Source organism: Erythrolamprus reginae, chromosome 9 (assembly GCF_031021105.1).
Source record: "Erythrolamprus reginae isolate rEryReg1 chromosome 9, rEryReg1.hap1, whole genome shotgun sequence".
Lineage (NCBI taxonomy): Eukaryota > Metazoa > Chordata > Lepidosauria > Squamata > Dipsadidae > Erythrolamprus > Erythrolamprus reginae.
The window spans coordinates 57,499,386-57,622,302 of record NC_091958.1 but is presented as its reverse complement, the minus strand read 5'-3'; the positions used below and the strand labels follow the sequence as shown (position 1 = coordinate 57,622,302).

General features: G+C 50.8%; 1 protein-coding gene and 1 non-coding gene across 2 annotated transcripts; both read left to right on the top strand.

Moving 5' to 3' along the window:
* The first annotated feature begins 3,470 nt into the window (after positions 1-3,470).
* On the top strand, positions 3,471-64,005 carry GRIN2A (glutamate ionotropic receptor NMDA type subunit 2A). The gene is made up of 12 exons (XM_070760251.1): positions 3,471-3,515; positions 37,203-37,795; positions 48,186-48,300; positions 49,764-49,969; positions 51,475-51,643; positions 51,735-51,888; positions 52,845-52,970; positions 53,459-53,688; positions 54,525-54,685; positions 57,338-57,525; positions 58,272-58,510; positions 61,531-64,005. Exons 1-12 carry the CDS (start codon positions 3,498-3,500, stop codon positions 63,304-63,306), a joined length of 3,975 nt encoding a protein of 1,324 aa, XP_070616352.1. The 5' UTR covers positions 3,471-3,497; the 3' UTR covers positions 63,307-64,005.
* A 50,942-nt stretch (positions 64,006-114,947) lies between these two features.
* Positions 114,948-115,053, top strand: LOC139172698 (U6 spliceosomal RNA). Its single transcript, XR_011559917.1, has one exon. It is a non-coding gene; the product is annotated as a U6 spliceosomal RNA (small nuclear RNA).
* The last annotated feature ends 7,864 nt before the right edge of the window (positions 115,054-122,917 follow it).

Sequence of the window (122,917 nt, the reverse complement as noted above, 5' to 3'; positions counted from 1 at the left end):
GCAGTTTTGAGGCTGGGCTCCCCCCACATCATGGTCTCTTACCTAAGCCAGGAATCAGGAACAAGCCCCCTTATACGGCTGGGTTGGACGCCTGATCAGTTGGTTGACAGGCCAGAATAGGCTGGTGCCCAAGACTCAAGCATTGGGCTTGTGGGTCAAGCAGAACTCTTGGCCCAAACATGGGCCCCCTCAAGGGCAAAGGTGGCTGCCTTGTTGCTCTTGCCAACTTTAAATCCTCTTGAGAGTTTTAAACCAGGTTTACTTCTTTTCTGCCACCCATTATCCGTGGCCTTTTGGGGCGAAACCCCCTGTTTCCATTGAGGAGGGGGCTGGACAGGGAGGGGCTGCAGCCCCCTGAGGGATCAAGAGGCCCGCCCACCCCCGCCTGCCCCCTGTGGGGTGGGGGGTCCCGGGGGATTGGTTGCCCATTCGGGGCCCCTGGATCGACCTGCCCAGCGGCGGCAGAGATCAGCCCGTGCGGGGCGGCAGCGCGGGGCCCGGCCCTCTTGGGCCATCCGAGAAGGCGTTGCCGGGCCGACGGGGCCCCAACCGGGTCCCTGGCTGCGCCCGGCGGCGACTCCGCCCCTCCCACCTTCCCCGCCGGGCGGGGCCGCGAGGGAAGGGCCTCTCCGCCTGTCCGCCCGCCGGCGGGCTGGCTGGGCTGCTGCGCGCTTGAGCTCCGCCCGGCGCCGGACTGCAGCGCCGCCGCTGGTCCCGGGCGAGGCAGCGGCCGAGCGAACGAGCGAGCGAGCGAGCGCGCTCCGCAGGGCAGACTCTCCCTCCGGGGCCCGGGCGGCGGCGGCGGCGGCGGCTCTGGCTTCGGAGCGGCGCTGGACTGCGCGGCCGCCCTCCCTCCCGCCCTGCGTGCCACCCGGCCGGTGCCCTCGGTCCAACGCTCCGCCAACTTGCCGGGGGAGGAGGAGGAGGGGGGGGAGGCGGCGGGGGCGCTGCGGGTCGGGGAGGGGAGGGGGTGCGGGCGCGGCGGCGGCGGTGGCGGCTGCCCCTCCTGCCCAGGAGCCGAGCCAGGCGGGCCCGCGCGCGGAGGGAAGGACCGGTGACGGCGGCGGCGCGCCTCTGCTTGCTTCCCGGACGGCCTCGGAGATGCGGGGCGGCCGCCCCCCGGGGCATGATGGCGAAGGCCGGCGCTGCGGTGAGTAGCTCTTGGCCCCCGGCGCTTCGGCTCCCCGGTTCCTCGGCGCGCTGCGACCCCGCTGACTGGCGTGGCAGCCGCGCAGGAGCCCGGGGGCGGCTGGCCCGGCCGGCGTGGGTGCTTCGGGGAGGGTCCCGGTGGCGGGGGAGCCTTCCCGGGCGAGCGGCTGCGGAGCGCGGCGGGGCTGGCTGGCTGGCGGACTGGCTGCGGCTCCGCAGAGCCCCCGCCCGGCTTGGCGCCCTCCGCGGTGAGGACGTGCCCGGAGCCGGTGGGGCGCAGGGAGGGCGCGGGGCTGGCCGGGTCGGCGTCCCTCGGAGGGAGGGCTGGTGGGGGGGACCGTCCCGGCCGGGGCAGCGGAAGCGGCACCCGAAGGAGCCGGCCAAGCAGCCGCGGGGTGGGTGGGTGAGGAATAATCCCCTCCTCCCGCTCTCCGGCGCCGGGGCCCTCCGGAGGGCCCGGATCCCATCCTCCCCTGCATTGGCCGGCGCGGGCGATGGGCTTTGTAGTCGCGGGCTGCCGGAGGGCGTCTCCGGACGGCGTGCCGGCAACTTTTCCAAGTGCGGCTGCCGCGGCGCGTGAAGGCGGCTATGGAAGCGGCCGGCGGCGGCCTCCTAGCTCCCCCCGTCCTGACCCGCCCGGCCTTCCTCTGACCCACCCAGAGCCCGTCGGCAGCGAGAGCCCCCCCCGCCGACAGCCGAGCCCCCGCGGAGCGCCCACCCCAGCCCCGGCCGCGGCGCCCCTGGAAGGCCGGACGGCAGCCCCCCTGGACGCGCGCCGCTGAACAGCTCTGCGAAATGCCAAACTTTGCGGCCGCCTCGGCTACCGTTTCTCACGACCCCGGTAAGCAGCGGGGCTCCTCCGGGCGGGGGGAGGAGGGGGCTTGCGGGGGGGCAGGGGTCGCCCCACAACGGGACGGGGGGGCAAGGATGGCTGGCTGCAGTTTGGAGGGGGCGCCCCCCTTCCCCGGTCGCCCAGCCAGGCTGCCTGCGGTGCGCCGTTCAGAGGACCGGAGGAAACGGGGATTAACGAGGGGACAGCTTCCTCGCTTCTCCTCTCCCCCAAAATTCTGGCCTGATCCGACTGCAGTGTGTGTGGGGGGGCGATGGTAAATCTGCCCTGCAACAGACCCGACCTCTGAGGCTGCATCGAAATGCAAAGGGGGGGGTGGTGGTGTGAGGGGAGCGGGCAGGGGCTGCAGCGACCCCCCCCTCCGCCCAACCCCTCCCCCTCTGCCTGGGGGAAGCGGGTCCTTGAGGAGCCCTGCTTGGCTTAAGCTGGGGGGGGGGATTCGGAGGGGTGGGTGGGGTGACCACACTGAGCCCCCCCTTAGGCTGGAGGGGGGAACGGTCTGGTTGGGAAGAGGTAGGAGCCCTTGGGTGAGACCCCTGCCACTCTCAGCATCCGCATCCGCCCCCCCAGAAGGAATGGCGGGGGAGGGGGGAGTTCCTTCCAGGAAGAGGCATGAGGCCCCCCCCCAATCCTCTGTGTCCCTTCAGCCGCCTCTGCCGGGAGGCCCCCGGAAGGAGCAGCCGGGAAGGTCCAGCCGAGGGGCTGGTGGAGGAATCGGCCGGTCTGAACCTCTGCCACAGATGCGGCTGTTTGGCTTGGTCAGCCATCCCTCCCTCCCGCCAGCTGGCCAGTACTGGCCGGAGGAGGAGGAGGAGGAGGAAGATGGCCCTCGGAGGAGCCACCGTAGCCGGTTCCCCTTCAGTGGCTGCGGCAGGCAGAAGCAGCCCCTCCCTTCCTCACCCCCCCCATCCCACCCCCCTGGGCTTTCCGTACAGGAGGGCTCTGGCCCAGCTGCTCCTGCCCGGCTCTGCTCCAAAGCCAGTGGAGAGTGGGTGGGGAGGCAGGCAGGTGGGGGGGGCGGTATGTGGTGCCCCCACCCCTTGGGAGTGCTCTACCGCCCCCCTGGGCTCACTCTGCCCCCCCTCCCCGCAGGGCATGGTGCTGGCCAAGATGGCATGTGTGTGCTGGAACCTGCTGGTGCTCCACGCGTTCCTGGCGGATCTGGCGCTGGTCCACGGGGCGGAGAGGAGCTCCCCGGTCCTGAACGTGGCGGTCATTTTGGGGCGGTCCCCCGAGCGTGGCGGAGAAAGAAGTCCGTGCCCTCGGCAGCCGGGAGGTGACGGTGGGGCTGCCCACTGAGGTCAACGTGGTGCCCCTGCTGATCAACCAGACCGACCCCAAGAGCCTCATCACCCACCTGTGCGACCTCCTCTCGGGCACCAGGATCCACGGGGTGGTGTTCGGGGACGACAGTGGCCAGGAGGCCGTGGCCCAGATCCTGGATTTTATCTCCTCCCAGACGCTCATCCCCATCCTCGGCATCCACGGGGGATCCTCCATGATCATGGCAGAGAAGGTAGGGGGGGGGGGAAGGGGGGGAGGGGCACCGTGGGGAAGGGGCCTTTCGTCCACTCGTCTTGGGGGGATGGGGGGGACGACGCGTGTGTGTTCTGCAGTCGTGCCTCCTCTGCAGGGGGTGTTGGCAACCTTCGCCCTTTGCCCTCCCCCAGAATGCGTCTCTCTCTCCTGGTCAGAGTCGGGGCCAGACCGGTCCATTGATCTGAAGTGGCCTAGGGCAGTGATGGTGAAACTATGGCATGGCTGAGCCCTATCTGCTGGCACTTGAGCCGTTGCCCTAGCTCAGCACCCATGTAAATGTGTGTGCTGACCGGCTGAGTTTTGGCTCACACAGAGGCTCTGGGAGGGCATTTTGGGCTTCCAGAGAGCCTTGGGGGGGGGGGGGTCGGGTGTTTTTACCCTCCCCCAGCTCCAGGAAGCCTTTGGAGCCCTGGGAGGGTGAAACATGAGCCTTCTGGGCCCACCAGAAGTTGGGAAACAGGCCGTTTCTGGCCTCCAGGGGCCTCCGGGGCGGCAGGGGAAGCTGTTTTCGCCCTCCCCAGGCATTGGTAGGGACCAGGCATTGGTAGTGACCAGGCATTGGCAGTGCGTGCACATGCTCTTTTGTCACCCGAGGGAAAAAAGGTTCGCCATCACTGGGGTAGGGTCTCCTGCTTGAGCAGAGGGGTTGGACTGGACGTCCTCTGGGGGACCCTCCCCAGTGGAGCTCCTTAAACTCAGGGGGAGGTCTCGGGGAGGGGCAACTGCTGGCTGTAGACCCCCCAGGAGTGTGTGGGGGGTGGGCGTGGGTGTGGGGGGTCCAGGCCGGAGAGGGGCCTCCCTTTCAGGCGGGCTCTTTCCCTTCTTGGGTGTAGCAGAGGCTCTTCCTGATGACCTCAACGTTCCTTTGGCGGAATTGGGTTTGTTTGCCGACAGGTGACAGAACTGACGTTGTCGGAGGGAGGGGGGTTTGGGGGGGGGAGGGAGGGGGCCGGGGATCCTTCTGGCTCTGAGCTTCCTGGGCTGCTTCCGAGGGTTGTTGGAGACACGTCTGATTGTGCATGGATTAGCCATGTGGTTACTTCAGCCTTGAATCCAGGCCCCTTGACCTTGCAGGCCGCTGGGTTGGCAGCTTCGGTGACTTTGGAGGCGGGAGGGGGCTTGTGGCTGTAGGGACGGATCAGAGGGTTGGGAGGGGGGGATTTGTGAGTGGGCCCAGCCAGCCTCACACCTCCCAGAGAGCAATAAGAGTCGGCCTTCCTCCAGGACCCCTCGACTAAGCAATGCAAGCTGGCAGGAGGGCAGGGGAGGGCCTTCTCTGTGGCTGCCCCGGCCCTATGGAACCAACTACCCCCTGCTCCCACCTTGCTGGCCTTCCGAAAGACCACGAAGACCTGTCCTGGGGGGACCATGAATTGTCCATCTTTCATGGCCAAGCTGTAGGAACGGTGTGTATGCCTGCGATGGTGACTGTTTCTTTTTATAACAAATGGGTTTTTATTTCGGGGTTTTAGTTTTCAGGTCTTATATTCGACTTCTTCTTACTGCTCTGCATCTTTTTGTATTTGTGTTATGTGATGGTTGTACGCTGCCCGGAGTCCTTCGGGTTTGGGCCGCATGGAAGGTGAATAAATAGATAAATAAAGGTGGTCGCCTCACCGGCTCTTGAATGGCAAAGGCTTGCCGGGCTCCAGGCTGAACTGTCGGCCGAGGCTTTTGCTGCTAGCAAGCAAGGGGGTCAGAGGCCCCCGAGAGTCCAGCTGGTGGGCAGGTGGCCACCCGAGTGGAGCCTGGACACCGCTTGGCATCGTGGGTGCTCGGTGGAGCTTCTGTGCCAGACACCAGCCAGGACTGTGCTGCCCCTCCTGCCTGGGGCCTTCCTGGGAGGGGGGGGTCATGGGCAGATCCCAGCCACGCAGGGGCCTCCCACGCCAACCTGCAGCTTCTCCAGCTGGGCTGGGCTGCTGCAGAGAGACCTCTGGCCCTTCCTCTTGGCGGAAGCTGACCAGAAGCCCACGAAGGAGGGCTGACTTCACCCACGGCCCTAAGACCTCCGGTCACCTTCTCAGTGGGGGGGAATGTGGCCGCCACTCGCCGTCTGTGGAAGCCACGGTGGGCAAACAAAGCTTAGCTGGGTGTTGTGTGCAAAATGTGAACACAACATAATAAACAGAACTGAAGAAAACAATCCCACAATTCCACACACTACATTCAAATCCTCAATATTAGGTCACTTGATAGTATGGTGGACAAATTGTGTCTTCTATATAACAAATAAATCTATGTATGTAGTGAAAGAAAATATTAATTGATGAGAAGCTAATAACTATGTCCATGTGTACATAAAGAACACTATTGTAACTGAAGAAAAAAATGGGGGTCCTGGGGGCCTCCCCTGCATGCCCCCCCATGTGGGCAGGGCCGAGAGGGCTAAGAGGGAGGGTCCAATGGTGGACTGAGGCCACCTGTGCAGCCCTGGCACCTCCCCCCACAGGTATGGCCCCTCCCTCCACCCTGGGCTCTCCTCTCATCTTGGAGAAATGTCTGTTATAACCCCCCAGGAAGAAGGAAACCTTTCACGCCCCACCCCCAATTTTCTCCGCTGGGACAATTGTTTTCAATATTCAGCAGATTTCTGCAGAAAAAACTCAAGCGTCTTATCAGTGTGATTGTGTGTGATGTGTTTAAGGGAGGCCTTAATGTGTTTGGCTTCATGCTGTGTTTTAGACTCAGTCAACCCCCCCCCCCCCGTCTTCCCTCGTCTCCCACCATAGTCCCAGTGAAGCCAAGCGCTGCATAGGCTTTGTTGTATTTCCTCGTCTGAGCTGTTGGGAGACTTAACGTTTGTCTCACCATCTCCGTCTCTCTCCTCCTTTCTTCCCATCCCTGTTCAATATTTTTCCATGGTGTCTCTTAAGGATTTGTTATCTGCACTTCGTATCTCCTGCTATGTGCTATGTGCTATTGCTTGGTGCAAGACTTCCTGACTCTCTGGAGCAAAAAAAAAAAGCATGTTCCCCAGGGTCACCTCCCCCCGGTATCACTCCCCCCCCAGGGGCCTGCCCTACTATTTGAGGAACACTGCCTTAAGTGAAAGTCCTCAATTGTGGAGGGTCACGCAAGGGGCCCTTTTGTGCCCCTCGTCCTGCAGCTCCTTTTGGGCAGCCCACATGACAGGACTTCCTGCTGCAGAGCCCCCCCCTGAGCAGGCCTGGATCCGGTCTCAGCTCCCCAATAAAAAAGGGGACTCCCAACTTTAGGATTGAGGGTTCCCCAAAGAGGAGCCTGGCGCCTTGTCCTGTTTGGCCCCCTGGCAGCCGAGCGGATCTTGCCAGTGGCCCTGGGTGCTTTGGGGGGGGTCCTTCCTGCCCCTCGAAAGGAAAGGTCCCCCGGGCCATCTTCTGCCATGTCCTTCTGAGACAGGGGTGGGCGCTTGGTCTCGGGAGCCCCTCTGCCCCTCGTCTCCTTTTGGGCAGAATCCGGCTTCCGTGGAAAGACCGAACGGGCGCTGCGCATCTTATTTGTATGGAGTAAACAGACGGGGGTCCATATTGGTTCTGTCAAACATGTTTTCTTTCTCCGCGTTGCCGTCCATTAAGGGTGCCTGGGAACATGCTGCCTTTAACGGGATCTGACAGTTTAATAGTTTCCCCCTTTCCCTGTTTCATTTGGGTGCAGTGGGGGCAGCAGAACACTTGACCAAGCCTTTCACACCCGGCCAGGCCGACTCCGGAGTTAGTGTGGTCTTAAGTGGCGCCACACAATTCTGGGTCTCTTGGGGCCCCCCCCGACTCTGCGGCCATTTCTCTCGAGTGGGCAACTCCGGGGACCCTGGCGATTGGTGTGGGTGGGTGGGGGGTAACGCTAAAGACTGGCACATGACTGTACAGTGGTCCCTCTACCTATGAGCGCCTCCACTTAAGAACTTTTCTAGATAAGAACCAGTGTTCAAGATTTTTTTTGCCTCTACTCAAGAACCATTTTCCACTTACACACCCGAGCCTCCAAAGCTGTAACTGGGAAAGGCGGGGAGAAGCCTCCGTGGGGCCTCTCTAGGAATCTCCTGGGAGGAAACAGGGCTGCGAAAGGTGGGGAGAAGCCTCTGTGAGACCTGTATTGGGATCTGCTGGGAGGAAACAGGGCTGGAAAAGGCGGGGAGAAGCCTCTGTGGGGCCTCTCTAGGAATCTCCTGGGAGGAAACAGGGCCCCCACCCTCCCTGTGGTTTCCCCAATCGCACGCATTATTTGCTTTTACATTGATTCCTATGGGAAAAATTGCTTCTCCTTACAAACTTTTCTATTTAAGAACCTTTTCATGGAATGAATTAAATTCATCAGTAGAGGGACCACTGTATTTGGACTTGCGCTTGTGCCCACGTCGGTTGCCAACTGGCATGGGGAGTGACCGGCTGAAGGACTTGGGGTATCCAAGGCTGAACCCATTCATGCATCTTGTTCATCTTTTGGACTGAGGCCCTGTGATTGTCAAGCCGTGATTTAGGACCGAGTGCAGGACGTCAACGGAGCCTTACTTCTGGTCCGGCCATCTCCCCAGGACTCCGGGGAAAGCTCCCCACGGTGTCTCAAGCCAGAGTTTCCGTATCAAAGAAGGCCGTTTTGGGGGCTCCGTCGGTCAGGGAGGCCAAGCAGGGGTCTCCCAGAGACTTGGATGCCCCCTGGCTTGCCAGCCCTTTGGCCCCTCATGCCACCCGCCTCCTGCTGGGGTCCCCCAGCCCACCAGGAGTTATGGCGAAACGGTCATAGCCCCCCCTTCCTCAGGGCTGGGCAGAGTGAAGGGATGCAGAGGGGATTCTGGGAAGTAGGAGCCGAGGTGGCGCAGAGAGTAGAGTGCGGTACTGCAGGGCAGGCCACTAAAGCTGACTGTAGATCTGCAGGTCAGCGTTTCGAATCTCATCACCGGCTCAAGGTTGACTCAGCTTTCCATCCTTCCGAGGCAAGAGGCTGGCTCTCTTCAAAAGTGCCATGGCTGACATGTTGTAAGACGCCCTGAGTCTAAGGAGAAGGGCAGCATTAAAAAAAAAAAATCGGAATAAATAAGTAAGTAAGTAAGTAAGTAAGTAAGTAAGTAAGTAAGTAAGTAAGTAAGTAAGTAAGTAAGTGATGAGCTGCTGAGGGAGGAGAAATGGCCGCTTGGTCCGGGCAGAGTGGAAAGCCGGAGGAAGGGGCTCACGGCCGCCTCCCTTGAGTCCTGGGAGTTGACGTCCACGGTGTTGGGTTTAACTACTCTACTACATGCTTGCACTGTCTTGTAAACAAATGTATCACCTTTTGATGACCAAAAGGGGCAGATACCCTGCAGGCTATATAAACCTCTGCAGGGTAGATGCCCCCACTTCTTCTTCTTCTTGCTCTTCTACCTCTTCTACCTTCTTCTGTGTGTGCTCCATTGTCCTCGGCTGAGGACATCTTAAAGCTGCAAAGGGAGGGCATCTCCTAGGCTTCCTTGCCGGCCGGATGGGAATCCTGGGAGGTGAAGGCTGCCCATCTGGACACTGCCAAGGCGGAGGAGGAACTCTGTGTTGGGACCCTCCTGGGGAGGAATTCTGCAAGGAGAAGATTAGGAAAGGGGGTGGGGGTTAAGCCTTAGAGGAGGGGTTGCAAAAGAGGTCACCAATGGCCTGGGGCAGGAGTTGGCAAAGTTGGCTCTTCTAGGACTTCACCTCCCAGAATTCCTGAGCTCAGCATGATTGGCTCAGGAATTCTGGGAGCTGATGTCCACGGGTCCTTGGCCTGTGGCCCCTGGCCTGGGGTCTCGCAAGCAGATGCACCGACGGATGGACTGAACATGAAGCCTCCCTTCAGCCCCGCGGTTCCCCCTCCCTCGCGGAGCAGCCGAGGCCCTGGAAGTGCCGGCGTGTTCTGCTGGGCCACGACCGGTCTTTGGGCAAGAACATGATGGGCCGGGGATGGAGGCATGAATGTTTCATGGCGCTAAGTGCTCAGGGTGGAGGCTCTCCCACATGGAATCTGACTCCGCTTGGCCAAGAGGCGGCCTGGCACATTGCTGCACTCGTGCTCTCAAGGCTGCGCATTTCCTTAATGGAGAACACAGGTTCTTCTCGGGGGTTTTTCTCCCAAGCAAGAAAGCTAATAGGTTTTAGTAAAGATAAATAAATAAAAACGCAAGCCGTTGTTCCTTTACTTTCTTTTTAAACGGCTGACACCCAGTTACAAATGTTCAGCTTATGTAATGGACTCAACACCCCCTATGCATCTCTCTCCCCCCCCCTAAATTGGTTGCAATCTCTTCCTTGCTGCTCCCTGCAGTTGCAAGAAAGAATTTGGAGGTGCTGAGCGAAGGGGCTTCACCCTGCAGCTCAGACCTCCTGAAACGTCCCAGCCTCCAGGCCAGGGCCTGCGAGAGAGGAGTCCTTGCGAAGAAATTTAAGAAAAGCCTTGGCAACCCGGCCCTCTAGACCAGTGTTTGCTGGCTGGGGAATTCTGGGAGTTGAAGTCCAGATATCTTCAAGTTGCCAAGGTTGGGAAACACTGGCCTATACGTGGCTTGGAGTGTCTCTTTCACCCTGGCCAAGCATCCAATGTCACCTCGGCCTTTGGACCGTCGGATCTTTCCAGGGGCCACTGCAGGGCTGGGAGTGGCCTTCCTCTGGGCCTAGGTTCAGCCCTACCACCAGAGTAAATAAGGAGGAAGCATTGGCTGATTTTTGGAATAGCTGCTGGCTGCCAGCTGTCAGATGCACCTGACGGCCAAAGTCGTAGATTTCTGCGGCTGATATAAAAAGGAGACGTTTGGTAGTTGGACGGGAGCCCGAGCGGAGATCAAAGTGGCTCATTTTAAGAGCTGCGAGGAGTGACGGACGCTGTTTATTTGAGGAGTGCTCGACAACCTCTCTTGTTTGTTTATTGGAGGAAAACCGCACACCTGCTGGAGGGTGTTTTCCCCTGGGGCTCAGTTTGGCCCTCCGCTTCCCTTCCTCTGGGTCCACTTTCCCCCCTCCCAAGCCTCCCTGTAAGAAAAGGCCAAGGCACTGATCCCACTGCTCTTGGCCCCGTATATTATTCCCCCCAGTGGCCGACCACTTGTCCTGACAGACCTTCCCTCCTTCCACCCCCTCCCCACTGTCCTAGGTGTTGTCCCCCACCCCCTCCAGGCCATGATGTAGCCTCCGAGTGGACGCTTCTCCTCTCCTGCAGGTGGGCAAAGCAGCTGCCCTGGTTCAACGCCAGTCATGGCGGCCAGAGGGACGCAGAAGGCAGGACTTGGTCTTCAGCACTGCCGAGAGGGGATGTGGATGCCTTAAATGCCACCCACTTAGAGAAGAGGAGGAGGAGGAGGAGGAGGAGGAGGGTGTGTTTACCCAAAATAGGTTTGGAAAACATGACCTAAATCTCCACCGCTCACTGCCTCCACCTGCTGCGTGCCAGGCAGCCTGGCCTAGGCGATGGGGGTCAGAAGGCTTTGGAGCAGGGCTTCTCCACCTGGGGGTCGAGGGACCGTTTCACAGGGGTCGCCTTGTTCTGTCTGGGTGCCCCCAGACTTCAACACCAACTGGAAAAAGCAGCCAGACACGCTGGTAAAAGCAAAAGCACTTTATAGTTTGAAAAATAAACACAGAGAAAAACCTGTTCTTCCCAACAGGCAGGCTATGAGGCTTCACAGCAGAGTCCTGATGGCCAGACAATACAGCAGACCTCTTGCTGGCACACCCACCACTGTAGAGAATAAGACCCACACCTTTCCCCCCCAAGGTTTCAGTATTCAAAGTCACAAACCAGAATTCCAAGACGCCAAAGATCACAGCCAGGTCCCAGGACTCCCAAAGATAATACTCCACAAGCCAGGAAGGGTGGGTCTGCCTTTTCAGCCTTTCCAGAGAGCACCACACCCAAACCCAGCTGTTGCCTCTTTAGTGCTGAAAGTACCTGGCTAATTGTCCCCTTCGTTGTGTTGCTCTTCTCTGCCGGAGATCGATTATTGCTTGTGCATTTTCATCTAAGGAATCCAGGCTGCTTGCTGGGGAGAGCTCCCTCTCGGGGGACTCTGGCTGTCCTCCCTCTCCCTCAGCCTGAGATTCCTCCTCCCCGTCTGCCTGAACCTCCTGTTCCTCATCCTCCCCCTCTGAGCAGGAAGCCGGCAGAGGATCAGCCGTTCCCTGAGGGGCCTCAGACGGAATCACAACACGCCTAAGACCACGAGAAAAGACAAATTTCCCACAGTGTTAGGAACTAAAAGCTTCTATTCTGGTGCCTTGCAACATGTTTTTGCAATCCGACCAATCAGGTGTTTACGGTGGGGTTGTCCCTCTGACCTTCCTGCCAACCAGCTTCAAGCTGTATTGGGAGAATTGGCACTTGACTTATGGTTGGGGGTCACCACAATGCGAGGAACTGTATAAAGGCTGAGGACCACTGCTTTGGAGACTGGCCCCTCCGGCACTTTGATCCACCATGTCGGTTCAGACAAGGTTTCTCGTAAACCACTTTGAGGAGACCCAGCTTGGAAGTGGGGGGCTGGACCCAGTTCTGCAAAGTTGCCACTTCCCTGGAGAACGAGGTGGGTGTTCCAGGTGTAGTGGCGATCTACCTGCAGACAGCACTTTTGGGGAGTAAAGGAAGGGAGGGCCTCTACATGTTGGGGGGTCTCTTGAAGGTTTTGGCTTTACGTAGAAGGGAGACAGTGTTCCTGAGTTCCTGGGGGAATCCTGTGGCCACCTTGATTTTGGTGGGAGGGGTGATTTCCTTTTTCTCGTCTTGGTGAGAAGCAGCAGTGACCGGGGGGGGGGCCCTGCCAGCTTTTGCAGAGGGTCCGGAGTTGCCCAAAGCAATTGGCCATTCAAGAGAAACACAAACCTGTCGCTGCGAAGGAAAACTGACCGGAGCCCAGCCAATCAATCAGAGCAGCGGAAACCGAATGAAAAGCTATTGAGACCAACAAAAGGATCACAGCCCACACAGCGGAGCGAGATGGACCATGTCTTGGGTGCCACACGTGTCCTAGATGGGAGATAAATTGTGGCTTGGGTTTTGGCCTGGAGGACAGTCAATCAGGGAGAAGAGGGGGGAGAATGAGTGGCCCAAGAGCTGGTGGGCTGCAAGGCAGACTGGCCAACATCCAGAGCTTCACTCTGGGCCCTCGGGCTCGATGGTCTGGGGCAGGCCCGTCCACGACTGATGACCAGAGACATTAGAAACATAGAAACATAGAAGATTGAGGGCAGAAAAAGACCTCATGGTCCATCTAGTCTGCCCTTATACAATTTCTTGTATTTTATCTTAGGATGGATCTATGGTTTATCCCAAAGCATGTTTAAATTCAGTTGCTGTGGATTTACCAACCAGTCTGCCTGGAAGTTTGTTCCAAGCATCTACTACTCTTTCAGTCAAATAATATTTTCTCACGTTGCTTCTGATCTTTCCCCCAACTAGCCCCAGACTGTGCCCCCCTTGTTCTTGGGTTCACTTTCGTATTGAAAACACTTCCCTCCTGAACCTTATTTAACCCTTTAACACCTATTTAAATGCTTCGATCATGTCCCCCCTTTCCCTTCTGTCCTCCAGACTCTACAGATGGAGTCCATGAAGTCTTTCCTGGTGAGTTGATGCTTAAGACCTCCCACCGTTTTTGTGGTCTTTGGATCTGTTCTATTGCCTAGAATCAGGGCTGGGCAGGGACCCAGTGGTCCGATGACCAGAGGGGCCACTGTAGGTGGACGGATGGAACTGGGGAGAAAGGGGAGGCTGCTCAACTCTCCTAATTAAAACAACCTCCCCCTCCCTCCCCCCTCCCCAATCGAGCTGCAAGAAACCAGCCTTCTTACGCAATTAGGCCTTTGATTAAAGGCAAATGGTGCCCAGGGATGGAGACGCGACACATGTTGCTTGAAGCTACCGCTGGTGCAGAGGCCCATTTTAGGTCAAGGTGGTTTAATTAAGAAGTGCCGAGATCTCTGGTGTTGGGCTGGAGGTGGGGAGAGCGATAGAAAAACCTGCCGAGCGATGGTTCCGGCCAGGCACTCGGCAGTCCAGGAGGCGTCCTTGAGCCTCTCTTCCGCCTTCCAAGGCCACGGCTGCCTTTGCACAAAGCGCGTGGTTGTGTAACCCTTGATTAAAGTCTGATATTCCCTCTGCTGAAGTTTCAGGGAGGTTGCTAAGACGCCGTTCTCTGCCAGCGAAGGGAAGGTCGCTTGCCTTCGCGGATCTCGGCGGGTCTCTTAGCCCTGCTGGGAACGGCCGGACGGAATGCGCCTCCTGCTCTGACGGCATTGAACGGGCTGCTCAGCCGCAGCCGCAGAAGAAGAGTTGATGGTCATACGGAGCGTCCACCTCAAAGCCAAAGGACAGGATGGCTTTGCCGGCTTCCACGTTGAGGCGATGAGGTGATGACTCTGAGACTCAAACTTGATGGATGGTTGGGGAATCCTCTTCCCTTCTAACCAGGATCTACAGTGGTCCCTCTATCTAAGAACGCCTCTACTTAAGAACTTTTCTCGATAAGAACCGGGTGTTCAAGATTTTTTTGCCTCTTCTCAAGAACCATTTTCCACTTACAAACCCCAGCCTCCAAAACTGTAACCAGAAAAGGCAGGGAGAAGCCTCTGCGGGGCCTCTCTAGGCATCTCCTGGGAGGAAACAGGGCCAGAAAAGGCAGGGAGAAGCCTCTGCGGGGCCTCTCTAGGAATCTCCTGGGAGGAAACAGGGCCAGAAAAGGCAGGGAGAAGCCTCCGTGGGGCCTGTCTAGGAATCTCCTGGGAGGAAACAGGGCCAGAAAAGGCAGGGAGAAGCCTCCGTGGGGCCTCTCTAGGAATCTCCTGGGAGGAAACAGGGCCAGAAAAGGCAGGGAGAAGCCTCCGTGGGGCCTCTCTAGGAATCTCCTGGGAGGAAACAGGGCCAGAAAAGGCAGGGAGAAGCCTCTGTGGGGCCTCTCTAGGAATCTCCTGGGAGGAAACAGGGCCTCCACCCTCCCTGTGGTTTCCCCAATCACACATATTATTTGCTTTTACATTGATTCCTATGGGAAAAATTGCTTCTTCTTCCAAACTCTTCTACTTAAGAGCCTGGTGACGGAATGAATGAAGTCCGTAAGTAGAGGGATCCCTATATGTTGTTCCTGAATCCTGGTCCGTCCTGGCCATCTGTCCCTTTTCTCCTCCAGGAGCCTCCCTTGGATGGAGCTGCAGGTCTTCTGTCCTCCTTCCTCTTGGACCCAAACCAGCCCGAGACGCTCTGTCCCCTGGGGCCTCCGTGGAGCACAAATACCATTTCCAGCTTCCTGGTTTCCATGTGGCCTTTGTGACATGCGTTTTATGTCCCTGGAACATTTATTCCCGCTGGTCTTTGAAAGCATTTTGCCCGTGGAGGCGTCTTGGCTTCCTCCGTGTTTTGGAGGAGGCCAAAAGTTTGGTTCTCCCAGCAGGAGGTCACTCTTTGGCCCTGTGCTGGACCCCTGGGAAGGCTTCCTGTGTCTCCCCCTTCATTTTAGCTTTGGCCCAGGAGATGGCAAATGGCACTGGAGGACATTGCTCGTGGGGGGCCTGGATGTTGCGCAGGGGGCTTGGGCAAGGCAGAAGACCCACACATTAACACTGAGTTCTGCGTGTGGAGGCGTCTCAGGAGGGACCACCGCCTGGGCATCTCATGCGCTGGGCAATGCTGAAGCCGGGAGGGAGTCTTGGCTGAGCGGTGCCCACCTTCCCCTTGGCCCCCTTGGGTGGGTCTTCCTCTGCCCCCTCCCACGTCCCCCCTTCCCTGCTGGAAGTCTTCCGTGGGAGCAGCCTGGGGAGAAGCCAGGAGGCCTTCTGGGGTGGGGTTCCTTTTCTTTTCCCCCCAGGGAGGGACCCAGAGGGGGAAATCTCAGCCTCCCTTCCTTGGCCAGCATGTGGCGGTGTGCGTGTGTGTGTGTGATTTGTTGAGCAGGAATGGGCCTGTTTCGGTCCCTCTGCCCCCCAGTGCCTCGTGCCCCCCCGGGCACAGCTGGGCCTGCCAGCCACTCCCGGCTCTGGGCATCTCCACGTTGGGTGGCAAAGGCAGGGAGGGGGCTGCAACTGGCAGCAGCAGAATCCCCCTTGGGGGGCAAATGAAGGGCAGGGCTGTGCTTCACCTGGAGAAATGGGGACGGCAGCCTTTCTCTTTCTATTCCTGCCACTCAAGAGAGCAACTGTCACTCTAGTCCCTGCACGGTGGGGGGGATGGGGCAGGAGGGAGCCAGAGAGCAGATTGGGGGGGGGACTCTGGCTCCCCTTTGTTAGAGGTGGTGGCCCCATGAAGGCCCAACGGGGTCGCCTTGGGGGCCTCCATGGCGCCATTCAGCTGTGCCCGGCCAACCACCGAAATCAGGAATCTCCGTCTTCTGCTTTGGCGGCCAATTCTCGGGCAAGAGGGACTGAGGGCCAAAGTGGCTGTTGAGCGTTGCAGCCAACCTGGCAGGGCCTCGGGGAGACCCGACCAGAGCTAGGACGGCTTTGGCCTCCTTTGGCCCAAGGAAGAAAAGTCCCTCTGCATTTGGGCAGCCTGGAGAGGAGCTGGCAACGCCGTGGGCTCTAAATGGGCTCTCGGGACGGTGTCCAGCCTCCAGGTCCCAGGCTTCGGTCTCCCCGCCCAGAAATGCAGAGGTTTCCCTTTCTGGAGCATTTTTCTCTCCTGTGTCCCCCGGCTGCTGCTGGGTTCTGCAGAGCAAGGCCAGGCCAGCTGACACCCACGGGCCCTCCTGAATGTCTGGGGGTCCTCCAGGCTATTGATTTCTGCCCCTGATTGCCGGCAGGGGCTTGAGGGGAGAGAGAGAGGAGGGGTGCTGGTTGCCCACCAGGCCGCCCCCCCAAGGGAAGCCTCTGATTCCCGGGGAGCACCGCCCGTTGGCAGAGGGCAGCTTCTGACGTAACCTGCGATAATAGGTGGCCCTTTGCTGTCTGTCTTCTAATTGACAGTTAATTGCCAAGCAGACGCGTATTGGAAGGGAGGAAAAAAACAATCATAGTTAATCACAGCTTATTCCTGCTAATGAATCAGAGTCTCTGGGCTGTTTTCAGATAAAGGCCTGTAATTTACCAGCGAAGAGATTAATTTCCTGAGGTGTGCGTGCGACTGTCGCCTTTCCTCCCACCCCTCAGTTTTCCAGAAGTGTTTCGCGCATTCGCGTTCCAGAGCATTAAAGTGGCTGCGTTGAAACCTAACGGAATCCATCCAGGGAAGGATCGGGAGCCCCCCAGGTGCCTCATCTGGACCCAGAGGGGGGGCTGCTGAGGGGGGGGGACGGTGAGGTGTGCTCACCCCTCCCGGGACTCTGAGTGCTGGTGGAGTCTGGCACAATTATGCTACTGCACCTGGGCCACAGGCACACCTCCGCGTCCGCGTGCAATTTCGCTACCTGCCCAGGTGCAGTAGCATAATTGCACTGGACTCCGCTGGCACTCAAAGCCATGGGGGCGAGCACCCCTCACCATTCCACCGTAGCAGCCCCCCTCTGTCTGGACCCACACTGGCACTCAATCTGCCCTTGGGGTTGATCTAAAATTTGGCTCCACTCATCCTCCCAGGGAAGAGAGTCCCCAGATCAACTTTCCACCTTCCAGATGTGTTGCACGCCAACCTCCATCCTCCCCAGCCAATATGGCCTTTGGATTGGGGACTCTCATACACCTGGAGGACCAGAGGAAGCAATTCGTGTGGGGCTCCAGAGAGAGTTGTGCGATTCTGTCCCTGCCAGTGTTGGAGCTTCTCCACTGATGTCCAAGGCCTCCACCTTCTGACCCCTGAGCCGTGTCTCTGCCCTCCCGGTCCACTGGCCTGGCAAGCAGCCCTGCCCACCCCCTTGTTGGGAGGGTTAAAGCAACACCAACTTTCTGGGCTCACCAGTCTCTAAGGGGATGGAGCTCCAGATGCCAACCTCCAGTTTGGCAGATCGAATCTCAGGTTGACTCGGCCTCCCACCCTTCCACAGTGGGTCAAATGAGGACCCAGATTGTTGGGGGCAAATAGGCTGAGTCTCTGTAAACTGCTTGGGGGGTGGGCTGTAAAAGCCACGTGAAGCGGTAGATAAGGCTAAATGTTATTTCTGTTGCTATTCCCGAAGTTGTAGGTTTGGGGAGACGGAGCTGTATTAGCTGCTGTGAGTTGGCCAGAATTCCTTCCAGGGTCCAGTAGCCCCCTTCCTGGCTGGCATGTGTGGGCCATTCCCTGCCCAGAATCCATCCGCGGGCACCAGGGATGAAGGGGCGAGCAGCCTCACCAGCCCTGAAATGGGATTAAGCAGCCTGAGCTGCCCCCCCCCCCGAGCCTCAAAACCCCCCTCCCTCTCTCCTCACTCGGCCTCTTTTGAGGTTGCAAGCTTTTTGTTGTGGAAGAAGGACAAAAGTGTCTCTCTCTCCTTCAGGCGTTTCGCTTTGTATCCTTTGATCTTGTGCCGGGAAATGGTCTACGAAAGCCGGCCACTCCGGGGTCTTTGAATGAAGGGGTCTTTGCAGTCCTCTGGGAAGGGATTATTTTCCAAGGCCTCCATCTGTCTGAGGCTTCTGCAGAAAGGCACCAGGGGGTGAGCCGTGGGTTTTCACCCCCTGTGAGGGAAGAGTCTTGTGGAGAGGGGTGCACCCTAGACCCCCTGCTTGAGTTGATGAGAGAGAGAAAGAGGGAAGGGGAGAGAATGGGGGGGAGAGGGAGGATGAGAAGAAGATTGAGAGAAGGGCCGTGTTGCTGTTAAGGGAGAGCAGGGTTGAGGCTCTCCTGAGCGGCCTGGTTCCTTCTGGGGCTCCCTGTAAGGACTTCATTTGGGAGGGACGGTAGTTAGGAGGCGTAGATTGAAAAAAGAAAAGCGTTTCCGCATGGTCTCATTCCAAGCCTCTCTGGCACTTCTCCCTGTGCCTGGTTTCCAAAAAGGCCCCTTTCCTCCTGAAGCCGCCTTGCCAGAATTCATCCCGGGCAGCGGTCTTCAAACCTGGCAACTTTAAGACTTGTGGACTTCAACTCCCAACTTCCCCAGGGGTTGGAGACCCCTGAACTAAGAATAGGATAGGATAGGATAGAATGTAGAGTAGAATAGAATAGAATTATTTATTGGTCAAGTGTGATTGGACACACAAGGACTTTGTCTTTGGTGCAGATGCTCTCAGTGGACATAAAAGAAAAGAGAAGTTTGTCAAAAAACCCATAAAGTACAAAATTTAATGATTGTCATAGGCGTCAAATAAACAATGAGGAAACAATATTAATAAAAATTAAGGATACAAGCAACAATTTACAGTTATGTGGGAGGAAATGGGTGATAGGAAGGATGGGAGGAAGCTAGTAGGAATAGAAGTGCAGACTTAGTGAATAGTGAGGGAATTATTGGTTTAGCAGAGTGATGGCGTTTGGGGAATCTTGTGTTCTTGTGTCTTGTTGTCTTGGTGTGCAGGGCTCTATAGTGACGTTTTGAGGGTAGAGGTTGAAACAGTTTGTGTCCAGGATGCGAGGGGTCAGTCAATATTTTCACAGCTCACTTTTTGACGGAAGCTGAGCTGATGGTAGTCCTGCCCCTTATAGGCGTCTTGAACTGGGGCTGGCATTGGGGTCTTCCATGCACTGGTGCTGGGAGAAAACCATGGGACTGTCCGGATTTTTTGGAGTGTCCCTCGGGGTTCAGATTGGGGGCCACACAAGCCTTGGGGCCCCAGCCGAACGGGACCAGTTCACGGTGGGCAATGTGGGTTTCCCTGCAGGTGCCGAGGGGACCCTGTTCTTTGGAAATGCTGCCCCATAGCCCTCGTGGGGTTCTGCCATTCGAGAGCATTTGCCCCTTATTTTTAGGAGTTTGGCCGCCCTCCTCTTCCTCTGTAAACACACATCTGCACCGAGACTCCGTTGGAGAGGTTTCATAACAACATTAATGAATGACAACAAATAGAAATTAAGCCCGCCACAGGAGTAGATAGAAAAGCAATTTTTGCATCACTGTGGAGAGCAAACTGCTGTTTCCCCCTCTACGCTCTGTTTGCTGGCATTTTCCTTAAAAACCTGTTAGGTATTTGCTCCTTGTCTAATCTCTCCCTCCCCTGGCTTTTGTTTCTACGCCCTTAGGTAGCTCCTTGCTTAGGTAGCCCTTAGGTAGCTCCCGGTCAGGGCAAAGGGCAAAACCAGGGAGAAAATGCATTAAGCTGCACCCCCCGCGATGGAGAGAGTCCTTCGTTAGGTGAATGTAGCGCAATGCCTGGCATTATAAATAAATCATGATGTCTCGGGTGAAAATGGATTCTTTTCTCCCTTTGTCTGAATGTGCGGTTAATCAGGTCCATCAGGTGGAAAGCTTTGGACGGTCTTCAGGTTGGCTTCAGCCCTTAATTAAGCGCTTCCTCTCTCGGGTTTCGTGCAAAAGGTATTTTAGGAAAGACGGTTTCTTTGGAGTGAAAGGTCTGACTCTGCTGAGCAGGAAGGGAAAAGGAGACGGCGCAGAGAGGGATGGAAATGGGAGAAGCTGTAGAGGCCACGGAGGATGGAGAAACATAGAAACATAGAAGACTGACGGCAGAAAAAGACCTCATGGTCCATCTAGTCTGCCCTTATACTATTTCCTGTATTTTATCTTAGGATGGATCTATGTTTATCCCAGGCATGTTTACATTCAGTTACAGTGAAATAATATTTTCTCACGTTGCTTTTGATCTTTCCCCCAACTAACTTCAGATTGTGTCCCCTTGTTCTTGTGTTCACTTTCCTATTAAAAACACTTCCCTCCTGAACCTTATTTAACCCTTGAACCTATTTAAATGTTTCGATCATGTCCCCCCTTTTCCTTCTGTCCTCCAGACTATGCAGATTGAGTTCATGAAGTCTTTCCTGATACGTTTTATGCTTAAGACCTTCCGCCATTCTTGTAGCCCGTCTTTGGACCCGTTCAATTTTGAGAACCCCCACCAAAGGACAGGTGGGAGGTAGGGTGGGTGGGCTGAGGCCCCCCTCGTCTTGAGCCCCATCCTCCTCTTGCAGTGGTCCCAGTGCGAATTCTGAGTTCTGTAGGTTTATCCCCCTGAAGGAGAAGTTGGAGTTGTCCACGGAAATATTCCACGTGAGGCTCCATTTAATTAAAACCTGGCTCTTAATTGGCAGTTATGTAGTATGTCTCTCCTGCTTGGAGCCAAGCTGAGCATGAATTATTCGGACGTTGATAATTTAGCAGGGAGCAGCGAGTGGAACTCGAATCGACGCCTCATTTCCCTCTAACAGTTCCCCCCCTCCTCCTCCCCCCCACTTTCTCTCCTCCCGATCTGGCAGTGGTGGCAGTGGAGACATTACCGAGCAGATGGGTCCAAGCTCCTTGATGTCTTAACCATCTTGGTTTGGGAAGAAGCCGGAATGGGGATGGAAAGCTGGTGTGCTTAATCAGGCCTTGCTGGAAAACCTTGGCCGCTCTTCGGTCTTTGTTTGAAATGCGGAGACGGAAACTCCAGCACTGGAAGCTGCAAGGCAGCCAACCCCCCCGCCCCCCCAATTAATTAGCTTGATCGGGTAGGAATTGGCTCCAGCCAAACCTCTGCTGATGGACAGACTGCCTGGCAGAAGTCATCGCTCTCTCTCTCTCTCTTGCACACACACTTAAACACGCACAAACCCCCAGGTGCAAAGCGGAGACCCTTCCCGGATTTCAAAGCCTTTTTGCTCCATTTTTCTACAGGTTCATCTCCAGGCTCATGTGAGCTGAATTTGCGCCTCTACTGCCATTGTGCTGCTGGGTCAGGACTCAGGGCAGGGGTCGGCCAATTTGGCACTTCAGCTCCCAGAATTCCTGAGCCAATCATGCTAGCTGAGGAATTCTGGGAGTTGAAGTCCACCTGTCACAGAAGAGCCAACTTTGCCTTCCCCTGGGTCAGGGGGACGGGGGGGCAGCAGGGTCCAAGGGTATGTTCCTGTTGTGGCCCCAATCATCTGGTTCTTCATTTTACTCACCTGGGAAGGATGAAAAGCCAAGTTGACCTTGAGTCAGTCAGGGTTGAACTGCTGACAGTGGGCAGAGTCCTACTGCCTTCTATCCCCTGCCCCACGATGGCTCTGGTGGGAAAGAGAAGCGTGAAGCTCCAGCACTGGCTGAGGCCCAGAAACCCTTTGGGTGCTGTGGTCAGGCCCCTCCAGGGCATCTCCTGTGGCCCTTTGTGGGTGGGGAGCAGAGATGCAGAGCAGGGCCCCTAAAGGAGGAGAGGAAGGGAGCCTCCCCCAGTGGCACCCCTGGCCCTGCTTTTGCTGCCTTCCTGGAAAGGCCTGGTTCCTGAGCGTGCAAGAGGTTTCTCCCCCAGATGAGGCTTGCCCAGAAGAAGTGAAGGGTTTTAAAGGGAAGTGCCGTAGTGTGGAGCTCGATCGATGCTGGGCCCTCCGTGGTCCCTGCTGTGAGTGGACACATGTGGCAAAAGGATGAAGTGCATCAAAGGGACATTTCAGAGCCTCTCGGCTGAAAACAGAGATTCTGCTGGGTTGGGGAAAGGTACAAACACAGGCAAGTCGAGCAAAGCAATATTTCATGGTTTGAAAAAAAACAGAGTGAGGGAAGAACCCAAGAGAAGCTTACAGAAGGATTATGAGCATGGAGAAGATGCTTGGGGGAGCCCCCCCACCTTCACCCCACAGGAAACGTCCAAGAAATGGCTGGACGGGGACTCTGGGCCAATAGGAAACAAATATTTCTTCAGCCAACATCTAATAATTTCAGGACTAGAAGATATACAGAGACGATCAGCACCTTGGACAGCTCAAAGGACCAACGGAGCCTCTGCCTCTTGATGGAGGCCAACTACTACGATTGATTGATTGATGGCAAACAGCAGAAGTTTAATTTTAGAGTGGGGGCTCTCCACCTTTTCTTCACCTTGGGGCCCTTTAAATACCTTTTGAGGCCATGGACCACAAGACTTATGATTTGAATCATAACATTTCTTCAAGCCTTTGTGGGACCCCCTGGGGTGATATTGCAGCCCCCCAGAAGTCCACAGGTTGAGGACTACTGGTATGGAGGACCTCAGAATTTGAACCCGAGCTGGCTGTCTTCTCTTAGGAATTGCTTTCTTAATTTTCCCTCTCCCTCTCCTGGGCTGCATGTCTGAATAAATCTAGGCCCAGGCAGCCAACAACGATTATTGTTTTAAAAATTCATGTCAGTTGGATGTAACGGAATGTGGAGCTGGCGTTTGAAATCCTTGGCGAGTCCTGTCTGAGGCTGCGTTCTGCAATGGAGGGGAGGGGTCTGTCGTCCATTGGAAGGGGAAGGCTTCTGCCCCCAGCATTCCCTATGAAGGGACAGCCCTTGTCCGGGCTCCTTCGGCCAGGAGGCTGCCTTCTTCGCTCTTGGTGCAGAGTCTTCATCTCCCCCGGCAGATGGAGAGTCAGGAGTGCTATGAAAACGTTATTTATTGCTGTGGCTCACTTTCCTATTAAAAAAAAAACTTGGTTTATTTCAGAGAGAATTCGATCATCTCTCCCAGGGCAGCCGTGGCATCACCAGCAGTAGCGAAGAGTTTAATTTTCATCTGGAGCCCGGAATGGCTGCCCAGGGACCCAGACAGTGGCTGGGCTTTGCACCTGGGTGGGATTTGGCCTCATCGGGAGAGGAGAGAAGGGCCTGAGCTGCCCAGGGAAATCTCCGCCAATTAGTCCCCGGAGCGCTTCACTTCCGCACCAGAGTCCTTGAAAGGCGTAAAAGCAACAAAACGAACGACAAACGAATCCATCCACTTCTGGGCTCATTTGAACGCAGAGCATCGGTTCAAGTGCGGCTCGCTCGCTCGCAGGGCCGACAACAGCGGCTGCAATTTCGAACAAGCGGAATTACATTATTTGGGAACATCTCCGTGGATTGCCTCTTTCCAAAGACGATTACAATTTGTAATTTTATTCATAAGCATCTGCCGGCCTTCCTCCTTCCCCAGAGCCCCACGAGGGCAGAGAGACCGCTCTCCCCCCGTTGCTGGGCGGGTCGTCGGTTCCGCCATCGGCAGGCAGGTGACTTGGAAAGTTCTTCTGAGGATCATGTGGAGCAGAACCCGGAGACATTTTTAGAACTTGCCGGCTGGGTTTTTTCCCTCCCCCTTCATTATTTTTTTATAGATTGCAGGCAAGAGAGAAAGTCCTGTTTCTCCACCCAAGAAGACGAGAGCCGCTTTTCTCTCTCCTCGGTTTGGGGAAGCTGCACAACGCCCGTCTCGGTCAGCTCCAAATTAAACAACCGGCCCAGTCGGTTTCTCTGCAGGAACTGGTCAAGCCTGCAAAGACTCCGTTGTGGCAGCAGAAGCAGGAAGAGGGTCAAAGCTCTGGCACTGGGCCAGTTTTGTGAGCAGCGGCAGAAGGCAAATGCTAGAAGGACCAGAAGCAGGTGGACTTCAACTCCCAGGATGCCCCAGGCAGCATAGCTAAGGCCAGGAATCCTAGCCAGCTGAGGGAATTCTGGGAATTGAAGTCCACAAATCTTAAAAGTTGCCACGGTTGGAGATTCCTGGCTCTCCCAAGGCCTCCTTCTGCAGGCCCGCTTGGGGGCAGAGCCTGGGGGAGAAGGATGGGGAGAGGGAAGGAGGGGAGGGAGCCTTTGGCCGGTGCTCCACCCTCCTCCTGTTCCTGGCCAAAAGACAGACAGACTGGGTAAGAGCCGGGGTGGCGCAGTGGTTAGAGTGCAGGCCTGCAGGCTCCTTCAGCTAACTGCCACCTGTAGTTCAGCAGTTCAAATCTCCCCACCGGCTCAAGGTTGACTCAGCCTTCCCTCTTCCTGAGGTGGGTCAAACGAGGACCCAGATTTTGGGGGGCAAGAGGTGGGTCCTGTCAACTGCTTGGAGAGGGCTGGAAAAGCGCCATGAAGCGACATATAAGTCTAAATGCTATTGCTATGGTTCTTGTCACGGAGGTTGGAACCCAATAGCAGCAGCAGCCATCAGGCTAATGCAAAGAGGCCGAGGGATGGAGCTGTGGGTCAAAGTGGGTGGAGCCAAGACTGATGTAGGCGTGGTCAAGATTCCTTGCTTTTTGGATGGGGAAAGAACTTGTGGGTGCTTATTGCAGGGATTATACCGGAACCTAGGTCAGCAAGGCAGGAACCTGGGCAAGGAAATAGCCTGGTCATTACGACAGGAAGTTGAGTTCACAGAAAAATAAGTATTTGGGGACTCGGGAGGTCTTCTCCTGTCCTGCACCACTGGACGTTGCTAAGCAGCTGCTCATTTGATGTTCTCTGTGTTTACCCTGCTCACAGCTTTTGGCAAATCGGTCACTGGATCTTAATGGGCAGATTTAACAATGACTTAAGCAAGTGTCTCTTTTCCCGTTGATGTTGAGGCCGTGGGGCAGGACAGACCTGGAGAAAGGACCCTGTGTTGCCGCAGCCAAACGTTCCTGGGGGATTGGTAGCCTTCCCGGAGATTGCAGGCGGCTGCTCAGGAACAAACTAGATCTCTCCCCTCCAGGTTGCATCCACCGGTCTAGAATTGCAGAGGGCCCAGGAGGCGGGAGGAACCTTAGGAGAAGGCTGGACATTGGGGGGGGGGGTACATGGCGTGGCGGCAAAAGAGCCAAACCTCAGCCCCAGCACTGGGCTCAAGCAAAGTTTCCAGTGTGTGTGTGTGTGTGTGTGTGTGTGTGTGTGTAGAGGGATCACCCTGCTTCTTCTTTTGAAGGCAGCACAGAACCTCCAGAACAAAATTTTCCATCCCAGTGGAGAAGCTCTTTGCATGATTGGAACTGAGCGACGGCCAAGGCAGGAGGCGCCTTCTTCATGCTCCCTTGCCTGCTGCTGGCAGGTCCGGCCTCTCGGAAGCGAATGTCCCTCCCTCCCCCGTTCTGGACCTCTGCGGCCTCCTCCCTCCCAACTTATGGCTTTGGGGAGATTCCAGAGGGAGGAGGAGGCTTCACTAAGTGCAAGAGGGAGGGGTCTCACATTCCCCCCACTGAGAAGAGCAAGAGGGCGGATTTGACGCATGGACATGGCTGTGTCCAGAATCTCAGAGGTCACAGCCGTTGTAGCCCATGGTTAGTGGGCCCTTGGTTGTGTGTGTGTATGTGTGGACCCCAGGTGAGGGGCTCTTAAGCAGCCAAGGCTCTTTGAGGTGGGGTGGGAAGCTGGCCCCCTCACCAATGTCTTCAGGGCAGCGTCCAGTGCCTTCGGACTGTGCTCGAAGGACCACCGGAGCTCCCTCCATGCAGTTCCAGCTGAGCGGCTGATGCTGCCGGGTTTCCCCCCCCTTCAGTTTGCTAATCTTGGCAGCTCCTCCAGCCGGGCTGCCTGGGATAAACTGACCGGCTTGATCTCAGTGCAGTGTTTTTAAGAACAATTTGATTCTGGTTTGCCAGCTGGAATGGCTCTTCCTCCCCACCCCCATTCACTTGGCCTCCAACCTTTGTTTGAGGGCACCACAGTTCGGTTGAGGTGTCCATCTGTGTCTGTGTCGCTTTGACGGGTGAGGAAAGGTTGTGTCACTTCTCCTTTCTTATTAGTTTGACATGACTTTGAGAATTGCTTTGATCTGGGGAAGGATGCTTCATTTGCAGGACATACAAAAGGAAATGGCCCTTCCTTCCTTCCTTCCTTCCTTCCTTCCTTCCTTCCTTCCTTCCTTCCTTCCTTCCTCCCTCCCTCCCTCCCTCCCTCCCTCCCTCCCTCCCTCCATCCCTTTTTTCCTTCTTTCCTTCCTCCCTCCCTCCCTCCCTCCCTCCCTCCCTTCTACGTCTTCCTTTCCCCTTCCTCCCTCCTTCACCCCCATGTCATTCCATAATCCATCCATCTATCTGTCCATCCACCCATCTCCCAATTTTCAGTGTGAATCCGTTGGTTTTACATCCTTTTTTCCTGCCATTTACATTAAAAAACAACAACCAAGTTGAAGCAGTGGCAAACATCTTCTGGAAATGCCAATTGATTGATGAACGATCTGGAGGCAGAATAAACAGTGTGGTGGCATCCGTTTCTCCAAAGTTGCTTTTAGTCAGCAAATAGCAAAAGTCAAGGCACGTCTGATGTATTAGCCAGGTGCAAACAGGAGCGCTTCAGTTTCTGACAGCGGTGGAAATAATGTGTGTTTCCGTGCAAGGGATAAAAATGAGACTCGGTGCCCCCCATGTCTGTTACACTCCCTACACACACTCACACACACACACACACACACACAGAGAGAGAGAGAGAGAGAGAGAGAGAGAGAGAGAGAGAGAGAGAGAGAGAGAGAGCTGCTGCCTTGATAAACTGTCTGTCTGCATATAGATTTAATATTGTGCTAAATGGCCTTTTTAATTCTTTAGAATCGCTCCACAGTTCCTCTCTGGCTGCTTGCCACAAATTAGTGACGTGTGTGCACAGAAACCACACTTGGAATTGGCTCCCGGGTTTTATCTGCTCGGCCTCCCGATGGTGTTTAAGTGGAGATGGGGAAGAGTCTTAATTGGCTCTTTGGCGCAAGGGATTGTGAAAACAAACGGGAGGGAGAATCTAGCGCGAGCTTCGCCCTGGCTAAGACGTGGGGGCTCCAACTCCCAGGATGCCCCAGTCCGCAGGCCGAGAGTCGCTCGGCCCATCTCAAAAGTGGAGCCACTCCGATCAAGGCCCTTCTGAACTTGCACTCTCTGAAACGACGACCTTGGAAAGTGCAGCTTCTGAGGTTGGCTTCAGGTCTGGATCCCAGATAGAATTAATCATTTACCTCTCAATGGGGGTCTCATCGCCTCCTGGGGGGCGGGGGGGGGGGGGCTTCAGACCAGAGTCTTGCCCTCCATGTCCATCCAGCCGTTCTGCTTTCAGTTCCCAGAAGCTGTGCTGGCTGGGAATTCTGGGAAGTCCATCTATCTTAAAGTTGCAGAGGTCGAGAAACCCTGGTGCATAAAAGACCGAAGCTAGCAGAATTATTTATTTTTTATTATTTATTTATTTGTTTTCTCAAGTACGTATTGGTGGCATACAAAGATATAATAATATTTATATACATGATGCTAGCAAGAGAGAAACATGAGGACAGGGGACAAAAGGCACGCTGGTGCACTTATGCCCGCCCCTCACTGACCTCTTAGGAATCGGGAGAGGTCAAGAGTGGACAGTCTAAGAGTAAAGTTTTGGGGGTTAGGTGATGATACTACAGAGTCTGGTAGTGAGTTCCAGGCATCAACTACTCCGTTACTAAAGTCGATTTTATGGTGTTTGTGTATTTTTCTTAATGTAAATAATTAATAGAGACTATTTTAAAAAACAAAGACAAAACTAAAGTTGTATTTACTGCAATTGAGTTTGGAGCGGTTGACTTTGAGTTGTATCTGTTGTGTGCTTGTGTGTTGTTGTGGTTGAAGCTGAAGTAGTTGTTGACAGAAGGACATTATAGCAGATAATTTTATGGGCTGTGCTTAGGTCGTGTTTAAGATGATGTAGTTCTAAGCTTTCTCAACCTAGGATTGTGAGTCCAGTTGCGTAGAGTGTTCTGTTGTGAGTGGAGGAGTGGAGGGCTCTTCTCGTAAAGTATCTCTGGATGTTTTCTAGAGTGTTTATGTCCGAAATGCCATCTGGGTTCCAGACAGATGAGCTGCATTCGAGGATCGGTCTGGCCAATCAGGGGAGACCCAGGGAAGGGTGGGTAGGGGGTGGTCTCAAGCTGCTCCCACAAAGGAGTGGAACGCCCCTTCCCCCTTTGGGCTTGGACCCTGGAACCGTTTGGCCTGCTTGGGGTTGACCGTAGGCAAGACCCACCCAAGGCTGTGATGGCTCCAGGTTTCCCTTCCTCCCCCTCCCCAAGTTGGCTTCTCCTTCAATTGAATAGGGGGGAGCTGTTTTTCCTTTCCCCTTTTCAAAACACCATTTCTGGAGGTGGAGGTGGGTGGCCAGATGGTCAGATATCCTGCTGGGCGACTTCCCCCACTTCATCGGGTCCCTCTTCATTTCGGCGCTGGCCTAAGAGGAGACCTGCCTCCAAACAGATTCTCCCAAGGGGCACCGCTTAATTTTTGCTTCGTTCAGTAGATCATCTGGAGGTTAATGCAAGTTAACAACCATAAATGGAGGGAGGAGGAGGAGCAGGGGGGGGGGAAGGAAAAATAAAAAGAGACAGCAAAAGGCTCACAGCCCCCGTGCCCCTCTTCCTCTCGGCTGGACGGAGGAGAAAGGGGTTGGGGCAGTTGTAGGGGGCTTCTGGGGGCTTCCTGGCCAGCCTTTCCTAATTGACTGATGGGGGGTGGCAGGACTATCTTCCCAGCAGCCTTGAAGTGGGGGGGGGCACAGGCACCCATAGTTTTTTTAATGTTCCCAGCAGCATCATTGACAGGGCCCCCAGGGCAGGGGTGGGTGTCAAAAATTTAGGAAGGGGTTTTAAGGCTGGTTGCATGGTGGGTGTGGCCATGGTGGGCGTGGCCTATTTGGCTTCCTGCACCACAGGGGGGGGTATTCTTTCCTTGAGCCCCTGGGAGGGCGAAAACGGTCTCCCCAGGCTCTGGAGCCTGCTTGGAGGGCGGAAATGAGCCCCTGTCTGGTCTTCCCGAACTTCCAGCAGGCCCACTTTTCACCTTCCCTGGCCCTCCACATCTGCCCTGCACTTACCTGCGTACAGAATGGGCCACCTGGAGACTCCTGGGAGGGGAGGGGCAGGGTGGGCGGGGCCAGCCAGGAGCGGGATTTGGGATTCTCCAAACTGCAAAGAATCTTAGCTAGAGGTTCTGCCGAACCCTTGCGAACCCCCAGCAGCCCTGCCCTGCCCCAGGGCTCCTTCCTTCCTTCCTTCCTTCCTTCCTTCCTTCCTTCCTTCCTTCCTTCCTCCCTCCCTCCCTCCCTCCCTCCCTCCCTCCCTCCCTTCCTTCCTTCCACCTCCAGCCATTCAAAGCCATCTCATTGGTGGGGCATGTTCACCTCTTTGGTCTTAACCTCTCCCCACCTGGTGACCTTCCCATCCGGAGTCTTGGTGTGCCCACCCCAGGGGGTCAGTGCTGCCTTAGAGGGAGATATTCTGGGCTGCTCTGAAAAGCGCTGAATCGACTTGGAGACCAAAGGCAGGCAGTGGGTGGGTGGGTGAATGGGTGGGTGGGTGGGAAGCCATCTCAAGTCTCCAGCGTTCTCTCTGCGCAGGGAGATCCTCTTCGGAATACACGAGAAACATTTGTTTAGCTTAATTCCCTGGGGGGCTGGAGAGATAACGAGTGTGCGTGTGTATCCAGTGCTCTCAATGGGCTAAAGATGCTGAGCTCAGGGACCAGGCCCGGAGAGAAACACGGCTGGAAAACTAACATTTTCCTGGCTGCCAATTAAATAAAGTCTCACTAGCTTTTCCTCCTTAAATGTACTACAGTGTGCAATCTTTCTCCAAAACAGGGTGGGGGGAGGTTATTGTTATTTAGCCCCATAGATATGGTAGATAGATAGATAGATAAATAGGTAGGTAGATAGGTAGATAGGTAGATAGATAAATAGGTAGGTAAATAGGTAGGTAGGTAGGTAGGTAGATAGATAGATAGACAGACAGAGAGGGAGGGAGAGAGAGAAAGAGAGGGTGATCCAGGAGTGTTCACCTTTGCATTTTATTTCATATTTTGCTACTCGCGTTTCTTCTGTCCTGAAGAGGAGTTTTTGCATCCTTCCTGCCCAAAGCATGCCAAACTGCGTTGCAGGCCGAGGTGCAAGCGGGCAAGCGGCCTTCGGTCTGTCTTGGTATTTCCCTCCTTCCGAAAGACTCTCCCAGTAAGGCCCTGCTCTGCTCAGAACCACGTCTGGAGAGCAGTTTTTCCTCCCCTCCCGGTTCCATTGCGTCCGTTGCCAATTAGCACCGAGGCTGATTGATTCTGTAACTGTATTTCACTCTCCATGTCATGGTGGTTTCATTGCAAGATAGACGCCGGCTGAGTTTGTGGCCTCCACAGGGCGACCTGTGTGTTGGGGAGTGGGGGCTTTTCAGAGGGCATCTGGCAGTATCTCACCTGTTTTCCTTTTCACCGTAAACCTCTCACAAATAGCTCTGTGGAACTGAGCAGCTCAAATCCAGCCGAATCCCTTCGCTTCCCTCCTGCCTCATCTCTCCACAAACATTTTGTTGGCCACCCAGATTCTGCGTGCCTGTCTCTTTAAAAGTTGTAACATGGGGCAAAACTCACTCAGCAACAGAAATTGTGGTTGTTGTTGTGAGTGCCCCCTGTCCACCACAGGTCATGTCAGACTCTGAGGAGGATGAGCCAGGCCCCTCTGGACACTCAAGGCCAGGGGGGTTGACAGATGAAGCAGAGAGAGAGAGTGAGGGAGAAAGTGACCTGAGCCTGAGGAACCACTAGAGGGCGCTGATGTGGCAATGGGCGAGTGGTCCCAGTCAGAGGGTGAGGAAGACATGAGAGGGGAAAGTCAGTGGATAGACCCTCGCTATAGGAGGTTGCTCAGAAGGCGAGAGGAGTTGCATAGAAAAGTTATTAGTGTACAGACTTTGTGGTGTGATGTCACCCAGGCAGTATAAAGGCAAAAGATTGTGAGAAATTGGGTGTGGGGATTCAACGTTCAATGAAAGAGATGTGAGACTGGGTGTGTGTGATTGAACAAGGCTTCAAAACCACGATTTCTGCCTCAATAAAAGACCTTCTCTGCTGGATGATATTTGCCTGGGACTTCGGTGAGCAAAATTCATATGCTTAAATGATAAATGGACTTTGTTATGTGTGCAGACACACTTGGCTGATAAAGAATTCTATTCTATTCTATTCTATTCTATTCTATTCTATTCTATTCCATTCTATTCTATTCTATTCTATTCTAATCCAATCCAATCCAATCCATTCCATTCCATTCTATCCTATCCTATTCCATTCCAATCCCTCGCTGTTCCAAAATCTGCTTTTCGTTATGTGTGTTTTCTCAATAAAGAGTTTGATTTATTCATAAAGTGAGGGATTTCTGAGTCGGTGGGGTCGATTTCTTTGTCTATATTGTTTTTCATTATGTTGTACGCTGCCCTGAGTTGCTTCGAGAAGTTAGGCCTAGAAGTCGCATGAATGAATGAACGGATGGACGGACGGACGGACGGGAGGGGCAAAGGGTTTGTGGCAAAGTTGGACCAAGTCTCCCCGACTCCCCTCCTGCCTTCACTTCTTGGCTTGGCTTCTTCAAGCAGGTTCAGCCGTGAGCCTCCTAACCAGGCCCTCCCTCTGCCGTGGGAGCTGGCAGGGAGCTGGAAGGCATTGCTCTCCAAGCTAAGGGCCTCTGGGCGTGAAGGGGGGACGGGCGCTGTCGTCCTGGCTGTTTGGGAAGGGGCTTCGTAGCGATGGGGAGGCCTCCACCTCCGTCAGGTGCCTCTGCCACACACGCCAGGAGCTGCGAGCGGTGCAGAAGGAGCCTGACGCCACTGCAGCCTCTGTGCAGAGTGGGAGGGGGAGGGGAAGGCTCTGCCTGGATTTCAGGAGCCCCTGCAGCCCGTCCCAGCCCCGGCCCCTCTCTGCCGGCCCCAGGGAGGGCTGGCTGGCTTCCCGATCAAGAAAGGCTTCATGAACTCAATCTATCTAGTCTGGAGGACAGAAGGAAAAGGGGGGACATGATCGAAGCATTTAAATATGTTCAAGGTTTCAATAAGGTTCAGGAGGAAAGTGTTTTTAATAGTAAAGTGAACAGGAGAACGGGGGGCACAATCTGAGGTTTGTTGTGGGAAAGATCAGAAGCAATGTGAGAAAATATTATTTGACTGAAAGAGTAGTGGATGCTTGGAACAAACTTCCAAGTGCAGAGGTGGTTGGTAAATCCACAGGAACTGAATGTAAACATGCCTGGGATAAACATAGATCCATCCTAAGATAAAATATAGGAAATGGTATAAGGGCAGACTAGATGGACCAGGAGGTCTTTTTCTGCTGTCAATCTTCTAGGTTTCTAAGTTTCTTTGGTCAAGAAGTAGCAACTGGCCAAGACTCAAGCCACCTTGTCTGGGCTACAACACTAAGTGTGGACAGGCGGAGTTGGAATCGATCAGGAAACCCGGACGCCTTCTGCCACCCACCTCCCAGTGCCCGATAAGCGCTCACAGAGTCGGCCTTCTCCGGGTCCTGTCAGCCAAACAATGTCGACTGGCAGGCCTGCGGGGAAGGGCCTTTTCTGTGGGGGCTCTAACCCTATGGAAACAACTGCATCCTTCCCATCTTACCAGACTTCTGTAAAGCCGTGAAGACCTGGTTTTTCTGGCAGGCCTGTGTGAACGGGACCTAGATCGGCTAGGAGTGAGAGTGAGGGTAGACATGTTTGGGTGGGATTCTTATTAATGTTTTTATGCTATTTTATATAATGCTCAAAAAATAAATACAGGGAACACTTAAACAACAGAATAGAACTCCAAGTCAATCCAACTTCTGTGAAATCAAACTGTCCACTTTGGAAGCAACACTGATGGACAATCGATTTCACCTGCTGTTGTGCCCATTCAACTTTGGACAGAACAAAATATTCAGTGAGAATATGTCATTCATTTTAGATCTAGGGTGTGTTCTTGGAGTGTGACCCTTTATTGTTTTGAGCAGTGTATAAACTACTATCCTATACTTGATTGACAAACAAACAAACAAATAAACAAATAAATAAAACCTCCCGAGACCCTTTGGATCCCTGGACTCCCCCCTCCCCCCTGCTGCACATGACCGGAGGCCTTTCTGTCCGGGGGGTCTGCAGGTGGGGTGGCCGATCCGTCTTGCGCTGGGGCTTCTTATGCAACTGGACGAGTGTCGGTGGCTCTCTCCGCTCTCTCTGCTCTCGCTTAACAAGCATGGCGTGACTCCCGCATCCCGCCCGGCGCATGAGTCAACATCAAACTGAGCAAATCTGAGATGAAAGTCTCTGCAGCCCAGCCGAGCACAATTAGGCCTGGGAAGTGCGCGGCTCCTTCCGCGAGGAGCTGAATCGGCAAGAATGCTGCTTTTGAGGGCAGGGAGGGCTTTCATGCTGCTCCTGGAAGAGGGCCGGGCGCATCGCTTTGATTGCCAGCCTGCGCCCTATTTCTCCCCTGACGGGGCCCCGGAGGATTGCCTCTCTCGTGCGTCAGAGCCCACACAATGTGAGAATCCCGGCTTTGAACCTGGGTCCCCAAGGACCTGGCCCAGGAATGCTACACCAAGGGGGGTGGGCTTCCTTGGTGCTGCTGCGCAACATTTCCCACACCCAGATGTGCTGGTGCTGGGGAGAGAAGAGAAGCGCTGAGCATTAAGCGCTGATCACATCCTAGGTCCTATTCTCATTGAACACCTCATTCTGTACAAAGTTGCATGTGCTGACAACACGTGAAATGGATTGTCAGTCACTGCTCCCTCCAAAGGGGACAGTTTGATTTCACAGAAGTTTGATTTACTTGAAGTTATATTCTGTTTTTTAAGTGTTCCCTTTATTTTTTTGAACAGTGTATATATATTTCCATTTTCATCATCTCTACGCGCATCTCCCTCCCTCTCCCTCTCTCTCTGCCCCTCTATTATAGCACTTAGCACTTTAGACTTATATAGCGCTTCATGGAGCTTTTCCATCCCTCTCCAAGTGGCCTACAGAGAGTCAACCTCTTGCCCCCTCAAATTGTCTTCTTTTGTTACTTTTTATCATTATCTAATGTTTAATTTGTACAAATGATCACCCTATAATTGTTTGACAAAATAAATAAATAAAATAAATAAATAAATGCAAAATCTGGGTCCTCATTTTACTGGCTCCAGAAGGACGGAAGGCCGAGTCAACCTTGAGCCAGTGGTGGGATTGGAACTGGTGAACTACAGCCAGCAGTCAGCGGAAGCAGCTTGCAGTGCTGCACTCTAACCGCTGCGCCACCAAGACCCATTATCCTTCTCTTGACCCAGTCACCCCAAATACATCGCAGAGTTGGGACCTCTGCACCAGACCCGTCTGAGCTCCAGCCGCTTTGGGAATGGCCTTTCCAGTTCTGGCCCCAAAAGCTCCCTATGGCGTGCCGGCAGAGGGCCTTGACGCAAGAAAGGCCCCTGGGCAGGGCAACCCAGCCACGGGGGGTCTGGTGGGAGAGAGGAAGGACCCCATTTCTGGAAAGTCCCCCGTTCACTCAGCCCCCACTCCCCAGTTTGGTTCATTTGTTTGGCTGCCTGTCATTCGTCTGCTTGGCTTTCCAGGGGAGGCAGCCCCCCTCCATCAGCCCCCCTCCATCAGCCCCCCTCCATCAGCCCCCCTCCATCAGCCCCCCTCCATCAGCCCCCCTCCATCAGCCCCCCTCCATCAGCCCCCCTCCATCAGCCCCCCTCCATCAGCCCCCCTCCATCAGCCCCCCTCCATCAGCCCCCCTCCATCAGCCCCCCTCCATCAGCCCCCCTCCATCAGCCCCCCTCCATCAGCCCCCCTCCATCAGCCCCCCTCCATCGCTGGGAAGGGGGAGTGGGCAGAAAGCAGCAAAACAGTCATGAAAGTTTTCTCCGAGGGGAATTTGGGGGGGGGGTTGTGCCATCTGCCCACTTATCAGCAGCCAGAGGAAGTGACATCTCCCCGGATTCTGCAGGGTCCTTAGAAGCACAGAGGTTGCAGGGTGTGTGTGTGTGTGAGAAGAACACCTGGGCTTTTGGGAAGGCAGCGGGCAGGGGCAGGTGGGCCTTGACCTCCAGGAGGGAAGATGCAACCAGGCTCACTGTGCTTCCTTGTAGCCACCAGCACCGTCGTTTCTCTTTCAAGTCGTTCCACCCTCCAAGCTTTTTTAAACCAAAGAATAAATTTGGGTCTTCGGGGCCGCCTTCTGCCTCAGGCATCCCAGCGGTCGGTCAGGCCCCACCTAGTCGGCCTTCTCCAGGTCTTGTTGGCCAGACAGTGCTGCTTGGCAGGGCCTAGGGGGAGAGCCTTCTCTGTGGTGGCCCCCCGCCCTCTGGAACGAACTCCCTCCTGAGATATGTAGCACACCTGGTCTTTCATGAAGCTTTGCAGACCCACCTCTGCCGGCGGGCATGGGGGACGTGAGAGGGCTGGGGAGCCACCACAGAGAAGGCTCTTGCCCTAGGCCCCGCCAGACGACATTGCCTGGCTGATGGGACCCGAAGAAGGCCGACTCTGTGGGGCCTGACCAGTCACTGGGGCTGGGGGCGCTTCCTTCCTTCCTTCCTTCCTTCCTTCCTTCCTTCCTTCCTTCCTTCCTTCCTTCCTTCCTTCCTTCCTTCCTTCCTTCCTTCCTGGTTCCCCCAGATTGGAGAAGGCTGTGATAGGATATGAGGGCAAAGGGGCCTTGGGGGGTGGGCTAGGTTCCTTTCCATTACCTTGTTGAGTGACACTTGTGGGCAATCCTGCTGAAACTACTGTACCTGGAAACCGGTGGAAACACCTGCTGTGGGCTCTCCCCTCTGCCTTCACCTGGTGGGCAAGCCAATGCCAACCTGAGCCTCAGTTTCCCCTTCTCAGCACTATGGCCGGCCCACCGTGCCTTGCCTTGGAGGGCCCGAGTCCCTTCACTCCAGGGAGGGGCGTCTCCCGTCGGCAGCAAATTCCTCTTTGTGACGGTTGTCTGCATGATTGCCCCACAATCTGTTCTCGGGCCATTGGTGGTGATTTGGAGACGGTGTTGCTTTGCTTAGCAAGGCAGGGATGACGTATGGAGGGGCTCGGTGGTTGGGAGGAGGTGGGTGGGCCACGCTGGGGGGGACTCGAGGGGGGGCCGAAACAGCCAAGGTGGAGTTGGTTGAACGAAGGCAGGTGGGTCTCTCTTTCCAGCCACAAGATGCTCAGGGGTAAAAGCACATTGGGGGCCTGGGGTGAAGGGCCGTTTTTGGGTGATGGTCCTCTGGTGGCTTGTGGTTCCGTCCCATTTGCCCACCAGATCCTGCAGCGCTTCAGCTGGCACAAGTGCAGGTACGAAGAACGGAGGGGCTGGCTTCACGTGGCTGTTTTTTAAATTTCTCTGCATGCATAATTAGCCTTGATGACTAACAGCTTGGATGCCTTCGCTTTTTCCTTGAGATGAGAGAGAAATCTTCTCTTTGTGGCAATAATCCAGCAACGGTGGGCACGGGGGAAGCGGCCCTTAAAGCAGAGAGAGCAGAGGGGGGCCTGGGGGCTCTCTGAGATGGCTTGTTTCATGACCCTTACTAGGATTATTTTATTGGCCCAGTGTGATTGGACGCACAAGGAATTTGTCTTTGGTGCAGAGGCTCTCAGTGGACATAAAAGAAAAGAGTAGAGTAGAATGGAATAGAATAGAATAGAATAGAATAGAATAGATTCCTTTATTGGCCAAGTGAGATTGGACACACAAGGAATTTGTCTTTGGTGCAGAGGCTCTCAGTGGACATAAAAGAAAAGAGTAGAGTAGAATGGAATAGAATAGAATAGAATAGAATAGAATAGATTCCTTTATTGGCCAAGTGAGATTGGACACACAAGGAATTTGTCTTGGGGCAGATGCTCTCAGTGTACGTAAAAGAAAAATATACATTTGTCAAGAATCATGAGGTTCAACACTTAAGGATTGTCATAGAGGTCAAATAAGCAATGAAGAAGCAATTAATATTAATAAAAATCTTAAGGATACAAGCAACAAGTTACAGTCCTACAGTCCTAAGTGGGAGGAGGGGGGTGATAGGAGTGATGGGAAAAAACTAGTAGAAACAGTAGGGAAGACTTAGTAAATAGTTTGACGGTGTTGAGGGAATTATTGGTTTAGCCGAGTGAGGGCATTGGGGAAAAAACTCTTCTTGTGCCTAGTTGTCTTGGTGTGCAGGGCTCTGTAGCGACGTTTCGAGGGTCAGAGTTGGAACAGTTTGTGTCCAGGATGTGAGGGATTTAATCCTGGAAGGAGCAGAGGGGCTTCACCTTTCTCTCCTCTCCGGCCCTCTGCAGCACGAGATGTCCACCTTCTTCCAGTTCGGGGCGTCCATCCAGCAGGAGGCCATCATCATGCTGAAGTTCATGCAGTACTATGACTGGCACGTCTTCTCCGTGGTGACCAGCATCTTCCCCGGCTACCGGGACTTCATCAGCTTCGTCAAGTACACCGTGGAGAACAGTTTCGTGGGCTGGGACATGCAGAGCGTGGTCACCCTGGACGCCACCATTGGAGACGCCAAGTCCACCATTCAGCTGAAGAAGATCCACTCCTCGGTCATCCTGCTCTACTGCTCCACGGACGAGGCCACCTTCATCCTGGACGAAGCCCGGTCCTTGGGCTTGACCGGCTACGACTTTTTCTGGATCGTGCCCAGCTTGGTCAGGGGGAACCTGGAGTCCCCGCCCGCCAATTTCCCAGCAGGGCTGATTTCAGTGGCCTACGATGGGTGGGACTACAGCTTGGACGCTCGGATCCGCGACGGCCTGGGGATTATCACGACGGCCGCAGCAGCTATGCTGCAGAAATATTCCTTCATCCCGGAGGCCAAGACCAGCTGCTACGGGCAGTCGGAGTACAACGAGCGGCCGGCTCAGATGCTTCACAAGTAAGACTTCTTTTGACCTTTCTTTTTCAAAAATTAATATTTCTATTTGGGTTTTCTTAAAAAAAAAAAGACAACGTAAAAAGCAACAGGCAACAAAAACCTCAGATTTAAAGACATATTTACAGTTACATTTCTGATTGTTTGGTTTCTGCATTTTAAAAAAGATTACAATTATCTTATTCCTTTCTTTCCATCAATCCAATTATAAAATTTACCCCACACAGTATAATATTCTTTTTCCTCTTTATTCTGTAACTCTAATGTAAATTCACTCCATTTTGCGCATTCTAGTATTTTCCATCCTCGGATGGTACGTTTTCTCTTTTCCAATTTTGGGCAAAAAGCAGTCGAGTTGCAGTTAATATCTTCGGAGAGGGGCGGCATACAAATCCAAATAATAAAAATAAATAAATAAATAATAAATAATATACTGCTCAAAAATAATAATAAAGAGAGCACTCAAATAACACATCCTGGATCTGAATGAATAAAATATTCTCAATGAATACTTTGTTCTGTCCAAAGTTGAATGTGCACAACAGCCTGTGAAATTGATTGTCAGTAAGTGTTGCTTCCTAAGTGGACAGTTTGATTTCACAGAAGTTTGATTTACTTGGAGTTCTATTGTGTTGTTTAAGTGTTCCCTTCATTTTTTTGAGCAGTGTATATGTATTATTAAATAATAATTAGCCTTTTCATGTTATCCTCTAATTATTCCTAGTAAATAGATCTTAGGTATTAATTCTAATTTGTACTAATATCTCTTTTAACGAGTTTTGAATCATACTCCAGAATTTTCTTGTTTCTGGGCATATCCACCCCATGTGATAGTAAGTGCCACGCATCGACTTACATCTCCAACATTCATTTTTCAAGTTTGAGCAAATTTTTGCTAGTCTTGCTGGGGCAAAGTGCCACTGGTAAAACATTTTATATAGATTCTCTGTCTGTCTGTCTGTCTGTCTGTCTGTCTATTTAATTTATATGCTGTTCACTCAAAACGGACTCTGAGCGGCAAACAACAGGTATAAATACAATATAAGTAAAAAAACCAATTTAAAACATCACTAAAATCACATGTATTATAAAACCATAGTTGCAACATGGTGCCGATATTGTCAGTTGAGAGTCATCTTTCCAAATCTTTCCCAACCCTTTAACCTTCTGTTTGGAAAACAAAGCAGGCCCTTTTGGAGAGGTTGACCGATGCTTGTCTGGGTCAAGTAGGAGCAAACTCCGTCCAGGCAGGGAAGCGTCTGTAGAAGGCCAAAGCCCTGGGCAGTGGCCTCCAGTGGCCTCGTAGGTCAGGACGGTCCGATACTGGCTGCGGCAGGGAGGAAGGAAGGGAACGGACCCAATTAAGCCGGTTAATTTAGCCAGGAAACATCCTGAAGATTCTGGTGGGTTGTCGACAGCTGGTTGACGAGAGCCGGCGTGGCTGCAGGCAGCTCCTTCCACGCAAGGAGTGTGAGCTCATGCGAGAGACAATTCAGGCTCCTCTGCGTGTGGCTGGGGAGGTTTCTTTTAAAATATTCCCCATTAATTTTCCCCTTTTCAAAAAGAAAACACAAATATAAATACAAAAAAGTTAAAATAAATATATAAATAAAATAAAATAGAAAATAAAAAATTAAACAAATCCAAATTATGTACAAATATAAATTTTAAAGGCACTATATATTATACAGTAACTCCCCCCTTTCTTACATTGATTCCTGAAAAAATCTAAAATCTAAACTTTACTTGATACATACTTGAAATTAGAAATCAACATGCATATTAAAACACCTATAAAACAAAATTAAACTCACTATATATTTCTTATATTAACATCTATCTATCTATCTATCTATCTATCTATCTATCTATCTATCTATCTATCTATCTATCTATCTATTCATCTATCTATCTATCTATCTATCTATCTATCTATCTATCTATCTATCTATCTATCTATCTATCTATCTATCTATCTAATCTATCTATCTATCTATCTATCTATCTATTCATCTATCTATCTATCTATCTATCTATCTATCTATCTATCTATCTATCTATCTATCTATTCATCTATCTATCTATCTATCTATCTATCTATTCATCTATCTATCTATCTATCTATCTATCTATTCATCTATCTATCTATTTATCATCTATCTATCTATCTATCTATCTATCTATCTATCTATCTATTCATCTATCTATCTATCTATCTATCTATCTATCTATCTAATCTATCTATCTATCTATCTATCTATCTATCTATCTATCTATCTATTCATCTATCTATCTATCTATCTATCTATCTATCTATCTATCTATTCATCTATCTATCTATCTATCTATCTATCTATCATCTATCTATCTATCTATCTATCTATCTATCTATCTATCTATCTATCTATCATCTATCTATCTATCTATCTATCTATCTATCTATCTATCTATCTATCTACCCACATGTTGTGAGCCGCCCCGAGTCTTCGGAGAGGGGCGGCATACAAATCTAAGTAATAAATAAAAAAAATAAAATCTATCTATCTATTCATCTATCTATCTATCTATCTATCTATCTATCTATCTATCTATCTATCTATCTATCTATTCATCTATCTATCTATCTATCTATCTATTCATCTATCTATCATCTATCTATCTATCATCTATCTATCTATCTATCTATCTATCTATCTATCTATTCATCTATCTATCTATCTATCTATCTATCTATTCATCTATCTATCATCTATCTATCTATCTATCTATCTATCTATCTATTCATCTATCTATCTATCTATCTATCTATCTATTCATCTATCTATCATCTATCTATCTATCTATCTATCTATCTATCTATCTATCTATTCATCTATCTATCATCTATCTATCTATCTATCTATCTATCTATCTATCTATTCATCTATCTATCATCTATCTATCTATCTATCTATCTATCTATCTATCTATTCATCTATCTATCTATCTATCTATCTATCTATCTATCTATCATCTATCTATCTATCTATCTATCTATCTATCTATCTATCTATCTACCTATCTATCTATCTATCTATCATCTATCTATCATCTATCTATCTATCTATCTATCTATCTATCTATCTATCTATCTATCTATCTATCTATCTATCTATCTATCATCTATCTATCTATCTATCTATCTATCTATCTATCTATCTATCTATCTATCTATCTACCTATCTATCTATCTATATGTTATCATGGTATACTGTATATATTTGCCAATCCATCCTTTATGACTATGCATAGCTGTTTCTTTTTGATAAGAACATTCTTTTATTTATTTGTTTTGTCAAGTACGTATTGGTGGTACACAGAGATCAGGGGGGGGGGGCTACTGCCTGGACGGGGGAGTGGGGCAGGCAGTGGGGTCGGGAAAATGGACCTCCACCCCAGAGCACCCAATTTGCCTTGAAAGACGTTGAAAGAAAATGCAGAAGCCCAGAGTGTGGTAGGAAAAGATTTGGCAGCCCTTCACTTCCAGAGTTACAAAAATGTTTATATACATGATGAGAAACATGAGGACAGGGAACAGAAGCACGCTGGTGCACTTATGCACGCCCCTTACTGACCTCTTAGGAATCGGGAGAGGTCAACAGTGGACAGTCTAAGGGTAAGGTTTTGGGGGTCAGGTGATGATACTACAGAGTCTGGTAGTGAGTTCCAGGCATCAACTACTCCGTTACTAAAGTCGTATTTCCTGCAGTCGAGTTTAGAGCAGTTTACTTTATCTGTTGTGTGCTTGTGTGTTGTTGTGGTTGAAGCTGAAGTAGTCGTTGACCGGAAGGACATTGTAGCAGTCTAGTTGACTTTCATTACTATGCGCCAATAGTGATTCTATTCTATCCGTCTAAAACTGGTTTGTTATTTTAGTAATGTGTCTAGTAAATAGGTTGATGAGATTTCATTCCCAAGGCCTTGAGCCATAAGGAGGAGGAGGAGTTGGTGGTGATATCACTGCATGCCCCCTTGGTCAAATGGCTTTCCACTGACCATTGCCGCCTGTCCCGGTCAGCCCAGGCTCTCCTTGGGGGGGCATTTCTCTCGTGCCCTCCCCCCACCCCCCTCCTCTGCTCTCTTCAGCAGCAGCTCCAGACATAGAGCACAAGAGGCAATAGCAGAGCCCAGAGCTCCTCGGCCGGGGAAAATGACCTTGGGAGGAGGAGGGCTTTAGGGAGGGGAGGGCTGGGATCCGAGAGGGGTCAGATTAATATTCAGAGACCATTGCACAGGAATCCTGGAGATACAGCCTCCAACCTTGGCCGTTCCCCTCTGAATACAAATCAGAAGCTGGTTTGAAAAACAGTTCTTACTACTGGAACCGTTCCGGCCACAGGGCAGCCTCGGTTCCTGTGTTTCTTTCTTTAGTGGCCACTGACTTTTCTACCCTCGCTGCCCCCCTCCCCTTGGATGTTCTGGGCCTTCTTTGTGGCTGCGGATGAAGCCCAGACGTGGCCCATCTCTGCAGCTATGAAGTAAACACAGAGGAATCACGGTTTGGGGAATGGTTGGCCTTCGTGGCATGCAGATCCCTCGCCCCCCCAAATCCTCCCCCCTTTCCCCAGGGGGCCCCCTCCCAGCAGCCCCTCCCCTTCACCTCTGCAGAGTGCCAGCTATCGATCACACTTCCCCCAAAGGTCACCCAAATCATTAACATGGATAGAATCACCTGTGTACTGGCACTGGTAGTTTTGCAGCCAGAAGGCTCGAGATTACTTTAAGTAAGGGGGGTCTGACTCTTCCCTCCTGTGCGGTGCCCCCCCCATCCTCCACCAAAGACGGGGGGGGGGTCTTCAGCAAACCATGGCGCCAAAGTCTGGCCCCCAGCCTACTTCGGGAAGCTGGGATTTAGCAATAGCAATAGCCCTTGGACTTATATCCCGCTGCACAGTGCATTACAGTCCTCCCTAGGCGGTTTACAGGGTCAGCGTATCACACCCCCCCCAACAATCTGGGTCCCACCTTTGACCCACCTTGGAAGGATGGAAGGCTGAGTCCACCTGGAGCTGCTGGGGAGATTTGAACTGCTAAACTACAGCAGATAGAAAGAAAGAAAGAAAGAAAGAAAGATAGATAGATAGATAGATAGATAGGGATAGATAGATAGATATTTAGCATTTAGACTTATATATCGCTTCATAGTGCTTTTACAGCCCCCTCTAAGTAGTTCTAAGGCAGGCAGGGAGCCCAGAAGCCACAGCCAGGATGGTGCTGAACGGACCTTTCTGCCCCCTCCTCACCTGGCTGTGGGCTTGAGGCACCGTAGTCTCAGCCCTAAATTCCCTGGCAGCTTCCAAAGCCTTTGTGGAGAAGCACTTTGGAAGGGGAGGAAGTGGTGGATTACGGGAAAAAGAATGGAAGGGGGCAAAGGGCCTTTTGGGGCACAGGAGAGGTGGAGAGGGAGGGAGGTGGTCGAGTCTTACAGTATAGACCACGCCAGCTTGCCACGGCCAATTTGCCATGGGACAAGAGTTCCACCAATATCAAAGAGACGGTGGAAGAGGACCATTAAAAGGAAGAATGCAAAAGGAGGGACAGAATGAAATGTGAATGACACAGATAAAATATTTTAAAAATTTTATTTAAAATAATTAAATTGATTTGTTAAATTGTTCCGTGGCAGGTTGTCCTGCAATGAGTTGGCTGCCACAAGTTGTCCCGTTGGAGGGACCAACAAGAGAAGTTTATTTTGTGTTATTTTGTTTAAAAAAGGTTTCGCTCGAGTGGAGCTCAGGTCTCAGCAACAGCGTGGAAAGAGTTTGCCACAGAAATTGAGAGTTTTCCAATTTCCTACTCTAACCTGTTGGGATCTCCTGGTGTCCCCCATCCATCTTGAATTGTTCTGGAAGCACCAGGATCTGTCTGTCTGTCTGTCTCTCTCTCTCTCTCTGAGCCTGTGCTGTCTTTCTGTTTCCAAGACGCAGGGCAGGGCAAAGAGTTGGAAGATCCTTCTTCCTCCTGCCTGAGATTTTAAAGCTGGGGCCAGGAACTCCCCCCTGGACACCCGGTCCTTGAGCTTTGCTCCTGGACGCTCCTTCCTCCTGACTCTTGGCCTAGATAGCCTTTGCGTTGATTCAATCGGACATTACTGGCATCCCACGGATGGGAAAGCCAAGATGCGGATCAAACTGACATTCTAAGTTTTTTTATATATATAAAGTTTTATTTATAAACATATATACATGACACACAAAATAAAGACATTTAAAAACACTGGACATTTGTGTAGCCAATCCATGTTACAATTCCTGTTGTGCTCACAACCTATTACTCCACTATTTTTACATATTTATTGCAGACCAGTCAAATACATGGATCTTATTTATATCTATTTTCCCATTAATCCATTTATCACCAAGAAATCTCTCTCTCTCTCTTTTTTTACTTTTCCGTTCCTACTACTATTGTTGTGACTAAATGGACATTTATTCCTTTGTCCTTTTCTGCAGCCAGCAACATTTATAATATTCAGACTCTTCCTTGTTTTTTTTAATTTCCAGTGTTGGTTTATCCATCTCTGCACATGCTTTTAATTTCTCTCTCATGTCTTTTTATTATTATTATTATTATTATTATTATTATTATTATTATTATTATTATTATTATTTATTGGATTTGTATGCCGCCCCTCCTCTACCGACATTCTAAGCTGAAGCCAAAGGAGCTGCAGAAGGCGAAGCTGTGGTCCAGCTCCTTGCCCAGAAGGTTGAGCTGAGGCCTGGAGGATTGAAAAGGCCGACGTGAAATTAGGGAGCATTGTGTCCTGGGTGGGTGGGTGGTGGATAAGGAGCGGGAGACCCCTTGCTTGGCTGTCCTTCCCAGTTCACCCCAGGGCTTTAACCCCTCCCTCCCTCCCTTTCAGGTGAAGGGGGGAGGAAGAGACACGTGGGCTGTGGCTTCATCCTCTTCCCAGTCCTGAAACCACGTGTCTGCTTTGCTGCCTATTAGTCATGAGAGCCACATATATTATCCAGCAGAAGGGACCATCTCTGCCCCAGATGGCAGGGGGGGAAACCTCAGAGGGAGAGGGTCCCACTTTTTTTTCATGTTTAAAAAAAATTAAAATGCATACACAAACATAACAATGACAAACAAAACAAATAACATCATAAATAAAACATAAATTTGGGGTGTTTACACTCCCTGCTCAATTGGAAATTTATTCATTTATTTATTTATCCATTAGGCGTACAAGTCTAATATGTTGTTGTTGTTGTTGTTGTTATTATTATTATTATTATTATTATTATTATTATTATTGCCTTATTTGGGTAAAGCTTCGCATTTTTACATATTTGCATATTTTTCTTTCAATCTTATTAATTTCTTAAATTATCTTTCTATATAATTTCTTTTCTTCTATCCTGTCTTTCACCCAATTATAATAATTCTCCCATCATCTTATAATACCCTGAGTCTTCTTTCCCTCCTAGCTTCTTTGACAACCTATCCATCTCTGCGCAATCCATCACCTTTTTAATTACCATCCCATCTCCTGCCTGGTCCTCTTTCAATGGGGTTTTGACTGCCCCTCGTGGGAAGCCAGCTGGGCAGCTGCAGCAACCTTGGGAAGGGGCCGGTCTGTTCCAGACACAGGGGGGCCCTTCCTGAGCTGCCCTCCCAGCTGGCAGGGACCAGAAAGGGGCGAGAGGGCAGCTTTGGGGAGGGGTGGGCTTCTTTAGGGAGACCTTGACTTAGACTCAAGCAAAGTCTAAAACACCGGGGATGGTGACTTCTTAACAGCCAGAGGCCATTTCTTGGACCAGCCATCAGGGTTTTGGCCGGCCTCCACAAGGAGGTTCAGTGGTTTGCAAGTCAGGTGATGGTTGGGTGTTTGCTCCCCCATTATGAAGAGGAGGAACATCTGGACCTGAGCAGGCAGGACTGGTTGAAGGCGTCCTGCACGAAAGGCGGAACCTGGAAATATTTTCCCATCTGGTGTCTGTGTTTTAGTGCAGCCTCAATGCCATTGGCCGAGGTCTCCGCCATTCCTCTTCCTCGTGCCTTCCTGAATGGCAGGTGTTGTGGAGCCCCAGGGGGCCTGGATGCCCCGGTCTCTGGGTTGGACGCCTTGCTCCGTCCGTTTCGTCCCAGGGCTCAGGATGCAACGAAGAGGGTAGAAGTTAAAAGTGTGAATGAAAGGGATGAAGGTTGAAGGCCTGAGGCATCTTTGCAGAGCAAAAGGGACGGAGCAGGCAGCTTGTGTGTGTGTGTGATTGTGGGAGCAAAGCCGCAGAAGCCCCGTTGCAGGTGTGAAGCAGGTGTAAGACCCACTGCAGACCCTTTGGGGCAGGCCTTGGGGGCCCCACCTGCTTCTAGGCTGCTGGCCGGCCTCGACTGCTCCATTCTGCACCAGCCACCCCTTCTGGGGCCTCCCCAGTTGCACCGACCAAGATGGCATCAGGCGGTCAAGCCAGCCCAGTTTATCCTGCCCTCCTCTTGACCCAGTCGGCCTCCAGCCGTTGCTCTCCTCCCGCCTGCTTCAGGAGGGGGGGGGAATTCCTCTGAGAGCCCCTCCAGCATCGTCCCCTGCCCCTCCAGTGTAAGGAAAAGGTTTCCAGGTGGTATTTGCTACCTGCTTCTTAGCTGCTGCTGCAATGTTTGTGAGTGTGGTCGTTGTGCACTCTGCACCAGAGTACATCACACACACACACACACACACACAGCCGTAATATTGTGCTGACTGCCCTGCTGGTGTGGTGCTTTCAGTTTGTCGCTCCCAAGGGCGAGGTTTCACCACAACGGTCCCCCTTCTTCTATTATTATCTTGTGGGGCCTTCTATCCCTTGGGACGATCGTTTCCCACCGATTTCCGTGGCCGAGGCCGTCCCTGCGCTTCTCCCAGCCAGACCGAATTGGGCCGGGTTTGCAAGAGGCCCTCTTGGCTTCCCAGGCAGGGCTGAAGCCGGATGGCCTCCTGGTCAGTTTCTAGCCACTCAACCGGCCGGGCTGGAGAGGTCCCTTTTCCCGCACTGCTTCCACCGCTGGCCACACGGTGGCGCCCTTGCGTTGCCCAACCGCCTCTGGAATGAACCCCCTTCTAGTAATTGCCTTCAGGAGAGAGAGGGGCGGCTTTGGAACCTGCCCACTCGGGCCCCTTCCCTACCTGAGCCCCCTCTCTGAGGCTGGGGCTGTGTGGCCGACTCTCCCCACTGCGTCCTCCCCTCCATCCCTCTGCAGCCCCCAGAGGGAACCCGGCAGCCCCAGGCCAAGGCAGCTGCCCACCAGCTCCCGGGGAGCCTCAGTTTCTGTTCAAAGGAGGCGTTTTGAAGGCAGCCGGGGAAATTGGCCCCTTCTGAATAGAATGGAATAGAATAGAATAGAATAGAATGGAATGGAATGGAATAGAATTCTTTATTGGCCACGCGTGATTGGACCCACAAGGAATTTGTCTTGGTGCAAATGCTCTCAGCGTACATAAAAGAAAAGAGATACAGTTGTCAAGAATCATGTGGTACAACACTTGATGATTGTCATATGAAGAAGCAATATTAATAAAAATCTTAAGGATGCAAGCCACAAGTGACAGTCCTACAGTCATAAGTGGGAGGAGATGAGTGATAGGAAGGATGAGAAAAAACTAGTAGAAACAGAAGTGCAGATTTAGTAAAAAGTCTGACAGTGTTGAGGGAATTATTTGTTTAGCAGAGTGATGGCGTTTGGGGAAAATACTGTCCTTGTGTCTAGTTGTCTTGGTGTGCAGGGCTCTGTAGCGACGTTTTGAGGGGAGGAGTTGGAACAGTTTGTGTCCAGGATGTGAGGGGTCAGTCAATATTTTCCTGGCTCTCTTTTTGACTTGTGCAGTCTACTGGTCCTCAATGGAAGGCAGGTGGGCAGCCATTGTTTCTTCTGCAGTCCATTTAAAAGTGGACGTCTGTTTGCCAACCCTGCAGGTTGGACCTAAGATCTGAGTCCGGAGTTCCTTGCAATCTGTTGCCCCTTAAGGACTCCAGCCTCCAAGATGCCCAGACCGCAAAGGGATAAATGGTGCAGAAGGGCTGGTCATCTAAGGCCGAGTGCAGAGGGCCAAGTGGCCTTCCCTTCGTGGGCATCTCAAGTGGGTGCCTCTTCCGGTCCTGGCCTCCGAACTCTTTCATGGCATCGGTGGCCAGTCCCTCCTAGCGTTGCCCTTAGATAGGAAGCCAATGGCACCCTCTTCATGGGACTAACTGCCAGGCCCCCGTAGGATGGATTCGATCCCGGCTCCTAAAAAATGGTTTTTTTTCACAACAAAGGGAGGATTTATAGCATATGTTTCATCGGAGTTAATCCAGGGACTGAATTAGTTTGCTCATTAACTGCTGGACAGCTCATTAATTCCTCTTTGAACATTTCCTTCCTCTCTTTCAAGGTTTATGATGAACGTGACTTGGAAAGGGAGAGACTTATCCTTCACCACCGATGGCTACCAAGCCCAGCCACGCCTCGTGGTCACTGTGCTGAACGAGAGCCGGGCCTGGGAGAAGGTAACCGGGGGATTGGGGGGGACAGCAGAGGGAGGAAGGGGGGGGGGTCTGCACAGCCAGCACTTCCACTCCGGCCACGGGGAGGGGGAGCATTTGTTCTGGTGGGCCTTTCCCCTCCCAGAGACCCTTGGTGGGCAGAGGCTTTGATGAAGAGGGGGGGAGTCCTACCTAAAGAGGCCCCCTCCTTCATGGGAGAGGCAGAGCCTCCATTTGGACAGCCAAGGAGGCCCCAAATAGACCCCCGAGGGTCTCACCCAGGACAAGCTCTGGAATCTGTTCTCCCGCAGAGCTGCTGGGGGGGGTGTCAGAGGCTGTAGGGCTGACACGTGGAGAGCCAGCCCGGACCTCCAACCCACCAGCGGTGCAGAGGACCCCTGAAGCCCCCCCTTCTGTTCAGTGGTGGCAGGTGGGCTTGGCCTGCAGCCTGGAGACCCTTCTTCCCCCCTGGGGAGACCTTGACGGATCAGATCAGATGGGGCTGGATTGGTTTAGGGAGGCTCCCCCCCAACCCCCCAGGAAAGAGGTCAGAAAAAGGGGGGGCAATGGAGGCAGGCTTAGTTCCCTGCCTGGATGCAGCTGCAGCCTCGGCTTCGCTAGAAAGAGAGACAGATCTCAGACTTCCCACTGGCACAGGGCTGGCAAAGCTTCCAGACTGAAGGGGTCTTGGAACGGGGAGAGGGGGGGGCTTTCCTGTGTAGACGAAGAATACCTGGTGTAAAGTAACCTCAGGCCTACACAGAAGACCCTCAGGGCTACTCTGAGTGTAAAGCTGTAGTAAGAGAATCTGACATTGCTGAACGCACCTCCCCCCACCGGCCTTTTTCTTCATGTCTACATACATACATACATACATACATACATACATACATACATACATACATACATGTGTTATTTGTATTTATATGCTGCCCACTCCAAAAGGGACTCAGGGCAGTTAACAATAGTCAGAAATACGATAACGGCTTTCTGGAAGACCGGAAGGGTGGAGGTAGTACAGGTCTTTGGGGCAGTTGATTTCAAAGGGTCGGGGCCACCACAGAGAAGGCTCTTCCCCGAGGCCACACCACCCGACATTGGCAGAGAGGACCTGGAGATGGCCGACTCTGTGGGGTTCTCCGTCGGGGCAGCCATGGATTCAGGGGGAAGGAAGGGCAGTTCTTGGCACTATTGAGCTGAGGCTGGGGGTCAGGGAAGAGGTCAGGGGCATCCCCTGGGCGAATGGACCCGCTCACCAGGAGGGGCATGTTGTCAATCAAGAGAGGATTATCCTGGCATAAGAAGCGAGGAAATGAATCTGTGGGTGGGTGGGAGGCTTCTTCCTCCTGCCCCCCCCAAAAAGGTTTAAAAATGTCTTCAGCACCAACCGCCCGAGTGGTCAAACGCAGCCCTGACACAAGTGAGCCCAGGATCCCCCGAGCCCCCCCCTCCCCCGTGCCCACCTGCCTGCCTCGGCCCCTCCTCAGGTGGGCGAGTGGGAGAACCAGACGCTGACCCACAAGTACTCGGTGTGGCCCCGCTTCAACTCCTTCAACGACAGCGACCCTGACCACAACCACCTCAGCATCGTCACCCTGGAGGAAGCCCCCTTCGTCATCGTGGAGGACATGGACCCCCTGACGGAGACCTGCGTCAAGAACACCGTGCCCTGCCGGAAATTCATCGTCATCAAGTAAGCCCCCTCCCCCCCTCCCCCCGGGCCCCCAGCCCCTCCCCCTCTCCTTCCCCAGCAGCTGCGGAGGGTCTGCAGGTGGGGGTCCCCGCCTGCACATCTGGCCCTTGATATAGATGGTGTGTGTGCGCCCTGCCCTCCCGGTGGGGGACCCCCCACCTGCCCCCACTTCCAAGGGGAAGGCTCCGTCCAAGGCCTCTGGCCACTCGTGGGATGAGCCTTGTTCAGGAAGCGTCTGCGGGTTTAAAGTTATTTATTTTTTTTAAAAAAATATTTTTATTAATTTTTCACTTTAAAAAAGAAAGCACAATAGTAAGTAGAGAAGAAAATCAAAGAAAGTTAAATTAATAACAGCATATACAGATATTAGCACTATATTATCATTAAAGTCACTCTGTTTATATTACATTAATTATACACTCGACTATAATTTGTCTCAAGTATATAAATTAGTACATGCTTCTTTCCATTAACAAAATAATTTCATATATACTTCAATGATTTATCGTGCAGGCTGTATTCAAGTAAAAATAATGAACGAATTATCATTATTAAAACAACTGTAAAGCAAAACTAAACTACCTATATCTTTCTTTATCTTAGCACATATTTTATCATTGTATATAATTTCCCAAAGTAATCCTTTATGATGTGGGTATAGAGTTTTTTATTTTTTCTCCACCTTTAAAAAATGTTGATAAATAAAAACACAACACGGATGCCGAACAATATCAAATTTTCTTCTCTAGTAAAAAATGAATGGATTTCTATTTTAATTGAAGCTCTCACAACTCAATCCCTCCAACAATTAAGCTAAAAAGAAAATAAGAATAAAATTTTATATTTGAAATAGTTCCCAAGATCAGTCGGAGTTGACCAAGAGTTGCTGCCCCTCTGGGTTTGCAACCCAAGCTGTGAATAACCACCTGCTTCCTTCCTTCTACTTCCTCCTTCTTGGGCCCCCTTTAAAGCTGAAGAAAGGGGGGGGAGAGCGGGAGGGAGGGAAGGTGGGAGGTGGAAGGTAGAAGGGAAGGGGAGGAAGGAAGGAAGGAGGAAGAAAGGAAGGGAGTAAGAAAGGAAGGAGGGAGGAAGGAAGGAAGGAAGGAAGGAGGGAGGGAGGGAGGAAGGAAGGGAGGGAGGGAGGAAGGAAGGAGGAAGGGAGGAAGGGAGGAAGGGAGGAAGGAAGGAAGTAGGAAGAAAGGAGGGAGGAAGGGAGGGAGGGAGGAAGGGAGGGAGGAAGGAATGAAGGAGGAAGGAAGGAGGAAGGGAGGAAGGAAGGAAGTAGGAAGAAAGGAGGGAGGAAGGGAGGGAGGAAGGAATGAAGGAGGAAGGGAGGAAGAAAGGAAGGAAGGGAAGGAAGGGAGGAAGGGAAGGAAGGAAGGGAGGAAGAAAGGAAGAAGGGAGGGAGGAAGGAAAGAGAAGGAAGGAGGAAGGAAGGAAAAAAGGAAGGAAGGAAGGGAAGGAAGGAAGGAAGGAGGGCTAGATCTTTGTGCTTGTCTCCTCAGCAACATCACCAAAGAAGGGAAGAACCAGAAGAAATGCTGCAAAGGGTTTTGCATCGACATCCTGAAGAAGCTCTCGAGGACCATCAAGTTCACCTACGACCTCTACCTGGTCATCAACGGGAAGCACGGGAAGAAAATCAACAACGAGTGGAATGGGATGATTGGGGAGGTGCGTCCAGCCCCTGGAAGAGCTTCACTCAACTTGGCCCAGACCCCCCTCCCCTCGGCCTGACCTCCCCCGCTTTGCTCTCCACCCGCAGGTGGTCAAGAAGCAGGCCGTGATGGCTGTCGGGTCCCTCACCATCAATGGGGAGCGCTCGGAGGTGGTGGATTTTTCGGTGCCCTTCGTGGAAACTGGGATTAGCGTCATGGTCTCACGGAGCAACGGCACCGTCTCCCCCTCTGCTTTTTTAGGTGAGCTTCCACCCCTCCCTCCCTCCCTCCCTCCCACTGGCCCTTCCTTCAGCTTCCTTCCTTCCTTCCTTCCTTCCTTCCTTCTTCCTTTCCTTTCCTTCCTTCCTTCCTTCCTTCCTTCCTTCCTTCCTTCTTCCTTCCTTCCTCCCTTCCTTTTCCTAACCATCCATCCATCCATGCTTTGCAGAGTTGGGTCAAATGCCTTCTGACTGGGTTGGCTGTCCCAGCCATTCTTGGGGTCCGAAGGCCCCAGTGCAGCTGGCTTGTGCTTCCCTCCAAGGCTGCTTTCGGGCACTGAGGGGCTTCTCTCAGGGTTGCTGAGCCCTCCAGGTGGCAAGGCCAGTGGGGCAGCCCCTCCTGAGAGCTCCAGGGGCCAAGCCCCTTCCTGGAGGAGGGAGGGAGGCCAGATGGGTCCTTGGCTTCTTTGCTCTACGCCAGCCCTGCAGGCACTCAAGACTTGGATGGAGGGGGGCACCAGCTCTGGCTGAACGTGGGCAGGCAGAGAGCCTCAGTCGGGAGGGGTCCTAACGACATAGCCTCTGGGCCATGTACAGAGTGCCCTTCCCAGCAACCCCCCCTTCCTCCCCGCCTGGTCAGAGGCGCCCTGCTTGAAGGTCCTCCTGGTGGGCTTCTACATCTGCAGCTGAGCCGGCAGCCCCTCCCCTGAAGTTGCTTGGCAGGGTGGGGGTGGGCTGCTCTGGCCGCAGAGGCCTTCCGGGCCCTCTGGAACTGCCCCCTCCCCCCGTGTTTGCCGCTCGTCCGTCTGCATTGCGGCTCAGCCGACGTGGCTGTGTGATTGGAGGGGCAGCTGCCGCTCGGCTCCTGCAGAGGGATCTCCTCCAGCGAGGCAACGGGGGTGGGGTGAGTGGGGGGCAGGAGGGGAGGGCTGGCAGCTGGGGGGGGGGTGTCTCATGGCCATAGAGAGGCTTCTCCACGGGGGCCTTTTCTCGTTGCAGAGCCCTTCAGCGCCTCCGTCTGGGTGATGATGTTTGTCATGCTCCTGATGGTGTCGGCCATCGCCGTCTTCATCTTCGAGTACTTCAGCCCCGTGGGCTACAACCGCAACCTGGCCCAGGGGAAAGGTAGCCCATTTCTGCCCCTGTGGGTCACTTGCAGGGTGCTCTGCCCATGCTCTTCACCTGGGCGAGGGGTGCCCCATCTGGGAGGCTTCCCAACCTTCTTCACCTGTGCCAGCCCTGGGGGCAGGAAGAAACGGAGGCCCGGTGGCTTGGTGGATCCTCCAGGTTCAAGAGTGGATCAGTGGATCCTCCAGGGTCAAGAGCAGTCCGGCTGGAATGGGCTCCTGGCCTGAGCTGCTTATTCTCAGAGTAGTTTTTGAGAGGGCTCTTGGCCCCACTCTAGATGAGGAGCAGGAGGGCACAACAGGGGCTCAGCAGCAGCAGCAAGCCCTCCGTGGGGCAGAGAAGGTTATGGGCCCTGCTGCGGTCAGGGCTTCTGGCCTGCTGGGAAACCCGGTCGCAGGCGAAGGAAGCTGGGAATGGTCTGGCGGCTGTGTGGGTTGCATGGAGCGACCCCTAAGCTCCCCTCCCTCCCCTTCATCCCCCCCCAGACGCTCACGGGCCCTCCTTCACCATCGGGAAGGCCGTGTGGCTCCTGTGGGGCCTGGTGTTCAACAACTCCGTGCCGGTGCAGAACCCGAAAGGCACCACCAGCAAGATCATGGTCTCCGTCTGGGCCTTCTTCGCGGTCATCTTCCTGGCCAGCTACACCGCCAACCTGGCTGCCTTCATGATCCAGGAGGAGTTTGTGGACCAAGTGACGGGGCTGAGCGACAAGAAGGTCAGTGGGGCACTTTCTCTCTCCCTCCCCCCCTTTGGCCTCCGGGGCCTTTGGCTGCACTGGTGGAAGAAGGTCAGGAGACCAAGAGAATAAAAGGGAAACACCCCCACCCACCCTTATTTTAAACAAGATAAAAAGAGAAGGTCAGTCTGCACACTGAGACCAGAGAGAGCGTGGGAAACAGTCCCCGTGTCTCTAGGGTAGTTTGCTAGTACAGAACGAAGCATTTTCATACATTTCCCACTCCCGTATCCCCCCCCGTATTCCACACCCCTAATTGACTCCCACATTGGTCCTACACAGGGAGGGGCTACCCAAAGGTTTACTACCACACTGGGGCCGTGGCTGATGCAGGAGGCCCTGCATTGTCTTTCAATATCCACTACTACTAATATTATTATTATTATTAATTAGATTTGTATGCCGCCCTTCTCCAAAGACTCGGGGCGGCGCAAAATGCATACATTTTTGTTGCATGGGCACCTCGGCCATGTGCTTCCCTGGGCCTGGGGGGGTGGGTGCTAGGCAGAATTCTGGAAGCTTCAGCTGAACTTCTGTGACTCCTGCCGGAGTCTGGGGATGAAGGCGGCTCGGATCAATACACTAATTGAATGTGTGTCTCCTCTCTGTGAGATGCGCCCGAAGAGGCCTGGGGGGTTGGGGGTTGGGGGCTGGAGGATGGCCGGTGGAGTGGCGGCAGGCAGGCAGGCAGGCAGAGGGGTGTGCGTGGGTGAGGGGTCTTCCTGGGTTGGGGGTCTGCTCTTCCCCAGCCGGGGCTGTGGGGAGGGCGAGGCCTGACCTCCAAGGCCTCCTCCCCCTCCCCCTCCCTCCCCCAGTTCCAGCAGCCCTACGCCTACTCCCCTCCGTTCCGGTTCGGCACCGTCCCCAACGGAAGCACCGAGAGGAACATCCGCAACAACTACAAGGAGATGCACGCGTACATGGTGAAGTACAACCAGAAGGGCGTGGAGGACGCCTTGGTCAGCTTGAAAACGGGGTAGGTGGGGCACCCCAGAGGGGAGGGGAGGGGAGGGGGGCGTCTCCATGGCTCTGCCCCTTCGCCTGGGCTTCCCTGCAGAGGGGCCCCCAACTCGAGCCTGCAGAGACCCCCAGGAGGCATCCTCACTTACCCCACGTGGAGGAGTCACCCCCTGGGGTTGAGGATGGGGGCAGGAGCCCCCTGGGACTGGGGTAGGTCAAATGGGCTCTTCTAGGACGTATGGACCTCAACTCCCAGAATTCCTGAGCCAATCACGCTAGCTGAGGAATTCTGGGAGTTGAGGTCCGCTTGGCCTTCCTCTGCCCTAGAACGACTGGAGGGAAGCGTTGGGGGGACCTTCCCCATCTCTGCAGTTGTGTGATGCACGCCCACCCACCCCACGGAAGCGGTTGTCTGTCTCTTGGTCGTGGGCAGGTTGTTGGGGGCCCATGGCTGAGCCTCCCTGGGCCCCTCCTGCCATTGCCCCCCTGCTTCTCCCCCCTGCTACTCCTGGAAGGCCTGGGTGGATTGCAGTCCTGCTACCGAAGGGGTGAGGGTCCTTCTCCCTTCTCAGGGGCTGCTAGGGATTCTCCGGGGAGGATTCTTCCTGCCAGGGGGGTCGGAGGCCTCCCCAGCACCTTTACGGCCCCAGCTGCCCCCTCCTCCCTCCTTCTGCTCCCCCCACTCTTTCTGGATTGACCATCTCTGGCCATCCCCATCTGCTGATGGACGCTGCCTTGAGCAGACGGTGCAAATCGCCTGTCATGTCCCATGATTTGGTGATCAATATGCCGCCCGCTTTGGCTGCCAGCTCCAGAGCAGTTGGGGGTTGATCCCGAAGAAGGGGAGGGGAGGAGGGGAGGGGAGGGGAGGGAGCTGTAGAGGGATGGCGAGAGAAGCACCACATCCCCAGCATCTGCACCGTGTTATCCCTTCAAGCCTCGGCTCTTGGCAGGTGAAGAAACGCCAAGGGAGCCGATGTGTTGACGGCAGTTTGACCATGTGTCCCCACCATCTCCAAGCTGCCGAGGTTGCGCAACCTTTTCTTTGGGGAGTTTTCCCCCTCGTCCGAGACCCTTGTCCTGACCTGACCAAGCAAACGGCTGCTTGAAGACAGTCTTCGCCCTTGGATCTATGTGCCGCTTCCTGGGGCTTTTCCAGCCCCCTCTCAGCGGTTGACAGAATCCGCCTCTTGCCCCCAACAATCTGGGGCCCCATTCTACCTACCTGGGAAGGGGGGAAGGCTGAGTCCACCTGGAGCCAGTCGGGCTAAACCCCTGGCAGTGGGGAGGCAGCTTTGCCTGCACTTCTGCCCCCTAACCCCTCCGCCACCATGGCCCTTGCAGATGGACGGCCTCCGGTCCTGGGGGCTTCACTAAGGGGGACGGACCCTCCCTCCCGCCTGGAGCTCTGTTGCTGAACCCACCCGAGAGATGAGGCCCCTCTCCCGTCTCCTGCTCCCAGATCCCCCTGTTTCCAAATTCTGCGCGTCCTCCCTTTTCTTTCTGGGGCTTTGGAGGGGAAAATCTCTGATGCCGCCTCCCTCCCCCCTCCCCCCCATTGTGGAAATTCACGTTGGTGTTTTATTCGCTGTCAAGTGTCGTTAAGGGGGTGATGAGTCTTCCCTCGCTGAGACATGACGCTTCGTGCAAGTGACAGCGCAGCCTCTATTTTGAGTTACGGATGCGGGAACCAAAAATCGTGTCCGGGGGAGGAAGCAGCCCCCGCACAGAGTGTGTGTGTGTGTATACGCCTGTGTGTGTGTGTGTGTGTAGGGAATGGCAGCCCTGTCTGGCCAAGGGGCAGTTTGCCCACTCTGAGAAAGGCTGGGGGGGGGGGGAGAGGACACGAGTGTTTTATTGTGTGCCGCGGACATCTAGAAGGGCAGGCCTTGGTTATTATTCATGGGGGGAATGGTCAATCACGCCCGGCCCAGCCTGAGCTCGCAGTCAGGTGCACGAAGCAAGAACAAAAAGAAACAGGTCATAAAATCCACGCAGAGCAGCGGACGAGGCTGCAGGGAATGGCGGATGGGCGGCTGCGACCGGGCCGAGGAGCTGGCCTCCTCAAGCCAGACCGGCCTCTCTCTTCATGGAACCCTAGAAGCAAAGCCCCATGCCGTGTATTTTCTTTTGCCCGGGACAGCAGCACACAGAAGTTTGCTCTGTGACCTGGGGAGGGGGGGGTGTCCCCCAAGATCCCCCCCAGGAGCAGGCTGCTTCCGTTTGGAAAATGGTGCATTCGTTGCTGTGTGTTTATCAAGCGTTCTGATGGCTCATAATTCTACCGGCGAATTTAGTGTGTTGTAGGCTGATTGTTTTGGAGGGAGGGGGCTGGGAAGGGCAGTCCACAGCTTTTGACCCAAACCAAATGAGAGGAAAGCAGCCCCCCAGGCTCCGTCCCCGATTGTTCCCACAAGAGTCACCAGACGGAGCCTGTTTGCCCCTGGGGGTCTTCGCTGGAAACGAGGCTTTGTGCCTCTGCAGAGTCATTTTGTGGTCAGGCTGCAGATCCTCCCTCTGACCACTGGGCAGGTCACGCCTGGGGAGTTTGTCTGGATGGGCCGGGATAAACCGGAGGAAGGAGAGAGTGGAGAGGAGAGGGCATAGAGACATAGAAGCAGAGAAGACTGACGGCCCATCAGCTGAGCTCCCCTTCTTTGTGTTCCAGGAAGCTGGACGCCTTCATCTACGACGCGGCAGTGCTGAACTACAAGGCCGGCCGGGATGAAGGCTGCAAGCTGGTGACCATCGGCAGCGGCTACATCTTCGCCACCACGGGCTACGGCATCGCCCTGCAGAAGGGCTCCCCCTGGAAGAGGGCCATCGACCTGGCACTGCTGCAGTTTGTGGGAGACGGTGAGGGGGGCGCCTTCTGTGGGGCCGGGAGAAGGGAGGCGGTCTCTGCACGGACAAGATCAGGAAGCAGGAAACAGCCCCCCCCATCGGGGAGGGAAGTTGATTCCATAGGGCTGGGCAGCCACAGAAAAGGCCCTCCCCTGTGGTCCTACATTGCTTAGTGGACGGGACCTGGGGGAAGGCCAGCCCTGTGTGCTCTCATTGGTCTGTGGGAGGGGCGTGGCAGGCGGCCCCGTAAAAAGTCTGGCCCGGAGCCCTGTAGGACTTCACAGGTGATGAAGCTGGCTCAGTCGGGGAGATTTCCCTGAAGGAGTCCCCCCTAAAAGAATGACCCCTGGGGAGGGGGAGGCTGGCTGGCCCCACCCCTTTACGGGGCCTTCGAACTCAGTGGGACTCTCACTCCAGGGCTGGGCTCCTGCCGGTAGAGTTGATTGCGCACAGCTGCATGACTCCGGTGCGGGATCGAGCACAATTCTGCTCCCCACACCTGTACAGAGAGCAAGCCCTTCCCTGGGGGTGCAGGTGGGGGCACCTTTTCTTTCCATCCTCACATGCAGGGAAGCAAAACCCCTCACCCAAACACGCCTGCAGGTGTGAGATTTTGCTACTTGCAGAGGTGCAGGAAGCGACATGGTGCTTGATTCCACACTCATGCGCCAGAGCCGGCAGGATCCCACCACTGCCTCGTGCCCCCCTCCTGCTTTGGCGGTCCGCCTCCCTGACCCTCCGCTGGCCTTTCTCCCCAGGGGAAATGGAGGAGCTGGAGACCCTCTGGCTGACCGGCATTTGCCACAATGAGAAGAATGAGGTCATGAGCAGCCAGCTGGACATCGACAACATGGCCGGCGTGTTCTACATGCTGGCGGCCGCCATGGGGCTGAGCCTGATCACCTTCGTGTGGGAGCACCTCTTCTACTGGAAGCTCCGCTTCTGCTTCACGGGGATGTTCTCTGACCGGCCGGGGCTGCTCTTCTCCATCAGCAGGGTGAGTGGGGGCAGGGCCCCGGGACGGCCAGGGTCCAAAGGGGGCAGGAGGGCGGCTTAACCTCCTTGCCCTTTTGCAAAGGCAGCCGGGAGCAGGCAAGAAGGGACTCTCTCGCCCCCTGAGGATGAGGAGGATGGGATGAAGGCAGTTGTAGCCACCACTTACCTGCCGTGGCTCTGTCGAAGCTCTGTTGAAGGTCATGCGCGAAGGGAGCTCATCCTTACGGGGCGCAAGGGATTCTTCAGGAAATAGAAACCTAGAAACCTAGAAGATTGATGGCAGAAAAAGACCTTGTGGTCAATCCAGTCTGCCCTTATTTTCTGTATTTTATCTTAGGATGGATCTATGTTTATCCCAGGCAGGTTTCAATTCAGTTCCTGTGGATTGACCAACCACATCTGCTGGAAGTTTATTCCAAGGATCTATGACTCTTTCAGTCAAATAATATTTTCTCATGTTGCTTTTTCATTTCATTTCATTTCATTTTATTGGATTTGTATGCCGCCCCTCTCCGTAGACTCGGGGCGGCTAACAACAGTGGTAAAAACAACAGGCGACAATCCAATACTAAAGCAGCTAAAAACCCTTATTTTAAAACCAATCATACATACAAACGTACCATACATAAATTGTGGAAGCCTAGGGGGAAAGAATATCTCAGTTCCCCCATGCCTGACGACAGAGGTGGGTTTTAAGTAGCTTACGAAAGGCAAGAAGGGTGGGGGCTATTCTAATCTCTGGGGGGAGTTGGTTCCAGAGGGCCGGGGCCGCCACAGAGAAGGCTCTTCCCCTGGGTCCCGCCAAACGACATTGTTTAGTTGACGGGACCCGGAGAAGGCCCACTCTTTCTCCCAACTAACTTCAGATTGTGTGGGCAAAAGAGGAAGAACAAAAGGAGGGCACAGGTCCAACCTGGGAGGTGTCCCAGCCAAGGGGGCGGGAGGGGCAGGTGTGGATTTCATTCCTGGACCTCAGAGCTGCCAGTTCATCTTGAATGTTCCCGTATTCCGCAGCAGAGAACCGTGGGCCGATCTTCCCAATTAATTAGCATCTGCTAATGGGGGGACTGGAATGCACACTGGTTGGGGTTGGTTGGTTTTTTTTAAACACTTTTAAACGCTCCTCCTTCCAAATAATTTTGGCTTAAATGCTGGTTGTCTTAAACTCAGAGCAGTGCCTGGGTTGGTGTCCTTCAATTGGTTAATTGACTCTGCAGTTCTGTTCTTGTCAAAAATTATATAGAAATAATTGGACGGAGCTGCTCAGCTGCAGAGTTAATTATCCCAGAACAAGGAAGGAAGACTTCAAGCGTTGTGTCACTCAAGCAGAACCCGCCTTTTCCCCCCTGCGGCATTGAGGAATTTCCTAGGGTGTATCCAGGACCTGTCTGGCTTTATGGCTTCATCCCACACACTCAGTTGGGAGAAGCAGCCAAGCCACCAGGAAGCCACAGGGGCTGGTTAGGAGTGATGATGTAGTTATGTAGCTAGTTACTTCTGAGTAGAGATATTGCTATGCAGAAATTCTTGGAGATGGACAATGTTCGGGCGACCCCACCCACTCAAAAATCCTTTCTTTTATGAATAAATCAAACTCTTTATTGATATAAGGACACAAAACAAAAGGCAGATTTTAAACATCAAGGGAAAAGGAGTTATTTTCTTTGGAGCTAAACATAAACAATGTGTGGGAAAGACCTAATCAGCATTCCTTAGATAACAAGTCCATTCATCATTAAGGCATATGAATGTACTCACCAAAGTCCCAGTCAACAAACATCCAGCAGAGAAGGTCTTTTATTGAGGCAGAAATCATGGTTTTGAAGCCTTGTTCAATCACACACCCCCAGTCTCACATCTCTTTCATTGAACGTTGAATCCCCACACCCCATTTCTCACAATCCTTTGCCTTTATACTGCCTGGAAGTGACATCACACCCTAAAGAGACTAAGGCTGTAAGCTAATACCTTTCATACTATGTAACTCCTCTCGCCTTCTCAACAGTCTCCTATAGCGAGGGTCAATCCACTGACTTTCCCCTCTCATGTCTTCCTCATTTCATTTCATTTATTGGATTTATATGCCGCCCCTCTCCGAAAACTCGGGGCGGCTAACAACAGTCATGAACAATGTACAGTAAAAATCCAATACTAAAAACTAACTTAAAACCCCTTAATATATAAAACCAGCATATGCCGCCCCGAGTCTTCGGAGAGGGGCGGCATACAAATCTAAGTAATAAATAAATAAATAAATAAATAAATACGTACAAACATACCATACATACAGTTGTATCAGCCTAGGGGGAGAAGAAGTCTTAATTCCCCCATGCCTGGCGGCAGAGGTGGGTTTTGAGTAGCTTACGAAAGGCAAGGAGGGTAGGGGCAGTTCTAATCTCTGGGGGGAGATGGTTCCAGAGGGCCGGGGCCGCCACAGAGAAGGCTCTTCTCCTGGGTCCCGCCAAGTGGCATTGTTTCGTTGACGGGACCCGTCAACGAAACAATGAACTCCTGTGCCTTCCTCATCCTCTGACTAGGACCACTCGCCCATTGTCACATCCGCCCCATCTAGTGGTTCCTCAGGGTCACTCGGGTCACTTTCATGCTCGCTCTCTGCATCAGCTGACACCCCCCCTGGCCCAGGGTCTCCAGAGGGGCCTGGCTCATCCTCCTCAGAATCTGACGTGACCTGAGGTGGACAAGGAGCCCTCACAATAGACAATATGGGGGGAGTTTTCTTTCCATCTTTTCTCCTGGACTCCCCATCTCATGGTACCAGATTTCCATTCCTCTCTGGGTTTAATTCTTTAATTCTTGGTCATTGTGAAGAGTCAGTTTACTTAAGTTGAGCCACCCCCTCATGATGAAAACTCTGCACCAAGCTTACAATGGCACAGTTCACACACACACTGTTTTCAAATGTGCATTAAATGAGGCTTCCAAGGGCGCCACGTAGGAAATGCTTCCTCCGAAGGATTGGAGACTAAACCCGGCGTCTCTTCCCCGTTTCTTCCCCTGCAGGGTATCTACAGTTGCATCCATGGGGTCCACATCGAGGAGAAGAAAAAATCCCCCCACTTCACCCTTACCAGTTCCCAGACCAACATGTTGAAGCTCCTGCAGACGGCCAAGAATATGACCAACGTGAACCCCGGGCGGATCAACTCCCCACAAAGGGCAGCTGAATTCATCCGCCGTGGATCGTTGATGATGGACCTGATGATGGAAAAGGGCAGCTTCATCTTCGCGGACAACAACCGCCCTCTGACCCCCAAGGAGAACATCTTCAGCGACAATGCGAACGAGCTGCAGGCCTTCCCCGCAAACCGCCACCCGGATAACCTCAACAACTACGTCTTCCAAGGGCCGCACCCCCTGACGCTGCACGAGTCCAACCCAAACACGGTGGAGGTGTCCATGGCGGCCGAGGCCAAGGAGAACTCCCGCCCGAGGCAGCTGTGGAGGAAATCGCTGGAATCTCTGCGCCAAGACTCCCTCCGGCAGAGTCACGGCCCTCAGAGGGACGACGGCACAGGAGGGAGCCAGCGGCACTCCCTGAAAGGCCCCCGGTACCTCCCGGAAGACGTCCACTCGGATGTCTCCGACTCCTCCAGCAGAGCCGCCGGCCATGTGGACGGGGAGAGCAACAGCAAAGCCCCCAAGGCCAAGGACAACGCCAAGAAGAGGCCTGCCTCGAAGTATCCCAAGGATTGCAGCGAGGTGGAATTGACCTACCTGAAGAGCAAGCAGTCTTTGCCCCGGGACAAGATCTACATCATCGAGGCAGACAAACAGCACAGTTTCCACCTCGACGTCCCCCCCGAGTACGTGGAGACCATTATCCTTCCTGAGTCGGCGGACTTTTCCAACCTGTATCAGGATCGCAACGACAGCTTCCGGGCGCCCGAGCAGAGCAACCAGATCCCCTTGACCAACGAGGAAAGTCTTCCAAGCAACGGCCAGTACAAGCTCTTTGCAAAGCACTACGGCACAAAAGACAAGAATGTGGCCTATGGCGAAGCGAACGAGCGGTACCAGCAGAAGGCCACGCATTGCCGGAGCTGCCTGACCAGCCTGCCCAGTTACGCGGGGCATTACTTGAGTCGGTCACCCTACCGGTGCGGTGCCTGCGTGCGGATGGGCAGCCTCTATGACATCGAGGAGGGCCAGATGTTACAGAGCCCGGCCAACTCCAGGCCCCGGGAAGAGCCACGCCAGCAGAACTGGGCCCAGGAGGAGAAGAGCCAGCCGGCCCGGAAGAGCAAGCTGCCAATCAGCAGGCAGCGGTCATTCGACAACCTCTTCGGCAAGCATCGGGACGGCAACGGGAGCAGAACGGCCCGCAGCATCAGCCTGAAGGAGAAGGAGAGGCTCCTGGAAGGGGGACCCTACGCCACCCTCTTCAGGGCCCCCCAAAGCAAACACTCGAGCGGCAAGCTCCCGCTCTTCTCCCGCACGCTGGATGACGGTAAGAGGCTCAAGTCGCTGTACCTGGAGTGCTCGGCCGAGAACCCTTTTCTGCGTTCTTATTGTGATGACCCCCACTTGGTCCTGGCCCCGAGTCCCACCGGCCTCCACAGACAGCCGGCCTATGACAGCGTCTCCCGGTCGTCAGTGAAATCGGCGGCCTCGTACTGTTCCAGAGACGGCCGGGTCTACAACGACGGGTGCGCTTCGGAGCACGGGATGCCTTACGCGGCCACTCAGAACAGCCTGTACTCGGCTCCGCGAGGGCTAAACTCCTGCAGCGACAGACGGGTCTATAAGAAGATCCCCAGCCTGGAGTCAGACGTTTAGCACTGACCTCTAGGGGGACATAGTGGCCGGAGGCCAAAGGGGGCAGCCCTTAGCAGAGCGTTGGAGGAGGAGCAGGAAGAGACCGGTTGCCTTGCGTAGATCCCATCCTCATGTGCTTAGTTCCACCAGAAAGCAGGGAGAGGCCATGGGAAGGACAGCCCACCGCCCAGGGGACGCTGCGCGGACTACTCTATCCATGGTTCCCTCTCCCCCCCTCTCCAGCCCCCGTCAATTAAGTTTGGCAAAAAATCTGCCCCAAGTAGAGTTCCAATTCTCGATCCAAAGGAATAGCCATGCAACGGACGGCCGATCTGCAGAGCAGATTCGCCCCCTCCCCCTCCCCCGGGATGGTTGAAAGCAGGACACCAGAGGCCACATTGGGAAAAAAGTGGCGCCCCCTGTTGGCAACTATGTTGTTTTTCTACCCGGATGGTTCTTTTGCCCTGTCGGTTGGACTCCGTCCTCCTAGCACTTTCGCCCCCTGTAATTCTCCCCCCCTCCCCCAAGATTTTATTTTTTAACAGAGAATAAGCAATATGGTATGCATGTACTTTGACACAGAACAAATGCTAAACAAAACAAAAAAAAAAGCAAGTTTAAGAATGCGTTTGCACACTTACCGTGGTAAGACTCATCCAAGAGGTTAGGAAGATAGTCGTTTTCTAAACAGACAAACTATATATCGCTATAGCTCTATGATTTAGCCTCATATTTATTTTTCAACACAGACAAAAGATAGCAAAAAACACAAAAAAAAGAAACAAAAAAACAAAAACGAAACCTCAGGGCCCGTGAACGGAATCAATGTTGTCTTCATCTGTCTGTGTCTTGTAGAGAGCCAGCTGCAGTTCCCCCCCCTCGGGCTCCTCCCCCCTCCCCCCACCCCCCCACCCCACCGGATCCCGCAGCCAGGAGAGACCCCGCTGAGGTGGGCTACCTGCCCCACGCCGGGCCTCCAACCGGGAAGAAGAGGGGTCTGGGGGCTCATCTCAGGAAAGGAGGGCAGTGACCCCCTCCGGCTCTGGTCGCAGAGAAAGACCCCTCAGTGCAGCTCCAGAGCAGGCTGGGCCAGGGGTTGCCCAGGTGCCCTGGGAGGGGCCTTCTTGGACCCGCTGCCCATCTGCAGAAGGCCCTGGGCCGAGGCATCAGACGGGGGAAGGTCTCCGTGGCAGAGGTGGCCCTGGTGGAAGCCTGGGATTTACTCTCCTAATTCTTCCGAAGTTGAGCCAGTTGTGCACGCCCCCAAATTAGCACGTGAGGACACCCCCCACCCCCGCCGGTTGAGACCCCCCGCCTTCTTTTGGGTGAGGCTAAGCGTCGGTTTGCACATTTCCCTCCCCACAACTTCCTTCTTGCTGATCCTGTTTCGTGTTGCGCAAGCGGCAGATCCAGGCCTTTCCTTGGCCAGGGAGAGAAGAGAGAAACCAGCCCAGGGGTCGGCCAACTTGGCTCTTCTATGACTGGTGGACTCCCAGAATTCCTGAGCCAATGGAAAGGTCAATCAGTGTGACCTTGTGGGATCAGGGCGGTGGAAAGGAAGCCCCTCGGTGGGGGCTTTTGGGGTGGGAGTTGTGGGTGAAGGCAGCCATCAGCCAGGGAGACTCGTCTCAATTGCGGCCTTGGGGGTCGGAGGCTCATCTAGCGAGAGGAGAGATTTTGGGAGGTTGTGGAAGTCACGGCCTTTTGGGCAAAACTTTAGGGACAGACCTGGCTAGGAAGAGAAGCCAAGGCTGCTGTCATGGGAATATGGTTGAGTGGATCCCAGTATGATCCAGTGGAAGACCACGTTTCCAATGGAAAGCCAGGAGATCAGGGCATGGGGAGGCTTTCAGAAGGTTTTGGAAGCCCTGCTTGTGAATCATGGAGCCTCTACCTGAAGCTGTGCTCTCCCTCCAGCCCCCACAGTGCCTGGAGACCCCCCTGTGCCCCTCTTTTGGTCCAACAGATTTGGAGCAGGACCACCAAACAAGAGGAGGTGCTGGACTCCTCATCGGGTTGGACCTGTTGGATGTCGGTTTCTGTGGCCCCATCGCTTTTGTTTCATTTCACAGCTCATTCTGTAGCCGGGTCAGTTTGTGGCCTCTTTGCTGCCCAGAAGGTCTTCATCCCTGTGGCAGGAGGGCATTTTGCAGCTTTGGTGCGCGGGGCAGATATGTCTGCACAGCTTGTAGACCTCATCATCCAACTCAACGCCTACGGTTGTCGCGTGTTTGTGTGTCAGTGGTGGGATCTCAGGGCTTAATAGTATCTGTCTTCGTGTCTCCTCACCTCGATTCAAAATCACCCACAGACCAGGCAGGCACTTCCATTAAAACAGCCGCAACTTCCAGTGTTGGGGGAAGTCCACCTTGACTGCCCACTTCTTGATATCCAAGGCCAACGGTTGTGTGTGTATGGAACGGGCTCCGTGTCTCACCCAGCTTGGGAGCCGCTCCGTCGTAATCACTGACTGTGTTTCCAGAATATCACCACCACCACCATCATCTGTCTGTATGTTTGGCACCGTCGTCGACTTCTCTGAACAAGTTTTATTTTAAATATTGTAATATATGCACCTAGCTTGCATATCTAGTAGCCTTGGAGTAGCCAGGGGAACCTCACCCAAGTCTTCCTAAATTAGGGACCCACTCCAGGTTTGGTCCAGGGGTGGATTCACACACTCGCGTTCAAGGCAACCTTAGATCACCTGCACTGTGAGAATACACGTCAGTTCAACTCGAAAAGCAGGAAGAGAAAAGCGAACGGAGCCGAAAGGTTTCAGGCCCCCCTTGGCCGCCCTCCTGCTCCAACCTCAGTTGCCGGGTGGGGGATGAGAAAACACGAGCAAAGAGGGGCCTGGGTCAGAACCACCAGGAAAGGGTCCCACTCAACCGCTGCTGAAGGGGACAGGCCCCTCGGGAGTCTCCTGCTTGAACAGGGGGTTGGACTAGATGGCCTTCAAGGCCCCTCCCAACTCTGAGCCTCTTGCTCGGGTCCCCTGGTGACCGCTTAAGAGTCAGTGAGTCCTCTTGGACACGTGGCCTTCAGCTGGCTTTCTCTTCAAGGAAGGTCAGCATTTTGCTGAAGAACAATACTCTATAGATTTATTTATTTATTTACCGGATTTATATGGCCGCCCATCTCACGGAAAGTGTCTCTAGGCGGATTAGAATCATCTCAGGGTTGAAGCGAAGAAAAATGGAAGGTTGGGGAGCTGCAGTGGTCACCCCGAGACTTCTGCAGCTCCGGAAAGCCATGTTTACATTGTCCTCTCTTGGGGGTGGGGGCTGGCAAGAGAAACGGGGTGACCCCCTTGGGTGGCTGAACCCACAGCTCTTTCCCAGGCTCCTGTGCCGGGAGAACTGCCTGGGTTTCCTTTCACGGCCTCCATCCTCCCTCAGGCTACCTAGGATCTTGTCTCAGGCGGAATCGCTCCTGGTGAAGCCGTGCTTGTCTATGCCGTCTAAGTTTCAGGTCTGAAGAAAGCCTCCGTGTACGGCCTGGGGCAGAGAGTGAGCGGAACCCCCCCGATTCATCCGCTAAACATTTCTGTCAAGATCTCCAAATTGTTCCTGGGTGGCAGGGTCTCCTCGGTCCTGGCTCCGGGTCTTTTCCAAGAGAAATCTCCAGGGGTTCAGAAAGGGAAACTGCACCCAGGCCCTACATTGATCTGCTGCAAACACAGCTGGTCGGCTCCGATAACAGCCAAGCTCCCGCCTTCGAAAATCCAATAAATCATATTAGATAGTTGTAATATCCTCCACACACACACACCAAAGTTTCTTTCCAGCGCTGTTTACTGTTGCATCCTTGAGAGAATAATTCCTCAGAGGTTCAAGTGTTTGGATGTCAAATTGGTACATCTCGCTACACGGGCAGAGAAATCTCCAGCCGGCTTAGTGGTAAATGGAGCATTTTGCAGATAAAGTGAGAAGTGCACATAACAAGTGCCCCCCCCCCTTCCTGCAAAAGAGAAGATTTGGGCAAAGTCACGTGTGCATCTTAATTTTTTCAATCCTCTGTTGCGAAGGAATGCAAGCCCAATTTTGCTAGGGAGTCAGTGGTGACCCCAAAATCGGACTGTCCCCCACAACCCTGCCTCTCCTAGAAAGAATTGCCTAAAGCAGTGATGGTGAATCTATGGCACGGGGGCCACAGGTGACACAAGGAGCCATATCTGCTGGCATGCGAGCTGTTGCCCTAGCTCAGCTCCAACATGTATGTGTGTGCTGGCCATCTGATTTTTGGCTCTCACAGAGGCTCTGGGAGGGCGTTTTTGGCTTCCGGAGAGCCTCCAGTGGAATTGGGGAGGGCGTTTTTACCCTCCCATGGCTCCAGGGAAACCTTTGGAGCCTGGGGAGGGCAAAACCGGAGCCTACTGGGCCCACCAGAAGTGGGGAAAGAGGCCATTTCCTGCCTCCATGAGGCCTCCAGAGGGTGGGGAAAATTGTTTTCACCCTTCCCAGGCATTGAATTATGGGTGTGGGCACTCGGGCATGCCCGATAGCACACACGCACACTCTTTCGGCACCCGAGGGAAAAAAGGTTCGCCACCACTGGCCTAAACCATCATGTACAGAACTCTTGGCTCTACGTGTACTGCTAAGTGCATTAGAAGTGTAATGAAGGGTGACCACAGTGCTTAGGCATTGGCGTCTATCAAGCCACCCTCCTCAGCTGGCACCCACCAGATGTGCAGGGCCTGGAGCTCTTAAAAACACTAGGGGTCAATGCCTTGCACATCTGGGGAGGGCCAGAGGAGATTCTAGAAGAGTTTTACCATTTCAGAATACAATTGGCATAGTGTATAGGGGATGGTGAAAAGTCACCGCAAAGAACTGAATGGGAAGCTGACCAATTCGCCATTTCATGTACAAACGTCTGGTTGGGTCAATTGAGCTCAAGGCCACCACATTGCAGCAATTTCTGTGTGTTTTCTGTTGGTAATATTTGAAGGATGTGGCGGCCACTTTTGTCCCCGGCCAGCAGGTTCTCCCAGGAGGTGGCCTCCCAAATTGATACACTCATCCCCATACCATCCAAGTGGACCCATTGAGTTCTTTGGTGATTCTGTCCTACACACCCTCTAAATTGTATTCAACAGATAGGAAGACTCACTCCCGTGACTCGTTCTGCTCCGACCTCTTTGGTTCCGGTGCATTCTGGTCCTTTGGAGCCTGTGGTCATCTTTCTCGGGGCTCCTGGAGGCGCTTGCCCTACAGCTTCTTCAGAGGAAGCACTGAGCAGGCACGACTCCTGGTGAGCGTCCTTGTAGGATACTCATGTACCCGAGCACCTGCTTGTTGCTTTCATGTATTATGCATTTTAGATGTACATGCACACCGGTGTAGGTGTTTAAGTGCACAGGAAGTCTTTATTGGACTCCCGTTACTAAAAGCCAGAATTGATACGGCAGCCCTGTCCCTGGAGGCCACTAGAAGGATCCATGACATGTCCGAATCAATACTCGGTATTGATGCCGTCCAGCCGCTAACCTACATCGTGTGAGTTGGCGGTCGGAAATGGATCATAAGCATTCTCAGCACACAAAGCAACAGTGACAGGTTTTAAAACTCAAAACCATTTAAAAATATGCACCGACACTCGAAGGGTCATGAATGAACAATCTGTCCGTCCACAACTGTAGACATCTTTAAAACCTTACATCGATCGTTGGATCTGCTGGTCTAAAATAGACACAGGATTCAGGTAAAATTTTGTTTGTTTATTTCTCTGTTCTGTGCACTGAACGGCAGTTTTATCTCCATCTGCATATTTACACCCAAATGCATGACTAAGCACTTAATACTGTATAAAAAGAATATTTTGAGACATATCTACAAAAACAAACCCACAAATGTTTGCTTTAAACTTTTGTTGATAGAAAAAAAAGTATATAATGACTACTATTGTCTTCAAATTGTATTGTATTTTTCATTTTTGTTAATGATAATGAAGTGAAGAGGAAGAAGAGAATGAGAGAAAGATGCTAAGGGAGTGATGGGACCGAGCGCTTGCCTATGTTGAAATGTACATAACTGTCAGAAAACACGTGCCAAGTATAACAACATGTACAAAATGTAAATACATGAAAAATTTCATTTTTCTAATAAAGATAATTTCTGCCACTTGATACCAAAATAAAAAGGGTCAGGGTGGGGAGGAGACTACTGGTTTTCTCCTTCTGTATTCATTGCTGGAGACCCCAAATGCCTGAGAATGTTGGGTCAGAAGCCCAGGGGCCTCCACGTAATGGGCTGGGCTAGTTGACCATCTGCTAGGTTGGTTCAATCATTTCTCCATCTTGTCAAAGCTCAATCTTGACTTGTTCAGTAGAGCTGCAAGGAAGAACATGCTGAGATCCTAAGCACGTATGGTTTGTGTGTCAGCCTATAAAATTAGGAAGGTATGGATCCTGCAAAGCCCGGGTCTATCCCCATGAGCCTCGGAAAGGGGTTTTCCAGTTCCTAAGCTCTGGAGTTCTGGGAAGCCAATGAGAGAAGGTGTGAAGGATTTTGGCAGCCACGATGCCTCCAGCAGAGATGGGCTGCGGAGTTCTTAAGACCGAGAAGGGCATCTGGCTGCTCCAGGCTGTGCATTTTGGGGTTCAGTGATCCAAGAGAGCAGCAGGAAGGACCGTTGGTCAAGGAGAGGAGGAATAGAAGAAGTTCTCCTGCCACGTTTATGATGAATTCTAAAACAATTTCACAAAAAATAACCACAGTCGACTAGTGAAAGGAGGCTCGACTTGTTCCAAGAGGTCCATAAAATGTAGCTTCTAGTGATCCCTCTGTCTTTGGAGCCTCTCAGCCTCCATCGTTGTCCCAAAGGTGCTTTTTCACAAGGCAACGGGTCTTCCTGGTTGTTCCCTTTGAAGATGTTTCCCTTCTCATTCAAGAAGCTTCCTCAATTCTGAACTGAAGAAGCTTCTCAGATGAGAAGGAGAAAAGCACCTTTGGGGCCTGGATACCTGTCTTCTTTCAGACGTTGCTCTTAAACGCTTGGCCTCCAAGGTGTTTTGCTGCGGTTGGTTGTGTCTACATCCACAAGAAGGCCGTCAACAAAAGCTCCTGTTGGGACAAATGGTTTCTGTGCTTGAGTGGGCAGGAAAAAGTCCTCTTGGCCAGCCAGGCAGACCAGAATTTTTACGTCTCACTGTGGCAAACACTAAAATGGAGGACTGCGTCCCATCAAAGCAGACGGTCAATTTCTGCACCAAATCTGCAATAAATAGAATGTGTTACTGGAGCAGATCTGCATAGAACAAGCAACACCTTTTCTGAACCTGCTTTTCTCCATCCAAAAGCGACTTAAACTGACTGCAAACCAGCTGCCAGAAAGCCAAACAGATTTACACAACAATTCACAGGCTGTTGGCTGTGCTTCATGATTACCAGAATAATCTTTTGCAGAGAAGAAACAGAAAAGGGCTAAATTTCCTCTCCAGCATGGAAAAAGGTGCTTTCCTTGCTGTGTTGGTGCAACCCAATAAATCATAATGAGATTTGTGGCTTAATTTCTACAAACCAATTACTGTGGTTTGCAAATGACATTGTTAGACTTAGTGTGTTGCATAAAACTCCGTCTGCTATGGATCCTTTTATAAAAGGTATTTAAGAAAACAGGCCTGCTGCGGAGGGTGAATGGAAGAGGCTTCAAACAACAGCTCTTTCATTTATTCCTTTATTTATCTGACAGGCAGCCCTTTTATAGGAGGGAGCTGCCAGACAGTCTAGCCAATCAGCAATCAGCATTTCCCCTCCAGAATGGAGGACCTGACTGAAGCCTATGTGCCTCAGCCTGAGAATGTGACACCCCTCCCCTCTTAGTTGGGGAAACCCAACATGTGACGTAGCAAGACAGACTGGCAGGGTGTTTAAATGCACAGCCTGACTCTGTGGTTCTTCCCCCCCAAAAAAACTTTAACCTTAGACTGTCTACCGTTGACCTGGCCCCATTCCTACGAGGTCTGTAAGGGGCGTGCATAAGTGCACCATTGTGCCTAGTTTCCCTGTCTTTCTGTCCTGCTGTCCTCATTTATACGTACTTACTTTGCTTATATTTATGTTTATACCTATACCTGCTGTCTTGTACATGTCTGACAAACTAACAAATATATATAAATGGTATATATAGTGGTAAAACACAAGCCTGCTCCAAAACGAGGCTGGCTCCATGGATTCTCCAGCCGTCCGGATTCTGGCTGATCTCTGGAAAGGGAGGAAAAATAGAGCTCTTCAATGAATTAAATATTCTATTTGCTACTAATAGGAGCGATTGGCTCACTTCCCTCCAGGAGCCGGGCCAAGCAGGTCAAACAGAGTGAAAGTTGAACAGTCCAATATGTAGGCGAGAGAAAAAATATATACATTTTCCTTAGTAAAGCTTTTGTTACAGCAGGCACAAAAGAACAATTCTTTGGAGGTATCATTCAGTTTCGGAGTTTTTCTTCTTCATCCTGTCTCCCGTCTTAATGAAAAGTTTAGTATTAACCAGTGAGAAGAATGACACCTACTTTGAGACTTAAAAATAGGAACCACCTGGGCAAAGGACAAAAGGCTTTCAAATTAGGCATCGTGTCGCTGTCCAGGTGCTGAAACGCAGAGGGACAAACATTTGGAAATGTAGGAATCATGGCGGTGGTGTCGTGTTTTGTTTGTGCCGGATGGCAGTCCAAAGAGATTTTCTGGTGTTCGGTGACACATGCTCCCTTGCCAATGCTCAGAATGTTCCAGGCGTGTCTGTGGTACATTGGAACCGAACACTTGCAGAAATAGAACAGCCGTTTGGGAATCAGGAATCTGACATGGAAACAAAAAGCAGGTTAGAAACATAGAAGATTGATGGCAGAAAAAGGCCTCCTGGTCCATCTCGTCTGCCCTTATGCTATTTCCTGCATTTTATCTTAGGATGGATCTATGTTTATCCCAGGCAGGTTTACATTCAGTTCCTGTGGATTTACCAACCACGTCTGATGGGAGTTTGTTCGAAGCATCTACTCCTCTTTCAGTCAAATAATATTTTATTTATTTGTTTGTTTGTTTTGTCCAATACACAATAATAATTTTCTCATATTGCTTCTGATCTTTCCCCCAACTAACCTCAGATTGCTTTCCCTCCTGCCTGACCGCACTGTTCATCCACTTGGAGACTGTCAGAAATCACTAAGGTTGGAGATCATCTGGTCCAGCAAGGACACTGCACTGGGACATCTGTTGGAGGTGTCAGTCTGGAGGGCTGCTGGGAGCCCTGCTGGACTTGGTGGCTCAAATGACCCCTTGATACTTTTCTCTCCCCAGGAGGCCTAAAAGAGGAGGCCATTGTCCCAGGAGAAGAAGAGAAGACCATGTCACAGGAGCAGTTCCCCAAAGAACTGAATGGGCACCAGTTCTCTCTGATGGCAAGGAGAGGTCTTACTTGCTGGCCACCACTAGAGATGGGCTTTGGGTCAATGGAGGGCCACCAATCGAGGCACAGAGCTGAAGAAAGCTGACCTTATCTGGCCGGCATCAGAGTCTGCACATCAGGCCCAAAATATTCCCTGAAATGCGCTATGGAGTCCCTCAGATTGGCGAACTCTTCTGGCTGCAGAGGGCGGGTCAAGAGGGCAGGCGGAGGAATGGCTCAGAAGATGAGTTTGATCAATGGAAAAGTTTTCTCTACATCTATTTCAGAGCATTTTCCTGTTAGCTCCATGATCAGAGGGATCTTGCTAATCCAGCGGTTCTATGCGAGGCGCTGAGACAGACAATGGACCAATCAATGGGATTGTGCGCTAGGAGAGCGTTGCAGGCTGGCAAAGACGCAGCTGCGACTGAACTCGGCAAACGTCTCCGTTTTGCACCTTGGGATTTAATAGCTGGCTCCTTTGAAATAACGAGGTCGCGTTTAGAGCCTTCTACCTCTGCACCACGTGTGGCTTTGAAAAAGAAACCCAGCTCCGACTCGGAGGCCGAAGGACGACAGCCGAAGTGCCGCTTCACCTCCTCCCTTCAATGCCTGGAACTCAATGGGACCCGATAAGATCACCCAGGAGAGCTTTTCAGCGGGGGTTTAATCACCTTTCGAGCCATTTCCCATTACGGGCCTCCGCACCTCCCATCGCCTCTGCCCGTGTCCTCCACCATTGTTCTCAGCACTTGTGTAATTCTCTTCGGTCGCACTTGTGTAATTGTCAAGCTTTCAGCTCCACGTCCGCCCTGATTCATTGGCCTCTTCTGGAGCCCTTCACAATGGGCCTTTGACAGGTCGATTCTCGCACGTTAACAAAAAGAGCCTCAGCTGCTGAATTAGTTCACATGGGCATAAGTCCACCCCACACCAACCCAGCCACCTGGAGCAGCTGCGGCTTCGGGAGTCGAGCGCCAGGTGTCTCTGCTAACCCAAAGCAATGTCCGGCCCCGAGACCAACTGACCGGGCTCCCTTTGGCAGCTCTGCTTGCATCTGGAGGGGGGAAGAGTGGACCAGCAGCAGCCAGAGCAAAAGAGCTGCAGCCTGGAGCCCACTGGAGCCCATCGGAGAGAGACTTGCTGTTAAACATCTGGCCCTTCTGTATTGTGTCAAAACCTCCCAACAACCCATCCTCCAGACCAGGGGTGGGCCAAGTGGGCTCCTCTATGGCTTGTGGACTTCAACTCCCAGAATTCCTGAGCCGATCATGCCAGCTGAGGAATTCTGGGAGTTGAAGTCCACATGTCATAGAAGAGCCAACTTTGCCTACCCCTGCTCCAGGCTGTCAGAGTGATTGGAGTTTGGGGGCATTTTTGATCCTCCTTCCTTCCCCCTGTGTTGGGGTGGCTGCGCTGCCCCTCCCCCACTGCTCTGCAGACCCCCTGCTGCCTGCCCCTCCCCACCAGTCGCGCTGGCTGAGCCTGAATGCCGGGTTCAGAGGGCTGTAAGAACACAGCTGGTTGGGGCTGACCAGAGGGAGCCCCAGACCTCGCCCTCCAATGGCAGAGGTTGAATGGAAGGCCACCAGGTGGTTTTGGGGCTGCCCAGCAGAAGCCATTCTTCTTATTCCTTCAGCAAAAACCAGCAACTTTGTGAGAGATCTTCCCCATCTTTTCCCTAGAAAGAAAACAGGGAGGGGAAACAACCCCCCCTCCCCCGAGGTTGAATGGAAAAACTGCAGGATGGAGGCACTGCCCTGTTTACCTGCAGCAAGAAGAGAGCCGAGGGGCTTGCATTGCTTAGCCAGTGTTTGGGCTGCAGTCCTGCCCGGCTATTGTCCAGGCTAGGCTAGAGAAGTATCAGAACCAGGTGATTCAGGCCTCTCCTCCCCTACAAGGAAGAAAACCTCCTGCCTAGAAAATTAGGACATCACCGAAGCCTTCCGTCATTCATTGTCTTAGCACAAAATGCCCGGGGTTTGTTCTGATCTGCAGTGGCAGAAAACGCGCACAGGCCCTTGCACCCCTGCTGGTTTTCAGAGGAAGGGGTTTCAGAAATAAAAAGGGGGTTCTTGGATCTGCTGCAGGTTCCTTCCGTGGCTGCCTTCACCCAGGGCCCAAAACTGCTCAAGTTCTGGTCCATCCCCCGAACTTGCAAGAGAGCAGAGAAGGGGAGCAAATCTTTGGGTGACACTTTCTGCGGTTGATGGACACATTTCTTCACACTGGATCGTCTCCAGAGACACCAGGGAAGGGCATTTGTGGCCTCCACTTCAGCTTTGGTGTTTCCAAGCTACCAACAAAAGAGCAACATGGATGATCGTTTGTCCAGCAGGAGCAACGACTTCTGGTCTCTCCTGATCTAGCAAACAAAGGACAACCCTAGACAATGTCATTCGGTGGGGTCTAGGGGAAGAGCCTTCTCTGTGGGGGCCCCAGTCCCCTGGAATCAGCCCCCCCCGAGATTCGCACTGCCTCCATGCTCCTTATCTATGCTGCCAGGCTTGGGTTCAAGAGACTGTAGCTTCCAGGCGACGAGTACGATGGATGCTGCTTGTTGAATGTGAATGAATGATTTTTAATGTTCCAGGGTTTTTAGAGTAGTTATATTAATTAATTATATTAACTGGATTTTAGACTTTGATATTGTATACTGTTTTTATTATGTTGTGAACCGCCCCAAGTCCTTGGAGACGGGTGGCATACAAATCCAATACATACATACACACACACATATGTACATACATACGTACATACATACATACACACATATGTACATACATACTTACATACATACACACACACCTATGTAAACGTGCTTCCTTTGACCATCTTGCCCCAGAGGAGGCCCAAGAGGATCTGGGTCCAGGTGGCAAAAGAGAAACCCGTTCCAGGCGGAGGAGATGGCCTCCTTTCTGCCAGAGTGAATGTGGCCTGGGGGTGGGCAGAGAAGAAGGGGGGGGGCTGTCTCAGGCCTCCCATTAACTCAACAGCAGAGCCCTTTCTTTCCACCAGGCCCCCCAAGACGCTGTGAAGGCTCCTGCACATGTCTGGCCTGCAAAGAAGCTGTGAGGGTTCCTGGCAACCTACGTCCCCTTGAGGAGGTCAGCGGCTGCTCTCTGGTTTCCCTCTCCTTGTGGTCTCCATTTCTCCCTTCACTGACTCCGGTCCCAGCGCTGAGCAAGGGCGTGCAATTAGTCACTCGGATCTCCGCTCCAGCCCTCTGCTAAACTGCTATTAATTAAGATAACCCATCGGAGCAGGAAAGGCCATTACGAGGCATATGGAAAGGGGGCTAAGAGCAGGAGGAGGGGGCTGAGCTCCGGCAAACGCATGGTAAACGCCTAGGACCACCATGGCCAACTGATGGCACGGGTGTCGCCTGAGACCTGCAGCATCGCTCGTTCCTCTTCTGGTTTTCTGGTGCGCAAGTGCATGTGGCAATCAGCCGGCCTATGTGCGTGCAGCAATGTCAGAAACCGGAAGAGCTGGTTGCCAGGATTAGCAATCCTGGGGGATATTTCATTGTACAGGGTTCCCTCGCTTTTCGCGGGGGATGCGTTCCGAGACCGCCCGCGAAAGTTGAATTTCTGCGAAGTAGAGATGCGGAAGTAAATACACTATTTTTGGCTATGAACAGTATCACAAACCTTCCCTTAACACTTTAAACCCCTAAATTGCAATTTTCCATCCCTTAGCAGCCATTCAGATTATTACTCACCATGTTTATTTATTAAAGTTTATTAAAAAAAATATTTATTAAAGGCAGACAAAAGTTTGGCAATGACATATGACGTCATCTGGTGGGAAAAGCCGTGGTATAGGGAAAAAATCCGCAAAGTATTTTTTAATTAATATTTTTGAAAAACTGTGGTATAGACTTTCTGCAAAGTTCGAACCCGCGAAAATTGAGGGGACACTGTATTACCATAGAAGGTAAAAAGTAGGCTGCAAGTATGTTAATGTTGGGCCGTGTGTGGGTGTGAACTGCAACCTGATTGGACCAGGGCACTATAAGATGCAAATCCACTTCGCCACGATTGTCTTTCTGTCTGCTCTTGTTTGCTGTTGATGGTGGTGGTTGCGAGTTGGCTGGTTGGAGCAGTTTGAGCGTGAGTTAAATATTGACCAGTGATCGTGATACGAAGAAACCTGGATTGGTTGAGTCTCTACTTGTAAGTAAGCTGAATATAGCTAAAGTAAAGTCCCTGCATATAGAAGACTGAAGCAGAGGATATTTTGCACTGAAGAGTAAACTATTGTTTTCTACTAATGTGTCTTCGTCATTTATCTGGTTCCTTAACTGCCACAATATATTCTGGTGTCTTGTCCTCCTGCATTACTCTGCATACATCTGGACACTAGTCTTCCATTTTGCAGCGTGACCATGCGCCCCAGCCTGCTGATCAGCATGTGCCCATGCATGGCAATAACCGGAGGACTGCCAGAAGTACATTTTACAATGTGTGCCAATGCCCCCTTGGCCCACTCCTCTTCCTGGTTGTGGCCCAGATGAGTATGTGTGCGTACACGCCTGGAGTGTTAAACATGATCTAAGTATTGCCCACAAGATCATATGCTGCAATGTCCTCCCTGTCAAAGACTACTTCAGCTTCAACCACAACAACACAAGAGCACACAACAGATTCAAACTTAATATTAACAGCTCCAAACTTGACTGTAAAAAAGATGACTTTAATAATCGGGTTGTCGAAGCGTGGAACTCATTACTGGACTTTGTAGTATCATCCCCTAACATCCAACATTTTACCCTTAGACTATCCATGGCTGACCTCTCCAGTTTCCTAAGAGGTCAGTAAGGGGCGTACATAAGCGCACTAAAGTGCCTTCCGTCCCCTGCCCTATAGTTTCTCCTACATCTCATATTTCTTCTCCACTATATTCTCTATATCCTTCACTGTGTATTATTGTGTATTGGATAAAACAAATAAACTAAACTAAACTAAACCAAACTAAATAAAATAAATAAAATAAGTAAAATAAATAAACTAAATAAACTAAATAAACTAAATAAACTAAATAAACTAAATAAAATAAATAAACTAAACAAACTAAATAAAATAAATAAAATAAATAAAATAAATAAAATAAATAAAATAAATAAAATAAATAAAATAAATTAAATAAATAAAATAATAAATAAAATAAAATAAAATATAATATAAAATAAAATAATATAAAATAAAATAATATAAAATAAACTAAACATGATCGAAACATTTAAATATGTCAAAGGGTTAAATAAGGTTCAGGAGGGAAGTGTTTTTAATATGAAGTGAACACAAGAACAAGGGGACACAATCTGAAGTTAGTTGGGGGAAAGATCAGAAGCAACGTGAGAAAATATTATTTTACTGAAAGAGTAGTAGATGCTTGGAACAAACTTCCAGCAGACGGGGTTGGTAAATCCACAGTCACTGAATTTAAACACGCCTGGGATAAACATATATCCATTGTAAGATAAAATATAGGAAATAGTATAAGGGCAGACGAGATGGACCAGGAGGCCTTTTTCTGCCGTCAGTCTTCTACGTTTCTATGTTTCTAAATAAATAAATGAAAAAGTGTACACACCCCTAGTGCTCCCGTTTTGGCACTCGGTGTTGCATTCATGCGCATGACGTGCCCCCTTTTTGGCACTCGCCACCCCAGGTCTAGGAGATTTTGACTCAACCGCTCCCCTCACAACCCCCCACCCAGTGTTGTTTTGCGGGGGTGAAATGTGGAAGCTCTTCAAACTTCCCCTGAGCCTTGTGGAGAAGCAGGCAGCCATCGATCTCACCTGAGTAAATAAATCATAGCTCTCATCTCAGTTCACTTCTCTCCTTGCTCCATTTCCTGAACTCTGCAGGGGGCTGTGTCCTAAAACCTGGAGAGAAGATTCAGGCTCCCAAGACAATGTTACTTAATCTCCAGAAACTTAGATGTTTGTTTGGCAGGTCAGGCTGAAGTGCTCCGTTTCCAAGAGGGAGGTTGCATCTAGCCCAGTGTTTCCCAACCTTGGCCACTTGAAGATATCTGGACTTCAACTCCCAGAATTCCCCAGCCAGCGAATGCTGGCTGGGGAATTCTGGGAGTTGAAGTCCAGATATCTTCAAGTGGCCAAGGTTGGGAAACACTAATCTAGCCAAAGCTACCTCTGCCCAAAACAGTTGGATCTTTTCCCCAGATTCCAGGAATGTAGTTCCTGTGGGGGGGGGAAGTCAAGTTCAGATCCTGATGACCGCTTCTACTGTCTACTGACCTTTGCCTTCCTTGCCCCCACCAATTTTCCCTGGTGGGATTTTCACTTTTTCTGGGTGCGTGAGAGAGAGAGCGTCCGAGTGAATCTTTCCATCTTTTCCATGAAAATCATGTATGAGTTCATATAAAATCCGATATTTTTGACACAAGTGGATTTTCTCCAGTTCTCTTCCTTTAATACAGAGCGATGGAGACTAGTGGCCCTCCAGATGTTACTGAACTACACTTCCCAGCAGGCCTAGCTACTGTGGCCAGTATGATGCAGGGGAGTGTAGTTCAGCATTATTTGCAAAGCTGAGTTTATTGTTCCGCGCATGTTTAAAAGCCTGAAATTTTAAAATCTGAAATGTGGTTCTACTACCACCACACTTCTCCCTCCTCCGTGCTGAATATTCCAGGAGCTAAAATAATTGTTTATATGCCCATAACATGGAAAAGCACTTGCATGAAGGGCCCCCACCTGGGACAGCCGGATGAGGAAGACACTCCGCAGTCTGCATTGGTTGCCGATCAGTTTCCGGTCACAATTCAAAGTGTTGGTTATGGCCTATAAAGCCCTTCATGGCACTGGACCAGAATATCTCCGGGACCGCCTTCTGCCGCACGAATCCCAGCGACCAGTTAGGTCCCACAGAGTTGGCCTTCTCCGGGTCCCATCAACTAAACAATGTGGTTTGGCGGGACCCAGGGGAAGAGCCTTCTCTGTGGTGGCCCCGACCCTTTGGAACCAACTCCCCCCAGATATCAGAGTTGCCCCCACCCTCCTAGCCTTTCGTAAGCTCCTGAAAACCCACCTCTGTCATCAGGCATGGGGGAATTGAGACTTTCCCTCCCCCTAGGCTTATAAAATTTATGCATGGTATGCTAGTATGTATGATTGGTTTCTAAATTGGGGTTTTAAAATTAACTTAAATATTAGATTTGTTTACATTGTATTATTATTGCTGTGAGTCGCCCCGAGTCTGCAGAGAGGGGCGGCATACAAATCTGATTAATAAATAATAAATAAATAAGAGGCTTTGAAGGTGGTCAAGGGGCAGGATTTGTCCTGGGGGGTCCTGGCCCTTTGCCCGCTGGGCAGAGACAGACCAGGAAGCCTCCTGTGGCAGGACCTGGTTCCTTTTCCCCAAAGCAGAGAGATCATTAATTCGCCCCTAACGTTTTTCTAAGCTGCTCTGCCAACTTGCTGTAAATCCTATTAAATGAAACTCTCACAATAGCACCATCAATCCTTGAAATAAGCAAAGAAATGCAAACATTGTATTTGTTTATTTTATTTAAAGAAAAACACTGTAGGAAATCAGGGTGGGGGTGGGGCAAACACGGGGGGGGGGGGCGCTTCCCCAAAGGGGCTTTTCTATATTCATTGGCTGCAATGCTGTGCTCGCCGCATGCACCAGGAATGAAATGTTGGTCACCTGGAACAGAAAAGGTGTCGCCATCAATGGCTTTGCAGAAGGTTCTCAGTGGCTTCATGTGGGGAAGAGGAGCGGAAAAAAAAATGCGCAGGTCTTTTACGGGTAATTTATGGCGTCTTGGCCGAGTGAGTGCGGAAACCTGATGGTGATATCTTACAGATGTCTTCCTATCTGGTCATAGAAAAGAAGGTTATTAATGCTCCTGGAATTATTCTAATGGAGCTTAGCTCTCTACTGCATCAATCTTGGGATGTTTAGTTCAAAAGAATTGTATGTACCATGATCCCTCGTTTTTCGCAGGGGATGCGTCCCAAGACCCCCCATGAAAAGTGAATTTCCGTGAAGTAGAGGAAAGATATTTGTGTGATTGACTTTCTCTGGCTGGGAGTTATGGTCCGTAGATCCTGGCTGGGGCTGATGTGAGGAAAGCACCATCCCCTAAACCCTAACCCCTCGCATCCTGGACACAAATAGTTCCAACTCCCACCCTCAAAACGTCGCTACAGAGCCCTGCACACCAAGAGAACTAGACACAAGAACAGTTTTTTCCCAAACGCCATCACTCTGCTAAACAAATAATCCCCTCAACACTGTCAAACTTTTTTTTTTTTTTACTAAGTCTGCACTTCTATTTCTAGTAGTTTTTTCTCATCATTCCTATCACCCTTTTCCTCCCACTTAGGACTGTAGGACTGTAACTTGTTGCTTGTATCCTAAGATTTTTATTAATATGGATTGTTTCTTCATTTCTTATTTGACCCCTATGACAAGCATTAAGTGTTGTAGCACATGATTCTTGACAAATCTCTCTCTCTATATATTTATGTACACTGAGAGTTTATGCAGCAAGACAAATTCCTTGTGTGTCCGATCACACTTATCCAATAAAGAAGAATTCTTTCTTTCTTTCTTTCTTTCTTTCTTTCTTTCTTTCTTTCTTTCTTTCTATCCATCTATCTCTAGCAAGCTTTGTTTTGTTTTGTTCTGTTTTATTATGTATTATATTATGTATTCTATGTTTGTTGTGAGCTGCTCCGAGTCCATGGAGAGGGGCGGTATACAAATGCAATAAATAAACAAACCCTACTTCTCCCAGTTAGAGTGGGGAAGGTTTCATCCACGGCATTGACCCGTGTTCAAGGCCAACCTTCCCAGTCGAGAAGTTCTCTCTTAATTCCACCTCCCGACTTCTGTTGGGAATTTGGAGAGTGACCAGAGAGCAAAACGCAGCGCTGGGCATTGAGTTTCCCTTCCTTGGTGGCGGAATGGAGCGTCCCTAGTTCTACTTCTGAAATCCGGGCGATTATGTAAATTTGGAATATGAGCCGAAAGGATCAAGGCTTTCTTTGTTTTGCAAAGAGAGAGTCATGAATCATTTGTTGACAAGTCATAGCTAATTAACACCATCTTGGGCCTAGGCAATATCTCTGTCTACCAGCGCTTAATTAAAAACGATCTAAAAGTATCAGGTGTTTCCCATTAATCCACGTGGCTTGTTCTGTGCCGTCAGACTGGGAATGAAACTTTATCCGGCCTGAACTGCTCTCTGTGAGGTTCTGAATTCTGGTAATTTTAGAATAAGAGAATAACAGAGTTGGAAGGGACCTTGGAGGTCTTCTAGTCTAACCCCCTCCTTAGGCAGGAAACCCTACACTACCTCAGATAGATGGTTATCCAACATCTACTTAAAAACTTCCAGTGTTGGGGTATTCACAACTTCTGGAGGCCACTTCTGTTCCACTGAATAATTGTTCCCAGTGTAGGAAATTCCTCCTTAGTTCTAAGTGGCTTCTCTCCTTGTTTAGTTTCCATCTGTTGTTCCCTGTCCTGCCTTCAGCTGCTGTGGTGAATAGATTGACCCTCCCCTTCTTTGGGGCAACCCCTCCCCTCAAATATTGTAAGGCTGCTATCCTGGCACTTCTGGTTGTTCTTTTCATTAGACCAGCAAACAATTCCAGCAATGGTTCTTTGTATGTTTGGGCCTCCAGTCCCCTCGTCATCTTTGTCACTCTGCTTATTTATTTTATTATTAGAGTTGGAAGGGACCTTGCAGGTCATCTAGTCCAACCCCCTGCTGATGCAGGAGACTCTACATCACACTAGTCCAATAGCAGTCCAGTCTTTTCTTGAAGGTCTCCAGTGTGGGAGCGTTCACCACCTCTGCAGACAAGCAGTTGATTTGCTCTCAACGTCAGAAAGTTCCTCCTTATTTCCAGGTTGAATCTCTCCTTGGGCAGCTTCCAACCGTTGCTCCTTGTCTGGCTCTCTGGGGCTTTGGAAAACAATGTGACCCCTTCCTCCCTATGGCAGCCCATCAAGTATTTGTAGACTGCTATCATGTCCCCCCTGGACCTCCTCTTTGCTAGAAGACTATCCATGCCCAGTTCCTGCAACCTTTCCTCGTATGTTTCAGTTTCCAGTCCCTTTTATCATTCTGGTTGCTCTCTTCTGCACTTTTTCTAGAGTTTCAATGCCTCTTTTGTAGTGTGGGGACCAAAACTGAATGCAGGACTCCAGCTGTGGTCTAACTAGATTGGTTTAGCTCTCCATGGATCATGGAATCACAAATATTGGCCTCCTCTGAGTGACCATCAGGAGAGAAGGGCCACAGTGGAGTCATTTCCTTGGTTCAGAACTGAACGCAATCTCGCCTTTTGCATCTCTGAACCAACCGGTGAACTTGGGAATCCATTGCACCCCCTTGGATTCCCAGATATAGCAAGCCCCCTACAAGCATCCCTCCCCAACCCCTGAATTGTCTACCTGAAGGCTGCAATTGCAAGCGAGAAGACGCTTCATCTTGTCTCCCCCTTGGAAATGTTGGCCAAGGTGATGGGGGAGAGTCCTACAAGAGCGCAGAGGTTGGGGGGACACTCGTTCCGCTCAATTCCCCGGCCTTCCGCAGCTATTTTGAGCAGAACCGGTGTCCTTGCTGGGGACTAGGAGGAACTGTGCTGCAGGGCACCGTTGTTCCCAGCAGCTGCCTGGGGGAGAGTTCTGGGCGCAGCAAAGGCCCCGAGGGATCCGGTCCGAGGAGCTGGAAGGGTTGGAGCGCTTGCTTGACTTGGCCATCAACTTCCAGAGGGCCCGGAAGGCTTCGGTGTCTTCACCTTGGCGGATTGGGGTTCATTCATAATGCATGTCGGAAACCTCACTGCGGATCCAGAGGATGGAGTCAAATATTAATGGGATGCGATGAATAATTAAAGTCAGAGACTCAGAACAAAGCCGGGCAAAGTCACACAGCACAGGAACTTAGTTCACACTCGGAGCTCGGGGCCTCTCTCTCCTGCCGGGCCATAGTGTGTGGGGGTCCTGAGAAGGCCACAGGCAGGCAGGAATGGAGGAAGCGGGCCTGGTCAAGCACTGGAGGAGGCCAGAGGTGGCTTCTTTGATGTTGAGGCTGCCAGGCGCACCAACAGGGGCTTCACTTTGTCTTTGTGCATGGGTTGCAGGCACAGAATCTTCAAAGGACCCCTCCCCGCCTTCCTTTTCACCCTCTGGAAAAGTGGGGAGGGTCCCTGATGAACGTCTTTCCCACCCTCCCTCTTGCGGGGGCTGAAATCTCTTCCCACACTGAGGTTTGTCCCCTCTGCAGTTCTCCCTCCTGCCTCCCAGGGCCTTTCCACCTGGACCTTTGCATTGGGCCAGAAGCAGCCCCAGGGAAAGACCCCTGGCAGGAAGGGATTTGCTGTGGCTAGTAACCTTCCCTCTCATGGAAACTTCCCCTTCCCAGTTCCCCTAATACTATTCTGCTGTGGCAGGCCAAAGTCTCTCGCTCCACATGATGGCTTCGGCCTGACAGGGCATCAGACTTTGGCCGGCCACCCAGAACCAGAGGAATCCCCACTGTTTTCTCTAAGCATCCTGAAGGTTTTAGCTGTGCAATGGTCCCAGGGCAGTTGGAAGCATCCTTAACTGTTCTGTCGGGCTCTCTGGTAGACTCCTCCCCAAAATTCACAGGTACAAATTTCAGACACACACACACGTTTGAAAATTCAAAACAATGTTCTTTATAATGAAAATTCACTTAAACCAAGCCCTCTTTTGGAATAGCAAAGAGCCCTCGTCTCCAAACAAACTGGTAATTTGTACAAGTCCCTTATCAGTTCTGTGATACTTAGATTGCAGCTGTGAGGCAATTCACAGTCCTTCGTCTTTCACAAAGTGAAACAAACTTGGCTCTGGTTTAGTTTAAAAGCGGGGAAAAATCAGCACACACAACAAGTCAGTCAGTAAAGCAGTCACGAAACACAACAATCAGATAATCCTCCACAATGGCCAAACCCACAGGCTGCTATTTATAGCAGCCTCACTAATGACCACAGCCCCACCCAACCCCAGGTGGCCTCATTTTCTTTGATAATAATCTCTCAGTTGTTGCTGCCTATGCATCGCTCTCCGCATGCGTGGCTGTATCATTAACTCTTGTTCTGAATCCAAGGAGGAGCTAGAGAATTGATCTCCTTCTGAGCTGTCTGCCACACTCTCCTCCTCCCTGTCACTCATGTCTTCTTGGTCAGAGGAGCCTTCATCGTCAGATTCCACCAGCAAAACATGCCTGCAGCATGTGGATGTCTCCCCCACATCCACAGTCCTTGGGGCAGGAGCTGGGTCAGAGCTAACCACAACATTAACCCTCTTTAAAACCCCTTGCACAAAACCTCCTAACCAGGCTGCAGTCTTCACCCCCTGCTAACTCTTTCCCGCGGCTGCGTCCGAGCCTCAGGCCTGCAGGAGAAAGGTTGCTTCCTTTTCATGGCCAACCTCAGAGGCGCCCCTTCTATCCCGGACCCCAGACCCCAGGCTCAAGGCAAGCCAGGCCTTCTCAGCGGGGTCTCTTCAGGCGCAGGATGATGCCTCCACAGCTGCCAACCACTGCAGCATCCCTGCCAGCCCCCCTCCAAGCCCACCTGCGCATTTCCCCAGCTGCACTGGTGATGGCTTCTGGCAGGCAGTCTGGCCGTTCTGCGGATGGAAAGGGAACATTTTTGTAGTGTTTGTTAAGAATTCCTCCGCCATGATGAGTGGCCACAGAGGGCCTTCTGTGTGCTGCGCATGGAATTTATTTAGACTTCAGACACAACCAAGCGGGGTGCAGATGTGCTGCAAAGACGTGTCTCCTGCAAACAGGACTCATTGTTGGATGATGCAAGATGAACCCAAGGACTCCCTATCAATCGCCCGTCTTCTGAAGATGTGTCCAATCCTTCGTCCGGAGGGACATCTCCGAGGGCAGCTTTGCTCCTTGTGTTTTATTAAGCTTTACGGTGGGTCTCCCATCAATCTCCCAAAGCCCCTAAGGGCAAGTCAGGAAGGGAAAGATAGAAACTCATCAAGGAGAAAAAGAACCAAGGAGACCCTTCCTCAGTTAGGACATTTATTTAACTCAACCTCTATGCCGACCAAGGACTCAGGGCTGCTTACAATAATATAAAATTACAAATGCAATAAAAAAGAAGTCAAACTATAAAACCCCGATTAAAACCCACGGTTAAACCATCCAATCAGCATATACATGCCTACCATTCACACCATTTGGCCAGGATTGATGTCAATTCATGGCCCCCCAGGCCGGTCAGCTAAGCCAGGTCTTCATGGCCTTTCGGAAGGCCAGTAGGATGGGAGCAGTACAGACATCAGGGGTGGTGGTGTTGGTTCCATAGAGCCGGGGCAGCCACAGAGAAGGCCCTCCCCCTGCGGTCTTGCCTGTCTGCACTGCTTAGTTGACGGAACCTGGAGGAGGCCGATTCCGTGCGACCTAACAGGCCTCTGGGAGGGATGTGGCAGGAGACGGTCCCGTAGGTGGTCTGGCCCTGAGCCATGTTGAGTTGTACAGGTAATAACCAACACCTTGAATTGTGACTGGAGACTAATCGGTAGCCAGTGCAGCTTGTGGAGCGTAGGTGTTATGTGGATGTACCGAGGTACCTGCATGACAGCTTGTGCAACTGCATTCTGAACACTCTTCAAGGGCAGCCCCATGTAGAGCACATTGCAATAATCAAGACGGGAGGGACGAACATTTTGAAATGTTTAGCATTGCACCTGTGTGTGTGTGTGGGAAGTGTGTGTGCCCATGTGGGGCAGCCCCACGGTATGGGATGAAGTGAATCAAGAGTGAGGTAAGTGGGAACCCACTCCTGGCATGGGGGCTCCTGGTTGAGCAGGGGGCTGGACTAGAGGACCTCCAAGGTCCCTTCTGCATTCTGTGAAGTGAGGGGACACTAGCGTAAGGAAGCCCCAAGCCACCAGCAGTCTTTTCCTTCAGACGAACGAATCCATCCCCTACCAGAGCTTCTGCCTCTTGTGGGCCAGAAGAAGAAGCAATGGCTTGTGCCCCAGCACCAGGGATGGTCAAGGGGTGGAGGTGTAGCCTGCACCAAACCAAGGTTTTCTGATTAAGCCATGATTGGCTGAGTCTGCACATTGCAGCGACTCAACGGATGGTCCGTGAGGCTGGAACGGAATCAAAGAGCTGCCAGCACGGCTTAGCCCATCGTCACTGCAACTGGATGACAAGCACTCGAAGAGCCCATTGTCCCTCAGGACCTCTGCTGTCTCTTTGCTGAGAATTTTAACCACCTCCATTTATTTGCCTGTTTAAAAAAAATCCCTTTTGTCATCTTATTCGTTTTTTCCTCGGAGCAAAAGGAGCCGTTTGTGGACCGACCGTTGCATCGATTCCCTTTATAACCTTGATTAATGCTTCAATAAAAAGGCACATAAATTATATATTAATTCTCTGGGGAATAAAAATGCTCTCGCAATGGCATGTATGTAAATTCTCGGTAAATAATATTTGTCTTGTCAATGAACCAAATGCAGCGGAGAACAAATGAAGGGGACACGTTTTTAGCTCTTCAGGAAAATTCTCCTGGATCAGCGACTCTGGGCTTGGTGCTGCCCCTTGCCTGCCTCTTTGTCTCGGGATGATGGATGGCCCTGACTCGCAAGACCGGCCTGCTCGCCTTGTCCCGCCAGTTTTTCATAAAGTGCCCCTGAAAATCTGGACTTGGAAATCTGCGGAAGGATTAACTCGAACCATGCAATGTTTCAGTGTCACAGAAAGAACCTATGAAGACAAATGACTTCCACAATATTTTTCTGCACCGCGTGGCATAAGATTGGAGGCTGTCCAGCATCTCTCAGCCGGGTCCTGCAATGCCAGGATGGCACCCTCGTGTCTTCCTGGCAGACGGCGAGCTCTCCAGCCCAGGCTCGGCGGTGGCAGCGTTCTGGACGGCCGCCGGACGCTCCGTGGAAGGGCGCGAAGGAGGAAGACGGTTCCCGCAGAAGCCACCAGCAAATAAATAAATGGCCTCGGAGTGATTAAATAAAAGGTTAGGACTGTTGAGTGCTCTGATCAATAATGCATGGCTTAGATGAACAGCATACTGTACTTTGCAGGGCAAGATCAATAATGCATTTTCATGTTCAAGTTTTGAATCCTAAAGCAACTACATCAAAAATTTCACACCAGGCTGCCTCGAAAAATCAATATTAAAAAAAAAGCATTCTCCCCTCCCCTCTCCCTTTCCCTCCCCCTCCCCTCCCTCCCTTCTCCCCCCAACCACAACCTCCCCAACCTTCTTTGGCTCAATGGAGTGTAATTAAAAGCCAAGCCACCAAGCCAAGCTCCAGAAAAACGCTGTGGACTCTGAAAGTTAAAGTGGTGGGTTTTGGCATAACTTTATGTAATGCCACATCCGGAGATTCTTTGCCAGAAGCCTCCAGGTGTTGTGTGGGACCAGACAGGGAAGGTTTGATTCATCCTTTCTGGCCTGAATTGGTGCAAAAGAGCCAACGCACACGCAGAACATAAGAGCCTAAGCAGAGCCCTGCTGAATGGGGCCAAAGTCCCTTGAATCCAGCATTCTGTGGCCCACAGTGGCCCCCCAATTGTCCATGGGGATCTTGAGCAGAAGGAGAAGCAAAACCCTCCCTTTCCCTGGACCCCCAACAAATGGTCCCCAAGGTAACCCTGCCTGCCTCAAACCAACATAGAGGCGGCACTTGGACATCCATTTCACTAAGGGAGAGAAGGAAGGAAGGAAGGGAGGGAGGGAGGGAGGAAGGAAGGACAATAAGAATTTAAGAAGAGCCCTGCTGAATCAGGCCAAAGCCCATCGAGTCCAGCATTCTGTGGCCCACAGTGGCCCCCCAATTGTCCATGGGGATCTTGAGCAGAAAGAGAAGGTAAAACCCTCCCTTTCCCTGGACCCCCAACAAATGGGACCCAAGGGAACCCTGCCTGCCTCCACCAATAATTGATCCCATCAGTGACGCTTAGAAGTGATTTTATTTTGTGTCCCAACTTCTCGGATTAAACCCTTCCAAAAGAATGAAGCCAAAGATGTTCCATGCTCACTCCAGTTCTGTTGCTGAAAGGTTCTTTGCAGTCTATCCTGTTTCATCATGATCATTTTAAGAAATCTGGGTTGGGTGGGTGGGTGACACCCCTCTTCCCTCACATGTGCTCTGCAGCAACTTTTCCAAGGCAAAACGTTCCTCTCTTTCAGGCATGTGCTGATGGGGCATTTTCCTGCTTATTGCTCTTCTGCTGACCACAGTGGCCTGTGTTTGGATATGATTCTCTTTGCAGCCTTCCTGGCCTTTCCTGCTGTGCATGTCTGGGCGTCGCGATAACCCATCAATTAAAGCGCCTAAACTGGACCGAGGCTCATATTCGCTGCCTCCTCATTGTCGCTTGGGCTGTTTGCATAAAGGTGTTTGTGTTTGTGTGAGTCTGTGGGCCCATGTGGTGAGAGAACACTGGCAGGAGCATGGAGGATGGAATAAATGCACGACACGCAGGAGATAAGAAGGAGGCTTTCTTCCACCTTTCTTGCTTTTTCTCTGGAATTCAGAGATCTGTGGCTGCTTCTGACACCCAGAGGATTCAAGATGAGGCCAGAATGTGTCCGTGGAGCGGGGGGCACCTTTTTCACCTTAATGTGCCATGCATATTTTATAGGCCCCTTTCCCTGAGATGCTCAGAGCTGCTGCGTGCACTTTTCCCAAAGAGCCCGTGACTCAGCCTTGGAGTTGAGCATCTAAGAGCCAGACAGGCTCCCAGGTCAAAGAACAATCCGATCACCAGCCCAGCCCTTTTCAGCTTCCCCTCAGAACAGAACAGAACGGAATTCTTTCTTGGCCAAGTGGGATTGGACCCACAAGGAATTTGTCTTTGGTGCAGATGCTCTCAGTGTTCATAAACAAAAAGATGCATTTGTCAAGAATCAGGAGGTACAACACTTACGGATTGTCATAGGGGTCAAATAAGCAATGAAGAAACAGTCAATATTAATATATTTTTTAAAAAACCAGTTTGCTCTCTGTTTTACGCAGAGAGCAAACCCCACTCCCTTCTGGCACTGATGGTGTTATCTATTTGGGTAACGAAATGTTTGCAAGAAAACAATGAGGCTTAGAGAGCATCAAAGATCCCCTCCTCCTCCTTCCCATAAGTTACAAGCTACATAGACCAAGAACAGCCAAGACAAAGTGGGGATACAGAGAAAATAATTAATTTTCTACATATCCCTCTCTGAGCCTGATGACCCCCCAACACTTACTTCTGCTGACTGCCGATGACCAGAAGTTTGGCAATTCGAATCTCACCGGCTCAAGGTTGACTCAGCCTTCTACCCTTCCGAGATCAGTAAAATGGGGACCCAGATTGTTGTGGGGGGTGGGGGAGGATGACCAGAGGGTGACTCTGTAAACTGCTTTGAGAGGGTTGCAGTGCACTACGAAGCAGTACATAAGTCTAAGTGCAGTTGCTATTCCCCAAGACTTTTAAAGAACTTAGCTCCGTCTGCCTTTCTAAGCCAAGTGACCTTTGGGAAGTAGTACACTAATTTAAATGTAATGGTTCCTCTGATGTTGCTCTTCTCTAAAAATAATTGAACAGAGGTCAGTTTTAAAATGCATATGACAAAAATGCATATTTTAGAAAAGTCTGCACTTTGGTAGAGTAAACCATATGTAATTTAAATGCGTGAGCTTTTTCTTGTTTATGATGCTGCAAAACCAGGAAGATTATCTTGTCTTTATTGTTATCTTTATCTTTGAAGACATGTAGAAGAAGGGACACAGAGTGGACCTGATCTGGAAATAATTCCTCTTCGGTTTGGCTGATCTGATGCCAGGATCTGCCTTCCTGGAGCTCAGAGAGGCCCCTCTGGCCCAAAGGCTCTTCCTCCAATGAACCACTGGGGAAAACAGGAGGGCAGCTGCTCTAACATTAGAGCTTTGTCCAAGACCTGAAATAAATTGAATAGCAAATTATTTATACAGTGCCATATGGCCAAGGATAACAAGGAAGTGCAAATGTGATCTGTGGTTTTTGAGGAGACCCCCGTGTGAATGGAGGGTTCCTGGGGAGGAGGGCTTGGATGGGCTCCTGGAGAAGGGAGGGCCATTGCTCAGGGGACCTGCTGAGTTACATGGCATAAATCACGCAAAGATCAAGATAATTAAGGAAGGCTGATTTTAATGGAGAGACGTTGTTTAATGAATGGAAATGAGTTTATTTTGTATCTGTTGGGTGACAATAACTCAGAGATTCAATATTTGAGTGATCACGCTGATTTTCCTTTGAAGAGGCAATCAATTAATCACAGGGGTTTTAATTCAGGAACACACAAACACACTCCATTAGCTAACTAGTGAGGGCAGTTTTGTAACCAAGCAAGGTGCTGCAACAAATCCATTTGAATGGATAGATTTCTGTCTAAGGAGCCCCCAACCCCAAGTGCCCCTCTATTCATTCTAGGCCAGGGTTTCTCAAATAGTGGGGCAGGGGGCCCTGGGGGGGGGCGTGGAGCAATGCCAGGGGATCTGCTTTTTTTGCTGCAGGGAGTGAAGGATTTTTGCACCAAACAACAGCACACAGCACAGAGCAGGAGACAGGAAGTGCAGATAACAAACCCTTCAGAGACACCGTGGGAAAAGATTTAACAGAGGTGAAAAGAAAGGAGGAGAGAGACGGAGATCACGAGACAAACGTAAGCTAAGACGAGGAAATACAACAAAGCCTATGTAGTGCTTGGCTTTGCTGTCACTATGGAGGGAGACGAGGGAAGACCGGGATGTTGACTGTGTCTAAAGATGTTGCCAAGGGACAGCATGAAGCCAAATAAATTAAGGCATCACTTAAACATATTACACCCCAATCATGCTGATAAACCGCTTGAGTTTCTTCAGCGAAAACATGCTGAATATTGCAAACAATTCTCCCATTGGAGAGTTGGGGAGGGGGAATACACAAAGTTTTTATTTATTCCTAAAGGGGGCATAACAGGAAATAATTGAGAAACGCTGTCCTGGGTGCAGAAGCCCTCCCCCTCCCTCTCACCCCCTCCTGTAACGCTGGCGGTTGTGAGTCGGCCTTTCATGCTCTTCCCGGTGGCTAAATTGGATCCTGCGGATTCTCTAAGGCCTGATCGGTCAACCCAAGCAAGGGGGTTGTGTGAACAGGGCAAGGACCAAAACAGGAGAGATCATCCTTTCTAGAAAGTCGGGGGGGGAGGGGGTGTTGTGCCGAGAGCCAGCAGAGGAGAAGCGGAGAAAGAGAAGCGAGAAGCCATCAGCGTTATCAAATCATATCCAGGGCCATATTTTCTGGGCAAGGCGGCTGAGCGGCCTCATTCAGCATTTTTGTTTTTATTTCCAGCAGCCTCTCTTTGCTTCAGAGCTCCCATAAATCTCGAGCCCCGGAATTAAGCTGGCTCTATAACTTATTCCCCTGGCCGTTTTCTCTGGAGGGGAGGGTCAGGCTTTCCAATTGAAACGCACGTCACCCTTGCCAAGTTTAATCTGAGTGTCAAGAGAGGCGATTCATTTCGCTTTATCCCAAATTAAAACCATTTTTCCTGCACGGCTTCAAGCGTGAACCTCTCCGCTCGCTCTGATCTTGATGGGATCGGCTGCTAGCACAGAGGGGTCCTCAGAAGGGCTCTCGTTTGGCTGCAGAAGCTCTGGTGCTCCTGGGTTGGCTCTGGTGGGAGACCGCCAGGATCCCGGTGGTCTAGAACAGGGCTACCCAAACCCAGTAATTTAAAGACCTGTGAACTTCCATTCCCAGAATTCCTAGCTATGCTGCCTGGAGAATTATGGGAGTTGAAGTCCATGTCTAAGGGAGGAATGACATCCATTCCGGTGGAGACAGCTGAGGGTTGGGGAGCCCGGCCTTAGGGGCAGTGATGGGCTCCTACGGCTATGGTCAGCTATGCAGAACCAGGAGAAAAAAAATGAATTTTTTTCTTTTCCCCGTTCTGGGCTCTGGGTGTGTTTCTCCTATCACAGTAAAGGAACTTGAATGTGTATAATTTTAGAAGAGCTGTGTGTGTACATACACTTTACATAGTAGATAATGTATGTTTTTGTGTGCCTGTGTATAATATGTACATACACACTTGGCATATATACATAGAATTAAATATTTTGGATGTTCAGAAATAGTAACTAGAGAAATTGTGTCTCTTTGAGGTGAGGCCAGGCACCCTAACCCTTGACGTGAGTGACGTCACATTGGCCACTTTTAAGCCAGTCACATGATCGTCAAGCCACTCCCGCCTGGTCAGATGGCCGGCAAGCCACACCCACAGAATGAGCCAGGCCACAGTGGAGTAGTACACCTTTTTGCAGCCCTTCCCTGCTTAGGGGTCCTTAGCAGACTGGTCTTGCTACAGGGGCCAACGGTCACGAGTGAGGCTGTGCCTTCCTGCCCAGGCCGGACTGTTGAGGTGGGACGAGGGGAGGGGAGAGAGAAAGGGGAGATCAGGGGCTTGCAGCCACAACCTGTCAGTCTCTTTCCCCCCTGAATCTTTCCAGCAGCACAACAGATGACCCACTTGGAGGGTCTTCTACTTGCCTCCTCCTCAGGGGTCTTCCTGATCCAGGTGTCGTGCAGGGCAGCTCTCCCCTCGCCTCCAGCTCATCTCTGACAGCCTCCGTCAGAAGTCTCAGCACACAGCGCTCCATAAACATAAGGGAGCAGCCCACCTAGGTGGGCGTTGCTGCATATTTTTAGAACAAGCCCATCAGGGAGACGTTGTCTTCAACATTCAGTCCATGAGCTTTGAGCTTGGGGGAAAGAAGAAATGACTCCCTGTGGGTTGGGCGCTGGAGACCCCATCTGATGTCGCTAATGGGATGCCTTCCTTGACCCTCTGGTCCTGTCAGCCTGCAGAAAGGTCACTGGACAACATCAGGGATTGCCTCCCCTTCCCCACAAGGCTTCTCCCAATTTGGAAATGATCTAGTAGATTCTTTCCAACCCCCTAGGACAGTGATGTTGAACCTTTTTTCCCTCGAGTGCTGAAAGAGCATGGGTGTGCGCTATCACACATGCGCGAGTGCCCACATCCATAATCCAATGCCTGGGGAGGGCAAAAGCAGCTTCCCCCACCCTCTGGAGGCCCCTTGGAGGCTGCAAACAGCCTGTTTCCCAACTTCTGGTGGGCCCAGTAGGCTCGCATTTTGCCCTCCCAGGCTCAAAAGGCTTTCCTGGACCCGGGGAAGGGTAAAAATGCCCTCTCTCATCCCTCTGGAGGCTCTCTGGAAGCCAAAAATGCCCTCAGTGCAAGCCAAATATCAGCTGGCCAGCTCACACATGCATGTTGGAGCTGAGCTAGGGCAACAGCTCAAGTGCCAGCAGATATGGCTCCATGTGCCTCCTGTGGCACCCCTGCCATAAGTTTGCCTTCACTGCCCTAGACCAGGGGTAGGCAAAGTTGGCTCTTCTATGACATGTGGACTTCAACTCCCAGAATTCCTGAGCTAGCATGATTGGCTCAGGAATTCTGGGAATTGAAGTGCACAAGTCATAGAAGAGCCCACTTGGCCTACCTCGGCCCTAGACGATTGGGAAGAGATCTTGTCAGAGGGTCAGAATTCTGTCCAGCCTCAGCAAGATTGCTCCCTGAGGATGACATGGGACCCAATCTTTTTTGGGAGGGGCTGGAAAGCCATACAGAGAAAGAAGGCAGGGGCTGGAAGAGGGCCTGATCCGGAGGGAAATCCAGTAAATCCCTCTCAGTTGCCAAGTGTCTGAATTTTGATCCCATGACCCTGGGGATGCTGCAACGGTCATAGGTGTGAAAAATGCTCCCCAGCCACTTGTTTCTGTGGTGTTGCAATTTCAGAGGGTCGTTAAATGGAACTGTTGTAAGTCGAGGACTGTATCTATATTCGTGCCTCCTCCTCTAGACGAGACCCACAATATTCAGGCTGCATCGGTGCTTTGCCTCCAAGGGCAGCCTCCCTGTTGGTTGGCTCAACTCTTGGAGTCGCCTAGAGCAGTGTTTCCCAACCTTGGCCACTTGAAGATATCTGGACTTCAACTCCCAGAATTCCCCAGCCAGCGAATGTTCTGGGAGTTGAAGTCCAGATATCTTCAAGTTGCCAAGGTTGGGAAACACTGGCCTAGAGAATATCTGGCGGGGAGGTCAGCCTCTAGACGACACCCATCAATTCCGCCCTTTGCCCCCTGGAAGAAATCAGAGGCAAGGTGACCTCCTCCGAATCCTGCCATGCAAAAGCCCCCCTGGGATTTAAAACCTCAACTGCTGAAGGGGCAGCCAGGAAGGGGCGACGCTTCCCACTTTCAGGAAGGGATGAAAAGAGGAAAGCTCATTTCATAACACTTGGGGAGTTTTTAATTAAATCTGTCACTCAGAGGCACTCTGGCTTAAGCTCTTTAAAATGATACCCGGGACACTTTCGCTCCTTTTAAAATGCTTATCGGAGCTTGATTTGCAAAGGTCAGGAACAAATAAATGTCTCTTTTCATTTTCTCAGTCTGGCAGCAAATATTTGAAAACAATGAGGAGAGTTGATCCTGAGAGGGAGGAGGGGAAACCCCCCCCCCTGTTGAGGAAGCAAAGCCAGAGGGAGGGAAGCGAAGCTGTAGGAGGAGGACGAGGAGTGAAGGAAAATCTGGAGCCTCCAACCTTGGCAACGTTGTGGACTTCAGCTCCCAGAATCCCTCAGCCAGCTTTGCTTGGCTGGCTGAGGAACTCTGGGAGTTGAAGTCCACAAGTTTTAAAGTTGCCAAGGTTGGAGAACCTTAGATGAAAAGAAGCCCCTGCCTCTGCTGGATTGGTTCTTTTCTCCTTTCTCAGCTGCAGCTCCAGGTTCGGAGAATTGGCAAGAAAAACAGGCCAAGCGAATGCAGAAGATCCCAGAATCTGGAGCTCGTCTGCCTGTTATCACCCATCACTTGGTGACTGACAAGGGAAGGCGGCCATGTTGTTATGCAGCAGTAAAGTTTCTCAGGTCAACCCAGCAGAAGGAGGAAAAGGTGGGTCAGCTGTTTTCTTGGGGTTCCTGCTGTGAAAATGACAAGAATGTAAACATTTTTGATGCACGTCTCATCTTCCTGCCTATTGGGATGCCAGAATGACCAATGGCAAGACCGGACATGGTTGTCCAGGGTAACCACAAGGCTTCTGGGCAAGGAAAGGGCCTTCTCCTTGGTAAAATGGTAGGGGGCTGTCCAAGGTCCTGAAGTCTTAACTTCCAGCTTAAGCGGGTGGTGAATTTAATAGTTTTTCTTTTCACTGACCAGGGGTGTCCAATCTTGGCAGCTTTGAGACTGGTGGACTTTGACTCCCAGTATAGGTGGCTGGGGAATTCTGGGGCCATTCCCCCCATCACTTGCAAGATTAATCTTAATGTCACCAGAAACTCCATTGTCCAGGGCTGACGAGAGGAAAGCTCTCCTCTCGTTGGTTCTGGAGGCAACGTGGCTTTGTGGATGGTCAGATGGTTCTACATCAAGGTTGGACCAGCATCCCTGGTGGTGATGACGAAGAGGTAGCAGGCAGCCCTGGCATCGGCTGGGCCCCCTTCCCGGTCTCCTGGAGCCCCCAAGCATCTCCTCTGTGCCAGTCTGTTAGGAATTGCAATCCTGAGTGATGGTTCATTGTAGTCCCATATAAGGTTAACAGTGAAATGTATCACCGTATAAGGTAACATAGAATGTAAAGTATGCTAATGCTGAGTCATTGGGTGTGAACTGCAATGTGATTGGGCCAGAGCATTATAATATGCAGATCAACTTCACCATTCCCTGGTTGGTCTTGTTGGTTGTGCTTGGTCGTTTGCAGTGGCTGGTGGCTGGCTAGAGCAGTCGGAGTGGGAGTTAGATATTGAGTAGAACTGAGATAGTGATACGAAGAAGCCAGGATAGGTTTAGTATCTACTTGTAACCTGGTTTGGTTTTGTATCTACTTGAAAGTAAGCTTCATATAGCGGATGTAAAGTTCCTGTAGATAGAAGACTGGAGATATTTTTCACTGAAGAGTAAACTGTTGTTTTATACAAACATGTCTTCATCTTTTATCTGGTTCATTAAATTGCCACGGTATATCCTGATACCTTATCTAGTCCTCCCGTGTTTCTGTGCTTATATATCTCCGGACGCAGCTGAACCTCATCTAGATCTGGAGATGTTTTCCTCCTTACAATCTGCAGTCTCACCTAGAAATTAACTGAATATCGAAAAAACCACTTTTGCTGTGCTGCCATCAGCAAGAATGATTTTTAATACAAATCCTGCCTGGTCAGCAAACTGACATCCAAGGTTGGCCGTTGGCCAGAGTCGTCCTGGAATCCCTTCGCATGTGCTTAGCCTTGGAGGAGAATGCGCAGGGCCGACTGTGGTAACGTCCCTCGGAGCAGAATCCAGGAAGCAGCCACAAAACCACAGCTCTTCTGCACCTCCATCTGTTACGACGGCGTCTCCTCCTCCTGGCTTCAGTGACGCAGGTGTCGTGGGAAGCTTTGCCAGAATTAAGAGGAAAGTGATCAATTTTTCATCCGCTGCGCTTTGATCTATTGGATGTGGCTCTGCGCATCTAATGAAGAAAGGGAAAAGCGTCCCCCGTGGAGCACTTTCCAGAATTTGCAAGGCTGGCGAGCGCATCTCCCAGATGATCCGCAGCCTCCCGAAACGCAGCATGAATCAGGCTGGCAGGATTGGGTTCATTTGGTGGCATAATTGGTTATTGACTGATCAATGGTTGATTAGTCAGGTTGGGTCTGGCATACAAAGTATGAGAGTCAGGCCGGAGGTATCTAAATTTGATAAATAGAAAATAAATCAATAAGCCACGGCCACGGGAGCTGAACGCCCATCTTGGCCATGTGTGTAATGAGCAGCTCATAAATCCTCAGGTTTTTTGTCAATCCACACAGAGGGGCATTGAGTGAACCAACAAAACCCAAGGCAGCTGAGTGATGGATGGCGGGGAAAGCCGGACCCTTCTCACCTCTTCAATTTCACTAGAAATTGGGGTCAGAGCCATAAAGCCCAGAGGCCTCGGATTCAGCTGGGCAGACTTTTCTTCAATGTGCTCCTTGTGACATTGGGAGGGTGGCTGCAATGTGGGAGCCCTCGGGGGTTTTAAGGGGGGGCAGAAGAAAGGAGAGGAAGGCGGAACCGTTGGCACTTCTAGGTCAAGTGGAGAGGGTTGCGGGCCCCTCCCCTGAGATGTCTCAGAGATGAGCCTCCTCCTCCCTTTCTGATAGGGATGGAAGGCTCAGTGGTTCCACGGGGCCTTTCAGGAGGCCATGAGTGCCTTGATTTGCAGCTCTATGTCCATCACTGAAGTGGAGGAAGGGATGAGATTGAATGGACCAGGTAAGGAAGCGAATGAATTATTTGCTGGGATTCTACCGCTGCCACATGCTTGCACTGTCTTGTAAACACGTCTCTATGGTCAGGTCGCAATTAACTGACCAGTGATGACCCAAAAGGGGGCATGTGCTCTGCTAGCCATAAATGCCAGTGCAGGGCAGAGGGCCCTTCCTGCCTTCTTCCTTTTCTCCTCACGCCTCCCCCTACCTCCCTTGTGCCCCATTGTCCTCGGATGGGGACACATGGGTTAGAGGGATCCAGAAGCATCCTCACACATGGGACCTTCCAGAATTTGTCAATATGGACTATAAGCTTCCCTGCCTGCATTCTGCAGTGTGTGACATTGATGGAATATCAAAAGAATTGGGAGCAAAGATTGCGTTTTTCACCTTTATGAAGGAGGGATCATTCATTGTTAACAAAAAGGATTCTGAGCCACGTGTTGATCTCTTGCCATGCTGATCCGCTGCAAATTAAGCCAGCTGAACTCTGCTAATATTACTAATATTAATAGTAATAACCAATACCCAACATTATTATATATTCACCCAAAGTTTTTCATTTGGGACGTTTGTTTCTCTCAGCCATAGAGGGGCCATTAAAGGCAGTTTGCTTATTATGTCCCCAACATATTTTTATTATTATTTATTATTATTTATTAGATTTGTATGCCGCCCCTCTCTGCAGACGTCCAATTGCAGCCTGAAATTTGGAGTCAGGCATAGCATAAAACGGCGGAGCCCGTATCTCCACCAGCCTGGATGCAAGAGATACGAGATAATTCTATGAATCTCAGCGTTCATCCAAAGCAATTCTTCTTCACTTCTTTCCCTACTGCTTTATCTCTTTCCCCCTTTCTTTTGGAGCGCCACCTTGGGAAAAGGGTCGGAGGAAAAGCCTGGGCCACCGAGACAAGGGGGGAGGTCCCAGCAGCTCCGGGGTCTTCTCGGCACTTTGAGAAGGAGCGCAGATGACAACCGGAGCTCTTGTCTTTTGCGAAGCCTTCCTGGGTCGCGAACCATGTCGTCTGCCTTCAGCGATGGAAGAGGATCAAAGCAGAGAGAGGCCGACAACAGGCCCCCTCGCTCAACAGAGGAGGGAAGAGAGGGAGAAACTTTGCATGCATAAACCCAGCCTGCTCAGGGCATCGAAGGGGGGGGGAGAGAAAACAGGTTTCCCTTTGACAAGGCCCATCTCTAATAGCGAAGGAGAAAATGCAGGTGAGTTGGGGGGTCCGGCAGCTAAGAGACCTTCGGGCAGCAGGAGGGCAAAGCTCTTGCCTGCAGCCCAAGGGGAAGAAGCCAACACCCAGCAGGAAGCCTCTCCTTTGTAGGAATCACCTCCCTTGGGAAACATTGGGCTTAAACATGGGTTACGTGTACACAGACAAACGTTACCTGGTGTTATATGCCACCCTACCATCGCAGGGAGGGCAGAGGTGCAGAACAGATGGCACGGCTCGGGGCTGAAAGGCCGGCTTTCACCAACCTTGAATCTCCAGGAAATTTCAGTATTATGAAAGAGGAAGAGAGACATTCACAAGACAAACCTTGGTGATACATGGATTTTCTAGACCAGTGATGGAGAACCTATGGCATGGGTGTCACAGGGGGCACGTGGAGCCGTATCTGCTGGCACGCAAGCCGTTGCCCTCGCTCAGCTCCAATGTGTATGTGGGTGACTGCCGGTGAGCTGATTTTAGGCTCACACGGAGGCTCTGGGGGGACGTTTTTACCCTCCAGGGAGGCCTTTGGAGCCTGAATAGACGCAAGCCTACTGGGCCCACCAGAAGTTGGAAAACAGGCCATTTCCAGCCCCCAAAGGGCCTCCTGGGGGAGGGGGGGAGGAAGCTATGTTTGCCCTCCCCAGGCATTGAATTGTGGGCACTCATGCATGCACGATAGCATCCACCCCTGCTCCTTCAGCACCTGAGGAAAACAAGGTTCACCATCACTGTCCGAGATTGTTAAATTGAGATTTTGCAGCTGCAAATCACTGGAAAGCTTCCCCCCCTCTCATTCTCTCTCCCCCCCCTCTCCCTCCGAAAGGGGATTCCAAGTCAAAGTTGCCACCCTTGAAAATCCCCAACAGTGAAAGGACATCAAATGAGGCAGCTACCGTGTCATTTGCCAGTTAGTTCCTTCGACATTTGATTCCTTTCTCCACCCTGTGCCTCCCCTTCCATGTCATCTGTCAATTTCATGGCTCTGAAAATTACACTAATTTGCTAGATAGAAAGTTCTGTTGGCTGCTCCGGAAATTGGACGAGGAGAAGCAGACGAGGAATTAGCCTGTTCTAAAGTTCAGAGGAGCTCCACCAGAAGCAATCATCAAGGGCAGGAGGCTCTTCTCAGGGATGTGAGTGACAACTGTCTTAGGAAGAGGTCCAGCAGGGAAAGGAGGACTCTCCCTGGATCTGGACGTCAAAGTTCTCATCCCATGGCTCTGTGAGAGGGGCCTTGTAGAAAAATGTCCTCCACCTTGGCCATGTGAGGATAAGTGGACTTCAATTCCCAGAATTCCCCAGCCAGCAGTATTCGGGAAGTTGAAGTCCACCCATCTCCAATGGCCAAGGTTAGAAACATAGAAACATAGAACAAGATTGACAGCAGAAAAAGACCTCCTGGTCCATCTAGTCTGCCCTTCTACTATTCCCTGTCTTTTATCTTAGGATGGATCGATGTTTATCCCAGGCATGTTTCAGTCCTGTGGATTTACCAACCATCTCTGCTGGAAATTTGTTCCAAGCATCTACTACTCTTTCAGTCAAATAATATTTTTTCACGTTGCTTTTGATCTTTCCCCCAACTAACTTCAGATTGTGTCCCCTTGTTCTTGTGTTCACTTTCCTATTAAAAACACTTCCCTCCTGGACCTTATTTAACCCTTTAATCGTATTCCCCCCTTTCCCTTCTGTCCTCCAGACTATACAGATTGAGTTCATGAAGTCTTTCCTGATGCGTTTTACGCTTAAGACCTTCCACCGTTTTTGTAGCCCATCTTTGGACCTGTTCAATTTGATCCATCTCTTTTTTAGGTGAGGTCTCCAGAACTGGACACAGGATTCCAAATGGGGTCTCACCGGTGCATTGTGACCACTACTCTAGATGTTTTGCACTGCAGGTGACTCTCCTGCCCAGGAGAGGAGGTGCAGCAAGGGTGGCCCAGGTTGCTCTTGACCTCAACTGCTGACCATCGCAAGGCAAAGGGTCAGCATCTCAAAAGCCTGCACAAGCTTCTCTTCTCTCCCTGTTCCTTCCTTCTCTGTGCTCTGCTCCCCAGAAGCATTTAACTTCTGCTTAACATCTGCCAATGCAGGCTTAATAAAGCAAAGTCAGCCATTCATTATAAAGGCTTGAAAGAGCTGGAGATTAAGATGATAAGAGACGGAGGAAGATTGGGGGCGATGTGATTCTTAGGGATGAGCAAGCTCAGGGAAGGTGACCCACCGGGGCTCTTCCCCCCTGTTTTACTGGCTCTGTTTACTCTCCATGTCAATTCTCTCTCGACTTTTCCTCTGATACAAATTCATTGCCTGGTGTCCCAGGTGCAATTTTGATCCACTGCACGAAAGCTATCTATCTATCTATCTATCTATCTATCTATCTATCTATCTATCTATCTATCTATCTATCATCTATCTATCTATCTATCTATCTATCTATCTATCATCTATCTATCAATCTCTCTCTCTCTCTCTATCTCATCTCTCTCTCTCTCTCTGTATCTTTCTCTCTCTCTCCCTCTCATCTCTCTCTCTCTCTCTCTCTTTATCTATCTATCTATCTATCTATCTATCTATCTCTCATCTCTCTCTCTTTCTCTTTCTCTATCCATCCATCCATCCATCCATCCATCCATCCATCCATCCATCCATCTTATCTAAAATGATAAGCCCCAGTTAAAAACCCATAATTCAATCAATCCAAGCAACACACAAGCATACCATTCAATGAAATTTGGCCATGACAGCTGTCAGTTTCATGGCCCCCCAGGCCTGCAGGCCAAGCCAGATCTTTGTGGCCTTTCAGAAGTCCAGTAGGGTGGGAGCAATATGATCATTGGTGGGGGGGAGTTGGTTCCATAGAACTGTGGCAGCCACAGAGAAGGCCCTTCTCCATGGCCAACCTGCATGGCTTAGTTGAAGGAACCTGGAAGAGGCCACCTTCGAGAGATCCTTCTGGAGCTCCCGACAATCAGTTTCACTTTTCACTACCCGGAACAAGTTACTTCTACATCCGAATCATTAATGAATAAATTAAAAGGTAAAGTGCCCAAAAGTGAAGTTGGAGTACACCACTTCTCACATCTTTCCATCCAGAGAATGGTCATTTATTGGCATCTCTGGTGCTTGGAGGGCAAGAAACTCCTTCTTGCCCACCAAGGCCCTGTCCCACCTGAGAGTGGCATCTGTGGCTTTTCCCAGCTAGACCCCGGTGTTCTTCTCCCTTTGGTGGAAAGGAGGCGGCATAGTGGCAGGCTGGCTTTGAAGTTTTATGTTTTAAGGGGGGAAAATGCACATTTTTAAAATTTATTTGTTTATTTACAGGCTTTTTTATTTATCTTTTGGGCTTGCTGCAGAGACCTACAGGCAATCTTGATTTGAGAGGCACCGAATTTCAATACAGTTTGCAGCATCTTCCCTCGGATTTATTTTTATTTGCCCCGTAATTGCTTGCAAATGCTTTTCCTGGTAACTGGGCTACAATTTGTAGTAAGGCTGAATTACTGCCATTCATAGGAGATGGCGGAACGACTGTTTTCCGTTGGCTGCAGCCCCAAAGGCCTCCCTCCCCCCCACTGGGTTTGCACCTGGCCCTCCCTCGAGTGAGGACAAGGCGCGGATGTTCCACTCCAAGAACAAGTGGCGGAAGGTCCCAGAGGTCGGCTCAGGTGGCGATGGACCCAGGTGCGTTGGTTGCCTTGTGACTGTGAAAGTCCCTCTAAGCAGCCCTGGCTTGTAGAACGAGGCCCTTTGCAGGACGAAGACCATCGAATGGCTTTTAGAGGGAACAGTCCATTCCACCCCAGCTGCGGGGCTGGCTTGGTTGGTAGGTTGGTAGGGTGCTTATTCATTGATTGATTGATTCATTGATTGATTTATTGATTCATTCATTGATTCATTGATTCATTGATTCATTCATTCATTCATTCATTCATTCATTCATTCATTCATTCATCCATGCATCCATGCATCCATCCATCCATACACACACACACTTCTATGCCACCCAATCCCAAAGGACTCAGGGTGCATTAAAATAATATAAAAATATAAATACATTAAAAAGAGGTCAAATATGAAAAAAATTCTAAAACTATAATCCCAATTAAAAAGACCCATAACTCAATCAATCAAGGCAACACACACACATAACATTCAGTATCATTTGGCCATGACAGATGTCAGTTTTATGGCCCCCAGGCCTGCCGGCAAAGCCAGGTCTTCACAGCCTTTCAGAAGGCCAGCAGGGTGGGAGCAGTACAGACATTGGGGGCGGAGGGGAGTTGGTTCCATAGAGCCGGGACAGCCACGGAGAAGGCCCTTCTCCACAGCCCCACCAATCTGCATTGCTTAGTCGACGGGACCTGGAGGAGGCCGATTCTGTGTGATCTAAGAGACCTCTGGGAGGTTTGTGACAGGAGGCAGTCCCATAGATAGTCTGGTCCTAAGCCATGCAGGACTTTAGAGGTGATCACCAACACCTTGAATTGTGACCAGAGACTAATTGGTAGCCAGTGCAGCTCATGTAGGTGTTATAGGGATGTACTGATGTCCCCCCATAACAGCTTGTGCACCTGTATTTACCAATTCACATTTGAGGGAGGAGGGAGCCGGTCTTGAAGGTCATTTGACATTGAACTGAGTCTGTAAAAATATGTGATTAGACTAAAAAAAAAAATGTTTCCTGGAGTTTCCGGAGTTGGGGATGAAAAGTGTCTCCTCATCTTATAGGGAAAATAAATTAAGCCGAGCTGACGAAGAGATGGATGTTTGGGCTGAGATTCAAGCCCCATTTAGCCAAGGAATCAGTGGGTGGCCTTGGAGGTTCTCCTGGATGGAAGACAAGTCAGATGGGATTCACCTTGAGGTGTTTTCAGCCAGGAGGGATGAGGGTTGCCTTGCAATAAATAAACAGCGGACGAACCCCAAAGTCTCTTTTCGGAAGACGGCAGAGTTCAGATCTAGAAGGGGTGTCCAACTCAAGGCCTGGGGGCCGGATTTGGGGTGCTTAGATATGGCCCATGGGGCCTACCTGGAAACAGCAAAGGACTGCCCCATGGAGCCTGCCCCTCCTGAGTTCCATTTTACCTGGCAGAGGGCTCCAGGGGGCTATTGCAGCCAAAAAGCCCCTTTTCCTTGGCAGAAGGCTTGGGCTACCACAGGCACCCCCAACATGAATGACACAGTTACCCACGCCCACCCTGGCCACACCCACTCCATCTCCCCCCACCCCAGGTCAAACACAAGTATCTCAGGGGTTGCCCCAAAGAAGAAGGAGTCAACCTCTTCTCCAAAGCACTTGAGGGTAGAACAAGAAGCAATGGGTGGAAACTAAACAAGGAGAGAAGCAACTTAGAACTAAGGAGAAACTTCCTGACAGTCAGAATGGTTGATCAGTGGAACAGAAGTTGCTTCCAGAAGTTGTGAATTCCCCAACGCTGGAAGTTTTTAAGCAGATGTTGAATAACATCAGGGACCGCCTTCTGCTGCACGAATCCCAGCGACCAGTTAGGTCCCACAGAGTGGGTCTTCTCTGGGTCCCATCAACCAAACAATGCTGCTTGGCAGGACCCAGGGGAAGAGCCTTCTCTGTGGCGGCCCCAGCCCTCTGGAACCAACTCCCCCCGGACATTAGAATTGCCCCCACCCTCCTTGCCTTTCGTAAGCTTCTTAAAACCCACCTCTGCCGCCAGGCATGGGGGAACTGAGATACCCTTTCCCCCTAGGCCTTTAAAATTCTATGCATGGTATGTCTGTATGTATGTTTGGTTTTTATATAATGGGTTTTTAACTGTTTTTAGTATTAGATTATTGTTATGTACTGTTTTATTACTGTTGTTAGCCGCCCCGAGTCTGCGGAGAAGGGCGGCATACAAATCCAATTAATAATAATAATAATAATAATAACAACAACAACAACAACAACAACAACCATTTGTCTGAAGCGATGCAGGGTTTCCTGCCTAAGCAGGGGGCTGGACTAGAAGACCTCCAAGGTCCCTTCCAACTCTGTTGTTGTTGTTGTTATCATCATCATAATCCTCCTCCTCCTCCTCCTCATTATTACAACCCTGATGGGGCCCTCGATGAAACTGAGTCTGACCCCGAGCAATACAGCACACCTCCTTTGCACGAATCAACTCACACCTCCAAGCCCAGCTGACCCCTCCTGCAGCCTTTGGTGGGAAGCAATGAGGAAGCCTTCCTAGAGGGGACAAGCCACAAGGCCTTCACATTTGCCCTCTCACATCTCTGTGCCAATGACATCACTTGACTAACGTGATTTATGCAACTGAACAAGGAGACAAGTGACATGGACGGTTGATGTAGTAGCTTGATTCATGCGCTGCACTAAGACTCCTGGCTCTGGCTTCACATTATGCGCGAACTCAGCCCTTGCAACCCAGGACCCAGAATGGAAGCGGAGTGAACTCAACAACAGGGCTCATTCTTGAAAATTGATGATTGAAGCATGCTACATTTGTGATGCTTCTTGAGATGTTCCAAGGAGTCTGTGAACCGCCAAGGTTTCAAGTTGAATCACAGACAGAAAAGCCATTCGGTGGGTATTATGGATGGCGCTGGGTCCAAAAGAGCTAAGACCCCTCCTCATCCCCAGCAGAGGGGAGAAATCTTGCTAGGGATTTCCCACCAAGGGAGCCGTCAATAGTCAACGTGAGTCTCAAATCTTGCTCTGGCCGAATGGGCAAGGGTAATATATTCAGCTGGTAATCCTCATTTGTTCCATTGAGGGTTGGCAGGGCCTGCGAAGGCTGGAGAGGCTCTTCGCAACGGCACAATTTTGATAAGGGAAGGTTAACAACAAAGGGCTCTCGGCCGATTCTCATTTTTTCTCATCAGCTCTTTAATTCCGAGTCCCAAAGACTCATTTTCCTTCTCAACCATCTTGACTTTGCTGCACAATTAAATTTTAAAGAGGCTGGACGCTGGCCAGAAGTGCTGCCGGCCTGACATTTTTTAGACATTTCAACCAAAATACCTATCACTTAATTGCCCTCTTTGGAAACGTCACGGACAGCTGCAGGGGAGCCCAGGGGGGAGAAATGTCGGCCAGACTCATGGCCTCTGTGCAGCTTCTGGAGTTGCATCCAGCAAGGAGGTCAGTTCTGGACACAGGCCCTCTGCCGATGTCCCAGGCATTTCCACACGGCAGGACCAAACCTCTCTTGCATGTACTGGGATGGCTTTGTGTTCTACGAGTCAAAAAGAGGGCCCTGAAAATATATAGTGACCTCTCGCATCCTGGACACAAACTGTTTCAACTCCTACCCTCAAAACATTGCTACAGAGCCCTGCACACCAAGACAACTTGGACAGTTTTTTCCAGAATGCCATCACTCTGCTAAACAAATAATTCCCTCAACATTGTCAAACTATTTACTCAGTCCGCACTACTATTACTACTAGTTTTCTCTCATCGTTTCTATTACCCATCTCCTCCCACTTAGGACTGTATGACTGCAACTTGTTGCTTGTATTCTAAAGATTTTTATTAATATTGATTGTTTCTTCATTGCTTATTTGACCCTCTTGACAATCATTGTGTTGAACCTCCTGATTTTTGACAAATGTCTCTTTTCTTTTCTGTACACTGAGAGCATCTGCACCAAAGACAAATTCTTTGTGTGTCCAATCACATTTGGCCAATAAAGAATTCTCTCCTCTCCTCTCCTCTCCTCTCCTATCCTCTCCTCTCCTATCCTATCCTATCCTATCCTATCCTCTCCTATCCTATCCTATCCTCTTCTACCATACCCTCCTTCTCTCCTCTCCTCTCCTCTCCTTCTCTCTTCTCTTCTCTTCTCTGCTCTGCTCTGCTCTGCTCTGCTCTGCTCTCCTCTCCTCTCCTCTCCTCTCCTATCCTATCCTATCCTATCCTCTTCTACCATACCCTCCTTCTCTCCTCTCCTCTCCTCTCCTCTTCTTCTCTCTTCTCTTCTCTTCTCTGCTCTGCTCTCCTCTGAATACAATCTGATTGACTGGGGATCAGAAGCAATTTGCATAAATATTGTCACAATATGTTACAGAAATGGAAAAAAGGCATTTAAGGGGGTGTCCCCTCCCTTCAAACCATTTAGTAGAAGTGTGGCTTCATCCTCTCCGGGTGGAGACATTTTTACAGCTGAACCTGCGAAATGTCTCCGAGGGCCTGGAGGAGGGAGAAGGCAACCACTGCTCCGTCGTTTGGTGGTTCGTGTTTTGCTCGCTTATTTCCTTTAACAGACACTTGTGCTTCTCTTCAAGTGCAAATGGAGCCGCAATTGGAAAACCGTTTAAATAAATAAATAAAAAATTATCAAGGGAGGCTGCAAATCTTCACTCTGAACAAAAATAAAACCGCAGCAGATTTTACTTCCATAACGTGAACCGCATTCGATTCTGAGAACTTCGTTGGCCTGGAAAGCCCTGAAGCCAGGGGGCTCCAGCCTTGTCAGGGGGCTTCAACTCCCAGAATTACCAGACAGTTGCAGATCGTAAGGGAGCCTGGCATGACAACCAAAGGCCTCTATGGCACAGAAGGACGTTTGGACTTTCCCGATCTGCAGAAGGGAGAATGAAGCTGAGATTCAGGGGAGATCCTAAACATGGAAACCCAGAAGATTGACGGCAGAAAAAGACCTCAAGGTCCATCTCGTCTGCCCTTGTACTATTTCCTGTATTTTATCTTATGTTTATCCCAGGCAGGTTTAAATTCAGTGACTGTGGATTCTTCCTTCCCCCCCCTCCCTCCTTCCTTCTACATAGCAACATAGAAGATTGAGGGCAGAAAAAGACCTCCTGGTCCACCTAGTCTTCCCTCATACTATTTAGTGTATTTTATCTTAGGATGGATCTATGTTTATCCCAGGCACGTTTAAATTCAGTTCCTGTGGATTGACCCAACCACGTCTGTTGGAAGTTTGTTCCAAGCATCTACAACTCTTTCAGTCAAGTAATTTTTTCTCACATGCCTTATGATCTTTCCCCCAACTGACCTCCAATGGTGCCCCCTTGTTCTTGGGTTCATCTTCATAGGGAGCAGAGAAGAAAGGATAGCTCCTTTGCAATTCTCTGAGACCAAGATGGTGCCAATCACAGTCGGAGGGCGGTTGTGCACTCTCTCCTCTGGCAATTATCCCTTAGCACCTAGCAGCTCCCTGGAGGGTGGACGGCCTTTCCCCCCCCCTCCCTCCCCCAAGGGTCAGTGGCACAGCCATTCAATGCTGGCCCAGATTAATGCTTGCATTTAAGGGCCTCTTTGAATAAACCTGCCCGTTCTTATGTAACCCCTTTTCCGGCTCACCTCTTTTGCACCTGGGAAAATAAAATGGAAAGGACACCCCTCCCCCGCTTCTAAAACGTCTGCCTGCAAAAAGGAGAGTGGCTGCATTGGGGGGGGAGGCCTTTTAGAGTAGAGTTGAAGCCCCACCCAGAAATTGCATCTGAGAAGGAAGGAGGAAGGGTCCTCAAGGGGGACGAATAGTGACTGTCCAGTCTCTTCTTAACAACCTCCAGGGATGGAATGCCCACAACTTAGGAAGGCAAATCATTCCACGGGTTGAGTGTCCTCATTCTCAGGAAGAGTCTCCTTAATTCCAGGTTGCTTCCCACCTTGATTAATTTCCGTCCGTTGCTTCTTGTCCTGCCTGCAGGCACTTTGGAGAATAGTTTGACCTCTTGTGAATCCCATGGGGGGGAGGAGTTGGTTGGATGTAGGATCTGCAAGGATCTCCCTCCCGGAGATCAGCTAGGGTTGGGTCACTTGTCCACCCGTTCTCTTGCTCTCCTTCTGCTGGTGAAGGGATTCTGCAGAATAGTCAGCAACTGCAATGCCAGAGAAACAAATAATCCATGCTGGCTCTTAAGAGAGAGAGATACCCCGTTGGAATGAGTGACAGCATTATAAACATGTGAAGGATGGATTTATGACAAGGAGGAGAATTGACGGTGGAAATTTGTTCTGAGCTGGTGGAAGACAACATAAGCTGAAAGATTTGTCCAAGTATAATGGAGATCTTGTACTGGGAGAAAAGTAAAACAAATAGGCCTTTTAAACAATAGTTCAGAATAACCAAAGCTCAGTCAAGGATGAAGAGTGTCAAGCAAGGGGGGGGGAACCCCTTTTCATCAGGCGGGAGGCTTAACAATAGGAGAATATTGAGTTGGAAGTTGGGCTACTGTAGAAGAAATGTTTTTTTAATGGCCTGTACCTCTCCCCAAGCAACTTTAGGGGATTGATTATTTATTTATTAATCCGATTTCTATGATTGGGATCTCACCTCCAGAAAAAGTAGGGCATTATGGGGGGAGAAGCCCCAAGATAGTTTCAGTGGGAGGAGAAGAGATGCGAATTCATTTCTGAGCTTCTTGAAAGCTTCGCTGCAGTTGGGTTGGAGACAACGGAGCTTCCACAACCCCAGAAGTCTCCCACTGAATAATGCAGGAGAATGGCTGTCGTGACTCGTGATTCCTGCGTAACGTCAGCCCTGAATTAACCTGCTTGAGCCATCATGGTTTACAAGCCTAGCTTGCCAGGGGCTCCCGCCTGACAGCTGCAGAGACCCCCCATGAGCAAAACCACCACCTGGTTGGGTTAAGTCTGCAAAGTCATTAACTGTGAAACTTCTAGTCCTGGAGAAGGTGGCTTGCTTGAAGGGCAATCTGTCCATATCTGACCTGGTTCTTCAGCACCACAGACATTTCCAACCCATCTCTTTCTCAGCTGAGTGAAGGCTGCCATAAGCTTGGCTTGCAGTTAGCTTTCCTGAAGGACCTTGAATTCTGTCCGTCAAGGTCCCTGATTTATTCTGTCACAAGGCGTGAGAGGTGAGTCTTTGCCATTGGACCAAAAATGGGGGAAATGGCTTTTTCATTGCGGAAGGTCCAAGGAAGAGGAGACATCAGTTCTCCTTGGAATGAGATGCCCTGTAGCCCCAGGTCCATTGTCCTTCTGGGATGCAGGAGATCTTGGGAACCAATCCAACAAGGTCACTTCAAAAGGCCTATAATGTCCCATTAACAAGATCCATTCACACCTTCTTTGTAGCTTCAAGCTTTTTCTCCTTGTTTCCCCCAGGCCCTTCTCCTGGAATCCGGTCCTTTTATTGATTCCCATTGTATCTCTGGCCCTCGGATGGTGGGGGGGGGAGGGGCTTCCCTCCACCCACTTCTATGGAAATTGCCTCCTCTATTGTAGACCGGGATCCGTTCTTTGAACTTAACATGCATTTGTGCCCTACTTAGAATGCAGCCTTTTAACAAGACAAAACAGGCAGAACGTTTTAACAGGAATGAACTTTCCATCAAGGCTACATTTTAAATAAGCCACAATTTACAAGAAAATGTCAAACATGCATTAAGTTTATAAGTAATCACTAAAGTGTGTGTAAGCAGCTATTTAAGTCAGAGGCCTTTCAATATTCAAATGAACTGATGGGCTGGAAATATCTCAGATGCAGCTGCTGGCTTCCCTGTTCTTGAGGAGGGAAAGAGGGATGGAGGGAGGGAGAGAGAGAGAGAGAGAAAGAAAGAGAGAGAGAATCCGTGAAGAAGGCAATTTATTGGAAAGTTGAAGAAAATGGCTTTGAGGGAAAGGAATGGCCAGAGAAGGAGAAGCCGGGCACGAAGGAGTCGAGAGAGGAGGTGCTTTCTTTGGAAAAGGACAGGTGCAAAGGTGTGACCAGGGCCAAACAAACTCTGGTGCAGCCTTGACCTCTGTCCATTCAACCATCCGCAGAACAAACCAAGAGATGTTTTCCCCGCAGGGTGCAGCCTCACAGGGGTTTCTGCAGCAAGTAATTTTGCAAAAACATCTGTCAAGATCCCTCTTGCTCTGCATAATCCATGCAAATACAGATTCCATTCAGGAGGAAGGGAAATTGCCCGGGGGGGGGGATGGATCTTCCACCAGCATATCCCTGTTTTCCCCTGCAGTTTGGGGCCGAAGAGGCAGGGGGCCTCTGGAAGTGGGTCTCTGTCGCCCCCCCCCCCGGTGAGGACCACACCTGCTGTGCCACCTTAACTGCCATTGGTGGTCATTTCAGAGCTTCTAAGACCCCTGGACTAGCGGCCTTAGGAGAAGAGACCAGCCAATCTACTTCCTGCAAGATGTTGAGTGTTTGAATCTGCAGCTCACAGAATGCCGTTGTCTCGAGGTGGGCCTCTGATTGGAGACACAATGACCCCCGATGTGTCATGATAACCTCACTCGGATGTGGAATTTGCCTGATGCTCAGGTGCTGCCACATAGTTAAGGCCACGGGGTTGTGTGGAGCTTCATGAGGGTTTGAGCTGAGCAGCTCTTAAAACCAGAAGCCAGACCCACATGTCATGGGCGGGGGAAGCCTAAATGACCAGCCCACCTGAGCACCATCCTGACAGGTGGATGGAGACCAAAGAGAAGACAGCTCTTGAACGTTGTTGCCCCAGCTGGATGTGACACAAGCTTGACGTTTCTCTCTGTGTGTCTGCCTCTCATCACTTGGGACTCTGACACCTGGGGAAACGTTATGACAAGTGATGGAAGGAACGGCTTTCCAAAGGCTCCTGCTTCCTTCCCTTCCTTCATTTTTAAAAGAATGACCATCTGCCCAGGATGTTATAAGCATCCTTAAAGAGCCAAAAGGAAACACTTCAAAACTGCCAGATAATTGCCACAAGGTCTTCTCCAGTTTGGGTGCAGCCTGCCTCCTTCTCCAAGACCTAGTGTACAGTTCTGGAGACCTTGCCTACAAGAAGATATGGATCAAATTGAATGGATCCAAAGACGGGCTACAAAAACGGTGGAAGGTCTTCAGCATAAAACTTATCAGGAAAGACTTCATGAACTCAATTTGTATAGTCTGAAGAACAGAAGGGAAAGTGGGGACATGATTGAAACATTTAAATATATCAAAGGGTTAAATAAGGTTCAGGAGGGGGCACAATCTGAAGTTAGTTGGGGGAAAGATCAAAAGCAACATGAGAAAATATTATTTGATTGAAATAGTAGTAGATGTTTAGAACAAACTTCCAGCAGACCTAGTTGGTCAATCCAGAGGAACTGAATTTAAACAGGCCTGGGATAAACATAGATGCATCCTAAGATAAATACCTTGTTGGCTTGGCCATGGATAGAAGCCAACCACTGGATTCTAGGGTGGAATCCACTGGTGCCTTTGGAAGTAGATTTCCAGGTGTCTGAGGGGAGCGCCTGCCTTTCTCTCCTTCCCCCACAGGGGTCTTCTCCTCCGTCAGACCTGAGGCTGGTGGTTGGTGCCAGGAAGTCAAATCCCCCGGGACTTTTGGACGCCACTCTCTGAACTATGGAGAAGCATCTTTTGTTCTGCTCTTGCAGCTGCCACACCAGCTTTTCCAGATGGAAAAAAGGGAAGAGATGCCAAGCCCCCTCTGATCAGATCACATCAGATCACATCAGATCAGATCAGATCAGATCAGAGACCAAGGGTCCTTCAAGCACTATGGGCGCCCAGAACAAACAGCCCGGCTTCAACTGAGGGCAGAGCAAACCGGGAATCGAGTGTCAGCCACCCCACCCCATGAAGAGTGTGTGCCACGGTTGATGCCGATGGCGTGGCCAAGGGTGGGGCCAGAAGAGGCAGCAGCTGGAGCAGAAGAAGGCCACGGCGTTCTTGAAGATGTGGGTAGGAGGGAGAGAACCTCAGGAAGGGGGCAATTCCTCGAGGAAGGGAGGAAAATGGACTTTCTTCTCTTTGCACCAGCAGCCCCCAGCCCCACGATGTTCCTGTGTTGGAGCCCCTGCATTATTAACACCATGCTAAAAGGTTTGCTCCTATTTCATTCCCCTCCCCCCCAAATACCCCCCCCCCCCGCAAATCTCCCTCCCTCGGTCTGCCAGCTCAGTCATTCTGACTCTGCTCTGAAGTTATCAGAAGCAAATCTGAAGGCTGAGTTCAGTTGCTCTTGGCAATGTCAGATGGGCTTCTGTCGTGCCCGTTAGATGAGTTGGCAGCTCCTCCTGTCCCTTCTGCTTTTCCCCCATTGCTGCAGGGCGGGGGTCTAGGGTGCAGGCAGCCTGCCCCACGATCCAGGGATGGAGGCAGGGGTCCCCAAACTCGGCAACTTTAAGACTTGTGGACTTCAACCCCCAGAATTCTCCAGCCAGCTTCTGGGAGTTGAAGTCTACAAGTCTTAAAGTTGTCAAGTTTGGAGACCTCTGGATGGGGGGCTAGCCAGGGGCCTTGCCGCAGTGGTCCAGGGCTTGGTCTCTCTCTTTGTCTCCATCTTTTGGGCCAGGTCTAGCCCCAGGCGTCTGGGGGTCCAGTACAGAGACTGCCTCTGTCCACCAAGGGGGAGAAGGGATGCAAAAAATTTTACTACCACATTGTGGGTGTGGCTTATTTTGTGGGTGTGGCTTGCTGGCCATGAGACTAGGTGGGAGTGGCTTGATGATCATGTGACTGGGAGGTGGCTTGAAGGTCATGTGACTGGCTAAAAGGTGGCCAACTGGATGTCACTCATGTCAAGGGTTTGGGTTAGGGTTAGTGATACAATTTCCCTATCTATTTACTATGACTGGACATCCATAATATGCTATTTAATTTTATGTATATCTGCCATATGTGTACATACATATTACACACAGGCGCACAAAAATAGACACTATCTACTATATAAACTGTATGTGTATGTACACACACACACATAAGCACAGCTGTTCTAAAATTATACAAATTCAACCTCATTTACTGCAATAGGAAAAACATACCAGAGCCCAGAAAGAAAAAAGAAAGAAAAATACTGGTTCTGCATACCTGACCGTACCTGTAGGAGCCCATCACTGAGGGTGGGGACCTAAACCTGGGGGCATCAACTCTGAATTAGCCATCATGAAGGCTCTTAAGGTGAAACAGTTGCCCACTCTCTGCCCGGTCTTTGGAGGTCTCTAGGCTCTCCCCCTCCGAGCGGAGAGTTCTGCATACCTGACCATTCCTGTAGGAGCCCATCACTATACCTGGACATGGCTGGAGATGCCTTCTCCACAAAGGGAGCCCAAAGGTGCCCTTTCCTCTTGGGCTAATGTCCATCCCCCCCCTTCAGGAGGAATTCTTGGCTGGCCCACTTCTATCAATGGGACCGTCTCCCTGCTGCTGGGCTTGTGACAGGTTTTGCCAAGAACCCAGAGGGAGGGGTCCATAAGGCAGAAATGACGGACGGTAGATTTGGGGCGGGCAAAAATCATCCGTTCCTACAGAGACGGGCCTGGTTCCCCGAGAACCTTTGGACCGAGTGCATCTCAGAGGTCGGGAGCTGAAGAAAACAACCCCCCTTTAAAAGGAAAGAATGCTTAGCTTTTGTAAACGTCTCAGCCACCCCAGGGGATGTGTAAATGGAATGGAACTTTTAACTATCAGTTGAGATTAAGAGGGAAGAGACATCCAAGTGATTATATCCAGGGGAGAGAGAGAAAAATCCCATAGCACTTTATGTTGCTTTCTCATTACTCCTATTTAAAATTCGCTCTCTGACATGCATGTAGCATGTGAAGATTTCTAACAGGCTACTCAGCCTCATGGGTGACCTCGTATGCGGGAGCTGAAAGGGGTCCAGCCTTGGGAGCTCCCCCTCCTCCTATTTTATAATCTTCCACTTGGAGAGGTGCCCACTTATTTTCAATCTCTGCTTTTAGTTCTTTTAAAAACATGTAATGATTGCACACAACTCAAAGCTCCAGTGATGACTAATTCTCTGCAAAGTAACTTCATTTATATTAGCACACAGACTAAAATTGGAACGAGAGAGAGAAGATTAGCACGGTCCCTGCACAAGGATCCTAACGATGATTTATGGATCTGGGCTTTGGAAATAAATAAAACCCAAACAAGCAAATATCCACACGGCTTGATGGTCTTCTTTTTAAAAGTCATTTTATATAATCTGTCAAAAGGCAGATGTGACATCTGAATGCTAATGTTTCCTCGCACTTAAGGCGAGCAGAAGGTGATGGATTGAACAGAAAATTGACACAGTCAAGAACTGGGGAAGAATTTTCCTTCTACAATCTTTGCAACAGAACGAGCCATTCTCTATCCTGGTTTTAAACTGTTGACTTCATTGTGTCTTGCACAGTCCATTGGTCAAGGCAATTATAGCGCACTGCAGAATTTGCCGGCGGTAGGTGTGCAGCTCAGCACCAGAAGGAAGGAGGGAGGAGTACAAGGTGCTTCTAATGGGTTCTCGAGTTTGTCAGGTTAATTGGGGCTTTTGCTTATGATTGTTCTCACTGGACACAAGATAGCCGGGTTTCGGGAGCTCAGGAAACAGCCTGTTTTACTTAGCACAGTAGATGTTTGCTAAGGTGGACCGGGATGTTGAGATAACAGCAAGACTGACCGGGTGAAAGCCAGAATAAGCTGGAAAAAAGAAAGATTAACAAAGCAGGACCAAAAGATGCCCAAAAGACATAGGATGCTGGCTGAATGTGAGTGTGAGATTTTTTTAAAAGCAGAGGTGAAGATGCATACATCTGGGGGCTTCCCCCCACCCAGCAATTCACCCTACTTAATTTCTTCGAGGATGAATGTCTCCAGAGGAAGGGAGCAAGAGGTTGAAATATGCAAAAAAGATGGAAATCAGTTTGTCCTGTTCCTAAAAATCCCCAGGGACAGAGATCTATGATTAATTATCCGAAATATGGAAAGAAATGCCATAGCAGGCCCTTGCCAGTTCCAAGTTTTTGATCCTTTGCTACTATTCGTTTGTGCTTCATAATTACCAGAACTACAAAGTGTGGAAAACTAGGAAGACTTAATCTGTGCTCCAAGCGTTTGTCAAAATTCTATCTGCAAATGCATGAATCACCCACTGTCTGGTTGTTATCAAAAGTCTCATCATGCCAAGGGTTGAGGAGGCATGCACCTGGACCTACTGAGATGCCATCCTGTCTCCAGGGCAGATGGGAATCCGTGTTTTATCCTAATTCTAGAGGGTGAATGAACTGTGAAGTTGTAAGACCTATCATGAACTTAGCCCAGTCAGTTGTGTAGCAAAGAGTTGCAGTGTTCTCCCTTCTTTCAGAAGAGGTGGAGGGAGGAGAGACAGCCCAGAGAAAACCTGCACAGCCTTTCATTCAGATCCAGGGTGTGTTATTTGAGGGTTCCCTTTATTTTTTTTGAGCAGCGTATTAATATATAGATTTGTATGCTGCCCCGAGTCTGTGGAGAGGGGCGGCATACAAATCTAAATAATAAATATTTAGCATTGCATGATTGTTTTCTATTATTGAAGGCCACATTGGTTTCTACATAGTTCCCAAAAGATATGCTAGTGTGACTGTGTGTGTGTGTGTGAGAGAGAGAGAGTTTAAATCATGTTTTGTGAAATGGAGCTCGCCATTCACCCCACGCCATTCTTTTTCCCGCTCTCTGTGAAGCATTGGTGCAACTGAGGAGTTTTTGAGCTGGACGAAGGAGTGAAATTTCATTTCTCTTCCGCATCCAGGAACAAAAAAACAATAACAAGCCTAAGCAGTTTTTGAAAATAAATGCAGCCAGGAGCTTTTCTACAACACCAGCAAGAGTCAAGAAAACACTCCTGCACAATTTCGCTCCAAGGTACTTACCAGCCATTTAGCTCAGAGAACAGCAATAATTAAAAAAGGAGGACACTTAAATGCCTGCGCCATCAGCAGAAAGCGCTGCGAAGGCCCACTGGATTTTGTCGGCTGCAGCATAATTGGTGTACGGATTGTCATGGCTCTTTCCTCCAGGCCCTCCCCCATCCTGGGCTGAAGGGAGGGGTCTCTGGGGGGGGCTATGCACATCTCCCCTCTCGGCCGGGAGGAGGGGAGCCCAGAGGCTTCTGCAGACTGGGAAGGGAGGGGGCAACTGTCCCATCCTAAGAGCCTTCAGGAAGGCTGAGTCAGAGCTTGTGCCCCCTGGATTAGGCCCCCACCCTCAGTGATGGGCTCCTACGAGTACAGTTGGGGACGCAGAACCAGTAGAATTTTTCTTTTCTTTTCTTTCCCTTCTGGGCTCTGGGTCTGTTTTTCCTATCATAGTAAATGAGGTTGGATGTGTATAATTTTAGGAGAGGTTTGTATACATTATATAGTAGATAATGTATATTTTTGTCTGCCTATGTGTAATATGTATGTACACATCTGGCATATATACATAGAATTAAATAGTACATTTTGGATGTTCAGTCATAGTAAATATATGGAAATGGTCTCTCTTTGAGGCCAGGAGAGGCCAGGCACCCTAGCCCGAACCCAAACCCTTGACGTGAATGACGTCGAGTTGGCCACGTTTAAGCCAGTCACATGACCCTCAAGCCACCTCCAGTCACATGATCGCCAAGCCACTCCCACCTGTTCACATGGATGGCAAGCCGCACACAGAATAAGCCACACCCACAGTGTGGTAGTAAAAATATTTGGTCAGCCCCACAAGGGAACCACTTAGGGGTCAAAGCCTTCAGACCTAGGAAGTGGGGTGTGGGAAGCAGGTTGAAGACTTCCCAAAGAGGCTGTTCCTTCCTCTGGAGGCCACTTGTTGTGATCCAAATATAAATATCCCTATTTAATGCTAATAGAGCTTCTTCAGGTCAATTTAATATCCCTTATTAACGTATGCGTTGGCAAAACCTTCCTTAAGTAATTAGAGGAAGAGAATTGCAAACACTTGGCCTGGAGGGATAATTTGAGGAAGAGGTCCAAGGATTTGCAAGAGGCTTAATTGGGGTTATCTGGCAGGTTCTATCCAAGCCAGGAAACCTCCAGGAGAAGGCAAGGGATGGTCTGGGCAAAACTGAAACAGACCAACTGGTTTTAAGGCTCAGGGTCATTAGAGGGAAATTGTGGGAGGCCTCAGGAAAACTTTTTTCAACCAGGGCTGTTCCTGTTGACTTAGTCACCTTTTGATCTTTTCCTTGAGACATTTTTTCTTTTCTTTTTTCTTTGGCTGAGAATAATTTTCAAGTGACTTGGCCCAAATTTGTGGGAAGGGAGTTGAAGGATACATCTCAAAAGGTCAATTGTTGACACCACAGGGATGGTTGGTGTTGTGGTTCCGTCTGAGGCCCCTCAGGGAACGGCTGATCTTCTGTCGATTTCCAGCTCAGAGGGAGAGGATGAGGAACAGGAGGTGCAGGCAGACGAGGAGGAGGAATCCCAGGCTGAAGAAGAGGGAGGACAGCCAGAGTCCCCCCAGAGGGAGCTCTCCCCAGCAAGCAGCCTGGATTCCTTAGAGGAAAATGCACAAGCCATAATTGATCTGCGATAGAGAAGAGCTACACAGCGAAGGGACCAATTGGCTAGGTACTTTCAGCATTAAAGAGGCAACAGCTGGGTTTGGGTGTGGTGCTCTTTGGAAAGGCTAAAAGGCAGACCCACCCTTCCTGGCTTGTGGAATTTTATCTTTGAGAGTCTTGGGACCTGGCTGTGATCTTTGGCGTCTTGGAATCCTGGTTTGTGCCTTTGACTACTGAAACCTTGGGGTGGGTGTGCCAGCAAGAAGCTTGCTGTATTGTCTGGACATCAGGACTCTGCTGTAAAGTATTATAGCCTGTCTGTTGGGAAGAACAGGTTTTCCTCTGTGTTTATTTTTTCCAGCTATAAAGTACTTTTGCTTTTACCAGAGTGTCTGGCTGTTTTTTCCAGTTGGTGTTGAGGTCTGGGGGAACCCAGACAGAACAGTTGGTATACGAGGGTCACCCAGAAAGTAATGCACCACATTTTTTTCCTTCAACAATTATTTATTGAACACATTTATTGAAACTTACACACAAGAAAGAAAGATGTTTCTTCTATGCTTGCTATTTTTCCACATCATCGCCGTCCCATTCTGTGGCCTCCCTCCAGCGAGACCCAAGGGCGTGAATGCCCTGTCGGTTCCACTCCTTGTTCGGGTCACAAAGCCATTTCTGCACTGGGCGAATCACCTCTAATGGCCTCCCCCTCTGTGCCCAGCGACTAACCGTACTTCTGTCGACTGCAGATTCTCCATCAACTGTCCACAAATGTTTGTGAATGTTCCCAACAGTTTTTTTCTCTGCAGTGAGCAATTCAATGACCACACACTGCTTGTAACATACGTCATTTACACACACCGTTTTGAAACACTGCTGCAGCTATGCTCTCTGTCTGAAGAAAGGCAACATTTACACACGTACTCCTGACCATTCATATAATGAATATCTAAAGTTTTGCATTCATACCATTGCTGTAGGCTGAGAAAAAAAATGTGGTGCATTGCTTTCTGGGCGACCCTGGTATATATCTTGCCCTCATGAGGATGGGGTTGCCTGATCAAGGAAAAAGACACGGACTCTCTTGGAGGGCAGATCTGGAGACCTAAGCCATTGGGGGGGCATCGTCCGTAGTTGCCTTCACTCTGCTTCAGTTTTTATGGTGGGGATGCAAGGCAGCAGGAATGCATGCCCCCCCCCGCTTTGTTCTGAAGGATTATCAAATGACGCAGCCCCACCACTCCAAGGCTGCTCTGAATCATTTGGTGGCAGCATGAACACATGATGAATAACACCCGATTCCACTCTGTTACTCTTTTTTTTTAAAGAAAAAAATGTGGTACATCATGTGCAATTAAGTCACATTTCAATACTTCTTAATTTCCTGAGATTAATGCTGGGTGTCTCAACCTTGTGCACAAGGCTTCAAGGGAGCTAGATTTTTATTAGCTTCATCTGAATATCAAATTATTCTGAGTAATAAAGCAACAATGATGGAAATTCGGCAGACGACCTCTTTACTGATGAAAGGGAACTGGACCTCTGGAGAAAGGGTCACGTGGACACCATTGATGGAGCTGATGGAGGAGACACAAGTCCACCCAAATCCTTCAGCCCTTGGTTCTTCGGAGAAGGGTCCAGCCATCAATTGAGTGTCAGCTGTCATTCCCCAGGATACATATTTCTTTTCTATGGTGGGATCCAGACCTTCAAAAGCATCTGAAGGACTTGGAGGAATGCCCCATGGGAGGAGGCCCAGCCTACTCTCTGTTGTGGTGGTGGGTGGGACAAAGACAGGAAGCCCATCGCCAGCAGAATAATAGAAAAAGGTGTCCAGCTTATGAGCAATTTCAGAGGGCAGTCAGCAGTGATGGGCTGCCAAAAGTTTTACTGCCACACGGTGGGCGTTGCTTATTTTGTGGGTGTGGCTTATTTTGTGGGTGTGGCTTATTTTGCCGGCCATGTGGTCATGTGGGCGTGGCTTGACAATCATGTGACTGGGTGGGTGGCTTAAAGGTCATGTGACTGGGTGGGAGGGGCTTACCGACCAAGATAAGTTTTCAAATAGGTGCTTGGACTCTATTTCAGTTGATGGAGTCCCATGATTTGAAGAGCCACAAAAACGACCAATGATAGACAGCATGATTGGTTGAGGAGCTCAGTCACATTTGAAGGTTTTGTACTGAACCCACAAGGTTCAGTATGATAACAGATTAGGCAAGTAGCTCAATTTTTCTTTCATTGCTATAAAAGTTCAGTTCTAGATAATGATTAAAATGATGAAAGCGCTTATGGGTAAAAACATACTATTTAATTTCTTCCTATTTTAAAAGTAATTAAGGATCATACTAAGGTACTAGAGAACAATAAAAACTATTAAGTATTCAATAAATAGTGGATAAAATTACTACCCCCGCTGTGTCCCGTTCACCCCCACCCAAGGCATCAGCCCATCCCTGGCAGTCAAGAGACCTGGAAAGCTGGGGGGGGGCTTTCCCTTCTCTTGGTGGGTTCTAGATCAGAGGTCTCCAATCTTGGGAACTTTCAGACCTGCAAACACCCACTCCCAGAATTCCTCAGCCGTTCCCTTCTCATCTCCCCAATTTAATTCATTCCGAGGAATTATTTGTAGAGCGGGAGGAGAGGAAGTGGGGGAGGGGAGGGCCTGCCTGATATTGTTTTCTCCTTTCATGCTCTCAGTGTTAGGGGGGACATGTATCATCAACACACCAGAGAAAATGACAAAGTTCTGGTCACCCCAGCCTTGCGTCTCCTCACTGGGAACTTATGAGCATCTGGGAGCCATTCCGATGACAGAGCTGAGCGGTTTAAGTAATATAAGATCATTTCTTCTATCCCATTAAATTTCTAATTTCTTTTGCAGAAAAACCCAAACACGCATTGACTAAGGGGAAAAAACAACTCCCCACCAAAGCGGTGGCTTAGTCTATTTAATTAGCTGCCTTTTATGAAAAGCAGGCAAACATCAGCCGCACTTAAATGCACAGAGGGAAATATGTGTTGGTTACACAGCTCATCCATTTTCAGATGGGACCATCAATCACTCACTCAGCTCTCTCTTTCCTGGCTTTGGAGAGGCGCTGGACCAAGGGCCGAACGTGGGACCAGAATTCGTGGGAAGGAAAAGCCCCTGGAGACTTCAGGGGTCCTTCTAATAGGGGGAGGGTGTGTGCTAATTGTTCAGGTGTATGTTGTGATTCTGCTTAGCTTCACCTGCTGCTTCCTGTCTGTTAGGAAGTTTGTGATCCACTTACAAGTGTGTTCAGGTCCTGCTAGCTGATTTTGTTTAGTTACAAAAATGTCCATTATGATGGTGTTGAATGCTGAACTGAAGTCTACAAAGAGGACCCTTGTGTTGGTCTGTGGAGATTCAAGATGTTGTATGTAGTGCAGAGCCATATTTACAGCATCATCTGTCAATCTATTTGCTCAGTAGGCAAATTGCAAGGGGTCTAACAGAGGGTCCATGATGGTTCTCAGGTGGCCGAGCAGTATCATTCAAAGAAGAAGACCTCCAAGGCCTCTTACAATACTATACTGCTCAAAAAAACAAAGGGAACCCTCAAAGAACCCATCCTAGATCTGAATGAATGAAATATTCTCATTGAATCCTTTGTTCTGTCCAAAGTTGAACGTGCACAACAGCAGGTGGAAATATCAATCCATGTTGCTTCCTAAGTGGACAGTTTGATTTCACAGAGGTTTGATTGACTTGGAGTTTTGTTTAAGTGTTTCTTTATTTTTTTGAGCAATGTATTATTCTGTTATTAGCCTGGAAGAATCAGTGATTGTGCCACACGTGGTTCCTCACCTACTTTGTAGCCTCTGAAGCGCGTCTTCCGTTCTTTGGTTCAGTTCCCTCCGAGGCCTCCTCTGGAATGAAACATGGATGAGATGATGCAGGGCACGTTCCTCCGCAGAAGGTCCACTTTGTCTTTTTCAAAAGGAGAACTCAACTTTAATTGGGCTTCAGGTTCCCCCGTTTGGCCCTCTGCCTTCTCTTTCATTCTGCTCTCGGGCTTGTGTTCCTTCAACAGCTGGGAAAAGAGAAAGTGACAGGTCGTCAAAGTGCTCCACTCTCATTGCGAAAACAGCCCGTTCCTCCTAAAATGCGCAAGCACAGACTCCCAACATCAGCAGCCGCGATTGGCAGATCAATCAACGGAGGCTTTGGTCGAAAGATGAATCGGCCGAGCTCTGATTTCTGGGCCTCTGGGCAGCTCCATTTAAGAGCCCGGCTCCCCTGTCATTTTTTTCCACTTAATGGTGGACAGAGGCGTTGAGGGCTTCTTCTCAGAAGGGCAGAATTTATGGAAGTTGAACGTAGTCGAGAAATGTGACCTCTCAGCAATGCCTCCTTTTGAAACAGGATCAATACGTGCCTTTTATTTTAATTATCGGTATTTCATGCGTTTAGATAGAAACATAGAAGATTGACGGCAAAAAAAGACCTCC

Coding starts and splice junctions, on each gene's coding strand:
- GRIN2A (XM_070760251.1), top strand. Junction 37,796..48,185: donor CCGGCTCAGATGCTTCACAA/GTAAGACTTCTT, acceptor CTCTCTTTCAAG/GTTTATGATGAACGTGACTT. Junction 49,970..51,474: donor CGGAAATTCATCGTCATCAA/GTAAGCCCCCTC, acceptor TTGTCTCCTCAG/CAACATCACCAAAGAAGGGA.